At 40.9% G+C, this 144,179-nt stretch overlaps 1 protein-coding gene across 1 annotated transcript; it reads right to left on the bottom strand.

The window, feature by feature from the left end:
• Nucleotides 1-32,598: 32,598 nt before the first annotated feature.
• Nucleotides 32,599-105,959, bottom strand: mafa (v-maf avian musculoaponeurotic fibrosarcoma oncogene homolog a (paralog a)). Its single transcript, XM_026378797.1, has 3 exons — nucleotides 104,473-105,959; nucleotides 96,906-96,971; nucleotides 32,599-40,984 (listed from the first exon to the last, which is right to left on the bottom strand). The coding sequence occupies exons 1-2, from the start codon at nucleotides 105,438-105,440 to the stop codon at nucleotides 96,944-96,946; spliced, it is 996 nt and encodes a 331-aa protein (XP_026234582.1). The 5' UTR covers nucleotides 105,441-105,959; the 3' UTR covers nucleotides 32,599-40,984; nucleotides 96,906-96,943.
• Between the last annotated feature and the right edge of the window lie 38,220 nt (nucleotides 105,960-144,179).

Genomic DNA, 144,179 nt, shown 5'->3' with positions numbered 1-144,179 from the left:
AACTTCTTTATGTGCAGTTGGTGTTGCCTCTGATGTGATTTGTCCTTTCTCTCCTCCTCACTTTGGACAATAAAAAGCTTTTCTTTAGGGGATGACTTGAGTGGCTCTGTTGAGAGAAAATGAGAGGAAAGATTGCGGTTGGAAGACTTAAAGGGTTGGTTGCCCACTGATGCTCTTTGACGAGTCTGACTTCACTTGGCAGGTGGAGTTAACGTAATTGTTTTGACCAGCCACTAGCAATTTTCCTTACTGATTGAATTGGTAAAGTTCTGACTGTGAGACTCTGAATCTAAACACATTTTTGCTCTTTTGCAAAGGTTAAGAAATAAAGAATTAAAAAAAAAAGTTTCCCTACCAGGTCACTTGACATCCACTAGTAGTCAGTCATTTTTTTGTCATATTTTCAGTAAGTCTTTATCTACAAGTGTCCCTGTTGCTGCATCTCTAGCAAACATATCTGATGAAGAAAAAATAAGGTCTCATCTCTCATGCTCTACATTTACATGCGTCCTCTTACACATACCTCCACTCCAGCAATACCACAAGATAGAGATAAGAGTGCGTTCTTTTAACCACCCCCTTCGGTTAGGTCACCATTTCCCTATTACTTACTCAGTATCATATCACTGTGGTTGGGAAACAGAAAAAGCCTCGTAAACAGTCTTGAATAAACCACATATAACTGACTGTCCCTCTTCAGTTGTAGAATATTGTTTCTTACTCAACCCTTGAGGCTTTCTTAGATTGGCTAAGCATCTGCCTGTGGTGCTATTTTGTATCTGGTGCAGGCTGTTCTTCCTCTCCTGTCAAACATACAGCAGAACACATAGGCCTGCTGTCAGTGAGTATTTTCCAGCAGCCAAAAGGTTTTAAGCAAGAGAGACAGAAGCCTCCCAGCATTCAGGCTGTTTGCTCCACACCTCTCAGAGCTCCAATGTGGTACGTGGGAGAGAAGCTGTCTGACAAGACCACCTCTCCTGCCAGACTCAGAGAGAAGGTGGGGGAGGATGAAAGGAGAGGGGAGAGCGAGGGAAAGAGAGTGGAGCCTAGAGACTGTTTCCCTAATCTTTATGTATTAACAAAAACAACATATTCACTCAAGCTTGCCAAAGCTTTCACAATCTCCTGAAGGAGGAGAGTCTTGGACAGGATTTGTTTATCTGTCCGATTTTGTGTGTGCACACGTGCAATAGGGAAAGAGTGTGTAGCATGACTCTTTATTGGTTTGAGCGTGTCTAAGTTTACGTCTATCAAAATGCATGTGTTGCGTCCAGACAGTTGAGTTTTACACTGTAATTGGTTCATGTTTTTGAACTCTGTGCTCTCTGAATGGCATCTAGGTAACAACAGTGTATGAATTTTTCATCGTGGGGAAAAGCCGCAGCTCCTCGCTCCTCTCTGGGCAGATCCGTGTTTGTCTAAACTAAACTTAGGGTGACATGGCATCTGCATCTTGGTGTCAACAGGACTGTGAAAGTGTGGGAATTCATTACCACCCCACTCCCTCTGACTCTGAGTCTGACTCTGTCGGCTTGGGATACTTAATGCAGCTCCTGCTTGTATGTACTGTAGGTAGCATGCTGCATCTTTACACCACATTTCTGACATTCTTTATGTAATTGGCAAGATAGTTTTAGCAGTTATTCAGCAACTCTCATAAAAAATATGAAACAATTGTCTTAAATGAAAATATGTATTTGATTTATATGGCCAATTTGCCACATCTCCATGTCTTCGCCTTGATTCTTATCTACCCTTCTCTCACTTTTCTCTCCTTAACCTTTTACTTGTCTATCTTGCTCTATCTGTCATGATTCTCTGGGGCTCCTCATGTTATCCAGTCAGTTGATAGTGTATGCCTCCATGCATCACAGCTCCTGAGCTGTGATTGAAACATCAGACAAGGAGGACGGGACCCTAGAGATGCTCCCGGCCTGACACCATCTCTCAGTGCCAAGTTTTATCATACTCTGTGCCTGGATCCCACACACATCAGGTATGCTCCACAGCACCAATGTATATTAATCAATGACAATATGATTACCTCTGAATGGGCCATATACATTATTTAAATCAGTGTCCCCTGGCTTACAGTGCGTCTGCCTTTCAAATTAAACTCAGAGTCAATAATTAATGTTGAGATTAACTGAGAGCACCTTCAGAGGGCAGGTGTTGAGAGCACATACATGTTGTGTGTGTGTCTGTGTGTGAGAGAGAGAGAGAAAGTCTGTGTGTATGTGCACACACCCATGTGTATATACTATTGACATGGAAGCAGTCATGTGGAGGAGTGATCATGATCTTGGCTCCGTTCCCTGGGGGATCATCTCTAACAGCCCCAGGCAGAGACTGTAAACTTCCCCACTTCTGTTTGGAGAGACAATCCTCCCTCCTCCAGACATATGGATGACACTAACAGAAGCTGAGGAGATGGTGAGGTTTTGTTTTTCTCACGGTGACGTGGGCTGGAGAGTTATCTCCATCTCTCCGAGGCAGGAGGTCATATTGTCTGTGCGAAAGCCTGGGCTTTCTCACACGTGGATGGACTCTCTGCACGGTTCAAGGCCTCTGAAATCTGTCTGGGTGATGAGCTGCCAGCACAGAGGGGAACAACAGCAGATAGAGCTTTTAAAGCAGTTCAGCTCAACTGGAGGGCTTCTGTCTGCCTGCCAACAGCCTGATTACTCAATCCGGCTTTTCTGTTGCTCACAATCTGCCCGGAGCTCCCAGGACTAGGCCTCACAGCTACCTGTCAATACCTGATACTGGCATAAATACTGCTGCTCCCCAAAGATCGTTCATGGAACGTTGCAGGAAGTGTAATCTCTAAACAACACCAAACCCAGCAGCTGAACAGAAAAAGCTGTAAGGTCATGTAAACTTTCAGTGCTGGCATTCGCAGCTTAATGTTTTAATGTCAGGCTGCAGTTTGGTAGCTCGAGAGAGAGAGAGAAAAAAACTTTCACACCAAGACACAAATTAATAGCTAAATGAGCCACATGTGTGTGCAAGAATCAAACTTACAACCAAATGTCCATTAAGTAAATTTCAGTAACACTTTGTGCTACTGAAGAGAATTTTTCCGGAAGGCTGGGGGCGGTGAACTGTGTGTGGCTTCAGGGATTACTGTAAATGCAAACCTCAAACTCCCATCAGTACAAATTACATCATATAAACCCTCAATGATAAAAGAGGCAGATAATTTAGAGTGCTTATAAAATCAAAGTCACAAATAAAGTTTATTTAAAAACATTACACCGATTGTGACTGCAGTGAAGTATTATCATTAACTTATAACAAACTTGGAGTGACTACAGTGATACAGGAGTGGATCCTCACCCTGAAATGTGGGTCTGCAAATAATGAAAATGATAGAAAAGGGACAAAAAGGATTTGACTTGGCTGCTTTAAATAATGCCACATAAATGAATTACAATGACAGGTATCCCCTTTAGCAAAAGTCTAAACTGCAATAAAAGGTTGATTATATTAGTCAGTGGAAGTCCGTTATATAGGAGACGTTCAAACATGAATCACACGCTGCACATCTTTTAACAAAAACATCCATAATGATTCACAATGACTGTGATCAAGGCAGTATTTTAAGTACAGTAAATTGATTTTGGCTAGACTGGGTTTAACAAACAAATGCTCTCCACATGTAAATTACGTAATTTTCTACAAAACAGTTTTATTATCGAAAGCCAAACCCAAGTTCAGGGTTTTGGTAATTTAGATTCTTAGAAAAATGTTATTCTTTCCACAATGTGGAAAGCAAAATACATTTTAAAAACAACCGCTGTTACCCCCACCTTCTACCCCTACACACAAACACGTCCCACACACATACCAAACCCTAACATACCACACACACACACACACACACACACACACACACACACACACACACACACACACACACACACACACACACACACACACACACACACACACACACACACACAGACTCTTACTTGTGATCATCTCTCTGATGACTTCTGCTTTCAGAGTATGATGGATCATCCAGAGTTCCAGGGCATCTATTTTCCTGCCCAGAAAAAGAGAGACCGACTTTGAGCTAGGACAGTACGGCTCAGATGCACGATTTTATTGAGACAAATTCTGTTGTATTTCGCGCCAAATAATCAGAATGACATCTTGTATGTTGTATTTGGATACGTGCATCCAACTAATTTCTTTAAAACAAAAACTAAAATAACTTGGGACGAGATGTAGACAAAGTTCTGTGTAATTGTTGTGGTGAAGCATTACATAAAAGGAGGAAGATTTCACTTCAAAAAATGTCAAACAGTCATTATGCATCATTATGTATCATTACACACTGAACATAATGACTCACAATGAAAGTGATTTTAGTATTTCCACACATACATCAAATCATTTGTAGTGTGTATATCTTTCCCTAAAACAGTATAGTTTGGATTTTAAACAAATCTAAAAAGTAGGTCAACCCACGGCACGTAAAACATTTTGCAACTCTCTTTTAATGTGGTCCAGTGAAAAGGGTGAAGCGTCACCCAGCCCACGATTCTAAAAACGTGATAAAGGCAAAGTGATAACAACACATCACGACGAGAAGAGGAAGAAAAATCTTCCTTTCTTCAACAAAATGGTGACGTAAAGACTGGTAGAGGGGAAGCACCAGGCTATTCTTGACATATTGGAGGGCAACTGCTTCCTATAATAATAAAACTAGAAATTTAAAATGTTCAGAAAAAAAAAAAATTACCATACTACCACATTTTTCTATTCTAGTCATATCCCACACACAAACAATTTCAGAGTCTCCATGCATGCAGTTTGCAGGGTGAGTCAAAACTGCTTTTTGACGACACTTGTCAGTGTATAAGAGAGCGTAAATGGTTTATTTATTATTTATCAATTTCAGATGGGGCATTTCATGTTTATGATAGTTTATCATCCAACTTTCGTTTTCATTTAGAAGTAAGTATAAAAATGTGTTTTTAATGGAGTGAAAATCTAACAAAAGTCAACGCTGCATTTTCTAATATAATTTATAGTTTCTCTAACTAATTTTTCCTTTGGGCTTATTCAATATAAATCATTTTAAGATATTTTAAGACTCATGTGATTGTCAGTATTTCAACACAATACTCTGTGACCTCTATAATCGATCAGTAGAAATATTTCCTCAGCTTCATGTCTTTGCAGCGAGTGTTGACAAGGCCTGGCGGAAGTCTGTAGTGGTTTGTGTAGAGCCACTGTACTCAACATGCACAATTTTCCAGGTTCTTCCTCGCCCTGTTAACCTATTTTTTTGATCGCAAAGCAATGCTTGTGGTAGCACAACAGACAAACAGCACATCTATTTTTGACTAATAGGACAACAATTGTCCCATTTATTTGTGGTGGCAGAATTTTCTGTCAAGGCCAGCGTTTCTCAACTAAGGTAACTAAGACAATATGAGGCCCATATAATTGCATAACACAACGCTGAGACAGTTGAAAGTGTTGCCTCGTTGTTCTTTTTAGTGTTTATCTTTTTAAAGATTTTGTGGAATTAAGAGGTTTTATCTTTTTACCTTGTTAATCTTTGATGATACAAACAACTCTACGCTCAGTTATGAAGTCATCTCTCGGCCAAAGGCAGCATGTGTAGTTATTTTATTAGTGTGTATTAACATTGGGACTGGGAAGATACCTCAGCACTTCAGACCCTTTCCCTGTAATTACCTGCCTCTCACATTGTTCTAGAAGATTTGAGGTGAGCTTCCTCGTGCTCCTGCTGCACACTTTGGGACATTATCATAAATACGGCACATTAACACTTGTTCCTCGCTTGTCAGGATATAAATTAAGTCTGCAGGTGTCCCACCGAGGTTTACCCCTGATACTAATTAAGGCATGATAATTAGGTTTGTTAAATTCGGTCCTTTCAGCCCTGATACCCCCCTTGGAATACAACAATCACAGATTGCAGACAAGAGGAAGGCTCAGAGGATCTTCGCACCAGAATAGACCAATGGGTGCCTGATAAAGTCATTCCCCAGTGCTGGAGGGAATACGCTGGCTTATAATTATGATTTTGCGTGTGACGATTTTCATTCATCTGACTTGAATGTGGTCCTGTTTTGTGAAGGGAAGAGACAACATTTTGATGAGCTTCTTCCTCTTCATCTAGCGACTGAGATAGAACTATTCATTTACACCAGAGAAATTCCCACAGCCTCCCCCCCCCTTCTTCTCCTCTCTCCTGTCTACATGACCTTGGCGGCTGGCATGCTTTATCAAGCGAGAGACAAGAACAAAGAACTAGAAGAATAACAGAAGGTTACAGCAGCTCTTTAAAGCATTTCAGAGGCTTAAGCATAAGTTCTGTCTCTTATAAGAGACCGTCTCTTATAAACAACGTCTGTGTAGCCAGTGATGCTTAGCTCATTAGGTGAAGCCAAGATGTATGTGGATGTCTGTGCACCTTTACGAAGAGGTCAATAAAGGACAAAGTTCTGAATATCTTTAATCAGTAGTTTGCGTTCACAAAGATTGTCTATGTGCTGTAATGTTTCTCTTAAGATCTATTGGTTGGTGGTGTCATTTGTGTAATATGAGAAAAGTGTTACTTATATTTACTGTATTGCATTTCAAAAAAGATGAATGCAAAAAGCAGTGTTTTGGAATGGAGTGAATGCTGTTTTTTCATTCCTGAAATTAACACGCTGTGACACCCACCACTGATTAATGATCTAAAGGTTGTTGTGGTGTGTCGTTGCAAATCTCATCTGAGGCTGCACATATAGAGTGAGTGTCCCTCAGCCCCCTCACTCAATAGCCTTGCCAGACTCAAACCAAACGAGGGAAAGATGAACTCAGGAGATAGAATGAGAAAGGTAAAAGGGAGACGGGGAGGAAGAGGAGATGATGAAGGGAACATGGGGACATCCCTGCTGCTAAAGAGTCAGCTGGCTCAGTTGTAGAGCTGTTCATCATTCTTTCCCTAGTGACTGCGACCTGTGGACCCTTTGGAGGAAGGATGGAGAAATTAGAGTAGAGAGTGGGAGTTACAAACAGAGACGGAGATGGAATGAGATAGAAAGAGAGGATCGGGGAACAGGAATGATCCCTCCCTCCTGTGCAGTCCAGATGTCAGACTGTGTGCAGGCCTCTGCAGTACAGGCCTTTGGGACAGACCCAGCCTGGTGAAGCCTACTGACAGCACAAGGAGAACAGCTGTGCACAGGTCCTCAGCTCTGCCGCTCACAGCTCAGATGTGGGACAAACAGATACCGCTCTTTGTTTACACATGGTCGTTATGACTGTATTGTGCTTGTTTACTTGCTTTTTGTGTACGTGTTGTTTTTGATGGTCCCCCATGACAATCATTGTTCTGCATGGTCATCATTTTTTTAAGTTTTTGCATCTGGCAGCTGATGGCCCTCCTGAGGTCTTATGGGTGCACGCCACAATGAGCATTTTTAAGAGACAGTCGCATTTTCGGCCTCTTAGTGAGCAAGACTGCACCTGATGTCTAGATCTATAATTCTTCCCCCTGAAATAGACTGTTATTGATTGCAGGTCTCCCAGTATTCTCTTTTTGTGTTTGGTTAACTGACTTCAGTTGCATTTGGTGTTAGAGCCATGCATGCAAACTATGGTTACAAAGGTAATTATGCTTTGTCAACCTTAATTTGCGATTGTTAATCTGTCTTCATTATAAATACCCTATCGAGTGTATTTTGAGATATGTCTTTGAGTGACTATTGCAGTCTCCATAGCTAGCTTTTCAGTCATTGATAGACTCTTGTTGACAGCAACCCAAAGAGCTATCCATTATGAATGAAGCAGCCAGAAAGAAGACTGAATTGAGTGAAACTGAAGAAGGCCAGGCAGAGTGCCTCACATCACTGAACACTTGACTGAGACCAGAGACAGGATTGCTTTAGTAATGTTCTACAAAGAACAATGAATGTCTACACTTTCCCCTTATGTAGGGGATGGCCATGGGGTCAGCCGGTACTGTTTCCCATTGCAGTGCAGCCTCTTGGGATGCCTTTTGATGCTTTAAATGCCAAAGGTGTTTTTGTCTTTCTGTGTTTTACTGGATGGTTTACAGTAGAGTGAGTAGGGTAAAGGAAATTGGCAGCAGGGGTAAGATGACCTGCAACAAACAGAACGTTACATCAGGAACATGACAGGCCTTATCTTTTATTACAGTTTTTTGTGTGTACAACGTTTATTCGATGGATTGCTGTTTTTTAATTGTTTTGTCTGATTTGTCTTGTGCATCTATATCTCTGCACGATGTGTGCAAATGTGCACAGTTTATTAGTGGTTGTGTGTGTACTGTATGTCTACATGTATATTGGACCACATTTTATCCAGCGCTTGTACAAACAGTATGCAGCCACATAGTGGCTGGAGGAGAGAGTGTATTGTTGAAGCTAAATAGCCTCACTAACCATATTATCAGTGTGTCTGCAGGACCTCAGTAGTTCCTGGCTTTCTCCTCTTCAAATGCGATAACCTGTCCCACCCCACTGCGTGATAACTCCAAGGTCTAAGGGGTCTGCCAGCACTGCATCCTTGCAGGAGGAGGGGGAGCTGGGCCACAGGCATCCTGAAGACTGTCTTTTATGGAGGGAAACAAACAAAGGGGTCTGCAGCCAGGAAGCCTTAATCACTGCCACTACCATTAGAGTAATGAGGCCTGATGGACGCACAGTCTAGTGAGAGACGAGGGAATGGGGGAGCTTTCCTCACAGATGAGGGCTGATAACCCCTCTCTTATTCTTCTGCTACTGCCACTGTACTCTCAGGGGCATATTATTGAAACAACAGTTCCTTTCTGTGTATTTCTTTCTGTCTGTCTTTCAAGGATTTCTTTTTCTTCCTGAGATTAGCACAGTATTGTTCGAAGGAGTGCTATGTTGTTTTAAAAGAAACCCTGGTGAGACATGTCAGTGTACAGTTTGATGGATATGCAGATGAAGGAAACGGTTGTACCTGTAACTTTAGAATCAACATCAGATGATCTTGTTTCTTAAATGTGATAATGTCACAATCCTCAAAACCTCAATATCCTTTAAGAAAATTGCCTTAAATCGAATGCCATCTCATAAGAGTACCAATATGTTAAACATGCTATTGATTTTAACAGTACGCTTCAGAAATTATGCTTGGCTGTGGTTATTTGTGACCATAGTGCTTTGTGAGCTGTGTTGTGGCCATCACTATCCAGGGATTGCCTGTTGTGTACTTTCCTGTTTATGGATCTCATAGCTCTTTACAACACACTTCAAAAATTAATCACCCCAGAGTCCAATACAAGTCACTAGCATGCATCTGTTGAACCGCTCTGGCCAAGCTCACTCAGGCTGGAAGCAGCCGCTAGTGAACATGCTGCTGAGACACTGCAGACCTTTTCATATTGTAAGGGGAAAAAAATGTAGTCACAGCTTTTGTTAAATGAAATAGATTGCAATTACAGTAAATCACTATAAGAATTAATAGTGTGCGTATGTGTGCCTGCCTTGTGTAATGTCACAAAGCAGAGTTAACACTGATGGCTTGTCACAACACAGTTTACTAATGCCGTGTGCTGCTAGACCTCCTGTCTGCCAGTGTTGGCTAATATTTCCAGCAGTTTTCGTTTTTAAAGCTCTCAGGTGGGCCTTTAAACGGTTGCTCAGATGACGGTGAAGGCCTCCCTCTGATTTTCCATCTCTCTCTCCTCCTGTCCACTGTCCTTTTCAGTGCCTGATTTATGGCCCACATAAGTGTGCAAGAGACAGAGAGATTTCAGAGGAAGTCATATATAGAACAAAACCAAGGAAGAGAGCAGGAAAGAGGAAGCGGACTGAAGAGGTGACAAAGACATGCAGAGTGAAAGCGAGTGAAGGAGATGAAGAAGGGAGAGAAAACTTTTGACTGATTATTCCAGTCGACTTTCTCTACTGTATTTGCTGCTTGTCTAGCTGCTTTTTTTCTTTCCTTCCTGCCAGCTGACCTTTGAACTTCTGTTCGAGGGTATGGCTCCCTGTGGTTTGTTCTCCTAATTGGAGTCAGGATACAGATGCTCTGGCAGCTTTAGACTGGCATATTAAACACACTGTCTTTTTGAGATTGAACCAACACAGAGCTGGGGGATGAACTGAATAAAGTCAGTGTAGGAGGGAAAGTAAAAGATGTGAAGAGTGATGCCTAGGATACGTTTCTTTACATTAGCAGGGATTTCCCCTGCATACAGCACAGGGAAATGCTACTTTTTTTTAATGCACTTGACTTTCCAAGAAATCACACTAAGGATCCCTTATCATAAAAAGCAGAATAGCCTGTGGCACAAAGAAATCATTTTTGTGGATTCAAGAGGAAACCAGTTTTTGATCGTGTGTCTCCAGGCTGGAAACGTGTTTGACCATCACCTCAAATGTTTCTAATGAAGTCATAATTAGCCAAAATATAATCTTTCCCACTCAGGCTGTAACAGAATAGTCAATGTATGTATCACTATAGAGACCTGTATATGAATATTTTACAGATTTCTTAATGTAATGACTTTTATATAGTAAATTACAACAGTGATATACTTCATATTTCATAATATTAGAAATTATTACTTGTTTTAACATAAGATTTCAGTCAATTAGTTTAAACCTACTCTACTATACTACTTAACCACTAGTCAATTGTCAGAACAGTGTTATGTGTCTAAACAATGTGTAATCTAACGTTTTCTTAGTAGTAACATTTTTCTACTCTAATTTATTTGTGCTTTGAAAGCACCAACTGTGCAAATCAAGTGAGAGAGATACCTCTGGCACACTAATGCCTTGCTTCTATGTGGGAGGTGGTAGGTCACAGTGACCTTTTGATGACCTTTTTAAAATAAATGGCTCTATTCTACACGAGAGGAAACTTCTTTCTTTTTTTTTTATGTCTGATTCATCTGTATGTATGAATCCTGTAGTTCAGTATAACCTGGTTCAGAGATCTGCTCTTGTTTTCATTTCATGTAAAGATTCTCTCTTAACCGTAACTGCAGGAACTTTCATGTCTTTATTGTACAGTAACTGAATGCATGTGTTCGTGATTTGTTTTTTGTTTTTTATGCATTGTGTGAATAGTATTTTGATTTATTGTTTTATTCTCCAATCAACCACATTGTCCTTTCAAATGTAAGTGTGAGTTTAGGGAGCAGGGATATTGTACCAGGGCTTATTCTAAGATGAAGCAAAATTCATCATCAAAAGCACCTATGTAATATTCTTTACAGTATCAAACATCAGGTGATGTATTTCATTTATACTGGTTATATTATAGGGGTGTAAAGAAAAAAAAGAATCTCAGCAAGTTGTGCACTGAGGTATTGTTTCTTTGTTGTTTGTCTGGATGTGTGTGTGTGTGTGTATGTGTTTGCAGCGTACAGACGGCCCATACATCACATCCTCTTTACAGTGTTTCCTTGTGAGTCATTTGCATGTCATTACAGCTTTGTTTTATACGTGAGTGGCTATTAAGGAAGCTGCTCCATAAACTGCCTGTTAAAATGGAGGAAGGCAGCAATACGGATCTTAAAATCGCACGAACATTCTCGATTCTCTCACCTTGCGTGAGGAAAAGTGTGTGCGTGCGTGTGTATGTGTGTGCTTGTGTAAGTATGAGAGAGCGCGAATCCAGATGTCTTTCCTTTGGGACTCTCACATCTGTTGAGTTTTTTTTTTAATGACAGCAAAATTCATGCAATCCCATTTCTCTTCCCACTTTCTCTACCCTCCCTCCTGCTGCAGTCCCTCTGTTCTTCCTCTTTTCACACATCTGGACTAAGTTGCATGAGCTCTGGTGTGGTCCCCATCTGTGAAGGACGACACAACTGTTGGCAGGATTCTTAAGAGCTGGGCTCAGGATTGGACAGGGCATCCAGGGAGTCTGTGCATTCATACAGTTTCTCCTTGACAATTTATTTGTGTCTACATTAGTCTGACGGCTTGTTCTTCCTTTATTCAGGGCTGCTGCAATGTTTGTAAAAATGTTTTTTTAAAAAAAAGAGTTTTTCCTGCACTGTATGTGTAGAATCTTATATTTATGTTAAACCTTAATTACACAGTCACTTACAATGTTATCGTGCAAGGACTGGATTTTGCTTTTGCTAATGAAACACCACTGACTGGAGTGTGAGACCTGATACCAGTCGTTAAGGGTTAGGTGGTTTGGGGAGTAGTAGGCAAACCTCAGCTTAGGATTGGAAACATGTAGCTCACATCTGGATCTGCTTACAGTGTCAAGGAGGGCACTTTCGTGACAGCCAGGCACGTGGCAACAAAGTAAAACCTTCACAGAGAAAAGAACCATGTAACTCATTCGTGAAAAAAATGTCAGCATTGTAAGCAATTTTGACGGGCGTAGCACTGTATTTATAGCAGACAGACGGGGAGATGTTGTGCAAAGTTTAACAACTTTTGGCATGAAGAGGGGCACTCTCCACTGCCAGCAGAGAGATGTGAGGTGTCATTGTGTCGTTTTTTAATTTCCATAATAGATTCAAATTCCGTCACACTTAGACCCAGCACATTAATTAAAATATACTTAATCTAGAAGTCCATATAAACCTTTGGATGTATATATTGAAGTTAATTGAAATACTGATGGTGTTTAAGGAAAACATATTGTCACTCTATGAATAATTATGTGCAATTGGTTGCCTGCTGCCCAGTACATCAAATGGGTAACTACACTGTACAATTTTACTGTATAACTAACAACAGCTTCCCATGTTTGTAGTAATAATAATAGAAATGTATGTTTATACATACATTACTAGGTGAATTATGGTCACTTAAAGGTTATGAAGTGTTGTTTTTGCCATAATTGACCAGGAGACCTTCCTCTTCTGTCTAATCCCCCGTCTTGTCAAACAGTAGGGCAGCCCCGCTCAGAACAACTGGTTCTCATTTGTAGCACAAAGAGCAGTCTGTTTGCATGGGGTGTATGTGTGAGATTGCATTCCTCTCCATCGTTACATGCATGTGGTGTATTAAAAGAGGGATTTTAACAGATTAGCAGTTCTACACTCGGTGTCAGTTGTGTAAAACATGTCTGTCAGACTGATACACTGCTGAATGCACCGTGTGCTATTCGCATGTCTAGTTTGTGGTTTGTCCTTTCATGACTGTTCTTCACTAGCACTTTCTCTTTCTCCTTCTAACTCCTCTCCTCCGTCTCTCAGTCCACTCTCTCTTAGCACTGTTTCTCACAGCTATTTCTCTCCCTCCTCCTCTGCCCCCTCGCTCTCATGGACATGACAGTATGGGGGGATAAGGGAAGAGTAATTATGGTTCAGTGAGGCTGCCAGGTGTGATAAATGACTAATAAGGGGAGCGAAGCCTTGGGTCCTCTAAGGAGGACTATTACAGTCTTATCAGCACAGGGCTGCAGCTCACAGCCTGGCCTGGGACAGAGGCCCTTGTAGCTGTGCTCTCTCCTCTCCTAACCCCTTCACCTCAGTCATCCTCCACAGCCAACATCAGTCCAGCCCACCCCTGAGAACAGCTCCTGCTTTAACACTTTACCTGCTGGTTTTAAAAACGCTTTTTCACAGTGCACCTCCATTCTTTATCAATGAGTTTTCCAATAGCAATGAAATGCAAGCCCAACAATTGGTTTCTAAATTCTGTTTCTAAAATGCAGTGCTGAGAATTAAGCTGTGTATTTGTGGTTGTAAGTCTCCAATATACCACAAAACTGCACATACTACTTTTGATGAATAGAGAGGCCACTCTCTGTGCCATAAGCACCTCCAATGAAGCATCACTAACATTTTTATTGCTCTTTCAAAAGCTTAGTTTCCTCGCAGATATATAAAGTGTAATCTACAGTACCAATGACTGTTGCGTTTAAGTGACCTATTTTTTTTCCGCTGGGTGGTTATCGTGCATCTCTGCAATTACTCCATGGACTAACATTCATTTTCCCTCACTTTGGTAAATTAAATTATATCTCTGTGTATAACTGTTGAGAGATTTGCAGCTTATAGCCCTTTAAGTAGATTTATAGGACTGTGTTGAATAACAATCTAGTAGACAATGCAGCCAACTCAGGTTATGGAAATTGTCCCTACAGTGACCTATTCCATGCAGCCAAAGCATGAAATACTTTTACATTCGGCCTATTCGCAAAAGCTGATACATTTAAATCACATTACCTGTTTATGCCAGTCAAAATTTAATCTCATCTTATGGTAAATAGCAGGAAGAATTTTGTTTTCTCTTGTACTCTGATACAACTAAGCTATACAAGTGCCCTATGCAAAATGTTCATGAAGGGACTGCTGCTCAGAGCACACAATGTCTACATTCATAGGCAGGTGAATGATACATATTCAATTTAAATCTGGTTTAAATTGCTTTGCAGACAGTTTTATCTGATGGTAGTATGGCTTTCTCTGTGCATTACAACAGGAAGATAGTGTTAAAACATGATAAGAACTAAAAAAAAAAAAAAAAAAAAAACCTTCAATGTGAGCAATTCTGCTGTATCCTTGTCTGTCTCCTCTCTCCGTCACAATATAGAAATTTATATTATAACACCAATGTGCTTTTGCCAGTAGATAACAGCAGGAGCATTTCCTAATGATGACTACACCTAAATTTCATGCCTATGTACAGCTTCATACAACCTTAATCTCTTTGCAAACTGGTTTTTCATATTTGTTTTGTCATTCTAGTAGTTTCATCATATGGTTTTTAAAAAATTAAGTTGTTTTGAGCAAATTTGACGCAATAATGAACAATGCATAGACTAAATCAGTTCCAGCAAAAAGTGGCCTTCCACTGATTTTCCACTGGTCCATGCTAAGATGGCAGCAAACTAAGCAAAGACATTCAGGGAGGGGTGAATAATTACCCCTCCTCTGGGTCTGTCCTTGGGTTGACTCCCAGTAGGATGTTCCCAGAATATCTCCGCAGGGAGGTTTTCTGAAGTCATGCTGATCATATGTCTTAATCACCTCAACTGTGTCCTTTTTTTGAGTGAAGGTGCAATAGTTCCTTTGAGTTCCTCCTGCTGAGCTTGTGTAGTAGCTCAGATGTAGGAACAACATATTGACCACTCATGCCTCATACCTTCTCTTTAGGAGTGACGAGGATGAACAGGTAGGGGAAGGAGTCCGTCAGCGGGACAGCCCATGTCAGATGTTTTGGAGATAAAGTCAGAGGCCAGATTGAGGTGGTTTGGACATGTTCAGAGGAGAGATTGTGAACATATTGGTAAATGGATGCTGAGGTTGGAGATGCCAGGCAGAAGTTCTAGAGGAATACCAAAGAGGAGATTTATGATTTAGGGTAGTGAAGAAGTTAGTTAGTGTGAGATACGAGGATACAGAGGACACTGGTAAATGGAGGCAGATGAGTCACTGTGGTGACCCTCGAAAGCGAACAGCCAAAAGAATAAAAAACACAGAAGACAGACATCACACAGGTAGACTGGGTGGGCAAACTCTTATGATTCACCAGCAGCCTCTGAACCTTGCAGCAGCTTGAGTCTCATTTCCATCACTCTGGCTCAACCTTTCCAGAGTGGATCAGCAGTGTCCCATTAAAACATACTTTCATTCTCTTTTTAAAAAAGGAACTACCATCCCCGTTTTCCAGCCGACTCTTTGGACTGATGTTTTTAGAGTCCCTGGCCTTCATTAGTGCAAAGGATAGACAAATGGCGTCTTATTCCTTTCTGCAGCACACCGTCCTGCTGTGCTAACTTTGAGTGCCTACCTCCCGAGCCAGTGCCTTTCACTTTGGACAAACAACTCAAGAGGAACAGCCCAGTGTGGACTATGTCATTATTTACTTCTGTGGTGTAGAAGATGAGTCACACATGACAGTGGTTACAGTTGTACAGAAAAGCAAGGGAAATTTGGCTGGTTTCACCCGAGTCTCAAACAAGTGGATGGCAGATTGATGGCTGCATCATCATCCAGTTAAAGACATTTTGTGAAAAATGATCCATAGGAGAACAAACCACACAAACAAATGACACATATTTACCAAAAGGAGTGCGTGCGATAACCTGCATGTGCATAAATGGCAACATTTTTTGGAAAGACTAAAAGTTATGGTTATGTCTATTTAGCCTTGACTGTTTTTCTATATTCAAGTGTCATCGCATGCCAGTGTGTTCTGCTTTAACCATAGGTTGAACAGCATAAAGCTGCTCCTCTCTGGACTGATGTTTTCAGAAGGAATGAACGACAAATGAGTTAAACATGCACCCGATCCTTTAACCCCCCCATCTAAAACTCACAGCTAATTCATAGCCCCATTGATTACCCAGGGGAATTCTTTTATCTCCCCCATTTCATTCCTGAAGCGCTCAGCGGACATTTTAATGGCTGCACTTTCATCAACTGTCAGATATTTAAATGGAGAAGTGCGTGCGTGTGGTGAGGAGTGAGGCAGCACGGGGGCCCTCTCAGATTCTGCATGTCAATCTTTAATGCCTAGAGATATGGACGAGCTCTGACCTCTCACTCTGTCATTCTGCCGCTCCCTTGCATAAATTGACCTGATAATCATTTCCTGCGCCTATCTGCTGTAACGAGCGTTCCAGAGCACTTGGCAGTCACATGACCTAAAGAGAGCTATTAGGGTTGGGAGACTGACCCCTCTATGGAGCCTCCCTCTGACATATGGACTATCATGGCAAGTGGATTTCAGTGCGCCTGTTATGGCCATGAACATCACAGAATGACATGTAATAGAAGCGGGAACCACCGATATAATGGAACTGCGAGTGTGAATCATTTCCATTACTGCTATCTGTTTGTAGTTGAAGCTAAAGTGATGGGTGACTAAAAAACGGAGCGAGAGGGAGAATGGATGGAGAGTGCGGAGTTCGTGAACATGTTCACATCATTGGTACTGCTTTGCTGGGGTATTCTGTAATATCTTGGCTTGACTGCCACATGTCTGTTAAAAGATTGTGCCCTGATGGTGCTGCCTTTGAGCACTGCTGCTTACCTGGTTTAGCGCCAGTTTAATGAGGCCCCAGTTTCCTGTGTATCTCCTTCCGAGGCCACACTGCTGCAGCTGTGCGCATACGGCTACACACCTGCTCCACCACAGTGGTTGTTCACAGATGACCACACACTTCCAACAGGAGCTAAGGCTAGTAGAGCCAGTATCAGCACTTACATTTTTTTAACACCAACTAATTAGTCTTTCTCTTCTTTTTTGTGCTAAATATACCCACTACATCTCACACCATCTCAGCCACATAGGGATTTTCAAATGGTCCTTTTGACATTTTGTGTTACAGCCTTTAATTTCATCTGATTTCTTAGTTCTTATGTCATGTAAGCACATCGTACTAACTATAAGACCACAACTTCAAACCATCCATCTCAATAGTAAGAAAGAAGTGACCTAGTTGGTTTTCTCCAATTCTCTAAATGCATACACCCAATAAACTCCAGATGCACGTTTTGCTTAATTTGTTTACTTAATCCTTTCAAGAGTAATAGCCACACACCAGTGGTCCTCAAATGAACATTTAATCCTCTTGGAGGCACCTCTAATCTTTCCATATTAAAAGCTAAATAGTCAAATGTGAATATCGATCTAATTACACTTGGATTGCTCTGGAGAGCTCTGAAAATTAAATGTGCTCCACGTGTAACTCACAGCCAATGTTGATATGTCAGAGGTATAGTAATACTGAATCACACCATGGTTAGCATTACACAAAGCTTTCATAAAGTGTGTGCAGGCATCGGCGCTATTGATAGACAAATTCATTGAATGAATGTTTACATCCTCCATGTGTACTGTGAATTAAAAATCTAAAACATGCATAATGAATCATAAATTGTAAAAAATAAACAAATAAATGAAACATTTAAAAATATAAAGACTGAGATCTCATATCCATACTAATGTGAGTTACTTGCGTAAGTCACCGACCTAGTCAAGTGTCTAAACAAAGAAAGACATTAAAATATACACTGCAGTATGTAGTGTTAATATTGTCTCTGAACTGTTGAGAAGGTACAATTTACACATTTTAATTAAAAATGTATATAACATGCCTCAGTGTAGAGTTTAGCAATTACAGCTGTTTAATTCAGTGTGTCAGCTTGTATGTTTTCACCGTTTTCACAAAGCTTTTATAAAGTTTGTCCCTTAAAATGTGCTCTATCAGTTATCATAACAGTGGCATTAGTTAGCAGTGTTTTTTTTTTCTCCAGCTGTTTCTTTCTCACTTTAGTTATTTGTAGAAACTTTTTAGTCAGTACGATCACTGCTCTATTTTATCTTGTTGAATCAGTCACTTGGCATCATTGAAACCAGACTCTGTGGTTGTGTTGAATATTACTGGGTTAAAGTGCTGTGTTTCTGAAGTACTACCCATCTGAGGTGTTTTGCATGCATTGGTTACTATTTTTCTGGTGTGCCAACAAAACAACCCATTGCAACTTATGTCATGTCAATGTATTTAAAACAATAAAAGAGAATTTAAAGACTAAAACCACCAGTAAGCCACACACAGTTTTATTTTCTTTGTACATAAGAGGTGAAAATTTAGTTTTTAGATTTATTACAGTGACCTCAAGATGCAGAACAGGATTTCTGTCTTTATGTGTTTATGTGTATGTTAATCAGATTTTTTGTTTCTACTTTTAAGATGCAGTAATGAGATTGTTGTGACGTTTACGTAAAAATAACTGAACAGTTATTCAGACATGAGGCTGACATGTAAAATTTTTGAGTGGGGCCTCATTTTTCTACCTTCATGTGAAATTTATTCATATGTTTACATGTAAACCTTGATTTAAAAGTCCAAGGACACAAATAACATACAGTAGGGGATTTATTTTCCCTGTGAAACATTTTGCGCTGTGTTAAAGGACATGTTTTGTGCCTTTGTAGGCGGTGCACTGGAGTGGAAATGTAATTGGTTTTGTTTATTTTGTTTGTAAATGCAGTTTTGTGCTTATGTAAGTGAATAATTTTTAGACAAATATGTACCCCAACTTGGCTGGCTCACAGGAATACCACAGCTGTGGTGCTGAAAAATAGATGGTTGATAGAATCGCTGAGCAAGAACAATGCGTAGAGGCAAAGCTTAGAATCTTTTTAAACAACAGTGTTTGTTCTTGGCAAGAAGGCCAATACACATATTTAGATGAAGTAAATTATTGGAGGCTTTTGGGAAAAAAAAATTGTTTCAGTATTTTCTATCATGTAAAAAAATTATCTGTGATTATCTGAGTGATGCAGTTGCATGCAACCAAGTCTGGCTGTAAGTTTATGTAATTAGACATTGAAGGATGAGAAGCCATTCTGCTGACTTTAAAACTCTCTGACACTTTCCTACAGTGGCGAGTGGTCAACTCAAAAGGCACCTTTCCGACCTGAGAACTCTAATTCAGGTCTACAATCCTTCTCAATCGCTGCACTCTACCAACAAACAGCCTCTGGTGGTCCCTACACCACACAGGAGAAGATCATTAGCAAAGCTTTTCTGCTCATTCCACCCATGATGGTGACTCAGCAGCCTCGCTACCAATATTAAAAACTATTCATGAAATAACTCATCCCCCTATCTGTCTATTATGTCGCATAAAACAAGCATTTATTCTCATGGCACTTTGCTTCAAATGTTTTCTCCACTACTTGGAGTTGTTGCTTCCTTTCTACCTTACTTCTACATTGCTGCGCATAAAATCCTAAATGTAACTGTAAAGCAAAGACATCCAAACTGCAAGCTGCAAAATGGATTTTTGTGAGCAGTGGGAAATTGTCTGTAACATGCAAAACCAGTGGCATGGTCCTTTTAGAGAAACCTAAATTCTGATGAGGTCTGATGGGAGTTCTGAGAAGTCTGCAGCATTAAACTGTTGATTCCTTCAGCTTATGAGAGCTCTGGCCTGTCAGTGTTATCTCTCTCTCCCTAGTGGGAGGAGACAAGCTCCGCGGGAAGGGCTATCACCATAGGCTGGTGGGGAATCAGATTCTCCTATCGCATCCTCTGACCTCACTGTTATGATAGAATGTGAAAGTTAACCTGGATCAGTGCCTGGGGACAGTGTCTGCCTTTGTCGAGGGAATATGATGTTTCACTGCTTTCTAAGAGTTCTCTCTCCTCACATTGTCAAGCTTGCATTTGTGTGGATGTGTAGACACACACACAAGCATTTGAAAACAACAGTATATCCCTCATAGTGATTCTGCTTCTGCAAAGTAATATGTTATGTTGGGACTCTAAGAGTGAGTTGTCTTTGACGAAAATGGAGAGTAAAGTGTGAAGCAGCTTCTTTTACTTACCACTGGGTTTTGCAATTATTTATTAGCTGTACTCTTCACTGAGTACTACTATTTATCTTGGTCAAATGCCAACTGAATTCAAGCGGCTAAAGCAGTGAGGGTTATCACCAAAGCGTCAAACATAATCTAGGAAAACAAGACTGTTACAGATTATCACCATAAACTTTTACACCATACAGCTGTAACTTTCGGTACATGTGTGGGAGGATTCGCTGCTTGTAATCCGCCGGGAGGATCTGTACATGCACTGTTCTGTATAGAGGTTAATGAAATTACACAGGGGTTTGGTACCACAGCTGTAGGTGCGCCTTCTTGCACACAAGAACACAAAACAGAGACACTGCTGCAAAACGGAGAAAGCAGAGTTCCCTTGTTGCAAATGGACTCTGTACACTTAAATTTCCAGATTGTAGTGTCTGCACAATCTAATAAATGTGATGGTTTATACTCATAGCACACCAAACCAGAGTGATCATCACCATTAACTGTGATCAGCTTAAAAAAACAAAGAAAAGTAGCCTCTTTTGCAGCTATGAGCCATATGTTTCATGACATTTTTCTCATATTGTGGTTTACTGCATGAGGTCAGAGGTCATAGTGATAACTACATCTTCAGTCCAGTGGGCAAGAGCTGAGATTTAGAAGGAGCCAAGATACTAAGATGACAGCAGGACAAAGATATTTAGTTTCAGTGTCTTCAGTCAGCTCTCTATTCTTAAAGCTGTTTACAACTATGTCTGATCCCAGGGAACAGATGGTAGCCCCCCCTCTGTTTTCTCGTTTTGCTCATGCATGTTCAAATGATCATGTGCTCTGTGTTTAAAGCGAGATGTATTTGTAGTCTGCATCTTGTTTGTTGTTTTTATTATAGATTGTTTTTGCATTTTGTGTTTATGTAACAACGTAGATTTAATGTCTTAATGAACAAACTTGTGAACAGTGTTAACCCAGAACTTACGCCATAGTTTAACAGAATAAGAGAAGAGCACCGGGCTTCCTGACATGAACTGAACTGGGAGGTGGTGGAAAAAGGGTCGATAATATACAGACAAGAATCTGACAGTGTATGATGCTGTACTTGATGATGACTTAAAGCTGAGCATAGATTGTCATAGCATTGCAATAAAAAGGACAAGTGACTGCAAAACGAAAAAAAGAACGCTGTGCATTGAAGGAGTGGGTGGCGAAAGTAAAAACAAATGAGATAGAGTTGCATAGAGAGATCAAGTTAGAGACAGGGAGGGCTGGAGGGATACAGGCAGTGTTCTAATGACTTCACACCCCATTAGCCACTTAGTCTGATGCGTCACACCTCATTATGCTGCTGGAGCAGCAGTGCATGAACGCGTGAAACCATCCACTCAGCCAGACCTGTCCACCCACTCCAAACGCTCACTCACTTACAGCAATTAGTGTGTGTGTGTGTGTGTGTGTGTGTGTGTTTGTGTTTCTGTGTTGCTTGCATGCGTGCATGTGTGGGTAAAGATAAAATCCAACTGGTGTGCCAGTTTCTGAAAGCAAATGGTTAAAATTGATTGTTCATTGTGCAATGAAGACCTTCTCAACGGAGATGTAGCAGCTCCCACTATGTGGCATTTCAACACGAGTTCACCATGGCTACCCCGCAGCTCAAGCTGGAAATGTTGTGAACAGGCCAGAGCAGCGCTTTCTTTGTCAGCCTAAATAAGGGAGGAGGACTGAGTAACGTGCTCTAGAGGTCTCTCCTTAATCACTCTCTCAAACACGCGAGTGCACAAGCACACACTCTCACACTCTGCAATGATGATCATGCACGCACGCACACTTATAAGAATAAGGAGATGAGAGAAAAGAGAGGTCCACCCTTATGCCATTCCCTGCACGGGCAGCCCCAGTTGGCAGAGTGTGAAGTGTTCCTCTCCAGGACAAGGCCTGCTAACTCAAATCCCTGGCTAGCAGCCACACTCCTCTCCATTACAAACACTGGGCCCATTTATCCCACAGTTCCCCATCTCCAGTCACACTGCCACCCCAGGGGGAATGCCACATAATGGCTCTGTAGCCACTGTAACTGACATCTCTATTCAGCTAATGTTTATTGTTTTGCTCTGCTTGGTTTGTTGATATTCAACATAAAATGAACAGCACACAAGAAAATGAGTAAATAATTGTAGCATTGTGCCAAGCTTTGTATAATTCATGGATCCCAGACAAATATTTCATATTTAATCAGAGTAGTCTCCTGTTTCCAGCCAATTTAGACTGTGTTAATACCCAGCAGATGAAGGAGCTGCTGTTATCTGACGTTTCACTCTGACGTTGACTGTAAATTATATATCATATCTTCTTTTTGTTGTCCAGCCACGGACATTCTCTCCATTCAAAATCTCAACTGCGTACACAAGGTTTACTCTTTGGATTTGATTCATGTGCCAATTTGATCATATTTAAGCATTGTTTGCCTGAACTCAGCAGCTTTTGCTTGCTTAGCCCGTGCTGTGAGCAGGATCCTCCTGTCAGGCTCCCCCCAAGGTGACTTTCAGTTTTTTGCAGAAGAGGTTTTGTGAGTTAATTTGTTCTAATTCAAGGTAAAGATAGGTGTCCTTTACAATTATTGTTTCATAATAATCACACACTCAGTCCAACTGTCTTGTTAGCTGCGATTGAATGTTATTACAGCGCATGTTGGTCAATATCAAAGGAAGAAAAAGAGGTCATAATTCATCTCCTTTTCCCTACTGTTTGGTGTTTAATATAAATTTTTATTTAGTGCCAGATGGCGTTTAGCAAAGCAGGGAAAAGGAGGCAAATCATGACATGTTTGGTTTTTAATAGGTAAAAAAATAAAAAAAAATAATAAATGACTAGTTAAACAGTGAAAGCATTAAAACGTTAAAAGTGAAAGCAACACTACGAAAGGCAAATCACTGTAACAGCTGCGTTTTCCATTCTTTGTCAATGGAAACAAAGGCAGTTGCTCAGTTCACTCCACTATGTGATACAGAGACAGAAGGACTCCATAAGAGTGACAGAGGAAAGTTGAGAAAAGTGGAACTTTAAGCAAATACACTTTGGAGTTCAGCAGCAGCTAGATGAGAGCCAGTTGGGATCATTTTGATTCCAGAAAAAACTGAAGCAGAGAGTAAGTTCACCAACTCACATGAATGAAACAGAGCAGGTTCCTGATTACTTACACTTAACGTGTGTCCAGTGGTGGGAGAAACGAAGTCCAGTCACAGCACAGCATGTAAATAAATGTGGTCAAGCACACCCTCAGAATTACAGCTTCAGCAGTGCACAGAAAGCTTGATAGTGTGAACATAGTGTTTGCTTCTGCAGTAAGTGTATCATAGGTGGTGGAGGACCAAATGATTTGTTAAACCAAATTTCACATCCTGAGTTCTTAAAGTAAATAGTAGAATAAGGTGAGCTCAGTCAACACTCGGGGCACCCCTTTAATGATTTTATTTGAGTCTTGCAGTGCCACCGTTTCTGCCACATGGGTTTGTTTTTGCTCTCGCTAGCTGGGGCTCTCCCCTGACCTTCAGCAGTACACCAAGAGATAATGTAATCATGGTCAGGGAGTCGCAGCTGTCAGACACATCTCCTCCCTGTGATGAACGCATGCTGTGTGAGCATGTCAAACATCACACACCTAAACACCTGTCTGTTTCTGTCTCCAGCCCCACGTCACCCCCATCACACAGGACGAGCAAGAGAAAGGACAAAAATGGGGGAGGGGTTGTTCAAAAATGCACCGAAACAAGAAAAATGACAATAACTGTATCGTTAAAGTGCTGAAATTGAAGTGTAAAGAGTCTTTATCAGCGTGTGATTCATATGGCAGGGTGCTTAATTTGTCAGTTGTCAAACCCGACTGACTGGCAGCTGTGACAGTGGGCACAGCTTGCAGTGTGTTAGCCCCTGCAGTGTCCTGTTCCTGGGTCACTGAGGCCTTGCTGCGATGCTGTGTGCTGCAGACGGAGAGAGGCCTGCAGTGTCACAGTGTTGTCTGACCTTGCTTTTGCATCATCGCCTCTCTGCCTCTTGGCCTCTCGGATTAAACAACAGTAAGTCGTGTCAGCTGGAGGAACTGGCATGCCAAACATGTCTCGTATTTCACGCTGGGATAACAGTTTAGAGGCTTTGGATTGATTGCAGAGCATGCACGTGGGTGCGTGTCTGTTGTTGTGCATGCGCGCGTGAGTGTGTTGAATTATGAGTGTAAAAGGATAACAGGGTGAATAAGTCATATCACACTTAGTAGAAATCCTAAACAGGAGCAGGCTGTGACTTCTCAGCCTCTGAACTTAACCCTCGCTGCTGGAGGGAATCAGCATCAACAAACGTAATGAACATGCCCTTGCCCCATCCAGATGTGCACAGAATAAATATAACACTTTATTTATAAGGCACATGCACATGGGGGAGGGGTGATAATGTACTGTGGTCAAATATTCTCATTATCCCTCTCTCATTCACTCTTTCTATCTCATTCACTCTCACTTAATTATTCCCTCCACTGCCTCTGTTCACCGACCCCAAGACTGCATTGTCTCGCTCTCCGCCTTCCCTCCTCTCTCATTCACGCTTTCTTACTTCCTCCCTCTTCTCTTTTGGGCAGAAGCATGGGTGAGATCATAATTATGTTTTGACACATGGCGTTAGCCCCTAGAGCGCTTGGATTTTAACTCAAAGTGGGAGTTGTCAGTGCGACAGCCCTTACTGCTCTTAATTGGAGGGGAGGACCAGGAGGCCCGCCCACAGACCAGGGTGGCAGTTTTAATGAGGCTATGTTTGTACAGGAAGTCAGAGTTGTGACAGGAGGAAACTGTCATTGGCCCGTTAAAGAGAGTGGCTGACATCTCAAAGCTTACTGTGTTCGTCAGTGAGAGGGGGAAACCTCTGCACTCCTCTCTCTACAGGTGGAAGCAGGCAATTAAAACAGAAATGAATAACTAAAAAAACATCCATGGAAGCAACACCAATTTGACTACATAGCCAATAAACACAAATCAGAAGAGGAAAAGCTGCTGATAGCATAATAATTGCTAAATGAAGTACTTATTAACCCTTTGGCTTCTCTTCAGTGAGACTCAGTTGAAACGAAGCAGTAATTACCCCAACTAAATGGCGATTAACACAAATCAGCAGGAGTATGTTTATGTTCTTGTCTTGCCCTTGTGTGCGCACATTTGTATGCAGCGCCTATCCGTGCATGTATATGCATTCTGTATGGTAATATGTCTATATATGTGCAGTTCAGTAACTTAGTGCTAATGTTTTTCAGCCTTTACTTCACTGAGAAAAGGGAGAGAAGGTGTTGAAAGCCAAGCTGCAGACTTCTCTCGCCAAAACACTGGCCTCAGTGTTCTCCAGGTGCACCCTGTTGAGAAAAGGTGCTGTTGCCAGAGTTATGTGGCTGTTGGTTTTCTGCCCTAACAAACAGGCAGTGCATAACCTTTGATCTGCGCCACCGTCAAAGTGAGAATCCCCCGAGTTCCCACTTCTACGAAAAGTCCATTTACAAAATGTTCTCCATTCTTTCTCTGAATAATAATCCAAGCCAAAAAAACCGGCCCGACATTCCATCTCAGACAGACATTTATTTGGAAAGGGGGCTGTGCTTATTTTCCTAAGTAGCTTTTGAACAGGTTTAAGTTTCACCGTTGCTTTTAAGCACACACACGATACGTGTCGGAGTCCAACCAAAATCATCACAGAGATCATAACCATTTCCCCTCGGTCGGTCCTGCCACAGACCTTCATGTTCTAGACATACAAGAGTGTTTTGAAGATGGGACTAACTTTGGTAGGATCTACGGAGGAAAAAAGGGATTTCACTGAAATGAAAGAGCAAAAAGACATGGTACAAGCTTCAAAATATAGGTGCTTGAATTTAAAAACACTGTTTGCAAATGTGTTTGTAATAAATAAACAGAACTGATGATTTGTTTTGATACGTCACACTCTTTAGTTTCCGTCACCTGGACCTCATATTATGAACTTAATAGATCCTCTTTGTCCACCATGACAATATGTGGCTTCACACAATTAGAGAGGACTCCTTCCTGCTATACCATAGATAAGCATCACCTGCCGGCTGTATAGATTGGAACAGGCTCTCCAAGGTTGTCTGGAGGTCTTTTTGTGTTCCGCTCCGCGTTCACACAAACATGAGAGCTTTGCTTCTCTGAGGAGATGGAAAGCAACGTGGGAGCATCTTCCATGACCTTGTTCGGCCTTGGTCATGAGCAGTCACATCTGACTGAGGGAAAGCATTTAAAGGTCACTGTGTTTTTCTCTAAGAGACTTTGCTGGATAGTAAGTTGACACGGTCCACGGCAAATGAGCTTATCAACAGATGTGGACACCAAGATGAGAAGGGGCAAACCCTGTTTTAATTCATTATGAACCTAATGCTACAGGGATCATGATCCTTTCCCATGTTGCACAGCAAGGCCTCCTGTGAGTGTTTTCTTGAGATCTGAGCTGAAAAAAATGGAGCAAGCTGACTTTTAATAGCAACCCCATTAGGATGCAGGACTATAAGACGTAACAAGTATTGGGTGACTGCTACCGTAAGGCATTCACACTCAAGTGATATCATTTAGGTTCAGCTTGTGGCCATTGTTCTTCCATCAGTCTAGTCTGTGAGAACTGAGAAATGTGGAGATGTGACTTTTTAGGTGAAACTGCAACAGGAGAAAAGGCGTCTGTGACTTGAGCTCGACTGCGTGTGTGTAAAATAAGTGCGTTTGTGTGTGTATGTGAAGCTGAGAGCTGAACTCATCCCACCTACGAGGTATCTGTCGGTGTGCTGTGATCAGGTCTGACTGTGATCTTACCACAAGTTGGGCCTGCAGTGCTCACATTCACCCCCGGAACGTTGTCATGAGTTTCGATGGAGAGCGCTATTACCTAACAGAGAGAAAGTACTAATGCTCTTTGTAAGAGCTGCTAGATCGTGAGAACTGAGGCGCTAATGGCACTTCCTCCGTGTGTCAACGGAGGAAACGAATGTACTAGAAAAATGAACATGCACATTCACCAATTCAATGGAAAGTTTTGAACACAGAATTCATTTTGCAACCAGTAAAAATGAAGATTACCTGCTTTTTCGTGCTGTTCGACACGAATAGGAAGGTCTTATAAAGGTCATAACTCAGCAGTGTCGTTTAGATGTCGTTTTTTTTTTTTTTTAAACCAACAGTCAAGTTTGAATCACTGCAGATTAATTAGTGTGAAGGTTTCCAGTAAATCCTTCTGTTGCTCTGTTGTAGAATCGTGTTGTACAGTATAGACTTTGTGAGTCTCTACAGTGATCACCCCTGGTTAAACCAAGAATCCTTAATGCTCTAAGGTCCACTTAGCCCAGCTTCTCTAGCATTAATAATGCAGAACATTTTCCTAATGAAGGAACATATTTTTTCTTTTCCATTTTTCTTTCAACATGTTGGATAACTGTGTTAATCAAGGCTTTACTTTCAGATTTCCTCTCTAATGGCATAACGGGTGGAAGGAAAAGGTCATGGTGGTAATAGACTGATCTGTAGTCCTCAGGGAGATTCTCTCTCTCTTTTCTTTTCTCTCCCAACCTCTCTCGCTCGGTCCCAGACAGATAGTCTCAGTCCTACACGTCCTCATCTGCCTCCCACTGCGCTCAGCCCAGCTCGCCAGGATTTCAATCACAGGGCCAAATGAAATTATTAAGAGGTGTTAAACGTATTAATCATTAAATTAGCTAAATGATCCTCCAAGTACAGGCCAGATGAATGACATGCCATTCTCTAATGCAATTTGCCTCTCCAGTAGGTGAAGGTCAGAGGAAGGCCCTCAGCATGGCAGCTGATGGCTTCTTTTTTCTTCCTTTTTTTAAAATTCTCATTTCATGTCTGCGTCCATCATAAAGCTTTCTCCGACCTATGATGGAAGACTGACTGTACGTCCCGGACATCGAATGCTATGATAACACGAAACAAAACATGGGTCTGCACACACGGTGGCAGAAGAAAAATGAATTTTACGTATATCCCTGACACTTCCTGCCATCATTTCCCTTTTGATAATTGACACGTACCAAACAACTCTCAAGTTTCGGTTTCCTTCTTATCTTTATTTGATTGGTGGGAAAGTAGGCGAGCATATGTGCAACACGACTCCTACATAACACTAACTGTATTTTCTCTGTGTTGAATATGCAGTGATAATTTCTTGATACTTTTCATGTAAACAACTCATAAAAACTAGAATACAGATATTACTGAGTTGATGTCAGCTACAGTATATCCCACTCATTAGTAGGTTTAAGTGGTTTTGATATAAATAGACAGAAAGATTCACCTCCTTATGTAGATGATCATGACATGCGTTTTTTGCTACTCTTATCTTGACAACATCTGTACATCAGCCCTTAGAATACTTGGTAACATTTCACTTAGTCATTTGTACCCTTTTTAATATGAGCTGTTTCTCCTTTTAGCAACAGCCCGCCTTCCCTTTCTGATTTATCTGCAGTGTAACACAGCAGAGTCAATCAAAATACGACAGGCAATCAGTGACGTTAAAACTGAATTTACAGAAGGCTAACAAAGCGTACCTCTGGTCCACCAATTACAGATGCTGTTAAGGTCAGTGTTGTGGATGAGCACACTGAGTGGATGGCAGTTCGAGGAGCGACACAAGGTCAAATCAGCATAACATCATAGACTTTGCCTTGACAAGCTACATACAAATAATTGAGAATATTAATCGAAGTATCACTGGAAGAAATCCCCAAGTCCTTTATCAACAGCAGAAAGGTGGAGTCGGTTTGTCTGTTTTTCTCACTGTTGCTGATTTTGAACACGGTACTGTGGAGATCAGCTCAGATCATCGATGACTTTCTTAAAGTTAGAGGTTACGTGGATGTTACCGGTAAATTACATGTGTGTCATACATGCCAGTGGTGCAGATTACAGTCCTATGGGATTTAAATATCACTTTAAATAATCTGCTCACCTGAATTCAATGACACATATTCCGTAAATATGTGCAGTCACGTGTTCATATAGGTGTTTGTAATGCATATGTATCTGTGTATTCAAGTGTGCATGCCTTTGATTAGCGAAGTTCATTTCTACTTCAAATTGCCCTTATCTCGTCTTTATATTGCCACAGAATTTGCATTTATCAGCCAGGAGGACAGAGAGTGGCTAAAACTGAGATCAGTAGCTATTTCTTTGCATTCACTCAAAAATGAGAGCTACTTCACAAGGGAAATTGCAAAACTTTTATATAAGAAATGAGTATCTAGAAATCAATTCAATCTGATATTATTACTAGTATCATTATACAATTAGACTGTGATCAATATGACATTGATTCCAATGCAAACAAGGGATTAGAGCTTTCTGTGTTCCCTTTACAGTTGAGCAGAAATGATCTGGCTGACCAGCTGGCCTTTACAACCTTGAACGTGTTTAGATCAATATCTGATTGAACAGAACACAGAGGTTATGGGAAAAAATATAGAGGCTGAAGTTATCAAAAAACAAATAGCTTTTAACATCTTATCAATGCATATGAAGAATTTGGCATCTTGGTGTGATTTTGTAAGAGAGAGGTTCTGATGCAGACCATTGCTGTGATCTGCACTCAATTTCAGCTTTAAACTATAGCTTGTTTATGACACTTCAGACATGCAGGAATGCTTTTGATAACTTGACAAAAGATTAGCAATGATAAGTTCATCTAGATTCATATATAAATATTATTGTATACTGAATAATGTGTATCTATGTCTCCGCCTGCGACATACTTTTTTGTGTGAGCGTGTTTCTGTTTGAGTGTTAAGACCGTTGTCAGGCCGTGGTTGTCAGTGTGAAAGTTGACAACAAACATGCAAGCACGTTGCCAGATATTACACAATAGGCATACAAAAAACCCTCCTTGCCTCTATCACAATTGCCTGCTTCTCTCTGTTCTGCTTTTGTCTTGCACAGCCTCATTTGTGATGGTATTTATCTCCGTAAAGGATACAAAAACCCTGCTCTTGTCTGAGAGAAGAGTCATTTACAATCATTTACATTAACAAAAACTGTATTTTACCATTACAATAAGCTCAGACAATAGCATATATCCACCTTATTCATTTTGTGCAACAAATGAACAGAGGTACACACGCTTCCATTGTTCTGTGTAAAATGTGCCATAGACGTAATCATCTCCCCCTGCACTTCGTGTATTAGATAATGAGAAGATGCTGATAAGTTCCTGAATACACTCTGCTCCCCGTTGGCTAATCCACATCATTCAGTATTGTGAGGATCACAGTGATGGTTTATTACTGCTCATTCAGAGCCCAACAATGATTTAAACATTCACAATGTGGGAACAAACACACTGCCTCAGATCACTCATCCATTTAAGACGATGCCAGTTGTGCTTACTAGCAGATGTGTGCTGCTTGGAGCATGCGGATCATTGTTAGTGTTGAATTTCTACAGCAGAGACCGGCCTTCGAAATGCACCAATAAAATGTTTTGTAAAAATTAATAAATCGAAAGATGCCTGCAACACTGTTGTGATGCACTGCGTGGATTCATTACACACTTGAATCCAATCAGATTTACAGTGAATCACAGAAAATGAATTGACAGTGGAACTTGGACATGATGTGACCGCAGTAAATGTTCCCATTTCCCCAGGATCTTATAAAGGGAGAACATCTTGTGTTTAGCTCATCTATCCCTCTTCTGTCAGGCACCTGGGGTATTGAATTTCACTGACACTCGGGCCCTTAATGAGAAGCAGAACGACACCTTCATATTATAGCTTGTGCCCTACCTCTCTCCATTTCTATGACTTGCTTTAATAAATTACTGTCCAATAAGAACTTTTATGATCTTGGCATATGTTGCCTTTTATAGGTGAAAATAATTGCATTCCCAGATCACCCTGCCCATTCTGAACATGAGAATGAGACTAGTGGAGCCTACAAAATGAGATAGTTTCACAGTGTCTGCACAAGTCCTTCTCATTTGGGTCGTTACGCCTCCCCCTCCTTCTTTCTCGGTTTCCTGGCATACCTTCACAAGCACCATCCCCCCCCTTCACCACTCTCAACTCCACTCAAGCCTAGAGAGGCCTGCGCTTGCATGCCAACAGGCACTCTTAAACCCACAACACCATCCCCCAGTCGACTTCACAACACATACACACAGTCTTGTTTTTGAGTTCCCACTGAAGTGTGACAGAAGCCACTTGACAGGTGACACACACACTTGATGTTATCGGGTCAGGGCCAGAGATTCAGCCTCTTGAGTGATGAGGAACTGTCACTCGCATTGTTTATCTACGCTACAGGAGGGAAGGGAAGGGAATGACAGAGAGAAAGCAAGTGCCTCTTTCTTTCTTTGCCATATATCACTCAAGGGGAAAAGCGGGAGTGGAGAAAAAGAACCTCTACATGTGGAATTTCTGGCTACAACCAGTGACAACTGTGGGACACTAAAATCTGAATCTTCTCATGGTAGACATGATAATATGACCCATTGAATAGGTTTCTGCTATATCCCAGAGTCCACAAGGGCTCCTGGACCGAAATAGTTGAATTGAAGTGCCCTTCAATCATTTTGAGAAATAAGAGTGGCCGTGTCACAAATTGATGCTGCTTTGTTATCGGTGTTGTCAATTGATTACACCTAGGGCGATAATGAAATAACCAATTGAATGTGTCCTCTTGTAGACAATTTGTTGGAACCTACAAAACACAAACAGCCATGTGTTGCCTAGCTCTGTGTGAGTGGCTTTTAATTGATTGAGGATTGAGTGTGATAACCTTCACAGAACTAGTAGCCACTCTTTTAGTTTCGGGCAAGGTGTAGTCTCACAAATAAAACATAAAAGGCTCCGACAAATATCACAAAAATCAGGTGTGTGATATCATATTGGGTAAATGAGCAGCAAGCGTGAGACATCCTAACCAACGGCACTCTGTTTGGCCAAGGTGAAGTGAAACAGCTCCATCATACACAGCTGGGAACTGCAAAGGTCAAAGGTCACTCTGTCTGAGACTGAGGTTTCTTTGTATTTCATCATGGATGTAATGAGTGAAAAGACCCAGCACTTAAGTAGAAGAGAGAAAAAAAAGTTTACCAGGACACAAAATCCCCTAAAGGCTCTTTATAACTAAACTCTCTTCACTTTTATTTTGTCTTCATTAAATTCATCCTTCAAGACTGTTCGCTGTCATCATAGGAAACATGCACATAAAATAGAACAACACACATGTTTTCTTGTTATAATAATTATTTATTAAATTTAAAATATCTTTAGCACAGGTTAAAAATTAGACACTTCAATCTACCATGAGCGCCTCGGGATTTAACATGGTTCTAACATGGTTGAAAATAAACACTCTTAGAATCCATGAAAATTTCCTCCTTATTTCCCTCATTGCTGTCTTCATAAAATGTCACGTTAGAGTTGCTAGGGCAGAGGCAAATTTGGCATATAGATATTCATCGTCTTCTCTGGAAATAGTATTATAAATGAGGAAAAAAAATCTCTCCCTCGCAAATAATGGTTTGGTCAATTTGGAATGAGTCAAAATTGCTTGTTGTACCAGCTTCATTTTGCTTAATGCTTTTGCATTCATTTATCAGAAACAAGTGTATGCCATTTAAAATAACAGCACACTTTAAAGCTGGTGATATGTCTTTTTGGTAAGAAATCAAATGGCAGCCCAGTTTCTACTGCTTTTAAGCTAAACCGTTTTGCCATGGCGTTTTATTGGCTGTGTTAGACACTAAGGATATGAAGTTAATTATTAAATATGCATGTGAACGTGCAGTGGCAATGGAAAACTATGGAGAGTATGGTCAGACTACCATCCTCCTCTTCTTATTCCCCAACACAACTACTCCACAAACCAGTGATTTATGGTCCTTTTTGCCTCAGCCCTACCTTATGAAACATAAAAAAAGATAACATGTAACATGAGCAGAGCACTGTAGTAAATGGCAGGCCAATGCATTAGTAATCAGTAAGAAAACATTAACAGCAAAGACATATATTTTCCAGTTTTGGAGTTGTTTACAAACCATATCCGTGTTCACAATTTATTATGTTTTTCCATGTTAGCTTTTTTTCTGTTATTACATGCCATATGAGAAGTCTGGATTACAAAAGTACCTGAACAAATTGCTTGTATATGAGCATGCATAGCTGTTTGGTATTTACATCCTATTTACAGACTTGAACTAAGTAGAGAAGGATCTACAATACGTTTTTCTTTTGTGTTTCATTTACATTTCTAGGATGGAGAACAAAAAGCCTCCTCATACCGATTTGAAGAGTACACGGGACATGCACATAAAATAGAATGTATGCATGAGTGAACAGCGTTTGTTGTTTTATTCCCTATCGTTGAAAAAGGAATAGCTCAGTTCTGTAACAGGCTATGTGTCTGACCAGTACTACTGCATTGCATAACACAGATCTATTTTTTTCCCCCTTTTGTCTGTATTGCGCACCGGTCTCTGAGCACAGGGGGCTTGGAAAGGTTAATTTACAGTGTTAACTGTGCCGTGAAGGGAAAAGCAAATAGGAAAGAGCATGCACAGCACCAGAGAAGGACATTAAGCTGCGGCTACATCTTTCTCTTTCTTGCTCCCTCTATCTGTCCAGTGACAACAGTAGGGCCCCCTGATGTGTACAAAGACACACGGCTATCATCATCCATCACTGCAGACATACTGAAAGGATCTTTCACCAGCGATCAGGCTGTAAGCAGGGGCACCCTACTGGCACCTTTTTTCTTTTAGCCTCTTTTTCTGTACGTAACCACAGGAAAAAAAAAGTCCCCTATCAATGAGGAAATGAAAAAGACATCCATTAGACAGTTTAGTTAATAGAATCAGTGTAACACAAAGGAGAAGGCATTGGAGGAAGTTCAGTACACAGTAGCACGAATAGATTAAAAAAGGACAAAATATTATGTCACAAAACTTTCAGCACGTTTTGTGCCTGTTGTGTCGTGGTAGTGTCAGTTTTTATAGAAAGAGTGGAAGACATGGATATACTGTATTTAGACTGCAGACAGTGTTTGTGATCCAGGGGATAGTAACCTGCTCATGGGGTGTTGCATTCATTAAAGATATTGCTCATTTAGTGAGAATAACATCAGTATTACATCCTCAATTCTCCCCACTACTAAAGGTCCTTTGTCCACCTCCAGCTCATTTACACTCAACCTCTAATATAGGCAATCAGCAGCACTATACCCTCACTGGGGGTCCATAAACACTTGATTTCACAGAACTGCCTTTGATAAAGGAGGGAGGTGACTGCCAGAGCATGTTAATGTGCTTTCCCATAAAGCTTATCTCTGACTAGGGTCATGGAGGCCAAGTGGCAAGGGGCTGATCGCCATAGCAATAAGACCCCAGTAGCCGTTACTGCAGCTTACGACCCCTCTGACAATAACAGAGCCAACAAAGGCCTACCTTTGGATAATCAAACCCCTCATCCAGGCCCATGTGGGAAATAATGTGGACATTTACTACAGTACAATTGAAATGAGGGCTGAGCACAAATTAACCTCTGGTAACAGAGAAGGGGCTCATTGTGATAGGAATCATAAATTTTTAATTGTCCACCAGCAGCAGTATTTTAAAAGCATGTAAATACAAAAGTATGAGCTGACCCACACTGCCGGCTCACAGCCACAGTTTAAACAAAGTTAAAACAAACCAATTCTAGGAAAACAAACACCAACAAAACAAAACATGTAACAAATGTGTTGTTTTCTTCTGTCCATTGAGCTGCATTATCATGTTTCTTCAGTTTTTTTTGTCAGGTATATGTGATGATACTGAGTAATCTAGTGGACTGAGGATGCAAGCTTTGAAGAACACTTTGATGGCATATGGTTATCGCCTGCTGCCTCCCACACTCCTCTGTGGGGGGCCCAGAAAGGATGTATGCGTAACTTTTCTGGACTCTACAAACTTTTCACTTCTCTAAAACTAAAGGATTACACCCAGTTCACAGCAGGGAAAACAGCATGTATCCCAGCATCTCCCCTTGAGCCTCTTTAATCTCCATTTTACACCCCAAAGACAAATCCTAATGTCCCTGTAAGCAGAACCAGGCTCAGAAGGCAGAGTAAGGGTAAATCACATCAGTGTTATTACCTGTCTGACTGTCCTGTTCACCTGAACCTGTGGGTACAACTCTTAGCAAGATCACAATACCAAAAAGTCCATTAGCTTCATCCCTTGTATTTCAAAGAAGGCAAATTGAAATCTAGTTAAGCTGTTTTCTTGCAGTTACTTTTCTCTCTCGTTTCTGGCTCAGGTGCAGGAGACTAAATCAAGCTGTCACAAACCAGACTGCACAGCTAAACGGTGCAGGCTGAAATGCCACCTGTCCGCCGTTTCTGGCGATTTATTATTTCCCTCATTTATTTATTAGTATAGTGGCAACTTGGGTATTTGTTGTTTGGGCTGTGTCACGTAGCTAAACGTTGCTAAAAGGACGAGATTTCTCCATTACCCTAATCAGATGATACAGATTTGGTTTGCAGCGTTTTTCAGTGGCATTACACTAGGGTCAGCCTAGAGCACTTATTTCAAGGCATTTTCCTTAATCCGATTCTTTTCAACCCCCCTCCCCAAATCGTCTTGGGAGCACATCTCAGTGAGGGTCTAGATGGCTAACTGCTTGACCAGAGCTCAAGCTTCTAACAAGCCAGAGTGAGGTGGGAGTGAAGGCTTTAAAGGCTCTATTGTTTATCCCTGTCATTAGCTCTGTGACATAGAGAAGTCTGCTCTGTCTGGTTATCAGAACAATCCTCATTCAGGGTATCTGTACTTCGAAAACACACTGCTTTACATGCTTCACTTCAAGCATTTTAAGATTCAAGTACACTTTTACATCGCAGACAGTTGGGTGTTTCGGTTAGTCGAGTCAGGATGTGCACACAATATGATGAGCTCATACATGTGAATCATTTTTCCAGTTTTAAGCTGGCCTGGAGGTCAGGATTAGAGCTGAGCAGAGAAGTTGACTGGGGCTGTTTCACTGTAATTCTTTGACCTTCGAACCCACTCCCACTACCCCAACTATGTCTGGCTTGAGGTCACAGTTAATCATGACACCCCACTAGACACACACAGAAATACTGTGTGAGTGTGTGTATGAGGGAGAGAGAGATAAGGCAGTGGGGTGGTGGTTGCACAGAAGTCATTGCAAAATGGATTCCTTTTGGTTCCTTAATTTCCTTTTTCACATTATTTAGTTTAATTTTATTTATTAATTTTTACTTGTATCAGTGACCTTCACATTATATTAACAGAGAAACACACGGGTCCACGGATCATGTTACAGACCTTTCAGTTTGAAGACTGAAAATAATCAAGGCCTCTGGAAGTTCCTACCACTTCACAGCTCTTTCATGTAATAATAACGGAGTCTATTTTAACCTTTTGACTCACCAAAATCGTTACATAGTTCTAGTACTAACTTTAGCAAGTTGAGTCAAAACAAATCCACAGTTACAGTCATCCTCATACCTTTTTACTTATTGTTGTCTTACAGGTTGTTTTTCCTCCCCTGTGTTCTGTCTGCGTGTTTACTCTTTTACTTTGGCCCAATGTGTATCTGCTTCAGTGGTCCACAGATGCAGAACATACATAAGCTAGGCAGTGATGACACTAATGGAGTGTTTAGTCAGGAGGAGATGGACTTATTAACCAGTTCAGGGAATGGACTAGATGGTAATCAAATAAAGCAGAGATAAGTTAATAAGCTCTATGTGCAATGGAGTAAGCTACACACAGGATGTGTCCTGACAGTGCCAATACTTGTATACTGCTACTTATTGACACATGAACATGATACTTTCAACACCGTTATGTCACGTGCAGATTAATCTTGTTTTATTTAAGCCATTGTTACTAGAAATATAAATGTGACTATCTCTAACTTCAGGGGTGTCGTTCTTATATGTCAGATGTTGGGGAAGAACCTCAGTGGCCTAATCTCACTCAGACTCCTCTTTGCTTAATCCAAAAACAAGATTGTTAACCTGCTTTATCCTGCTACCGCACTGGCCACAAAACATTTCAAAGATTATATCTATCCAGAACAAAGTGAATGAGGTTGGAAGTGAATAAACATAGGAATCGACACCAGTGAGGTAAAGAGAGGGAGGAAACAAGTGTCTAAGGAAAAGGTGGGTGAACAAGGGAAGGAGCAAGAAGAGATAGAGAAAGGCTGATTAAGTGGGGCCCGAACAAGGGAGGGCGAGGAGAAAAAGGCAGCGGACGGGGCCCAACAGGGGGTAAATCTGAATGAGTGAAGCTCTATATCCTTCGTATCCCTGACCCCCTCCTCTCTCCCACATATCCATCATGTTAATATACCTACAGCGTGGCCCTCTGGGTAATATATCTCTGACCTGTGATTACACTAACAGCTTATTGTTTGCACACTGAACAATCCCATTATGTTGACGATGTGTTTACATACAGCCTTGCCGTTTTGATTAGCATGGTGTGCGTGCATGTGTGAGTGTAGGAGAGAAAAAGAGCAAGGATGTGCATCTAGGGGGTTTTGTATACACACATGTATGTATCTGTGTGTTTATGCCTGTTTACATACATGTCCTGATTCTGGTCAGGGTCATTGCCAGATGAACGTGCGCTTGCTACCTAACTCTCAGGGAACAAGACAGTATTTACATTCAGAAGCATATAAAACAAATCAACCTGTCACATATTCCCTGCAGCTGCACTTCTAAAAAAAGAAAAAGTGGAAAGCCTCGAGGCTCAGAGAAGCTCAGCACTTGCTCAATGTCTTGTTTCTTACCACGTACAACGTCTCATGTTTGAGTGACATATTCATCCTTCCTGTATTTTAAATCTTCTTTAACTAATCACTGCTAAGTTATAAGTCCTAATTTTGAGTTTGTTTACATGCTGACAGTAAATATGCTCAAGTGATTCAGTGTGCTCTGACAGTATTTGATTTAAGAAGATTCTTCATCTAAATTGGTTGAACGTAGGGGGCATACAGAATAGGTAGCCAGTTTTATTCTGGTAGAATCAGCAGTGGCAATTAGATTTAGATTATTTTAAGTTAAAAGGGAGACGTATTTGTACTGTATAGTACAGTTACTTTCCTCTGCCATCATCAGGAGAAGTTATGAGTGTGGCTGTGTCCAGAAAGAGTACAGCTGTACTGGGCAAGCGTTAAAGAATCATTGGGTAACAGGTATTTAACCACAAGGTTGAACATCTGGTTGAGCTGAGAGCCGTGCTCATTAACACAAAGTTAACCTCAGACAGGACGTGAGGTCATGACAGCCCAGAGAGCTGCATGATGACTAACAGTTTGAGGTGAAGGGGTTATTGAACTCTCTAAGGTGGCTACGGTGGATGAAAAGAATATTCTGTGAACACGAAGCAATGCTTGACCACAAGCTCACATTTTAGTCAAAATCAGCCTTTTTTATTTTTATTTTTTATCTCCCATTCTTCCTCCCGAGCCCCGCTTCCTTTCTCTGCTCTCCTCAGCTCTGCTCCTGGACTTCCATCAGCACATAGGCTCATTGAGATGTGCAAATCCTTTTGACATAGGATGAATAGACAGTTGCTGGCAGAATGCCCCATGCCACTTTGTGTGTTGCCACTTAATTGGAGCGCCCCAGTTTGCCTTCCCTTTTCCCTTCTCCTATCTACGCTCGCTGTGGCCAGGTTTTGACATCAAAGGCGAGGTTATATGTCCCTTCAAATAGTTTCAGACCCATCAGCACTGCTGTTTGGCTGAAGCAGACCTTTTGCAATGGGATCAAGAGCAGTAAAACTATTTTTGTGACGTTAGCACACATTTTCTTAAATTAATTGAAGAAGATGTGATGCTGACAAAGAGCTTGCATTGGTTTAGCTGGTCAATCCAGTGACTAGGTCTACCTGCACAAACTCTTCTATGTATAATCCCGCAGAGGTCACATTCCATCTACAAGTCAACATGCAAAGTACAGCATCTGAGACTATACATACACTGTACATATATACAGCAACATATTGGAGTGGCACTGTGTATGAATGTGCATCTGAATGCATGCGCTCATGTGCGTGAGTATGTTTGTGTCAAAGTGAACAAATGTTTGTTTTTTCTTCCCCATTGCCTTGTGCGTCCGTCGATGGCATTCGCTAAGCGACACTCTCCTCATGAAGCTCCAGAGACCACAGTAGAGAAGTTGACTGTAGGAACAGTAGAGGGGTCATGGAAAAGTCATTGTTTCCTCCTTGCACAATACTCACTGAGAGGTAGAGGAAGCATGATGGTGGAGGTGATGTGTTCAATAAGCTAACATTTTCCCTGTTGTCCATGCAATGGTTTTCTTTCTTCACCATTGAGGGGCGCAACCTTTAAGGTTGTCTGTTCATTGACTTGGCATATTATCTGTCAGTCCATTTGGTTATCTCCTTGGTCCATAGGAGATGGAGGTCAGAATCTTAATGTCTACACTGCAATCAGTGAGGTGTCTTTATTTCCCATGTATAAGCTCAGGGACGGGGCATCGATTTCAACCATACAACGAAAATGTGGCCCTCTCAGCCTGACAGCAGCTTTGCCACAGCAATTACAACCCACACACAGGGAGGGAGAGGAATATTATTGCCATGAAAAAGAATAAGAAGGCAGATATTTGGAACCAAGTATAAATAATAAAATACATAACATTTCAAATGTTGATAGTAACATTTAAAAGTACCAAGGTAGGCTTATGGTTTGGCTGAATTGCTTACTTTTCCCCTTCAGTTTGAACAATTGGAACTCATTGCTGATACCAAAGGAATTGCTGGGTTATAAGGTTTTAAGGAAGTCAAATATCACCTATACCTACTGCCCTTATGTATCTATTCAAATACATAGGAAAAATGTCCAGATATGTTGAACTATGTTTTTAACTATCAGAAAATGTATTTTAAACTTTTAAAAAGGTTTCTCTGCAATATCCACCTATTGAGATTTGTGATCTTCTAGGGGAGTGGTAAATATACACTATAGTCTGTTCCATGCTGTTGTCTTCATTCATCTCTATTTACATGTACTAGTGTGGATATCAGAGAGGAAGACTAGGCTGTTATGTAAAGAGAATAAGAAGAATAGGAGGTATAATTTTTAAAGTCCAAATAACTCCAAACAGTAGAGAAATGGTTTTGAAATCATAAGTACGTGTTCATTGAGGAGGTAAGAACCACGAGTGTCCACAGTCTTGAAGGTTTATGTGATGGTTGGTGAGAGCGACTTGGTATGCTTCCTATATCAGGAATAAGAAGAGGGTATAATGATCTATTTACAGAAGCATGCATCAGTTAACTTCCCACCAAAGAGAAAATAGTCTTTTCAGTGTATTTATCTGACGTCGTCAACCATCTCATGAATATCTCATGAGTCCGTCTGTCTGTTTTTGTTTGTTTTTTTTTTCTTTTTTTCCAGAGTTTTGTAGAAAAAAGCTGGAAGTAAAATATCAGGGTGGGAACCAGGAGTAGGAAGAGGCTTTCAAGAATTTCGCTGCGGGGATCTTGAGGGATTTCAGCAGATCCTGTCTTTTGTTCTTCAGTGATCTCAGTTTTGAATGTTGTGCTTTTTTATGTATCTTCGTGCGATTGGTCCGTTGCTCTGATGTCACCACTGCTTAGACATTGAGTTATCTGTTAAGAGAGAGAGGGGAGAGAAAAGAGGAGGGGTTGGACAAGAAAAGAGAAAAACATCAGATAAGTGTGACTCAGACCACCTGTAGCGTCGTGCATGCACACAAACGCACACGATGTGCACGTATAGACAGTGAGTGAAGTCCACATTGTGTGAGCTGTACAGGACCGTTGTCTAAACTCTGTCCCTCAGTCCAGGGTTTCTGGTGATACACAGTGAGTCAGAGCATTATGGGGGGCTGGGTGGGCTCTGCTGTCACTGGTGCCAGTGTTAAAAACAAAGGCAGAGTGACCACCCTGTGAGTGTACATGGCAAGCCCACTTGGCTGAGATTCTGAGTGACAGTGGCGTCAGCACGGGGGGTGACTCTTTAATCAGCTTCAATTAAGGTCAAAGAGAGACGAGCAAATTCACTCGTCCATGCATACATCCCTTTATATTAATCAATCTGTTATTTTACTCCATTAAAACACAAAAACATGGTTCTTTATTCTTGTTTTGTATCTTGAAAAACACAGCGTTTGGTGAGACCCCTTAGACGCTTGTGCACTGAGTGAGAATGATTCATGTAGCCAGAAGGAGGGCTTTGTGGGTGGGCCATCAAACACGGAGACTATAGTGGAATCCAGCTACTGTCTACTGGAGATCCAATTACACAACTCTACTGTAAAGTTGCCTAGCCTGTACCCGCTATGAATCACCAGAAACAAAGCAAGTATTGATACTGTACTGCACACATTACAGCTCCACTCTGTAAAATGGGAAGTTATTAGCTTAGTTGTAGACATTCAGTTTTTCAGTTGCAGTTATTTTCTTCTAAATGTGTAATTTAACACAAACGTTGATATTGTAATAATATGATTGTTGTTTTCATATTTTTAATTTTTACATTTTACACTTTAATTATTTTAATTCATATTTGTACATCTACCAGCTTTGTTGGCAGAACCTGGACAGTCATACATCAACATTTAGACATCACCTATACTGTTTATTTAACCGCTATTTGTTTTTTTAAGTAGTTTCACGCTCACTGTGGGGGAAAGTGAAATGTGTCCTAGGTGGTTGCCTAGTAATGTCTGTGAATTTATTGCCATAATATATGTATTATTATGCACCCACTATTGGTTGAGAATCACTGACAGACTGCTATTTTAGTGGCAGAAGATGCTAAAATACACAAGACATAGTCCAAGCATTCTAGTAGCCCTTATCTGGGGGACATTGCTTTTTTAAACAATGTATGGAAGGTGGTTTCCACTACAAATCACTACAAGCTAGAGTATATACTGGGTCTCTGTTTTGTCTACACGTTACACAGCAGTCAGCCATGTTCTGTGAGCTAATATCCTCACAACTAAGATCACAGCCAATGCCCTGGGGCATGCTATGTCCTCTTTCAGACAACAGGAACAGTCAAGATTTCAACCCTTAAAGACTGAATGTGGTCCCAGGGTGTGTGATAACAGAGTATGTGATGGGAATACAGGGCCATTTGGACCTCCAAAGCCAGGTGTTAGCACTTCAGCTCACTGCTTCATCAATAATTGACAGAGGCAAACCAATCAGAACAATTTGCTCCCCACAGCGAAGTGCTAGAGCAGCCTAACACCAGTGAATCATTAATGAGGCAATTAGCTGAAATGGTTAGACGGTTAGCCCTCACTGGCAGCGCTCCTGTGACGCTACTGTGACAGGTCTCTTTATACAGGAGCTGCACATGATGGAGTGGTGTCCAGGCCAACACACACTGAGGGAGAGAATCAAAGAGCAGCACTTGGAGACAGAGCTGAGCCTCCTTAAAGCTGGAGTGTAGCTTGTGTTGGGGATGCCAGCTCTCCATCTGTTGACCATGGCTCAGAGGGCCAATAATGGGAACAAACCCAACTACCCATTACCATGGGAGATTGACCTTTATTGGTTGTTGTTACCACTGCACAGACCAACAGGACTCGTCTCTGGGCGATTCAAGTGTGGGAGAGCCTTTATGGACATGGATGAAATCGACCTACGCGACATCACTCAAACATGGCAGAAGCAACAACAATAACAGCAAAGATGGAGTTTGCCTTTGAAGAGCAGAGATCCTGGATTGTTGTTTGAGAGGAAAATCAAAGCCCCAAGGGAGCTGCTCACAAAGCCTCATCGATTGGCCATATTGGAACCATTTCATAGCTTATCGATGCTCCTCTGCCTGCTCTCTCAGCCCTGGGTCCAGTACAGGCTCAATTAAACCAGCAACCTTGATCTCAGGAACAAACCATGCAAACACTACATAACTGCATGGATTATTCTAAAACACACACCCCTGCACACTCTTATCTAAAGTAAATATTTTACACATTGTCCATTTTGTTTAGGCCAGATGGGATTACAATTTGGTTGTTTACCAGCCATGTGTTACTCATTTACTGCTTTTTCTGGGAAATAGGACCCTGATTCCCTTTTAATTTTTAGCTTCCCAACCGTTTTAATGTATTCCCAGTTTCACTATGTTTTTGTGATGGAAAGAATTGGAATGAGAGTGGAAAAGCCGGAGACACGGAGAGGGGAGAGACTGAGAAAGACTGAGTCTAACCATAACACACTAAACACTTGTGGTTCAGTGCTGTAGTATAACTGTAGAGTAGGCAGTTGTGTGTGGGGTTTTTTTGGTGCCAGCCAGAAACGATAGACAGGCAGATAGTCCTTGACTGGATCTTGAATGCTAGAATACTTCCACATTTAATTTAAATTAGTGTTTATTTATAATAAAATGGTGTATCTCCAGCATCAGTGGAGATCACCAATCTTTTAGCTTCATTTTAACTTTGCTTCACTGTTGAACCATTGTTTATAAGCTACATAGTGTATGAGGCCCTTTGTATGCAGAACAGAAAAAAAATAAAACTTCTTCCACTCACCTAAAGAAAAAAAAAAGATGTAACTAAGAACCACATTCACAGTAAGAGTATGATCCTTCAGTAATGCACTGCTGTCCATGTACTTATGATGCCAACGTGAGATAAAGCCATTTGCCATTTGCAAAAGAACAAAATAGTTTCAGTTATTAACCCTGATTTCAGTTCCTGTAGATTCTAAAAAATCCCCCTAGTGCATTGGTAACTTCACCAAGTAATGATTTCATTAAGTAATTTCCTATGTTGTTAGCACGGAGTTCACTAGAGATGCAATCATCTCACAAAGTGGTGTCAATATAGGGTAACTGTGAAATTCCAGCATTTGAATATAACCAGCTGACCCTAACGTTCTCGAAACAGTTTAGGCAGCATTAAGGCCACAAGGTCACAATCTGACACAACTAATAAAATATTAAAATGTCGTAACAATCTAATAATCTTTAGAATTTCTAATCTCTTATTTATACTCAGTCAGTAACTGTCTTCACTGTGGCTCCTTCAAGGATAAAAGCATTTTAATTTTCTTAAAAATAGATCTGATCTAGCTCTGCCTTGCTTTTCAAAATGAAAAAAATAAATATATTAATTGTGAGAATGGTTTGCTATTTTCAGACAACAGCGAATGCGGCTTGACAGCACCACAGATACACCACTCCCTTCCTGTGCATGACATCCTCTAACTCCAGCAAAGCATTATTATTATTATTTTTAATTTTGAAATAACTCTTTCATTTCATGTGTCCTTAATTAGCCTTTGGAGGGCGGGGAGACTCCAAGTAATTGATTAGTAGCTGGGTCAACCTGTGTTGTTTATATTGACACTTGAAGATATTGTAGACAGCTACTCTCTATTTAATGATTGCTATTCACTTTTATAGCCCTCTTAGGATGTTATCCTCAATAAATATTTGCAAACAGGAAATTTGCAGTGTGACTTGAGAGAGTCATAACTGTGGCACCTATGTGTTTTGAGATTAACATGTAATTAAAATAGTAAATCAATATTTATTAAGCACTGGTACAAAACAAATGAGAAATGTAGTCAGGTCATATAAAAAGTCACTGGATGGAGGCTGGTTTGTTAAAGTAGCTTTCTGAAATAAAATGTATGTCTATACATACCGGCAACTTACAAAATTAGTTTAAATCTATTAGACGCACTGTGAATCTCAGGACACACACACACATGCAGCATTCACAAATGCAGGTACTGAAACCTCACCTCACTTCACCCTAGGACCCTCCAAACCATATTATTTGAATGCAGAATCCACACTTTAATTTATTCACCACAATTATCAACTTAAAAGACTTTTTTTTTTGCATAGCTGCCACCACAGAGAGAAAACACCTGCAACCCCCCCTCAACTCTCACACTACAAAGCACAAAGAGAATGAATCAGGCTCCTCTGTCCGTACTTCCCAGTATCTACTGGAGTATGAAAAAGAGAAGATGTTAAAAGCTTAATGGACTGCTCCTCTTATTGTTTAAAAATTGCTCGACATATAAATGGCTGAAGAAAACATTGGTTGGCCTCAATTATGCATTGAAAATAAAGTTATGAGCTAGTGGCTGAATTATTGATGCTGGCACCGGGAACAAGAGCATGTTGGCAACGTGTCACTGCTTTTTTGCTGATGCTTCATCTTGTATTGATAATTTTTCATCTAAAAAGCTTATGAAGTCTTGATCTGTGAAAGATGGAAAAACACACCATGAATATTGGAAATCTAATGCAATATTACTGGAAGAGGAAAACAGATAACACAACATTGAGTAACATAATGGAAACATAAAAATAATTTTAAAATATAGGTTTCAGATAGGCTTTAACCTATGTTGGTCGTGCAATGTAAGCACCTCGAAATGTTATATTTCCACCTCGTATTTCCATTCTGTGTCTCATAGAGGTGTTACATTAATGCCAGCATTTCTCAATAGTGTGTCTATATAGCGTACGTGAGTGTACAATACATAAAATAGGACATTAAAGCAGAAAGCCTTTCGGTCTTGGGACTGTCCCGTATGGCTGACACACTTCCTGAGATGCAAATGCTTGTGGTTCATCTGCCGATAGCCTCTCTATCCTATCACTGCCTCAGTCTCATTCAACTGCTACACACAAGTCTACACTCACACTACACAAAGATACACACAAGCGCCAGCGTAAGCACAGTAGCGAACAAACAAGCCTGTAATATTAATAATTTTTCAGTTTTTAAGACATTAATTAGAAGTACTCACAACTCGCTGTGATTTATTGTCTTTGCAGAATCTTTCACTGTACTTCAGAGAACACGCGCAGATAAATGTGCATTGTGTCTATGTGCACTTCATGCTCGTAGTCACTGAAAAAGGCGACAAGTCTCCCTATGTTAAAGGTGAATAACAAAGTCCATGAGGTCAAATCACCTGTGACTCACTGCAACGAGCGGTGTATTGGAGCTTGTCTTACCGACTTTCTATTAGTCATCAGTCTTTTAGGTCACCACCTCTGTTCAACTTAAAGTCGAGCGCATTTTGCCTCAAACTCTAATCGCATGTACTTGCACTGTTTGCACGCATGACCCCAAAATAATTTCTAATCGGTAGAGTAATTATTAGTTATTATCACGGCCTTCAAAGGTCCACCTGAACAACTGCTGTGTAAACTCCCTATAAGTTTTAGCAGCAGGTCAAGAAACACTTAGTTCTTATCTCTGCAGATATTTTAAGTGATATTCTGGAGAGCTGCAGTTCACTGAGGTAAATTTACTGTTAGAGAGACCATAGTTGAGACAGCGATTACCCAATCAGATCCTGTGTTTATACTTTACTGAACCCACAATGAGGGCTGCTCTACACTCATTTAGTGTTTCGCAATCTGTGGCCGTGTGGCAGTGTCTGCACAGCCAAACACACTGAAATGAATATCTTTCAGTAATTGTTGGATCCTGAATAACACTGTTTTTCTGGCTTTGTCCTTTAAGGGGTTGTGTTTTAATTTTTTTATTTTTAGTGCAGACTGAACTGCAATTCCTACAAGTTCATTTCATTCTGTACAGTTTTTTCATAAAAGCAATGTTTAATTAAAATAACACATACATTTTCAAGTTATGGGAAAAGAAGTGTTTAAGAAAAACAGCTTTCTCTTCTTCCTTTCAGTTCAATTAAAATGTATTCTGCATGATTATGGAGATGAATCAGTCAAGTTCTATCTGAAACACAACATTCAATTTCTTTGCAAATTAGAGAACATTTACATATTTCTTTGTTTCACTGTAGAGAGTCTGAGTCGGATCTGACTGTATGCTCTTTTCGTTCAAATTTAAATAATGTTTTTGTTTTAATTGCATAATAGGGAATGTTATAAGTGAAATGGAAAATATTTTATGCAGTGAGTCAAAAAATAAATGTTTGCTATTTAAAAGAAAAGTCATAGCATAAATGTGTAGAGAACTTGGCAGCTGACATTTTCAGCAGGCATCAAAAAAGCTCAATGAATCATATGTCACAGTTTAAACGCAGAAAGGTTGAGAGGACGACAACGATAGGGAGATCAAAAGAAAAATACAGAAGTGAAACTGAGCTGAAAAGCGGGTGTCTGTGATATTTCTCACGAACCATTATGACCGGCCTCAGCTCGCGGCCCAGTTTGGGCCAGTGAAAACCAAACATTGTGAATTTCTCCTGCTATGATTCACTGACTCATGGTTAATGTGGTGTCACAGCAGTATGTTGCAGTGGATGTTTGAGTCAAACAACCAATGGTGATGTCTACACATCACTTATACGTGCACATACCTCTCTAGCACTCACGGATGCCTTGAAAAGCAGCATGTGGATATATTTCTGCTCCGTGTCAGTTTCATGCCACCATGACTCAACTTCTGTCATGCTTCGGTCTTTCATCTCCATAAAGGTGACTGCTGAGATACTCTTACTTTTATTTCCGATAAATGACTGATTTTATGTTAAACTGGCAGTCAGAGGCCACTGTTAACCTTTCCACACCTCCACAACCGAGTGTTTGTCACCTCATTTGTGAGGTGTGAAATGTGCATGTGTATGAAAGAGCCGCCCACTCGCTTCCCTTCTAGGGTCCTGTAGTGTTGGGCCATGGAGGAGCCACTGAGGAGGTCAATACCCATCAGAGTACTGAAATAAATAGATTTATCACACCCTGATAATTGCCACACCACACTACTGCACCATGTTAGAACTGTTTGGGGACTCAGATATTCAGTCTGAATAACCAGCGATAGAAGCTACCATCAAACACACACTTACAATTTCTTTAAAGGAAAAAAAAAAACATTAAAGGGTCGTATAACACATAGATTTTGATTTTCTGTATTTCCAGCTTGGGTTCGACAGGCTTATGACTTTCCCTGGCTCAAAAAGAATAATACTTTGACTGTCTGCTTTGTCTCTGGGATTTAAAATCTCATTTGCGGAAAATGTTCCTTCTATCCCCCCTCTGCTGCAGATAAAGAACAGGCGTTTGAGTAATTATGGTGCATTATCGCCAAGGAACGTTTCATTGCTACATTTTAAGCTGTGTAGTGAGCGGTGACAAACGAACGACCATTTTAATTTCTATCAGGAGGAAAAACACATGGCTGGAGCCAATGAAGTCAGCTCTCTCATTCTGCCACTGACTGAGACCATCTGGACCAAATAAAGTTTTTCCCTTTGAATCAACAGCTGTTGGAAATTACACAGGAACACTCCTTCTCAATATATCAGTCTTTTTTTTTTCTTTCTTTGCACTCCTTTGAAAACCAACCACGTTTGTTTTATGGTTTGAGTTTAGTGCCAGATTTGATCAGTGTTCATAGAACACAACAAAATAAAACATTATTTTCTAAATGCACCTGTTTCCCCTCATTCTCTCTCGCTCTCCTCATGCATGTCTTTCACTGTGTATTTTTCTGCCTCCACGCCTGCCGTCTCTGCGGTGGTGATCGAAGGGGTTGACCATGTCAGTCAATCTGTCAGTGGCTGACAGTTTTACAACATATGCACTACACTGATGGGTACCATCACTCATATAACAATTGCCCACTGCACTGAAATCAAAAGACGAGTGAGTGAGAGGCTCGGGGAAGTGAAAGTAAAGGCAGCTGAGTAAAAACTGTGGTTTTGTGTTTAAGAAAGACTTACGGTGAGAGGAAAAACAGTTTTATCTCAGGTTCATCTATGAAACCGTATAGTTTTTTTTTTTTTAACATTTACATAAGGTTTTTAGCTCAGAGGTAGATTTTCCTCTCTGTGCTGCAAAGATGGAATCATCGTGGTTTTGTCTTTCCACTGGCCAGAGAAGAATTTGTTCCACTCTGCTGGCGGATACGGTTTTAACACTTAATTTTGTTCTAGATCATTATTATAAGGTGAAGTCATGAACGAGGTCATATTATCATTTTTGCGTTCTGATGTTACGTATATACTTTTGTGAAGTTGCTTGCCCATGTTGCACATAGTAAGAGGCTCGGAGCTTTAGGTGAGTGTGACTCCATGCTGGCTCATAGTGTAACACGCAGGTTTCAGTCAGACCAGTTTGCTTTGCTCTCAATTGTTTTTTATTAAAACACTGCAGTTGATGTGTTTTTCAGAAGATTTACTTTATGTACTTTTCACAAAGACAAAACCACAAAACAACAACGGATTCAGTTACAGGGCAGCCACGGATATCGAGCGATATCTGTTCATGGCACTTCAGACAACTGTTCTCACGACCTGCCCCATAGGCAGCCGGGTTTTTCGGCTAGGTTGTTGCTGAGAAACGGCACAGTTTGGCCTACAGGAAGACGAGACACAAGCCGGCCAATCAGCGGAAGGGGGCCCTTAAAGAACCAGGAGCCCTTTTCAGTCTCAGAGGAGCTGTTGCATAAAGAGGCATTATAACATACATTTGCACTCTTTAACTTAAATATCAACATTTATCAACAGAGCAGAGACCTAAAGTGTAAACCCTAAATTAAGCATAATATGCCTGCTTTATTATTAATATTTTTGAAAAGTTAAATTTCTGAAACTATAAACTACCAGTTTGTTTAAAGCACAATTATAAATTTGAAAGTTTTAATTAGAAAAGTTTTTCTATTCTATTCTACAAACGTGAGGCTTACATGTAGGTTTTGCTTTCATACTCTACATGTACCTAAGATGGAAATATAATCACAGTGTCCCCGTAAACACATTTTGATAGTGTGTTTTTTTTTTTTTTTCATTTGCCATTTTTCCACCTGCTAGTTGACAGCAGATGGTGATGGGAAATGCAAGGAAACAGACAGCTCCCCCTCTAAAATTCATCCCTATATGTCGTGTTTGCGAGCAGCTTATTATAAGCCACTGTTACATTATATCGTTAGGCAACCTCTAATGGCTCAGTAACAATCATGATGGGAGAAAAAGAGGCATAGTATCAAGCGAGCAATAAGGAAACAACCTCTGTGGGTGTTTAAGTTGGAGGGTTTGTTGGAATAAAAGGTTCCCAGTCAAACCTGACTGTTTCCTAGAAGGCTGGGTCTGCAGAAAGCCACAAATGCACATTTGAGGCTGGAATTTTACTCACATTTTAGTCAATTTGAGGATATAAATGACCTTTTTGAAATGAAGTTACGTTTCTGTCCAAATAAAGTTAGAATTGACAGTGCCTTAACAACTTTCTAACTGACTGTATTCATTTAGCAAAACTGGAAAATGGCATGTCTAATGTGTAAGTTAATTCATGCTCATTATGTGACATTTGACAATCAGTTTGCCTCACACAACAGCTATGATTCTTCTTCTCATGGGCATACAGAGTGCCTCTTATGGGGGGAAATGTGAGCAGAAGAAGAAACAAAAATACATCCAATTCTAACATGGGACAATTTGATAAATTAAAAAAATAAGCCAAGCTAGAAACTGAAACAGCAAAACTGTAGTCAGTTCAGAGACCCAGAGGAGGAAAGTCCTAAGTGTTCCCCAGAAAGCAAGAGGCTGCCCAGAGAGGAGAGGCAAACGAGCCAATCTGTTTGTCTGTTTACGGAGAATGGCAGCAGAAGCATCCTGCCACCCTGCTCTGTCATATGGGAGCCAGGCTCCCACATACTCATGCCTAATGACTCGATTTATTCACCCCGTCACTGTCTCTTCATCTTTTCCTTTCTGTTTTTTTTAAAAGCTCTGCCCATTTGGTATGTCCACTTTTCTCTCCCCGTTGCTCTGTGTAATGCTGTGCGTATACGGTTAAAGTCCTGCTCAGGTTCTGTGTCCTGTGGAGAAAATCAGCTGGATAAATGTGGCGTGCTACAGACTTAAAACAGGAATTTTTGGTGTTTCCCAGTGATGTGGTCGCAAAGGGGTTGTGACGAGTGTGTTGCAGTGTCGATGCTTGTCGCTGCCGACTTCGGGCCCAACATTGCCGAGGCATCGATCAGATTGTAGCTCTGGAAGGTCTCTCAAAAGCTTTATTCTTAAATCTATGCTGACAGGTGATGACATGATGGAGCCCGGACTGTTGAATTGTGTCCTCTCTCTCTCCTTTCACTGTCCCACTCACACTCCCTCTTCCACTGGCATCTCCTCCTCTCCCTCGTCTCTTTGTCCCGTCTCTCTTTGCCTTCTATTCGTTCCTTCCTTCCTGTCTGCCCCCCTCCCCACCCCCCCCCCCATTCCTCCTCTTCTACTCATCGCTTGGATGTGTCAAGCACAAGATGTCAGATTATTTCCCAGCAGACACTGCGGTGTGTGACAGAGGACTGGAGCTGTATATCACTGGGTGACACTTCCTCTGCCACCCCAACCCCCCACCCCCCTCCCACTCCGCAGACAACATCAAATATCGCCAGGCCTTTTTGATCACTTAAAAGGCTTGTATTAGAAGAGGAGCCGGTGCTTAAACAAAAGCAAACAAAGTGTTTCATCTGTCATGTTTGTCAGTGGGCCATATGTGCATCGTAACAGCTTTTCTATCAGAGAGGTGGTAGATCACATGATATCACATGCAGTGGGACTCCAGAACAACTCAACTCAGGCACTATGAGATGTCAAAAGAGGCAACATTTATAGTTATATGATGCAGCAAAATCTTTTAAAACAAATGGTTATGGTTTGGAAAAAAAAAAAAGTTAACTTGTGATGGTATAACATATAAAATCCCTTCGGCTTTCACTTTTTTTATGTTCACTAAAATCGGGCTTTGGTCCACACCTTGTAATTCTAATTGAATGAACTGAGGGCTTTGGCACGGGTGGGGACGGCCAAGCGCTCAGCATATTGTTTCTATGGCACCTGTCCCCCCAGATTAATAACTCCAACGTCTGCACTGGCAAAGCATGCATGGATACCCGAAATTACAATACTAATTCAACACTAGGGATTTATACCCCAGCCTCTCGCAGGATTTATGACAAAGTGAGCAAGAGATCAGGAGAGAGAGGGAGAGCAAGGGAGGAAGAGAGGCTAATAATACCAGCAAAAGTGATTAGCTCAATGGGAGAAATTGTGCGTTTGTAGTCCTGCGATTATTATTGTGTTTCTCATCACATAATGAGTTTGAACAATGCAGTTAATGGTATTATTGGCGTGCCACCAGAAATGTGGTGTATATAAGCTTGATAGCACTTTTTCATCAATAAATCACTCCAGTGCACATGGCAATATTTAAATCTATGTTATTAAAATTGTTGGAACAACACTATCAGATTTATGTTGTGTTATTTTATTATGGATTGATTATCATCATCACAGGCGTATCTGATTTGCGTGGAGGCAGCTGGAGCGTGGTTGGTTTAATCCATTTTGATTGCTCTGCAGAGGAATGCCACTGCTTTGCTTGAATGGACACCTACTTGCCGTGTCCCTGATTGGCTTAGAGAAAAAATAAAGCACAGTGTTTTTCTTTTGTTCTTTTCCTCCCTCATATTTGTTTCTACTACAAACAGAAATGTTAACCTGTTGAAAAAACATACTTGTCTACATTCTTTTTCTCTGTCATCTCAAAAGACAAGTTGTTAAAAATAAGAAAATCACAGTTATTAAAACAATAGTATTACCCTCTCTTTACTAAAGTGTAAATCATCATTGTAAGAAGTGTGACATATCAAGTCTAGGCATTAGATTGTAATCATTATTGTTTTGATGAGCATAATGTAAAAAAGTCCAAAAGACAGTAGTATTCAGTGGTAGAAAACAAATTAAAAAAAGAATTACATAAAAGGCACATTGGATTGTTCAAGTAATTTAAGTTTCATTAAAATGGAAAAGAGGCGGTGGATGAAGAAGCAGGAGTGTGATCACTAAACAGACACTTACTCTGTTCCCTGTTTACAAAATAGCTTGATGTGAATCTAATTATTAGATTATATCGGTTTGTTTATTCTAATTCTAGATGAATTTATACATTTAGGAAGTCTGAACAATGAGGGAGGAGATCAGTCTCAGCGTGGAGAGCCATTCCAATGCATCCGCTCAACGATACGGCAACAGAATTACCGGCTCTCAGAACTGTGACAGCCCTGAAATTACAATTGAGTTTCATTCTTTCCTGCTTTCACCCCAAACTCCTTTCCCTTCCTTGTTCTCCCTCCTTCTCTCTTTCTCATTCACTCTCTCTCTCTCTCTCTCTCTGTCTGACGGCTCAATAACAGGTGCCATGCTAAGAGAGCTGTTACAGCCGTCCCTGAGTGGTTGTGTCAGCAGCAATGCTAGGGTTGAGCTTTCCAACCTGCTCACCATGCAGGAAAAAAGGAAAGAGAGAAGGAGGAAAAAAATCGTTTTGGTCCCCAAATGATGCCCGCAGGGAGCCATCGTGCGCTAAATTTTGCCGGGTGGTTCTCCCCTGTTTTCTGTCTTGTGGCCCCCGGACTCCGATTTACAGACAGAGCCATATTGGGCCTTTCTGCATGGTGGGGCCCAAGCAGCTGTGTTCAGCAGAAAAACATGACAACAACAAAATAAAGAAATAAATAAACAAATCAACAAACACATAAGAAAAGCTTATTTCTTTGCAAATGCTCAAATAAGGACTTTTTGTGTGCCATCTGCAGAAAATGAACTGTGTAGCTGGACCTTGATGTAGTTAGACAGATTTGGCCTGACTGTTCAAAAAGGCCGTAGCTACAGGAAATCCACAAAAGTTGTCGGACATCCTCCCGTCCACATCAAAACAAATACTTAAAAGTTTTTATGTGCCTCCTCTGTTTTAAGAGCTAATTTACTGTATGCGACTCAGCTGATAGCGATGTTGCCTCCTTTAACACAAACAAGCTGATCTGTCGTCATGATTGCTCGTCTTCGAGTGCACTCCTTAAGATTTGAGAGGTTACTTGCAAAATCTATGCAAATGAAGCTGCTTTGTGAAAAGACGCATCACTGTGCATGAAGCCCGAAGCGGGCAATAATCACAGGCGGATTGTGTGCAAACAAGAGCTGCTAAGCACCTCAAACCTCTGCAAGCGACAGAGACACAGAGAGAGAAACACACCACAAGGTAAAAGAGAGAAGTCCAACAGTCAGGTGATTACTCCTTTTTTTTTTTTATCTCTGTACGCTGATGAGCTACAAAACACCATATTTTACTATGTTTACCTTTAAAACTTTCTGATTCTGAGGATTTATACTCTTGAAGAAATTAGCATAATTCTAGGTGCACAATTTAGAAGAAGTAGACAGTCAGAAATCCATGATCAGGCTTTTGATATTACCTGTCACAAGCACACTAGCATATGGACATCTCAGCATAATTCATAAACCTTTTTTCTTTTTTTTGGGTGGAGGAGGGGCAGAGAGATGTTAGCATATAGGTAATCTAAATATAGCTTCCATACCATCATGGGGCGTTTCATTTTACGCACACAAAAAAATGATAAATTTCAAAGGTGACCTGATGGGTTTCATTACAGCTGATTGATCGGCTTATGTGAGGGTGTCACAAAATGGCCAGTGCAGACATAGTACACCTTCAGGATCCTATATAGGCCATATAGGCTAGCTGGTGATATACAGTACATTTGATTAATATGGCGGGAGGTTTCTTAATATTTACTGGTCTGAAATGTTTTATTTTGAAGGAAGGCAGTGAAACTGTTAAAGTAGTTAAAAACTATCTTTGAGAATCGTCTTTGTCCATCACATGGTAACAGCCGTGGTTTCCAATGTGACTGAAAAAAGACTGAGTAAAAACATAATTATTCAAGTCTTGTTCTTAATAAATATCTTTAAAAACCAACATACTCTTATTTGCTAAATTAAAAAACTGAAGGTTCTTAAAATTCTCGCTGATGGATCAAAGGAACTCAGAAAAACATGAATACGTTTACAATTAAGACGACGGAAGTTCCACAGCAGCTATTTTTACTGACGTCTCTGCAATCTATGCGAGTGTTTGGGAACAACGCTGGGATCTGTGAATCTCTCCTATGAACTAGTAAATAACCCCTGCAATTCATCATAAAAACAAGAAAGAAATGTCAAGGGCACAGGAGTCCCTTTTTTGTTGAGGTCACACACAAAACACAAACAGCAACACGCATGCAAAAACACCCACACGCATTTATATGCCGCATTGTGACCACACTACACTGTATAGAAGTTGAGGCATTGACAAATCACTGAGAGCTGAAAGTGGGGCCGAGGTGGGACTAATTGAAATGAACTTTAGAAAAGGGGGGACACCTAATTAAAGATGAACTTTCTATCTTGTGTTTGTGTTGACATCATGGGGCCTAAATTTAAGCTCATCTTGTTTGGCCAAACCTGGCATTGCTGGCAAAAGGATACTGCACACGACATAAAGAAGGAATAAGGTCATTGCTTTTCCTCAGTGAAAACATATTTTTCCTTGTCTCGAGTCATTTTTGACACTTTTCCGCAGTGCGTGAGGGGCCCATTCATTATCTACTCCTGTTCCTCAGAGAGCCCATAGCGCATATGGTATACTGCGCTGTGCATGTTTACGTGTTTATCTGTGCGGGTTGGAGACCGCTATCATGAGCGTGGTGCTTATTGGCATACATACAGCAAGTCCTTGTGAACCTTTGTATGTGTGAGTGAGCGTGGGTTGAGGATAGATGGCTCTGTGCATTTGTTTGTTGCCATTTTTTGCCTGTTCTATATTCTGTATTACTTAGTCCGGGACACGGCCCAGTGCAGGAGCTGTGAAGTTTCCCAGTAACAGGCTAATTCCTCAGTGGCTGTTTAGAGAGTCTCCAGCAGTGCTAAGTGTTCTCCTCTCTGTGCCTGATCAGAAAACAGGACCACTTTAGTCAGTTTGTTTAAAGTCCCTCGAGAAGGCTCTCATATCATCCCTTTACTCACCCCTTCCTTTTCCCTGCTCTGCCTGCCTGGGGCTCGCACTTGCAGTGCTACTTTCACACTCCCTAGCTTACATTGCATGTTAAATAGATCAAACTTGACATGTGCAAAAGACTATGGTTATCATGTTTTCCACATTGGAGCATTAATCCTATTTTTAGCCACTTTCATTTTAAATAAAACTTTGTTTAAAATAACAAAGACATGAGAAGGATGAGGCTTTAATAATTTGTTTTTTTACTTGATTGTGCACTTTGGGTATTTTCTGCTTCAGTAGGAAGCATAAGCACTGATGGTGCTGCACCAACAAATGATTAATAAAAAACAACTATTAAGCACCTTGTTCAATGTGAAGATCAGCATGACGTATGACCAAATTGAAGCTAAAATGTTACACTAAGTATATTTGTTGATGTAGTAAATTGTTAAATAATTTATTATATTATAAATGCTCAACAGGTGTTTCTTTTCCATACGTTAATATTAGATAAAGTCTGATAAATGTTTGTCTCCTTTTCTTGCTTTTCCTTTAGACTGGAGCTCAAACACTGAAAACCTTAAAGTAACCATAAAGTAAGCTAAAGAATATCCGATGTATGCTCCTCCTCAGAACAATATGATGGCACCTTTCACCGTGTGTGTGTGTGTGTGTGTGTGTGTGGACACATAAAGCACCAGGATTATTAATAAAAAATTGTTCACATCAGACCACAATAAAATTTGTTAAGATGGTAAAGATACTTTTGAAGAAGTAGGTTTAATGAATTTAATTTGTTGATACTTCACTTATTAAACTAGAATCTACACAACTCTTTGTGTGAACTGCCTTCGTACATTTGTATGATTTGATCACTCTCATCATGCTCTCATTAAAGCTTCCCCTGTGCAGTTCACTTACACACAGCTCATAAAACAATTACAATTGACATATACACATAACGTACACTCACTAGTAGTAGTTATATTTATTTCATGCATCAATTATTTTGCAATGAATACTGTATCTTTTATTAAAACACCATTTGAAGTTGGCAACCTGGGTTTATCTTCTATAAGTGTTTGGTATTTGAGTGTAATCCTGCACTATAAAATAGAATATAATATTTGCATGGAAAATTCTTTGCATAAAGAATTTAACCCACAACATGAAAACAAATTCTCTCTGTGTGTTTTCTATGGCCTGGTCTTTTCTGCTATCCTTGTGTAAAGGTGAAGTTTCCTCACAAAAGCTGACAAGTGTGAAATTACAATAGGAAGTGCTTCATACCCTGCCATTTACCTTCATTCATTACCATGGTGCCTACACACACGCACTCACCAACACACACCTTAGAGTCTACATCTGATGGGCTGATATGGCCGTCATTTATTTAACTAGGATTTTAGAAAAATACCAGACACTTCATGCCTGATCGTTCTTGCCTTCAGATTCCATCAAACTCTGATGAAGCCCTGAAAGGCGTTAGCTTGCCTCCACAGTGGTATTGAATATCGAAGTACAAAGGTATTGGAAATGAGGTTGACAGTAGAGATACACTAGAGCTACATGGATTATAGTTCATCTATACATCTATACCACTAGTCTCCAGCCTGGGAACTAGATCCATATGATTTTCCAAAGAGCCCTGGACATTTTTCTACCCAGAGAAGGCAGAACAACATAAAATGTTGTTTTTAGATTAAAATTAAAATCACTTAATTGCAAATGTGACTAAATTAGGTACAGAAAGAGACTAAATATATTGTATTAAAAAAGTTTGCATGTAGCACTTGGCAGCTGCAGCATATATGTGACTATACATGAGTTTATACGCATCATTTAGCTCCCCTAATATGGAAGTGAATTTCCCAGATTCAGAGTAAATAATGTCTTTCTCCTCACTAGTTGGTGTACTGTCTGAAGGTTATCCATCTGACTCTGTGGCCAGAGGAACTGAGGAGACACTGGGCGGTCATAAGTCTTTGTCTTTGAAGACCGCACACTGTGTCCGTATCGCTGTGGCAGCGTAATTGATACAGGCTCACGCTGTTGAGCTTAACAGAGCCCCATCATGGCCTTACACTCAGATCTCTCACAGCTGTAGGGCTCAGAGTACTGAGCTCTCACAAAATCACACAAGCGTGTGCAGGCACACACACATACACACACACACACACACACACACACACACACAAAACACCCAGCTGGCTTCTGGCAAGATCATAGTTAAAGAGATCCAGAGCTGGTTAGACTAACACTAATGGAGATGAGCTGCCTGGTTAGCTCAATGGAAAATTGAGCAGAGTTGATGCTTATTTCATCACAGCAGTAGTCTATTCCCCAGGGAATCCACAGTCAACTTACAGTGATTTTAAATCTTTCTGAAACAACAAAAAAAAAATATTGCATTTGTAAAGGAGCTGGATGACCTACTACAGAGAATGCCTGATAATGAAACCGCATGTGATGGATGATTTTCTTCTAAGTAGCGTGCACAAAGAATACATTTGTTAGGGCGTGCTGTGCTCAATCAGTGTTCTTCCACTGACATGGTGCTCTTCTCACTTGGCTCCTTAGTAGCAAGTGCATTAAATCATGTCACCAGCCAGTCCGGTGAAATCTGGGTCTCACCTGAATGCATATGTCCTGCCCGGCAGCACTGTAGCGTAGTAAAAACTACAGAGGATCACTGGCAACCAGGAGGAGGTCCTCTGCTTTTATCCCTCCACCTGACATTCTGTGACATTTAAGAAGTTGTTAAAGGTGTGAGCGTGTGGAGTGGGAGAGCGTAGCTCCTCAGGCAGAGAAAGACCCTCACCAGTGTCACCAAATAAAACCTTGTTGGATGAACTGATTACTCTGTCAGAAGAATCATAGCCTTACATTACACTCTCACACCAGAAAGATGTATTTACAAATCTCGTACGGTGGCATGCACTGTAAAGACGGCTAGACGTCTGTGGCAGCAGTATTAGAATTCACCCCTGTGGCCCATGTAGATAGGATTCACTGCAATTATCAGATTGAGTGCAGTCCACGGCTGGACTGGTCTGGTTGTGTATCATTGTGGTCAGTGTCGGCTGTGACACAAACACACGGGGCCCTCAGAAGATAAGAGTCTCCTTTTTTATGAGCCTCTTCCTCTCCACCAACAAACGGCTATTAAAGTGCGGCCAGATCTGGCTCCTGCTGCTGCTCCTGCTGCTGACAGCTCATGTCCTGCTATTTGTCCATCTCTGGCATCCGTCTCCATAAAGGCCTTGCTGTAAAAAGCCCTGCTGACCTACATCGTTAGGAGCCGACCCTGCCTTTACAGCAGTAAATGTTTGTTTAGGGGCAGTCCCCTGTTCTGAAGTAGCGATTAGCCTCTAGTAGAGAGAGGAGCCCTCAGGTTCAAAGCCCTTCCTCCACTGAGAGGCTGTCAGCTCCAATACTAACAGAAAACACAGAGAAATGCAGAGACAGAGACAGGACAGTGATTACAAAACCTCAGCTCTCTGCTCTGGGCCGTGTACTGCTTCTCTGGAGGAAAAAAAAACACACTACCCTCCTCAACTCAATGAACTGACAGCTGGAAGTGTGCAGGCACTGTAGTTAGGAAGTGGAAAGAATCCCTCTACCAGAAAAGGTAGGTTTAAATTGTTTACCCAGGCAGTCTGAACACAATATTTAACAAGATCCAAACTCTTGGTACAAGCATATGATGAGTAAACTGTTTTACTAGGAGGTGGACATATTACACTTTTGCAGTTCATATGTCCTTTCCACTTTTTTACGTGTTCGTATTTAATAAATTCCATGTAAATCCAACACATTTAAGATGTGAGACATAATTACAGTTACTTAAAGAAACGTACAGCCTACCCACCTAACTGCAACCATTCTTCCATGGTGATCTTATTAAGAAATTTCAGGGACCCTGCTCTTGTAAATCAGTCATCTAAGCCTTCACATTTACAACATGTATCCAGGGACTTTATGCATTATAGAGGAGTAGTACAAAGCCCCATGCCAGTACCATATAAATCTGTCAGTGTGGAAAGAGTGAAAGTCAGCCAGGTCATGGTTAGACCTCTTCCCATCAATCTGAGACACACGCTCTCCGCACAGGGAGGTCCTGACATTCCCACAATACACACAGAGGTAAATGAGTCCCAAAGATGCCTGAGGGGACATAAGTTACAGAGAAAAGAGATGGTGACAGAGTGACAAAAACCTGCCACAGTCAGATGCCTCCAGCCACAGATATAGACCCAAAGAGGCATCTCCAGTCCCAAATCCTTTGTGGTCTCTGGCTCAGGTCTGTCCTCAGCCACATCCCTCATCACACAGAGGGGGCAGGAATGCTTTATGATGGATGCTGAAAAGTTGATGGCTGGAGGTTTGGGGGTTTAAATAGAGCGCACATCTGTAATATCCTTCTTAACTACAGCATACATTAGAAACCTCTGTCTGTCCTCCCCTTGTCTCCAGTCTGACAGCCACAGGCCTACATGCTGCACTGCGAGCAGGTACAGATCAATCGCGGTTGCTCTTCTCCACAAGACAAAGACATAAACCTGAGGAGATTATTCGTCTGCGCATAAACACGCTCCACTACCCATGACTGCTCGACTTCAGATTTTATAGCATCTTTTTACATCATAAGCAGCTGCATGCTACTGTACCCTGTGCAGCCACCGCATGTGGACAGAGTGGAAACTCCTTAAAGTAAACAGTGTGCCAGTTCAGTGATGTCTTTTGTAATAAATACATTTGGTCACCACAGTAAAGAACATTTTAAGTAAAATGTAAAAAAAATACTTTTGATGAATAATTTAAACAGAACTTTAAATTATTTACATTAGGTTATAGTGTAATGTTATGCAAAAACTAGGCTGCCTGTGTGTGTTGTACTGCATTGAAGTCATCGAACCCACTTTGATAACATGCCTGTGCAACTTGCTCTCATTGTTATTAAATGGTGTTCATTACTGTAACTGTCAGCACTTGGGAACACCACCACGTCTTAGAGAACAAGATGCACACACTGAGACATGGCACTACACTTTAACTTATGTCCAATTATTATCCAGAAGCAGTTCAAACTGGCAGCGGTCAAGGAACAGAGATGGATTCTGAGCATTGAACAAGATAGAAGACGACACTTCAAAAGGCAGTCTAACCCATTCAACCACAAGGGTGGGTGTCTGTGTTGTACATAGAGTATGTGAATGAGTATGTATACCCTTTAGTGTTTTCCTCTGACTGAGCCAGTCAAACACACACATGACATGTTTCCTAATGACTTTATATGGTTTTCTATGGCAAAAGGTCTGTGGGCCATTGTGTCACAGCATTTTACAGCCAGATTGACAGTAGGCAGTAGTGCTGACTTGTTGTTAAATCAAGGTATTTATTAATATTTAGTTCATTATGCTGGCTGTGACGATGCTCTGCCATAAGGTGAGAGTTTCAACATTATGCATGAAAGCAGTCAATCCCAACAATGTATGTATCCCTCGTCCCCCAGCATCTATAAAGCAAAGGCACAGTTGTTTCCAGGGAAGAGGAGAAAAGAGAAGGAAGACGTTTGAGGGCAACAGGAAAGCTCGAGTGAGGACTTTGAGATAACATAGGAAACTGCAGTGTCCCTGCCACGGTACATGACCCTGCTTTCATGACTCACAGGAACATCCTCCATCATCCACGTTTGCATCTTGTTGTTCTTTCTTTATTACATATTTCACATGTTAAGTGTGTAAACCTCCAGGGTGCAATTTTAGTAGCTGCAAACTATCAACAAATCTTTGTTTCTCCCCTGGCAGAGTGCTTAGTAGAAGCGATAAAAGCTTTTTGAGAGAAACAGACTGGAACAATGGTGGGGACTGTACTCTAAACAGCTTCCTGTTGCGCCGCTGTGAGAGATTGAGCGCTGCTTCAGAAAGCAGAGAGAGAGAAAGATTTTTCATATTGTGAGCACAGAGAGCTAAACAAGGGATACGCAAAATGAATAAAAGAGAAATCCCTTAAAACAAATATTTTATTGACTCTGCCAGAAAGAGCTTGTGTGCGAAATAGGAGCAGTGCAAAGATGCTTGTGTGTCTACAGAGACTTGTCTCTTGTCTTGTACAAAAACCTCTCCCAGTCCTCTCAGCCACTTAGCACCCTGCCCATGGGAGTTCAAGTAGCTGTTGTTGCAGTGTCCCATGGGTAAAAATGCTAAAAAGCCAGGTGCTTTGAAAATACATAACTGCATTTTATATATATTTGCATGTCTAAATATAAATGGTTGTATTTTTACAGTAGTGCAGCTCATTAATGAAGCACTAATTAGTGCTGAGTCATTCCATGTAGTTATAGACTTTAAGACTTGCTGGAAAAGGTGAGAAGGAACTAAAAAAGAAGAACTAAGTAGAACATATGCAAACACTGCCTGCTTGCAAAGACAAAACAAATTTCTGCTCTTTACACTTTTATTCAGGTGTTACAGTTTAAAAGCCTCAAAGGTAATTCAGGATTCAATATTAGTAGTCATAGAATATATAAGTGTGCTTTTATGCAGATTTGCATCACTGTCTCCGGTCTAAAGAACTAAACCTGTGTAACAAAAACTGAAAAGTCAAAATATTGTATACATGTTTTTCCACTTATACCTCATAAGAGACTGAGCTTTACCCACAGTTTATATCAGTGCATACAAATAGATTATTGAATGTTTACGAGCACAGTTGTGGATTTTGTCCAAAGTTTATTTGGCACAGCAAATTAATTAGGTAAATGTGTATATGTTAATGTATTCTGTAGGAGACAGGTTCGAGAATAAACATGTACAGTATGAAGAGAGAGAAAGCTGCTACTTATTTAGCATTATAGACTGATATAGCCACACAGCCCCTCACCCAATTATAGGTGGGAACAGTTATTCAATCAAGGAGTGATATATTCTCACCCCCTGTCTCATCCCAAACTGGCAATGTCCCCTTCTAGGCAACCATAGCTTTGAACCAGAATTTTTGACAAGGCCTCACCCAAGTTAAATACAAGGTGCTCCTTATTAGCACAGGGCCCAAGATAGGACTGTGAAGGCTGGATAGTGAGAACCCCCTGTGGGGATATAGGAAGGCTAGATGACACTTTGGCTTTGACTCAGACCTATTTGGATTTAGTAGCACTTTGTCACTGTCTTGACTTGCAGACATAAAAATGGAGCTGCCATGAACACTCTGCACCACACATCTGGTTAAGGAGAAAAAAAGCACACATACATATAGTTGAAAAGAAGAAAAGAAAATATCAATGTAACTTTAATCACATCCAGGCCTATAAATATAACTCTGAGCTGTAGTAATGGTAATCAGAAACAGAGTGGTCCCTTCAGGAGCCAATCTGCTCTCTGTTTTTCATTAAAATGCTGGCCACTACTTCTCACATCTCTGTGTGCATTTAAATAGTTAATGGACTGCCCATCCGCTTGGCTACTGTAAGTCGGGGGGCTGCAGCAGGCAGGGTGAAGCTCTTCAAAAGTTTCTCTTTCAGATCAGAAAGAGTGACTTTACAAACGTGCAATATTCATGATGTGTTTAGGAACTCTATACCCCTTCCTGGCTTTTGAAGTTAAAGCGCAACCAGATTTCATCCGTTCCTTGAAAACTCTCATTCCCTTTGACTGATCAGTAACTGGGCACCAACATAAATACACACAGTACATACATTTTTTTTCATTGCTTCTGTTTGTTTTTCTTCATGCGTTCTAGGAAAGGGTGAACCTTCACGTTAATGCTGATGTTTTCTTTGCTCAATTAGAAGAGCTAAGAAATGTGAAAGATCTGCTTGTCAGTATAGTCAGTGCACGTTTCACTACAACTTTCTAATATGCTGACCGAGTCCTTAACTCATGTTTCTTCATCTGAATATGTCTGGTCACACATCTACACAACCGTGTTTCGGTGGATTTTTGCTCATGGGTTCAGGTGAACTGGCAGTCACTGTAGATCAGTAAAGGACAGAAGGGTAACTCTATGCAGGTCCAGGATACCAGGTAGGAAGTCAGAGTTCTTGCACTGAACCCATACAGAGATTTTAGTACGGTCGACAGGACCTCTTTGAAGGAAACCATAAAATATTAAAGGGAAGTGGATACCTCACTTGGCTTAATGCGGACATGAGTCAGGCCACACATTGGCTCATAAGATAAATCCTCTTTTTCTCTCTTTATCTCACTCTTCCCGAGTCTCTCTCTGTTAGCATCCTCGTCAACCTCTAAACTGCAACTCCAAACATGTTTCTCCTAATGTCATGAGGGTATTTTGTTTTTTAGTTAATTTATAAATGTCCCCAGTAGTTGGAAAATATTTAGCAATTTCCATAAATGATTGTAAATCAATTAATTAATGTTATTATAAATCATGATATCCAGTGCTCTTTAATAAAACTCTCTTACATGTTTAATGTTTGCTGCAAATTAGGAATATTAGGTAGATTGCAAATTAAACTGGGAATTTAAAGAACAAATTAAGTACATTTTCAAATTAAACTTGTAATGGGTCCACTCTCATCTGTTGCTATTCAATCGCTGTCCAAACAAAATAGAGAATAAAGTTTTAAACACGACAAATAATACTGGAGAACGTGCAGGCTTCATTGACCATCATAAAATTAATTAGATGAAATGTGTTGGATGCCTCTAACAATTAAAAGCAATCTGAGCCTTTTTTTTTTCTTTTAGCTTTCTGCATGGGACGGACTATTATATAAAGATGAATCCACACTGTTCACTCAATGTCCATCATTTCACATCTCATAGTTAGAGATGTCTTCAATAACTTATTATCTTATCTTAATTTTACTGTATTCATATTTATACCGTTTCACAAATAGCTTATGGAATAAATGGGAAAGAATTTAGATAAAATAATCTGTATCTCTTGGTAACTTCAATCAAGTGATTTAACATTTCTTTCTCTCTGCCTTAATGTGAATTACTGTTAATTGTTAATTAACAATTTTGCTGATGCTAAATGATAATACTGTACAGTGATAATACATTTACTTGTTTCACAATTTGGATAATCTATATGAATGATCATTTTTATCTCTATTATGCAAATCGTACTGTAAATGCTGACTACAGTTCCTGCTTGTGAGTACAAGCAAGATTAAGATGTTTTTTTAGGCTCTAGGAAACCGATGGACATTTTTCTTTTTTATTACATTTTTAGCATCAATGATCAAAAAGTCAATAAGGAAAATAATCCTAAATTGCAAACCTAATACTGTGTGCAGCACCTACAGTTTTTTTTAATTTGGCAGATAGATTTGTCATTGTAAAAGAGTAAATGATTGTGCAGATAGTATGCCAGTTACAGAGCTGAGTAGTTTATTTTCTCAACAAAGCCAAAAGAACGACAGAAAGAGAGCGAACACTGTACAGAATATATCCATCAAACCGGTGCCACGGAGCTCTGGCTGCTTTTAACCCTACAGCTATCTCCCCCTCTGTCTCCATCCATCCATCTCCCCTCCTCCTCTCTCTTGCAGGACTGCTCAAAGTTACTGATACACAGTATGCCAAGCCAGATGGTCAGCCGCACGGTCGAAGCATGTACCACTCGGTTTCAACACGCCTCTAACAAACCCTCCTCCCAACTCCAGATGGCATGCCATGCCTGGTTCTAGTGCCACAGGGAACTGCAACGGTATCATTGTGACTCAATCCCTTGGGGCATGGTCTATGTGCACGCGTGTGCGCACGTTTGCTTCGGTATGCGTGAGTGTGTGCACTCGTCCCTTAAGTGCTCTTGTTTGGTTGTGTGTTTTAGAGAGTCCCAGCAATTGCAGGCCTGTGTCTCGTGGGTTGCTAATTTCTCCCCTTTGGCCAAATTTGGCTGCTGTGGTTCAATATGGAGTTTCTTCACTAATAATCCTCCCCACTGAGCCTCACTGTTGAAGTAAGTGATTTCAAAGGGGAAACAGGGCTTGCAAAAACTTTGCTGCTGTAGCTATCCTATATACTGTTCAGAGCTTAAAGAACATTTTCCTTTACTGTAGTTTCCCTCATTTGTACCTGCCTAACACAGAAACGACTGAAGACGTGTTTTCATTATTATGGCTGCATGTGGAACTGTTGCAAACTTAAACAACACTTACACAAAACTCACAAGTCAAGAAGCACAACTAAAAACGACTTTGTCTGCAACGACAGCTGTGCACTGTAGAGATATACATAGATATGTCACACTTACGACACAAACATGCCAGGGGCCTGAGACCTTAAGGAGTCTTTTTCTAACCACTTGCAAGAAATGGTCAGTTTCTGTATGGGGACATTTTGCTAATGCATATTTATTTGGGAAGATATGCCATTTAACCAGTGAATCAATCAGAATGATAGTGTGCATAAGAGGGAGTATGAGATCCTGTTCTGTAAAATTAATTTGTGATAAAATCTGGTGATGTCCTGCTATCATATTTATTTAAAACACCACAAACTAATTCACAGAATGTATCATTAGCGGAGTTCAGCAGATCCTGCAGCTTATATGTTTTTAGGCACAAGAGGCTTTTGTCACTGTGTGTGCAGCACACACATTATACAGAATCACATTTTTAGCATTAAGCTAAAGGAACTAGCTGAAAGAACGGCACTGTTTGTGTTTATGGTTTAAACATCAGTGACTGTTCTCCTCTACTGTATTTATCCTCCTGCTTCTCCCTGCAAATGTCAAGGGGTTTTGAAAAGCATTAAAAGGGGAAACCAGAGGAGGGACTTTGCCTATGATCTGGGGAATATTTCTGCTGATCACCCTTCTAAATTAAAAAGCAGTTATGAATAATTCTCGCTGGAGACTCTGCTTAAATTAATGCCTCAATTAGATTGGGAACATTAAAGGTAGTAATGATTCCACTCCTCTGTATTGTAATTTAAGACCTGCTTGCTCTTCCCTGGGAAAGCAGCTCTTTGCAGTGAATGTATTAGAGTAGATTAATGATCGAGGATATGGAGGTGGCTTCCAGTGAGAGCAGGGCCACTCCACATCCGCTCTTCTCGTACGCCCTTAATGGCATGAAAAGTGGAGGTTTATCAATCATGCAGTCTGTCAATCAGAGATTGAAGTATACTTTTGCCATAAGTTTTCTATATAACTCACTGATGTAACTTTACGTACGTAAACTGCCCCAGATGACAACTAGAACAGCATTTAGTAAAAATGATTTTAGTCTGCCATGCGGGCAAGGGCACAATTCAGTCAGGACCATCACCTCTTTGCGACTGTGAATCACTTCATGGCTCCACCTGAGCACTTGGGTGGGGTTGTAACGATTGCTGCATGTAAGTGATCCATCCCTAATCGACCCAGGCTGTCAGCATGGACTAGACATTCACCTCTGCCTGTTATCTCTATCTGTAAGGAAGCCCTTGTCAGTCATGCACTGACCACAGCCTAACCTAGCTGGTCAGCTCCAGTCACAACGTACGGTAGTGAAGACGAGCAGGCTATGACTTCCGGCCAGGTACTTGTGGGTTCAGGTCTGGGTCTAAAGTCAGGTTTAACTCTGGTGAAATTAACAGCAGAGGGATGTTGGCTGGCTTATATTGCATTAAAAGGTTAAATCTATGGTGACCTTATTTTTGGGGAAGCGGTGTGATAATTGGAAGTCCAGCACAACATTGGGGATTATCATGTTTATCCTCCTATAATCCCTATAAACATTAAGACGCAACGAGCTACATGCTGATTAGCTTCAGGCAGGAGCAATCAATCAGAGAGTGATAAATAGACCCCTGTCTTTCTACCCACATGAAAGAAGGGTAGGTAAACAGCTGACTTTCTGTGGCTTTGCAACATGTGAAGTGAATGAAAGCCCCTTCACTAGTTAATGTCTACTACAGAGCCGAATCACACTTGCGATAATAAATCTTTATAACTCTGCATTTTTCAGTAATATTTTGGATTAAGTTTGTCACTTTAAATTAAGTGTTTTTGCTAGTTATTCAAATAAATGCTCAATTCTTTCCATAACTCCTATTTGACAATCAAAAGTGTAAACATTTATCACATGCTCCAGGCCTGTGGGTTGGGTGGCTCTTTTGGCAGACAGGAGGCCATTTTGCCGTGCTGCATATTCACCTATTCAGACAGGGAATGGACAGAACCCCTCAAGCAGAACATATTCAAGAGGTGCGTTTTGAGGACTTCATGTTTGCAAATGACTTGCAGGTACACACATAAAACCCCCTACCTGCTCTTGATAAAGAGACTTGTTGAAACCCAGACAAGCACGGCTGCTCAGCCAGATGCAGGATGGAGTAGACAGGTTGTGTGGTGAGATGGAAGAAGGAAGGGAGGGGAGATGGGGGGGTGGTGGTGGTGGTGGAGGGGAGGGGGAGGCAGGCAGGCAGGCAGGCATACGCTCTTTCCTAGTTCATGCGACGCCATGATAAGGAGACACTAGAGCTTGTTTACATGTGGCAGTGGGAAAACAAATTGAAAATTCCTGCCGGGACACAGATGCATATCAAAACAGGATTATTTTAGAAATAATCACCCATGCCACAAACTGTCACCAGCTAATCTCCACTTTGTTAGAATTCAAATTACTTTCCCATGTTTACATTGCCATTACTGCAAGGGCAGGGACCAGGAACTCTATGGGGGCATATTTGCACAAGAGGAGCAATAAAAAAAATAAAAAAAAACAGATAAAATAAACTTTCCATAAATATTTCAGACCAGAGAGAATGCTCAGGTCCCATTTGCGCAATAGGCATATTCAATAGGAGAAGCTTTGGAATAATTGAGACTGAATAGTGCATCCTTAAAGCAGAGGCAGCAGACAGATTGGAACTGTGACAGTCTGTCCATCTGAGGATGAGATAGACCAGCAAAAGGAAGAGCCAGCTAGATGCGGTCAAAAAACTAATGGAATAGCCTCCGCTGTCCTCCACCTGGCCAGCCCAGGTCAGGCTCAGCCTGGTTGAGCCAAGCGAATTTGGACTTGGCTAAGAAGAAAAGAAGTGCATTAAGTTTGAACTCTGTCGGAGGCAGAGGCGTCTCTTGTCTCTGGATCAGGTTGCCAGTGTTTATCACTTCTAGCTGTGCTGGCACTGAGGGCAGATACACTATCCCTTATCCAGGGCTGTCAGTCAACGGGCCGAGCCGTCTCACACATAGCGAGACAGAGCATCCACCGGCTTCAGCACTGGAGGGAGCTATGGAAAAACACACAAGGCTTATTGCCCCATATCCAACCGATCAATGGGGCTTGTCCTTAAGTGAGAACGGAAGTGCAAGCGTGTGCAAAACAGTTCTCGTGTATCAGAAGCCTTGCCAAGTCATTACAATGTTAATTCTGAATATGCAAGTAGAAAATAAATATAATAAAATAAAATAAATGCAAACTAAACTGAATTGAAAAATCATAAATCCGATTTGAAGAGTTTCTGTACTTGTATAGACACAAGTAGTCCTCCCTAAAACAGTAGAGCATACAATTATTCCAGCATCACAGATACAGTTAGTCTGCATGTTTCTCTAAAACTCCTTTCTCGCGGTCAGAGTCTCTGCGCTAGTCTATTTGTTGCTTTGCCGTGCTGTCATAGAGGTTGGCCTTATGGTTCCCAGAAGGATAGGGGATGTGTCTTGTGGTGAAAACCACACTGTGTGACAGACACAGAGGAGACATGAAGAAGGCAGTTCTCATCCATGTTAACTGCAGCAGTGGTCACATCAAAGACTTATTAAATTGTTTTTCTTTTGTTTTCCAATAACTGCAGCATTTTCATACAGGAATTCCTGACAATTTTGCAAAAAAATAATATTTTTTGTGCATTGTGGATGCAAAACAGTGACCTTTTTAGGCCTTTATATCGAGATGGGTGACCAAATTGATGGAGTTAACCCAGAGTGTTCACATCACAAAATGGGCCTGTTCCTGTAAAGCATGCAGTCATAAGCAGACACTGTGGTGGTGACTCGAATCTACGGCTCTGCTGTGACTTTGCTCTTATGTTTGCAGCCCTTGCCTGAGGCGGCAAACGGCTTTGCTCACTAAAGGAAGGAGGAGGGGGAATGTGGTGTGGGATGGGAGGGGAGAGCAGACAGAGGTAGGTTAGATTAGGTTTGACAGGGTAATGCTTTGAAAAGGGGCCTGTTAGATGATTTATTCTCAAACACGTCTCCATAATGGGCTGGTGCGTGTTTCTATTAAGGCTGATGGAGACGGTGCAGTTCTCACTTTCCTAGACATCCAGTGGTCTGCTGTGCTGTCTGTCCCTCCTTCATATCTTCAGTCTCTTCATCTTTTTTTTCATATCTCCACTTCCCTCTCCTATGCACTCCCACAGAGATGCACACATGTAAGTTCTCGCCACTCCCTCCTCCTTTCTTTCTTTTAACATTATTCACTCATCAAAGATTCCCAGCAGATATTATGTCAGTTAGTTCGGCTTTGGATCTTAAACAACAGAACAGACACGCAACATCATAACTCAGGAGACGGAGCTTTGCTGGAGCTCACATCTTCTGTCCTCAGACTCAGCGTGAGACTTAGCGCCTACTAGCTGCATGTAACCACTCCTGTAACTAAGCCTAAGGAGGTCTGTCTTTTTAAATTTTTTACTTGTCGTCTCACCCGTGTGAGAGTGTAGCGGTTTAGAGTACACCAGAAATGGAGGAGGATGGGAGAGACAGTCAAATAGAAAACATCTCTGAAAGGCTGAATGAATGATGATTGTTTCACCGCAGATAGACTTCAGAAGCAACTGAAACCTTAAGCTGCTTGTTTAATCTAAATGGGAAGAGGACAATACAATACATACTGCACAACATAAATTATATATAGCCTCGAGAAACCAAAGTCAATTTGTCTTCTTATTACAATACTCTTTATGTTCTGTTTTTCTTTTTACTTTAAAATCTCCTTTTGTTTTTCTCTCCTCTATTCTCAGCTTCCCTCTTGATGATTGCGTTATCACAGAGTTTCCTCTGCTCTAAAAAGTACACACTTGAGGTTCTGCAAGCCTCTTCCATTTAAAGTAGTATCTGTCTGCATAGTGTTTTATTTTTCTTTCTTTCTTCTCTTTTCTTCTTTTTCTTTTTACCTGCTTTCGTAATCATCTCCGAGGCCACGAGTTCAGAGCATGACTTCCTGTGACTGGGGCGAACCAAGCTGATAACAGTGGTTTCGGTTAAGCAGGGTCAAAGTTGACATAGAAACATTAGAGCAGCCAGTAAGAGGGACCTGGCACTGGTTGGACAAACCAAACAGGAAACAGCGCTTTACTCTGTGAGGCTGACACAGATAGGGGTCTAGAGAGAACTGTGATGGGGCTATAGTAAGATGTGGATGCCTTCTCTAAGCCATGGCAGGAAGGAGCAGAAATAGATACCATTCTTTACGCATTGCTGGGAAGGTGCAGTTTATATCGGACAATCACATTACAGAGGAAAACAAACACGAACGTAAGACAAGAAATAGTTTGACCCATAGTGAGTAAATACTCCTAACTGTTCTTTGAATAAAATCTTAAAATACATTTCCATTTGTTAAAAGTGATCACAGATTCCCTTTACTCTGCACCTGTGACAGAGCTGGTCCAGCAGCAGACTGCAGTCAATATTGACCATTTGCAGTAATCTAAGGATTAAATACACAGGTCAGAGCATTTTTATTTTAGGCTTTTTTTATTCAGAGTAGTTTCACTGAGAGGCTACCTTTCATTTGCAGGAACTAACTATTACTATGCTATTAAATGCAGAGGTTATAATTTATTTTTGCTAATATTGATAGTGATTCATTTATTAATTTTCTCCTTGGTGAGTTTGTTTTATTTTGCATCCAACAATCGTCACTGTATCGATTGTTTTCTTCTTACATCTATACCCCTTTCTTATCTTAAGCTCATACACACCTATAGATACTTCACTATATACTGCACTCAATGCCTGGGTAAACTGGGTGTTTGATTTTCATTTCTGCACAGAGCAGTAGGAGTGGTTAGTTCTCTTATGTGCATCCTGAGTATAGATGGTGCCGAAATTGTTTGTGTGGTTTGCAGATGTGTCATAAGCTCCATTCTGATTCTTGTGTTCCTATATTTATGGGCTATACCAACAGTATCTCCAATGCAATTCAATGCACCCTTTTCACAAATGATTTCTCATATCTCATCTCAATTTTTAGAGATGTCAAACAATATAACCACAAATAAAACATCCTCCCACAATGCACAAATGTGCACGACTACGCAGGCAGCACACCTTCGTAACTGGATGCATTAGTGTTTTGTTTCTAACAGCAGAAAGCCTGGGTCATCGCAATAAATCCAGTTAATTTATTGTCAAGACAGTTTGCTGAAAACCAGCATTCATTATGTAAGCTCGCTCAGCGGAACATGTCAGCGGGCATTTTAGATGTTCGGAGCCTGTTACTGTTTTTGTTTGCACAGCAGCAGTAGTAGCTGCAGCCTTGCGTTCCGGTTACTTTTGAGGTGGTGAGAAATGATACAGTATCTGTGGCAACAGAAACTTCACTACCTACCTCTCTCTCCCTTTACTCGGCCCCCTACGGATGTAGGTTTGTGCCTGCAGATGCACACAAGAACAGATACACAATCCAACACTCACACACATCTGTGAACCTCAGCGTGACCACCTTTACCACAGGTTCTCTTTAGAACCCCTACTCCCCCATCCCCCACACTTTAACCTACAATAAAGCCCACTGTAAATTTTATGTCAAAACAAATTTGCAAAAATACAAACAAAATGTGATTGAACATTAAAAATACAATGAGTTGCTTTTGAAAACACATAAAGATGAAGCTGCATTACTGTTTTTCTTTAATTATCCTGAGCAGAGAGTGTGAGGAGCATGATAGAGTCAGAAAGTGAGGTGTATTTTATGAAAGTGGGGAGCAAGGAGTTGGCTCACATATTACTAGAAAACGAGGTTGGAGCGGTCACAACCCCCATACTGTGTTCCTGAGGGAGGCAGAGTGTGATGATGATGAAACAACGGATGATTCACACTTTACTGTCAGAGGTTGTAAAGGGAACACTCAGTCACACGCCTAGAAAAACAGCATGCGATTGCACCATCATGGCTGTCACTGACTCACATCTCCTCCAACATGTCGCTCGGCCAGTTGCATTTAGTCATGACAACAGAGATGTACAGCGTTGTTGTTTGTGCCTCAAACAAAATGCCTTTCATTCTTTCATTGTTTGTTTTGGTTTGTATTTGTAATAGCTGTCTGTACCTACACTACTCTAAGTGTGTGTGTGTATGTGTCTAAGCGCACCTGAGTGTGTCAGTTTATCTCAGTGCATTCTAGCTGCAGATGGTAAAGTCTCTGCTCTCCATCAGTGGGAGCTCAGTAGAAACAGATGCCCATGCAGGTCTGCGTGTGTGTTCCCATTGTGTCTAAACCTGTCTGTGTTCCTCGCCTTGTCTCTGTCTCCTCCTCAACCTGGTCCCATTAACTCCTTACTGTGCGAAGGTTGGGACAATGAGGATTACTCTATAAAACACTGTTAAACATCCTGCCAAGTGGGCCACCTCCAGTCACAATGAAAGCTTGAAAAACAAGGGCAAACACTCACAGTAAAAAAAATTATTGGCCATGTTAAAACCGTCCTCAGCCTAATGATATTTGTTAGAAGAAATGATCAGGGTTTACCACCAGTCCTGTCAATGACTCGTAATGAGTTGTGGAAATTACAGACTTATTTAAAAGTGAATTAAGCTCCTAACACACCCTGAAATGGCCCTAGCTTTGTAAAACTGCCTACAGTATCTAATACATAAAGCAGGTTAAATATTCTCCAGTTGCTTGGCACTAATTAATTATGGACCGTGTATGGTATAGATTTTGAATTGTTACAAATGTTCTGATGTTCTGATGTGTACGTGCATGCGTTCTTTTTGTCTTGCTCTATGAGCAGTGCGCTGAAGGCCTGAGGAAAGTGTGTGTGTCTTTCGCTCCCAGTAGTATCTGTCTAAACAGTGATACAGCTCTACCAGAGCTTCCTCTTGTCATCCAATGACCTGTCTGCTCAGACAAATACTGACCTGCCACTGACATCTTTCAGCGACATACCACAGGTACGTGAAAAGCAGGAAATAATTTTTTCCAGTGTGGTCAAGTGTGGGTGTGCATCAAATGTACTGTAAAGGATGTTCCTGTTGATATGTGCAATGCAGCTTCTCTGTGACCGTAAGAGAGAAAACACACAGTGGTATACTACAATTGTAGTATTTGTAAAGACAAGCTTAGGTGGGTCATAGAAGTAACCCACTTTCACTCTTGTTACTGTGAAGACCTTAATCAGATAAGAGTGAACTCTGACCAAGCAGACATCCTGTCACTGTCCCCCATGCTTTTCTAACCCTAACCAAGGGAGCAGCCGAGGGCCTGGAAGCCAGTGTCTTTATGGTCCCCTTGGGCTCATAAAGCTGCCAGGCCCAGGATGCAGAGCACTCTTACTCCACCAACCATGTCACTCCCGTCTCCCTTCACATCAATAGAGTCTGCTCATGTCAAGTGAGGAGCTGGATGTTTGATGGTTGTCTCTTGCATGCTGCTGCGTGTTAAGATAACAAAAGCAGGTAGTTTCTCACCCTCTCACTCTGCAGCACCCCAGTAGGAAGCCATTTCCTATCAGTCATTTCTGTGACAGAGAGGTAGGAGTGAAAAGGATGAGCAGGCAGTGTAAACAGGGTAATAAAAAGTTTTAGAAGGCACACAACAAACTGCTAATGGCTTTCAATGTTTTATATGTGTGTCCTGCAGTCTACACCTTCTACTTGCAATGACCCCATTCCCTCAAAGCCTATGAGTATTTGTGTTTTAATTTCCTCAAGGGGAAACAGGAGAAACATTGGTCTTCTTAGGGAACCATCCCAATTAGAAAGGAACTCAGAAACCCCTCACAAACTCCTCCTCAGATGAAGTGCTGAATGGTTGAAGGCCATGAGTGTAGAGTCAAACGCCCAGAACAGACTCCCATGAACCAGGTTAAGTTACAGTACAACTGGGGATGGGCCTCTATACTTTCATCATACACACGCTAAAACACATGCAGTAATGAATCGCATGCAAGCCTCATGACCGCAAACCAGATACTTGGGTTTGCTTTTAATGAGTCTACCAGGTTCACCCTTAAGCTGGAATGCTGTTGACTGACCAGCTCAGTGGAGAATCCTATTGATAGCAGCCTGGATTGGGTTGCTCTCTTATTAGCAGAATCAGAAATGATCTCACACAGGTACCGTGTGTTCGGCCTCTTGCCAGGTTGTTACATGGACAATATGCACTTAACATTTTGTGTCAAAGGTGTGCAGAAAAGTGAAAAACAGATTTTTAAGATATTTTCTGTGTGGTTTTCTAAAAACACGAATTTAAAATGTAAGAGAAGGAAATGAAGAATAAGTTGAGGGCATAAAAAGAGTGTGGTATAGAAAAAGTCTGCATTCAAAGCCTGTACTTGGCAGCTTGTGTGATCAATATAAATAGCACCAAATGGGCTGTTATAAAATTGTCAAGTGGTAAATGATATCCAGTGACAAAACTGGAGCGTTAAAGAGCACAAACTCCTATGCACAAGGACAAGCATGCAGCCTAACATACAGTATATTTCCAGTATGTGTATGTGTCCAGTATATACCCACATCCACCACTTTCACACAAACACACACGCAACCAATTTCTGATTGGCTAAGCAATCAGAAATACTATTACTGACTACTGCCTGAGAATGTGAAATAAGCTTTTCTTAAGCAAATTACTTTTTTTCATGAAAAAAAAAAAAATTGGCATGCACACACCCAAGTGAACATGTATTTTTAAGAATGCATGCATGCACTCACACACCACTGCTTAAAGCTGACCTAAGGCAATACTTTTCCTTCAATAATGCAACAAACATCTTTATTGCTTTGTTTGGTGGATGGCATGATTTATGAGAAAAACTTCCCATCAGCAGTATTTCAGTTTCCTTATACCAGGGGACAGTGAAAGGGCTGACTGTAGGGAGAAGACAAGGAGACACGGCAGCCGGGTCCCTGAGACACAAGTCCTATGCACACTGCCTCTTGTGGTAATGAGTAGCACATTCAGTTGAAAATCTTATTAAACATACTGATATTTTACTCTTGTTTATTTTACAATCTATAATTTAAAGTTTGTGTCTTGTTGTTTGACCCTTTTCTTTACCTCCCTGTTCAAACCCATTCATTTATCCTCTGTACGTTGAGAGAAAGAGATCAAATGATTATAGGGACTTATTGTATTATAACTCAGCCAAAGATTAAAGAGAGAAATAGGGGTGGAAGGATGAGGGAAGGTAAAGTGCTGCGCTGGCATTTTTATACACACAAAGACTTTTTAATGCATATGCACCCCCCCCCCCCCCCCAATTCGTCTTCGCAAATGTGTGCACCTTGAGCGAATAAATTCCGAGATATCTTTCCAACTAACTTTTGAGGTAAAACAAAAAAGGGAAAGAAAAGCAGAAGTTGGATTCCGGCTGACAACAGAGGAGCGTGTGCGTAACCAGTGGATGCACTCGGTGCGCCAGAGCGCTCCCGGTGACGGTCGCTAACAGTAGCCGTGGATCGGCGGATATCACACAGACTGACTAATGAGCATTAGCATTAAAGCTAAGAGACGCACAGGTAAAAACACAGAGGAAGGAACCTCCTGAGGATATGTCTAACTTTTTAAATCCCCCTCTTTTTCTCTCCTTTATTCTCCCCCCACGGACCATTAGCCAGTAGATCCCACCCACCTCCCCACTCCGCCTCCCTCACTGTTTTTTCTTTTCCAGCACGGTGCAATTAGCGCTCTCATTGAATATTGAAGGTATGAAGAAGAATGGGGCTTTTTAGCTGTTTCTCTTCCGCTAAGACCATAGCTCCACTGAGGGATGGCTGAAGGCTTCGACTAAATCAGGATGCTGAGCTACAGCAACAGCACTTAGAGCCAAACAATCACTGATCATTTATTTAGTCAGCCTTATTTATTCATCCCCATTTGCTGTTGCTCAGAGCTGTGATTATTTCACTTAGGATTATTCTCATGTGAGTCTCTCTTCCCGAAGCAGACAACTGGTTTGAGCTCCTCAAATGAATGAGAATCCATACGCTTAGTTTTGCCAATTTGGATGATTTTATCACAACTGATTGTTCCAGGTAGAAAACTCAGACGTGCATCGCATCAGTTGAGGGAATCGTTTTATTACGTCCATAAGCTTTTTATCTGTTTGCGTTTGCAGTGACTGATTGTGATTATATTCTCTTAAGCTTGTAGCTGTTGTGATATACGGTGCGTGCAGGATGTATCAGATCTGCTTTGTGCAATTAAGAACAGAGAATAGCCCCACAGTACCTGCTTGTTTGCCTGAGGGCTATATGGCAGGATATGTGGCAGAGGGTCCAGTGCAGACTCGCTAGTAGATGTTTTCAGGACCCAATACACCAACCTTCCAGCACAAAACACTAGCATTGTCTCTAAGTGCCCTGTGGTCACATAATCAGACATGATCCTGATTAACATAAGCCTGTTCCAACCATGTAGAAAACAACCACGTACACAGAAGCACTGCATGAGTACACGTATGAAACACACGCACATACTTTCTCATAGACCTCATACATTCACACACACACACACACGCATTCACAACACCAGACATCGATTCTCGCACATGCTAGATTACGTCTCATTCTCCCACAGTCTTTCCCGTACCCGGCTCACATTGCACTCTATAAATACATTTACAGTCTTAAGAGGACTCAGTATCAGGTCTGGTATGCTGCTGAACTCCACCACTTGTTGGTTGTTAGGCAGATCTCCCAGGGCAAGGCTCTGTACGGTAAGGATGGGTAAAGTGAAGGCATCTAAATCCTTACTGGATATGTTACTGTCAGATTTCAAGAGGGGATGTCACTAAGCAGTTATGCTAGCTCAGGATTTTTATGGCATCCATGAGCAAATTATTAGCACTTAATGTATGAGCACCGGATACATTTTAAAACAAATTATTTAACCGAATGAAGGTGTTGCTGCATGTTAAGTTAATATGTCTTTAAGGTTTGAGAAAACACAGAGATAACAGGGTGTTGAGATCATGCTCTGGTGTTGCAGCAGTACTGGAACACACACATACACACACACACACGTACACTGATAAAGAAAGGAAAGTATTGGCGTGTTTTGTCTCCTACCACTTCCTTTCATATAGCTGTGCTCTGTGGTAAAAGTCATAATGCATAACATAAATGCACCACACATAGACAGTGATGCAAATACAGGAATCAAATACACACAGTCATTTCCAGGAAGTCACGTCTCACTGCTCTGCAACTGGCCACAGGCACAGGCAGAGACACTTATCACTCATTTCTTGAGATTTGATGTGTCTCCTTAAACTGAGCAGCACTTGCTGCAGACAGCTTAATTCGACCACATCAGTTACAAAGATATAAATCGCAGAAGGAGGGAAAGAAATTAAAAAGGAGACTGGTTGTAGCCAGAGGAGAGACTTGCTATAGGCAAGGGCCAAACCACAGTATAAGACAGGCTCCAGCTGCATCAATGTTTAATGCAGTGGGGCAGAGCCTGGGCTGCCAAACTCCTAGAGGAGGTCAGCTCTGGAGTCGACAGGCTGCAGGGAGACTATAGGGGCTTTAAAGGAGTGTGACAGGAGACAAGGGTCTGTCACACAGGACGTCTAGGGGGAGACGCTCCGTCTCAGAGGTCACAGTGTTTCGCAAAGCTTCGTGTCGGGAAGGCAGCCCTGTGTCCCACACCTCTGTTCATAAATTTCCAATCTCAATAAGCAAGTGTGTTTTAGTTGTAGATGGTGTAATGTCACAAAAAACATATTAAAAATGATCTGCAAACTGTTCGACAACATGTTTAGTTAGCTTACAGTATCTGTTCAGTTTGTGGCTATTTTACACAACTCAAAGCATTTGGCTTAATGTGTTAAAAGTACTTTTTTCTGAAGACTTGAGTCAGGTGTTCAGGTTTTGTATGGATTTAACTACACTGAGCATGTTAGTAGTAAGTTGCTGGTTACAGAAGCAGTTTTAGTCTTTGTGCTAACCATATTTGGCTGAGTAATATGAATCGTAACTCATGATTTTACACAAGTCTGCTTTAAAAAAAATCACAATAAATATTTTAGTTTTTTATAATTAACTAAATGTGAAACATCGATGTCTAAGTCCCGTGTTTGATATTGTCCACTCTGATCTTCAGTCAGATCAGTGAACATCCAAAACAGTTTTATATATTTTAACCCTCTGGTATAAACACAAGAATATAAAGGATATTACTTTGAGGATGAGTTAGCCAGAGACAAATTTTCAGCCTATTTGTGAGAGGACGTCCTGCAACAATAAACACACAGCAGCGGTTTGCGGTCGTCCAGAAAGCTTCTCTGTGATCAGAGCAGGAAAAGACCTGCTTTCTTCAGGTCCACTCCAACTCAGTGGGATACAGTTCATGGTCATCTTCTCTCGCAGTAGGAACAGCCACACACACTCACACACAGAGGAAGCATTTTAGAGCACAGACACATACAATCTGTGATTACCTGGACTACAGTCTATATCTTCCCTGTCATTGGGGCCATCAGCAAAAGGAGGGTTGGTGTGCTGGGGAGGGTGGTGGGGGCTGCACAGTGACCTTCATATACTGTGCCCAAGGAAAGGGCTGAGGCTATGGTTTGAGGACAGAAGAAGACAATACAGATAAGATCACAGAGACACTGAAACACTTCCTTTCTTTTTTAAATACTTATTTTAAAAGCGTGGTTTTTGATTTTTCCTATATTTATAACGCATATTTTTGCCGCACAACAAACAGGAACGACAGGCTCAAATTCTCTGTCAACACACAAATATCCAGCAATGTACACATTAGCTCAGGCACGTGTCCTGAAGGGATGTCAGACCTGCGGCATCTGTGGTTGGCAGGCAGGGAAGGATGGAGAAAGGAAAAAGGAGAGGGAATGAGGGAAGATCGAGGTAAAATGCTGACTCTGGCACCGTCTCTGTGTGCCGCTAACACAGGAACCAATTAGCTAGGAGCCAGCTTCCGTTGCCTGCGCTGTTATAGGACCTCCTTTTTGAGTCCCCAGGGCTGACTGCAGCTTCAGGGCCATGGTGGCACATATACTGTATACAGTAGACAAACTATAGGAGAGGCACAGATTCTCAGCAGACATGTTACAGACAGAAATGTGGTGTGGCCTTCAAGACAGTAAGGGACAAGATGCTGCAAGTCACAAGGGCAAAGGGCAGTGCATAAAGTACCAAAGCTGGAGTTGTAACACAAATGAAATTAATCAAGGCAGCATGCTCCAGTTAAATTCCCCAACACACTGTGACTGACCCATGTCACCCCATCTTCATATCAATTGTTTTAACACATCTAAAAACACCTCACAGCCTCATATACCACACTGTCTGCAACTCACTTCCTTTCACATAACAAACATATTTCACAGTTTCCGTATTGTCTTTAAACTGAACCACCAACACTTGTTGTCGAATCACACCTCATGTTGGTGCAGAAGCAAATGCAAACACATACTGTGGTAACACGCTCACTCCCATAAAAATAAAAATATAAAAATATCCCTTTGATATCACACATGAAGTATGTGCACACACAGATCCCAATATTGTTAGATCCTGATATGTCTAAAAACAGCCAGCTACACACACACACACCTCCCTAACCTACACACACCACCTCACTGTCCTGCTCAAAGAGGGCACCGGGTGACGCAGTCTTTTTATGACAATTATTGATTCTCTGGAGCGCAGTAAAAACTATCCCCAGACAGACAACAAAAATAACTGTAACCATATAACAGCTTCCTGCCAGGGGAACAGATCCCACAGTGCGGCCACGTGACTGGACTATTCCTGGAGCATACTGTAGACCCCTAGCAGGTCCAAGGCACTGACCAGGCATCCATTCCCATATAGGACGAGAAGAGGAGAGAGGAAGGTTATGGAAAAGTGTATGTTCAGACTTTGTCAGTTCTTCTGGCTGAAAAATGAGCATTTCATGTATTTCTGTTCACTGGAAGGCTTTTAATTTGATTGTTTATGTGCTTTTCCTCTCCCTCACCATATGGTGCTGCTCACTTTTAATTATGATAATATCAAAGTCTTTGTCTTGCATAGTCCATTTATGTAATAACGTTTTTTTTCCCAGTCACAACATGCACCTCCTTCATATCCACACACACACACACACACACACACACACACACACACACACACACACACACACACACACTCCACACATAACTTCCAATCAAATCTATACTCTTTGAAAACTAAAAGAATTTTGGAGCATTACACTGAAAAAAAAACAAAGGGAGAGAAAGATGAATACGAGCTTCATTTCAAGTCTAAAATGTGCTGTTGTATTCAATGCTGTGTGGTTGAATTTGTACCACAGGGACAATGGACAAGATAAGTCAGTATATCTCCCTCAGAACAATCTGGCTGTTGGTGGAATTACTGTTATAAAGCTGTCTTTGATTCTGCCACCCTGCCATTAATAAAGGCAGCTAAAACACAGTACCTGGACGGACGGTGTGTACCTGAGATTAAGAGGTACAGAGACAGACGGAGAAGAAAAAGTAAGGTGTCGTGTTAAGTGGCATTCATTGTAGAGCAGGCAACCTTTCTTTTGTTCGACATGTTCCGTTAACTCTAGTGGAGCGATGCGTCATCGTACCCCTTCTGTAGGTAGGATGCTTTCAGGGAGTTCATAGCAGAAAAACCCAGTTGATGTGATGGAGCTGTACATGTAAATCAAACCATCCAGTGGTCCTGGTATTGTGCTTGTGTCTTTTGTCTTGTCATGTTTTCTTAAAAGAGAAATATGATTTCATGTTCTGATATTACATATATACTTTTGTGACATTAAGTGCTGGTGTTTTACAGTCACATATACAGAGCTTGAGTCGAGCATGTTTGCAAGCAGGTGGGTAGTGAAACATGCAGGTTTCAATTTGGACTAATTCACTTTATTGTCAAGAGTTTTTTTCAAAACACTGCATAGACAACTTTTTTTTCACAACCTGCCCCCAGTATGCAGCAGGATTTCCAGCTAAATCGTTGCTAAAGAATGGTGCTGTTGTACATGTAACGTTTTCACAATGTTTTAATTTGAAAATCAAAATCTTCTATGAGTTAGAATAAATATAACTTTAAATTATGTATAAGATGACCACATTAAAGTCTTACAACTGACTCAGTTCACGCTGTCAATCAGTTGCAGCTGCACAATAAATAAACTACAACAATATTAAAAATCAGACCAATACTGTTGTTTTGTTATTTTCATATTTTCTATGTCAGTATTTTTCAAATTAGTTGAGGTTTTATGGTGAATGGCATGTGATTTAAGTGAGCAGTAGAGATGAAGAGGGTGAGATGGCAACAGAAGACAGATCTAAGGAAAAAATATGGAAATAAACCACTAAAAGTCTAAATATGTTTGTTTGACTAGAGCATGTGACAAAGGGGAAGAGACGAGAACAAGTTATACTGTATTTCAAAAGCAAGAAGGGAAAAAAAACGAAGCTGAAGGGGTCTGGATATGATCTGGTCTTGAAACAGGGCAGTAAGCTGGCTGTCACACAAACACTGTTCAGTCTTGTCAATCTTTAACACTCCACAGTCCACATTAGGTTCTGGCTTCCAGCCAGACCAGTGACAGAAACCTCTCATCAGTGCCATTCCTCATCTGTCCTCAGAGTCCCATTGTCTACCTTGTTTGCACCACTTCAGCTCTGATCTCATTTCAGACTAATATAAAATACAGACAGTGAAGTACTGAAATGATATTCTCTATTTACACACTGTACACACAGATGTTATTCTGAAAGATGTCATTAAGTACTACACAGCAGTAACAGAGAAATGTGACAGTTTTTTTTCCCTCCAACAACTAAATAACTGCCCATGTTATCACCTCATTAGCGGCTGCGGTGCTGCCTTTTGTAAGTGAGACATACACAGAGTAGCTCTTCGGAGCCCTCCTACCCCTCTAGAGGAGCTTTCGACCAGCAAAGGTCTGTTTGATCTCAACACTTATCTGCTTCATTTCTTTTCTCTTATGTGGTACTCACCAGACATCATTTTGATTTGTGGTCAGGCTCAAGTCAAGTGCATTAACCGCGTGACACACAGATGTGTACATTTAGCGGAATAAACACCAACAAACATGCACACCATCAAAAAGAAGCAGTTCCTTTGCAGAGCTCTGGCAGAGTGAAATGAACGCTCTTGCTTGCTTGTTGTTTCACAGCATTTCGGAAACCCTTTGTTTAGATCGTATTCATGTACTGTGGAAGAAAATACTAGTGTGTTGTCAGCTCTGCGTTCATATCACAGCATATCCTGAGCCCAACATTTTTTTTCTTGTGCCAGTGACTCATTTGTTCAGTATTGACTTGCAGACAAATCTGTAAATTGCCCCCTTTCATGCATCCAGATGTCAAATCCCATAATTATTCCAAATTAGAGTAAAGTTCTATACAAAAACAAAATGATTCACAGCTCCTTTGACTGCACTTGGATTTAAAATGAATCACTTTTAGCCAAACATAGAAAATAAGCTGTAATCTGAACATCAAAGACAAGAATTAACAGCTGCTGCTTTAACAATGCACTTTAGTGTCATACTGTACAATATTTATCCTTTCGTGTCATGCTTAAAAAGTTTGACCATGCCACTATTTATCCAGCATGGGATATAAAGCAGATTTTTTTCTATCAACAGAGTAGGAAGGACAGGTATATCTCTCATTATTTCTATTTTCAAGTTTAAAAAAGGCTGCATCACCAGTGGTAAAGCAATACCAAAGTTATTTAGGTTTTCGAAGAGGATACCCTAACCTACCAGACAGAGATGAAACACTCAAATAAATAGAATTAGACATCAGATAACCGTGGCAAAATACAAAAGAGGGTCAGCGAAATTGAAAACACATTATTTCCCTGCTGTCCTATTCCTGTACGCTAGCCCTGTGCATCTATATGTGAAATAGATTCCAAAGCCATACAGAGTCCTTCACGCTGCCTGGTGGCGACGTCTCTAAATATAAGGAAGGTAAGTATGCATGTAGATTAGGGTTGAGCACCTAAGGAGACACACCCCTAGAAGGATTTGGCCTGTTTTAGTTAAGAAAAGTATTTTCTGCTGGAGAAAGAGAAGCACTGCAGGGAAGGCTTTTCTGCAGTGTCTGCAACAACAGTGTTAATTTCTGGAGGTGTCTCTTTTCAGTGGGATTTGTTGTGAACGACTGGGAGGCAAGAAGAGGAGCTGGGAGTTTTGGGGGATGCTGGGGGCCTCTGGTAGCAGGTTATCTGTTTAAATAATACCCTGCAAAGCTGTGTGATCTGGAAGAAAAACACACATGGGGAGAAAAAAAAGTGTTTCAAAGGTTGAGTCCCGTGCACGAGCATAAAACGATGTGGAAGAGGTTTCACGAAACCAAATAAAAAGTATGCCTCTTATTTAGTTCTAGTTTTTTTCTTATTGTTTCTACCTTTTTAGAAGTGCTGTGTTCCATTTTATTCTTTTTGTGGTTTTGCTTCTGGATTTTGTTGTTGTTTACTACTGTAAATGTTTACTATCACAAACAAAACAATTATAAAAGAGAACATTTTAAAGACTGAAAACTAATAATAAAAAAAAAAAACGAGTTCAAATTTAGCTGCTTGTTTGAATCCAGTGTGTAAAACGCCATGAAATAAATGTTTGCGCTTGTGCCTACTTATTATCCACTCACTAGTCTTTATGTCTGCAAGAAACCTAGTGAGGGGAAGAAAGAGAGAGATAAACCAGAGGAAGAGGCGCAGACAGAGAGTGAGTGTCAAAGCACTGTAGATAAAGAGTGGAGATTTCAGATATAGCCGTTAGCAGTTCAGCCATGATGGTGGCTGAACACAGCTGTCAGACCCAGATGGTGAGGTGCTAATAACATTCAGAGTTTTGTAGTGCACCGTTTATTTTCTAATAATAAAACTGTTAGCGCTTGCTAATAGCGAAGCCTCTGCCTGCCAAGCACACGTTCCGGCTGACACTCACCACTCCGCTGCCATTTACATGCCATACTGTTGAGCCGAATGGGTCCATAGTAGGCCATAACACAGTAAGACAGGGAGACAGATACACACACACACACACACACACACACACACACACACACACATGGGCTCACTCTGACAGCATTGTGTGCAACCAAGCAGAACAGAATGACCGGAGGTAACGACCGAGTGAATGTGAGTGTTTGAAACACGAAGAAATAAATGTACACGTGGAGGTGATGTCAACACACACAGTCACACATTTTTGGAGAATGTGATGGGATTTTTCGAATCATGTTTCAAACGTAACTCTGCATTTTGAAGACAGCTTCTGACTCTGGGAATAGCCTGTGCATACGTTGTGAGAAGTGATACATGTTTGTGTATATAGTAAGCAAATGTATATGTTCTATACATTTATAAGAGTAGAGGCACCATAATCAGGTCTGTGATCAGAAGATCGGATGTTTAAATTATTTCCTGTGAAAACCCACAGTGATGTTGATCAGTTCCAGTGTCTCAGTATAGAATGTGTTTTTCCTAAAGAGAAGCACAATTCAGACTACCACTAAGAAAATGTGTGATAAATTAAACATTTTTAAAGAAAAATCAAACTTATGAATGTGTTGTGTCTGGACAATAGTTCTGGACACAACATCCAGACTCCCAGGGACAAAAACAAAAGGTGCTATTCTGCCAGAGTGCTGACTCATCACAGAGCATCCTACAATAGAGAGCTACCGTGGCTTGACAAAGTATGCCACTGACCCTAAAAAATTGCTGTTTCCTTTTATATACCTTCCCATTTTAGGTAAGATCTATATTGTGAAGTTTCTTTTTCTTACCAATTTTACACTCCTATATCAAAGTCTTTCATTGAAATGAAAGGGAGCTGTGTTTCTAGGGAAGAAACATAAGAGCAAACTACTCTTGTCAGTATTGTACAAGGTTGTTTCACCTCGCAACTTATTTATTAAATATTTCAACAGGAGCCAATTTCCTCTTAAATGTCATTACAGTGTTTCTGCTCACACGTACGCCTGCAAAGTGCCACAATTAATTGGACTTCATTTCCAGGAGATAATTTCCGACTGTTAGGCAGGCTGTAAAAGCACATCACCATACACATAATTACATAGTAAGGCAGGAGAAGGCTGCAGAATTTATCTTCCAACCAAATATGAGAGGCTGTGAGTGCGTCTCCGCTGCTGCCTTTGAAGAGGCATTTATGTCTGAATGCTAACGGTCTCTAAATGAGCTAGCACTGTCACTGAGACGCGGCTTCATTTAGACTTAAACTCATTGAGTGGGGGCTTCGGTATCTCTGACTTCCTCCAAATGTTTAAAGAATGAATAAATGACAAAGATGCTGAATTAAATCACTGTGGTGAACAAATGAAATGAGGAAAAAAAAGCAGCAATAAACCAAAATAGCAAAAAACAACATGAATTAACTCTAAATTAACTCTGCATATTGTGGCAGGTCTCGAGCTGTCTCACGTAGCTGAAAGAAGAAACCTGTGTCTTGGGTAATTGAGCTCCCCTCTGCCAGAGTTATCGTTTTTCTTATTATGAAGTGAAATGTAACACAGCAAAGCAGCTAGGGTCTGTGCCGTTAGCTCAGAAGTGAAATCACCTCTTCCCTGCAAGGTTTGAAATGTACACCATTAAGACAAGATAAGGGACATGTGGGGGACAGGGGGTCCGCCATGTGACACAGTAGGGGTGTTTTGTTAAAGGTCTTTCCAGTCAGAGTTTGTGTAAAACACGAACTGAAGGATGAGAGAAGGAGCGTTGACTTAAAGTGGAAATTCAATGATTGGTGAAAGTCTGTGAGGTGAATAAAGCATTGGTCGGTTGTTAACATGGAAAAATCTAGTTGGTGAGCGTGGATGTGTCTGTGTGCGCCTGTGTGCCTGAGAGTTCGTTTGTGCACATGTACGTGTGTGTGTGTGTGTGTGTGTGTGTGTGTGTGTGTGTGTGTGTGTGACAGAAGGTTCCGGGGCTGCTGTGTGCAGTACCGGCTGGCAGGGTGGCTGTCAGAATGGCCCTGTTTCCTGTGTCAGCTCTAAAATAGGTCCAAACACAGCAGAGATGCACGACACACTCTGGCTATTTACAGCACTCACACAGTGTGTGTGCAGGATGCTGCCAAGTGTATGGAACAAGACGCACTCTGTGTTTTACTGTATCTACTTACAGACTGAAATAAAGATTAATTCATTTTAAATAACATACAATATGACAGAGGAGAGAAATAGTGTGAGAAAAACTCGTATAACTAGTAAACAATCCTTTGTGTAATGTTTTACGCATCAAAATAAAATGTGTGTGTGCATGCCCTTGACCCCTCCATAGATAGAGTGTTGTGAGAGTATCGTGTATGTTAAGGGCAAAGCGTCCTGCTTATGTCTTTGCAGCCACCGCCTGTTCACTGGAACATCGCCCTCTGTGTGTCCCTGACAGCCAGCAAACCTCCCAAATGACGCAGACGTGCTGCCACCTTGCCACCTTGCTCTGGGCATGCTACATAATGTCTAGCATGAGCAGACACTGGTAAACAGATTCTCTACACCCTAGTGCACAGGAGCAGGCTTTTATGGCTATAAATGTAAGAAAACAAATTTTCATTGAGGTGGGGTTGTTCGGGTGTGTGAACCCCACAATGCACACACACACACACACACACACTGGGTGTAGCAATGCGTTTGAAGAAGCTCTCTTATTTTTTTTCTTGTACTTTTTCCATCTCTTTTGCAGACACATACAGTACATGCTGATGGTGGCAGTTAGGAGCCACGTGTGAACAACACCAACAGAAAGATGGTTAGCACCCATGGCTCAGAAACCATGCTACCTGACACATTTATTCCTAACACACACACACACACACATACACACACTGATCCATAGCTGCTACTGACCATTTCCTGACAGTTGTTTATGCTAAGTTGCGGAAAGTCTGTAATCGCTTGTCACATCACAGCAGTTACAAGAATAGTGTCAACGGTTTGACCACAACGATTCCACTATAGCCTGCTCATGAGAAACGAGATTCTTCTATCTCAAGGTGGATACGTTTGACGTAAACAAGCACTATAAGATTAGAATCCTTTGCTGTTCGTCCCCTAAAACCCACCTGGTTAAGGGGCGCGAACGTGTACAGATTAGACTGACTCAGGTTAGGTTTGACATCGGCTCAAGTCAATTGTCAGGATACACGTTTTACAGTGCTGTGTTGCTGTTCTGCTTCGAGAAGGTCCGCCCCCGCTGTTCCCAAGCAAAGCAGCCGAGACCTGATCACGTCACGTCTGCATCATACATGTTTAAATATTTGCAGCGGCTGACCTATTGTGTCCCTCTGACTATTTACCTTTAAGTAGTGCTTTGTCGTTTTATTCATGTCGCCCACCTGAGCATTTTTCTGCAGATATTTTTAGGTTTTCATTTAACCCCCAATGAATTGACAACAAGTTTCAGTCTCTGTTTAGTTTTACCTTGCTGCTCGCCTACACTTTCGCTAGCGTGTGCTCAATCTCATCTACGGCTTTTCTTCTTAGTGTATTTTAATCAAAATTTCCATTCGTGGTTTCAATTAGGAAGTGAAATGCCTAACGAGTGTTTCTAAGGTGAGGTAAGAAATGGAGAGAGAGAAGACACCTGAAAGCCAAATGGTTTTTTTTTAACCTCATCCTATGCGAGATGCATCCTTTTTCCAAAATACATACGGAAACACACAAGATACATAACAAGCTCACAGTTTAGCCAGTGTCTGCTGTCCTTTCAGAATCTTGGTACTGTCGGTCAACGTTTTTATTTGTGTATATGTGCAAGTGTGTGTGTGTATGCATTTGTAGGTGTAGGAGGAAAGATGCAAGCAATAGGAATCAAGTGGAGAGGAGGCGGCCATATGTTAGCAGCTATCTGTGTAGACTGTCAGTTTTCAGTTGTGAGGGCCTCTCATGCATTCTGCTTGAGGAGGAGGTGAAGAAGAAGGAGGAGTCTTATCTACTGACTACTAATGATGGCTAAGGCCTTTCTCAAATTATACTGAAATTACTTTAATTGCTAGTGAGAGCAGCAGAGCTTTGTGTTTTCTCCCTGTTTCTCTTTGCCTGCATCAATTTCTCTGTCTCCCACTATCCCACCCCATATGGTTTCTCTCCTTCTTACCTCCCGACTCACTTCACCTCATTGTCTATGAAGTTTACCCCAAAATATCTCCCTATACATGCGCAACTGTCGACTCCCATCTAGGGCGGGTGGGAAGAGAGTGTGAGTGTTTATTTCTGTCAGTGTTTTATGTGTGTGTACCTTGCTCTATGCTCTTGGAACATGTTAATATACAGAGGTCATATGGTCAGCGTTTAACATCCAGGGACTATATGACCAAGCTTTGAACCAGAAAAGTGAAGCAAGACATCTTGTCTTGCTCAGTTTATGTGGGTGGGTGCGTGCTTGCATGCATGTCTTGTGTGCACTTGTGCTCCATGAACCAGAGAGTGTGGGTCAGATGCCTCCAGTGTTGGGCTTAAAGCTGCTTTGAATGAGGCTAGGCTGTGTTCATCGTGTGTATAATCTTCCTGCTATGGTGAGTGTAAGGGAGGAGGCGAAAAAAAAAAATCCATAGTCTTTTCATCCTCCTGTGACCACTGTGCCTGTGAGACAGCAGCCGTGGGAATGGAGATGGATACAGGCAGCCCTGCCTCTGACCTCCCTGTACTCTAACACAAGGGTGGAGATAAACAGGGCCACAAAGATCGCTAACATCTTTCTTTCTCAGACACACACAGATGCATGCACACACTCACACACACACACACACACAACGACTCAGACATCTCATTAAAGCAATAGTAGGTGAATGTTGCAACAGCAGTGTGCCACTGGGAGAAAGGTCTATTAGGGATACTACCAAGAGACAGCAATGAAACGAAAGTCAGTGTGCTGGTCCTGTGTGCATCTAATTCTAGTATGGTACACTATATGAGTGTGACATATGTCTAATTTTGTCCTGAGGCACCTGGCCAAGGTGCCAGTATTAATACTTATTGACAGAATCGTTATGATAATGTAGTGGCTGGAGAATTAATAAAATAATCCTACAATAAATATCTGGTAACCAAAGTATGAGACTTGTTCACGTGTGATTCTGTCTGTCGAAAAGTGAGACAGACAACAAAAACAGACGGCCTGAGAGTGTGTATACAGCAGGCAGTTCATCCTAAATTACTCTTGCCTCTTCTGTTTCCTGGGGATTTTGGAGTGATACTCCCCTCTTGCTCCCTCACTCCCTCAGCTGTCACAACCCGTCACCACAACTATTCCACTTCAGCCGCAGGGACGGAGGGAGAGCTTTGTCCCTCTCCATCACACTCTTTCACATCCCTCTCACTAATAGCAATTGTGGCATACTGGGTTGTATATTGAGAATGCATTTGCTTGTATCCTTGTGTTTTTTTTTTTAACCATGACCTATTGGTTTAAGGACACAACTGGGAACTAATGATGTTTTAGTTTCTGCTAACAAGAGTCTAATACTGCAGAATGTCGAATTGGAAAAAACACAGCCATTCCTTTGGTCATGGCTTGTATCCATAGAGATGCATGTGTCTTATTATGGTTTGTCAGGGGTCATTATTGTAATCTAAGCAGACAGAAGTTTATACTGAGAGAAGTGCGCCATATAGTATTCTCTTTCTGTTTGTGTATTTTTTCTTTTTTAGTATCTATATGCACCCACTTCCGATAATGTCATCCTATCTGTGCTCCTTGCTGCTCGCAACCAGAGACTATCAGCTGTGAACTCATCGCTCTCCTTTAATGGCCAGGTTGCAGTGGGGGGAAAAAAGAGATTTGCGAAGCAGTGAACATGTTGTGTATGTCCAATAAAGAGGCTGCACAAGTGTGTGCGTGGGAGAAAAAACAGTTTCCTTAGCTCTGAAAAAGAGGGAACCAACCATGGCTGTGGGTCTTTACGTGTCTGTTTTTGTCTCTGCCACAACATTCTTACCCGGGGGTTTCACACCCTTCCAAGCCAGAAAAAAGACGACAGCGAAGTGACCAACGGAGTTCACAGCTTGGTCTGGCATAGTGTGTCTGTGTTACACTTCAGAGAGTAACCTCGTGACACAGAGCCATTAACCAAACATGCCTCTCCAGTAAAGGAGTGACATGCAGAAGTGTGCCGCTTCTCAGCTCCAGTCACTACACTGTGTCTACAGAAAGGCCTTCTCTGTCAGGCCATGTATTCTCCAAGGGTGACACTACCCAAACTCTGTAATTATAAAATGCAAAGAGCATTCCTCAGCCTGGTTAACCAGAACTATGAGAGAGAGGGACAAATATTTACTCCCCCACCCCCTCCCTGTGTTCCTCCTCCTTTAATGCGCCCCCACCCCAATAATTTAACAGTAAGAGCAACTCAGCCTTGTAAACACAATAGTTATGTCTGTGCTCACAGCGCCATGAAGCAGACATACAGGCTCCACTATCCCTGCAGCTATTACTAATACAGACTCCTCTACTCTTCTCTTTTCTCGTCTTCTCATCCTCGTTCACTTCAGACAGCAAAAGTTCAGGCGTCTTGGCATTCAACTTTCAGATTATGCTTTTTTATTTATAGGGAGGAATGACAGAACCTCAAGTGCACATTTCCTTCTGCGTATGCATTAATATGAGTGATGGACACTCCATCGACTCCACTCGACTGTTTTTTTAACAAAAGTAAAAGTAAAAAAAAAAAAAACTATATACTACTACAAAACTATAGCTTTTATCTTTCTTCAGTAGTAGATTATTGTAGTATGAGTATTTTCAGTCTATAGAGGATACAAGAGACCCCCAGGGAGTTCAATGCCAAAGTTGATAAACGACAGCACTTGGTAAAAAAAAAAAAAACATAAGTTCCTGAAAAAAGTGCAGTGCTGAAGCTGGGTTCAAAGATTAAATAATAAATACTACCTAGAATTTACACACACACACTTCTCTATGAAGTTATTCTTTCTTTGGTAGACAGAGATTTTAAAACGTAATCAAAACATTTAATTTCTAACTACACTCTGGGATGAACAAACTGTTTTCTTTATTACACATTCAAATCACTCATATGAAATTTTTCCCACCGTTAACAGCAGTGAACAGATTCAGTAGAACTGAAATCAGTATATAAGACAGTATGGAGTAAATTAATGAAGTGTTTCCCATAATTAAATCTGTATGTTTATTAATATGATATCAAATATTGTTATAATTGTCCGAGCCAGGGGAAACCTAAGCCTTGAAGCATGTCTATGAGACTCAGACATGTATTAATAGGATACTACCAGACTGTTTATCTTAACACTTTGTAAAGAGTGTGATGAAATATCAGGCGTGTTATGGTGACCCTGCTGTCGATGGATTAAACATCCTAACTCATTTGAATTCAATATGTAAATTAATGAGTAACGAACAGAGAGAATCGCATCATCTAGGAGGTTGATCATCTGTTTGACAAGCACAGACACAGCGACCCCAGCCACACTCTGTGGACAGTATCGTTTAACGTGCAGCTGTAACTCTGTTAGGCTGCTTCTCCTCATTGCCTCTGTTTGCCTGCATCTTCTCTATCTGTTTTCCCATTGTCACGCTGTATACATTTCTTAAATGGCACGCTAGTGTGAATGATGAAAGATGAGAGAGGACACTGCAGGTCTCCTCAGAGCTATTTCCTTTGTACTATTCTACCTCCCTCTGGTCCTGTTTGTCTGAGTGAAGCAAGATGCTGAAAATACTCCAGAAACACTTGATATGATGCAGCGCTACTGGACGACTTTTGTTCTCGCATTAATACAAAATACTGAAACGTGTTGTGATTCGAGAGTGGAGCTGAACTCTATCAGTATAAATGCAGGCCTGGCTTCCACAGAGGACCTGTGCCCTGGGTGAATGGCTGTGAGAGCTGCTGCATGGCAGGATGAAGTGTGTTCATTTCCTTATTTATTGACTCACTTGCTTTTCTCTGAGTGTTTGAAATTAATAACAGCCAGCAGAAATCAGACAGAGGGATGAAAATCAGCACTTTCCCTGCAGTGAAGCCATTCATCAAGCTAACGAGGGGGAGAATAGGAGCGGAGGAGGAGAGGAGGGGAAAGTGACGTTTGGAGAGGGAGCAGAGAGCGGGAGGGAAGCAGGTGCACAGCGAGGGGGAGGGAGGGAGGGAGGGAAAGTGACGCTGGGAACAGAGGCGAAGTGAAGGAAGCTAAGTTTGTTCGGTAGGAGGAGAAGGAGAGTCGTTTGGAGGATAGCAGGGCAGACAGGAGGAGGAGCTGGGTGTCACTCTAAAAAAGAAGGGCAGAGATACAAAGAAAGACAAGTTTGACATTGGAGTATAAATAGAGAGGGAGGAGAAAAACACTTTCCTCTGGACTGAGGGGTTGGCTTAGAGTTTAGGGCGGCATAGAAACCAATACTGATGTATTTATATGTTTAAACATAAATACACAGACATTTAAGTCAGCTTGCTAATGAGGACTGTATGTCCTCACTCACAGGCTGAGGTTTGCACAGCTTCAGGCCTCTGCAAACAATCTGCACCATCTCTAATAGTGAAATCGCTCCAGAGTGATGAGGATCGAGGCAGGTGAAAGGCCAAGTTCACATTTACTGTCTCCACCAGTAGGGCTTTACTCCCCTTGCTTTTGCTGATGGGTGATGATGCGCCTGCCCTCTCCTAAAAGCCCTCGTCCTTGCGATGCTGCTACGCCTCCCCAATGGTCCACCAGAGACCCAACAGTATCTCACACCCAGAGCAGGGCTGACTAAGCACTTACTGCTGAGCCTCTCTTGTCAGAGAGAGAGAGGAGCACCATGCTGAGTACTCTGCCACAAGAAAATAATTAGCAAAGTGGAGCTCTGCCCAAACACACTGGGCTAAATCTAGTAGCACTTCGCAAACAAATGCAGCCATAAATCAATCTTTTCTTTCGGTCTTTCTGTCTGTCTGTCTGTCTGCCTCGCTTCAGAAGTATTATTCTCACAATCAGGAGTACACATTTAAGTTTAATGCTAATGCAGGATAAATGTAGGATACCATCAATAAATGTGGTTACCAGTGAGTGTATATTTATGTTACAAAAAGTGGCCTGCGAAAGCTATAAGTTGCTTTACACTCTTCCGTGCGCTTGGTGCCTTGTAGTGACGCGCAGTGTGCTCATCTCACTGTACACAGATGTCCGTATTTTTAACTTTAATGTTAGATCACCGTGTCTTTGGTCACCAAGGCTAAATATAGTCAGCTCCTCCTGAGCAGTCTCCAGTTTCTGACTCCTTTTCGAGAGGCAGGTGGAGCATAGAGGAGGAGTGAGGAAACAGGGATAAGACCCAGTCTGGAATAAATCACCCCTTGACTTTTGACCCATATGTAGCAGGAGGTTGTTTTTGTACTTGTGCAGTGGACCCACCGCTCTCTGGCCTCTGCACCTCTAGTCTATCTCATTCATTTTCTCCTCCAGATGACAGGTCAATCTGGATCGGTTTCATCTGCCCTCAGTGACTGAACCCAACATCCTGGCACCCAGAAATAGAGCTTGGTGTGACAGAAGAACCTCTGACCAACGGTAACCGTTAGCCCGCGACTCTGAGAAGCAGTAAGCGAGATGGCCTGGGTGAACAAATATTTTGAAAGCATTCACAAGGACTAATTTCGTGCGCAGAAAAACTACATTAGTGTAAGGAAGTAAAAGACACGTGAAGATGGGAACTGGATTGCTGTGACTAGTTGTGGTGTGTGGGTGGCACCATTTTAGCAGGTTTCACCCAAAACACCCTGCCATACACCGGCCACATGGTTGGTGGCCGTGTACACATGCACACACACACACAGACGCCTGCCTACCCAATCTATATTTGCTTTCACAGCCTTACATTGCATATATACACACCTGGTGTTTTATCTTTGTCAGCATATTCTGGGTCCTTCAACTTCTTGCTGGGCTCCGAACCCTAGTGTCTCTTTGCATGGCGAACCCTTGAGGTGTGCCTGCCTTCGTAACACATACACCAGTCGCATGTGAGACACATTGGCGGTCTCACCCAATGACAACCTGTCTGCACCTGTCTGTTGCTTTGCCAACTCCGCATCTTACAGAATAAATACATATGTGACTAGAAACATTTGTTTTCACTTTCATTGGTGTGTTGGAGGCACAGCGGCACAGTGTCCTGCTGGTGTCTAGGCAGTCCAGGCCGGAGTCAGGACACTCTTTCCCCAGGCAAGGACACAGAGACCTGGCTCTCCGTCTCCATCACTCAGCCTGTCCTCCTGGAGCTACGTGGCCAGACTGCACATCACCATCCCCCTCCTCATATGCATGGATTTGCATAAAACAAAGACATGGCCCTGCCTGCAACGTCTGCCATGGTTGAAACCGCTAAGAACAGGATCGACCAGACCACACGGCACGCAGCCCCTCTAAGCTTGGCTGGCAGGTTGTCAGAAACATCAGTATAGCGCAGCGACATGGTGAGGCAACTGAGATTTATGTGACTGACTAAGATAGACACACTCATGGTTTTCCACTTTCATTCGTTTAACATCCGTTCCCCTGGCATTGTTTATATTCTGCGCCCCTAAGCAGTGAGCAGAGGGCACCTAATTCACAGCGATGACGTGGGAGGAGAATCAGAGCACTTAAAACACTTCATCTAAAGATGATTTGTCCTTGTCTTTCCTGATGGCTTTTGTCCTGCTTCCCCTCCTGAAGTTAAGTGAAGCTGGAGAAAGGCCAGCTACTGATCCCACGCCACACTTAGACACAATCAAGTAAATAACACTGGACAAATACATGTACACACAAGCATAGAGAGACACACACACGTACATCCTCCACCAAGGTGGGAAGTCATGAAAACAAGCACAAACCTTCCTGCATCCTTATGCATCATTACCAAGCACATCATGGTGGTTTTCTATGGAACAATCAGTAAAACCAATGCGGGAACATGTGGGTCTGTAGTATACATTTGCCCGGTTTCCTGTCTGTCTCTGTGAATTGATTTTGATACTGTCTGCTTTCTTTCCAGTGCCGGTTTCACACTAAATCTGAACCTGTAATTTGCATTTGAATGAGTGTCTATAATCTTTTCATTGTGCTGTCGATCTACTCAAAACTTTACATCTCTTGTATAGGTGTTTTTTTTTCCTCTGTTTATTTGAATAAGGTGTGGAAATGCATACAGTAATAAGGTATGGCATTTGGGAGATAGAGAGAGATTTGATGGAATAGATATTGTCAACAAAGAAGGTGTGTGCTCTTTACCATATGAATAGGAATTGTTAAACTACGGTACATTGTTTATCTTAAGCCGTAGAATCATGTGCAATATTAAACACTCAGTACTACATGTGGCCAATGTATCTTCTCTCTGTGAGTCTACAGAGGTCTAATGAATAAATAATTATGTAGTGGTATAATAGGAAAATATAAACACAATCTGTAATAGTAACACTAAAATTATGCTTGCTATTATATGTGCAACTGTGCTCATTTATTAAATGACTAATAGTTTGTGACCTTATTTAATATATCTGACTTCACTCACTGTCATTTAAGTTGAAATTGCAGTGTAAAAGAAAAACAGAGAAGCGCAAACATTTGCTTTACCTCAGGGAGCCAAGGGCACGAAGGACTGGAGCTTGAAATCACAGATGGAGGAATTTTCTTGATGACCTAAAGGAGCAGATAAAAATTGGACAAAACACGTCAAAATGGATAAATGAATATCAAGGCAAATACACATGATGCCTTCTCTCCATCTTTCCACTTCTTTCCACTGTGCGTCACTCTCTGCCGCCCTGTCAGATACACACACACACAAACAATCACAAAGAAACAAGTAGATCCATTCTGAGTGAGATTCTTTCTCACCTTGTCTGTTTGGTGAAACACAGTACATGTATCATAGTAAGCATTTGATGCAGAGGGAAATGTAAAAATTTGCATGCAAATGGATTCTACAGGCAGAACTCATACATCAAAACACCATAACCACAAGAGACAAAACTAAAATATCTAAGCATACAGTGTGCTGAACAGAAAAGGCAAAATACTTTTATACCAGGGCCTTTATTCCTGCTCATTCCATTAAATTACATAACTAATAGTTTTAAAAGGGAGAGAATTAATCGTGCAGACAAACACTGGAGGATGTTAATATCTGCCTATCGTACCTACTCACCACCTCAAAACACACACATGTATCTCTGGGCTGGTCCAAATTGATATTCATATCCGCTATAAACGTTGCTTCACAAGTGAAAACATTAACTTAGTTCTTAGCTTACTGTGCACAGATGCCAAGCGGGGTTCCTTTAAAACACGGTGGAAAATGACAGTTGTGGAAACACTTTGCTTATACACTGCAGTGAAGGAAATTTTAAATCATTGGATTTTCAAATAAATGCCACATAACTCAGTTCCACGAGGGATATAGAACTGCAGGAAAGCAGCAGTGATGCAGCATGATGATATTAGTACTGCAGCAGAAAAAAGTCATTGCATGTAAATCACAATGTGTAAAGTTTGAACAGGATTATAGATATTTTAGCTTTGAGGAGAGTTTAAAAAAGTTAACTGGGCTGAAATCATGAGCGCTTATGCCACTAACAAATACTAGAGAGCAGACATATTGATGCATATCGCCTGTGAGAAATGTATGGAAACATCTGGAATAATTGACATGGTGTCATTTACGTCTCCTCTGTCATTCTTGTCAAATAGTTTATTTCACTATACTGTAGAGTTGAGCACAATGTACTAAGAAAGAAGGTACTAAGAAAGAAAGAAAGAAAAACTTATCTGTGTGAAAAACAACAGTGCTGCATTTTATTAATCTTCTCATTTGATCTGTCTCACATGTGCATGTGCAGCTCTAGAACTTTAAGTCACTGTGGTGGAAAATGAACCTACAGCAGCAGCAAAACCTAAGTGTGAAACTGTGATTTTGGTCACACCCTGCATGTTTTTTTGATTATTTATTTAATTTGTAGAAATTTAAAAACCATATGCATTCTTCAAATGCTTTATTCCGTCTTGCATTGTTTACTACACTGTTGTTTGTGCCGTGGGACTGTTGAGAGACGATGTATTTATTTAAATCACAGGCTCTCGGTTTGGGTTCATTTACAGACATATACAGTAAAATTATATGAATTATCGCAACTCCTGAGCACCTTATAACCAACATAACCTGCAGCCAGTCTTTCAAGGACAACTCTCTTTTGAGACCACTTGTATCCACTTAAAGTCTGTTTGAACCAGTCGTACCTTGATAAAAAAAAGTATCTTAATTGATCGCTAATGTCTGTTTAATTCTGAACGAGTGGCTGTCTCTCCAGTGTACCTTCCATATGCTCTGTTTTTTATCTCTGTATTGCTATCAGTACAGACAGACTATTCACAGATGTGGCTGCCACCTGGTTGTGCTGAGACACCTGACTCCTGTTAATGGTAACTCTCTGCACATTCAGTATAACCTCTGCCACATCACTTACTTTATAACCCCAACAACAACAAAAAAACAAACAATGAGGCAAATGTCATGCGAAAAGTATAAGTGCACACTGCCCTGATATATTAAACAAAGTGGGAAAATGTTTTTAAGATTTTAACTTTACTTACTTACTAAGTGCAAATTGTAAAATCTCATTTTAGCACTCGGTCTGAGTCAGATGATGTTCAACAGGAAGAACAAAGAATTTTGCTGAAGCACTAGTGGTTGTTTTGTTGTGTCTGTGCAAAACCCACAATACAATACTTGCATGATGTGGCTATTCAAATAAAATTAGCTGCTCTTTGTGATCATCATGGTTGCCACGAACATTACCAGATAATCCCCATTATACCGCTGTGATTAGTTAAACCAGTGAAAGACTTGATCACTGTTGTCTTGACAGTGGGTTTTTCTCTTCAGCTGCATGGGATGGAAAGAGAAAAGTCTTTGGCAGCATGAAACTAAACCTGCCGAGCTTTGACCAAGTGCCACGTCTGCCCAGTTTGACACATTTTAACATAACTGTTGTGCTGCATACAGCCTGCGAATATATAAACACGTTTTGTGTATTTAAACCCTCTGTTTGTGAGTCATGTACTTGGAAACGAGTCACATTTTAAGTAAGTTTTATACTTGGAAAAAACAACTGTAGTAAAAGTAGTTTTTGCCTTAAAGTAATTACATTTCGTTTGAGTATGTCCTGAGCGTGCAACTAAATAGGACAGTGGTGAAATACAGGAAATTGGCCAAAAAAAAATTTCTACGAGTAGTTGTGAATTTACTGTGTACTGTACCCTGTCGGATGTACATGTGCAGCTTATTCAGTGCGTTCGAGGCAGTGGAAATGAGCATGAGCTCCCCAGGGCAGGGATTACTCTAATGACTTTGAGAGCAGCCTTATGCGCTGTAACTTTTGACCTCTGCTCGCCAAAAGACGACAAGAGAGAGACACGCGCGCACACATACATGCACATACTCACAAATTTACACTTACAAGCACACATTGTATCTACACAGGCACTGATCGACCTCTCACACAGGCCGGCGTGAGTTAAGAGATGCAGAATCACACACAAACAGCAACACTGCAGATCCTTTCCAGCCCGTCTCTAAGAACCATCCAAAGCCTGTAACACTTTAGACCCCGAACCAGCCTTTATTTTTAGGTCTGTCAACTGGTGTACTGCTACTTGAGTGAACATCGTGCTGCCTCTTATGCTGTCAGGCCGTAGAGCTCCAACGTTCCATACGAGTGCATCATTGGAAGATCGATAGATTTATCACATACAGAAGTACTGTGCGCTGGTGCCACACATATAAGAGGAAACATCTTTTGCAAATTAGGTCTGTCTTCATACAGATACCATTTAGCTTGGAGACTGAAGCATTTGAACCATATAAATGCCAGAATACAGAGAAGCACAAGGATTATCATTCTGTGAAACAATAGGCTGAACCAAATCTATGCAGGGCCATTTATTGTTTGTCTGTGTGTTTGTGCTGGTGCGTGAGGCTGGTGTGTATTCAGTTGTAGTGCATGGACATTAGAGGTCTAACTGATCTCTCCCAGTAAGGAAACAATCAAAATAAACAAGCCATAGAGTCTAACGGGGCAGCCTTAAACAGAAACCGAATTTTCATTTTTTACATACCACTCAAAACACATCAAAAAACCCACCACACAAATGGCCTTTAGAGAAGCAGCTTCTAACTCCTAAATAAAGAGGAAATCATTTCCTCTTCAAGACGACAAGTACAGAAAGATGTTCTTTTAAGGCAGAACAGGCAAACAGTTACTCTCCCCGAAGTCACTTAATATAATGTTGTGGTTAACAGGAAATATCAACATACAGGAGCGCCACTGCTTAGATCAAATAGATGTAATTAGATAAATTGAGGAAGAAGGAGAGCGGCTTGGCTGTAAATTGCATGATGTGTGCATGCTAAGACCCAACAGTGGCACAGCTGCATGGAGCTGCACTCACGATTTATCATCTCTACATCGCAGGAGCCAGTGGCCCACATGACTATTAATCATCAGCAAAATCATTTAATTCAGCCCAAGCTCGACTATTGTCTCAGTCTCTCCCCTCACTCTGGGTAAATCAGCCACTGCAGCAGCAGCAGCACACACCTCTAGGAAAATCACTCAAACTACAGTGGGATGCAAGTGGTGGGTTAAAAGTGGCTTTTTTTGACAGGATGTGTAGCACATCATCACTGGCAGATGGTGCAGGAGGTGGCCTTTTTGTCAATTTAACAAGTATAAAACCTAGAACTGTACAGCTGACTATTCATAGCACAGAACCGTTTATCATTCGGTGCTTTGTTAACAAACTGAGAGTGTGGTTAATTTTTATGAAAGGTGGCCTTTGTGCATGTCCTTTGCCCACAGCCAAGCATGCACATACAGACTGTGGCTAACTTGCAAAGCTGACAAATGTAGCCTGAATTTGTCCTCAGAAACCTTAGTGTTTCTTCAAAGTGTATTTTGGCACATTGGTCTTCCTGTTTCAACAAACAAATTGTTCTGGAACAGTGAAACAAGATGCCCGCAAGGCTATTCCTTGTCCCAGAACTTAGAAAAGAACTTTTGCTCTAGTGTTTCAGAAAAGTGGCTTTTCTCAGTTAGTGAGCCGGAGCAGTGAAAAAGATATGTTGAAGAAAGTTCCAATTAAGATGCTTAAACAAATGCTAAAAATGCAAGATTGAGTGCAGCACTGCTGAGCTCACTGCAGCGGCTGACTTATATTGGCACCTTCTCCAGCGCCCCCTCACATGCCTGACATGACTGTGCCCTCACTGCACCCCCCTCCTCCCCCCTTCAGAGAGCATGTCTGCACCAGGCCAACATCCAGACCCACTGACAAACAGGATAAAGTGGGGTGAAATTAGAAAAGCCAAACGATGACATGCTAATGGCAGTGAGCACACAGTGTCCAAAAAAACAAAGACAGTGGGCACACTGCACGTACAGTAAACACATCACTGAGCAAGCAGCATGAAGACGAGCAGATGGATGTAGGTTGCAAAGCATAACGTGCACAGCCACAAGAAATTCATCCTCTGTAAGGATGTCATCCATACGAAGTGATTCATGCAAACACACACACACACACACACACACACACACACACACACACACACACACACTCTCTCACACACGTGTAAAAACATTATGTCATAATTATAATATATAAAACCATATTTGACTCTCACAATAACCAGTGAGGATGTAATTCATGGAGCTAAGAGTTCATTTTCATTCTACATGATTATTTGATTGTTAAGGTGATTTCGAATGGAAATGAAATAATGGATCCAAAGTGGAAACTAATACGATTTCAGTCTATTTGTACGTTTTAGGATCGTTATAGTGAAAAAAGATTTTTTCATTGACATTTAATTTGGGGATCTGGAAGAAAAAAATGAAACCTGTGTCAGAAAAGATAGTGTGTCAGAACAAAAGCACGTTCAAATGTAGGCCACTGCATGTCTAAATCTGTGTGGTTTCGTCAACTAATCTGTAACAACGGACTTGTATCTTTCCATATTTGCATGCAGCACTCACGCGTCGAAATTGATAAAGCGTCTCAGGCTGAAGCCAAATTTTCCTTTATTGTTTTGGGCGAATCTGTGACTTTAACAAGTTGTTAAAATAATGCTTTTTGATTCTTTCACAGTGGCCCCGTCATTAAATCGGTGTTAGAAGAAAAGAGATCACTACAGTAAATAGAAGCACTAAAAGTTAGTGCAGTAATGCTTCTGACATTTTGATTCTAGTTTCGTTATGTTTCAATAACAAAAGCAAAAAATCTCAAGACAAGTGAAAAGAAAAGTGAGAAACGTATTGAAGACAATTACATACATTTATTGCATCATTTAATTGTATGAAATGAAAAAAACGAGCACATATGAACATCACATATGGTTAGTGAGTGAAATAATTTTGCACAGCAAAATATATATATTTATATATACACTATATATAAGATGAAAGATTAATTAACATATTTTCAAGATTTATTGGCGAATGCTACTCCTTCGTTTTGTACATGCAGGGTGTCAATCCCTGATGATCTAACAATGTCCAGACATTATTGATTATAATAATTGTTATTGCTTTGCAAATATTGAGTTCGTTTCAAACAAAACAACAAAACAGTCTCTCCTGAAGTGATGGTGAAGTATCAAAATGTTACGATTAAGGCGCAACACAGTGCCAAACTTATGGTGTTGAAATGTGAAGAAGACCCACTTTTCCTTTGCTCCTATGTGATTACAGGCGACAATTTATTCTAGTGCATTTCAGTCCAAAATACATCAGTTCGTTGAAGAAACACTTTTCCAAAACCACTGCAGTTTACTTTGACTTCTCCAGCAATGCTTAATACTGAAGTACAATGAGGAAACGTTTGGCAGAGACCAACAGAGCTCTAACACTTCAGTTTGAGACTCATGCTGCAAAAGCGCTGTTTATGCACAATAGTGCTCGATGTAAATTGGATCCGAGCCAATTTCTCTACAACCAATGTTAACATACTTTCGTGCAGCAATCTTCTTATTAATTACGCCTTGCATCTTAGATTATAAAACTTTATACTTAAATTACGCTTTAAAAAATATTTAAATGTTGACAAATGCACAATGGAATATCATTAAATAACAATATAGGCTTTAAGCAACAGACTAAACTTCCAGGAAAGTGAATGGTGATTTCCTTTTCTTTTCCCCCTCGCACCAGGATCCCCGCCGAGCAACTTCCATCAATGCATAACGCATTCACTGCAGCCTAATGACAGCCGATGGTGGTGCACTTCAACACAGCTGAATTGCACATGTATAGATATCAAGGGGGTGGGAAGTCCTGTCACTTTTTTGTTGCTGTCCCAAAAAAGTGAGGAGGCCATAAATGAAGTATGAATGCCATGCTGGAGTCATCCGACAAAAAGGACATCTTCAAGCACAGAAAAAAAAAAACCATACATGTCCAGCATGCAGGGCAGTTCAATAACACATCTCTTTGAAAACAATGAATAGTTTTAATGAGTATAGTCTTTTGTTGCTCAACACAATAACAAGCAAACGCATGAGATGAGGTGGCGTCAAACGGCAGGCTCTCAATCCTCCAAGTTTGGCAGACCAAAAAAAGAAAGGTAAAAAAAAAAAAAACAGAGAAGGCCAAAAACATATTGTCGATGGAATCTGTACACTGAACTGAAAGGAACATGATGAAAAGGGCCAAGTTGATGAACTTCACAGGAGTATACTTAGTGTTTGCATGCACACTTCGCATACTGCGGCATAAAGTTGGATCAACTTTCAAAAATCATATTTTACACTGCAAATCTAATGAACAACGATGAAAAAATCTTGACAGACAGGCTATGCATAATACACTAGTATGATAGCAAAAAGAAGATGAAAGTTTTCAGAATACGCCTTTCCAAAATTAAAAAAAAACACGGATGACAAAACCTGCAGACTTGAGCAAACTCTGGTTTTCAAAAACGTATAAAATAAGAAAAAGAAAAATCAAAAAGTTGACAAATTAGTTCTTGGTCTAGGAGACTTTGCGCCAATTGAAAAAAAAAAAAAAGTTTCATAATGAAAACTTTTTTAAAGCGGGGGTGAGTAACTCATCTGAAATTCTTTTTTCACGATAATTTCGAGACTCACATGAAAAACTCCGGGGATGAAGGGTTGTTGTCACTGCTGGATCCATTTTCTCTGAAGCCGTTGCTGATGAGCTTCTCATACTTTTCTTTGTACGCGTCCCTCTCCCGGACCAGCCTGGAGATCTCCTGCTTTAGGTGCTCGACCTGCTGCAGGAGTTGCGCCTTCTCTCCCTCCAGGACGTGCCGCTGCTGGACCCGCTTGAACCGGCAGGACTGAGCGTAGCCTCTGTTCTTTAGGGTCCTCCTCTTCTGTTTCAATCGGATCACTTCTTCCTTGCTGACCCCCCGTAGCTGCCGGTTGAGCTCCCGTACTGACATGGTCACCAGCTGCTCGTCCGAAAACCGCTCCTCCAAGCGCATGTGTGGGTGACTGGACCCAGAAGTGCCGTTGGACTGGACGCCGGGTGCCTGGTGATGGCTGCTGCTGTGGTGGTGATGGTGGTGGTGGTGGTGTTGCGTTCCGTTCTGAGCGGCTGCCGCAGCGATAACTGCCGACACCACCGCCGCGGCGGACCCCATCTCTTCCCCGGCCATGGCGCCTCCTGCTCCGGCTGCGCCAGCAAACTGCTGGCCCCTGGCGTAGCCATCGAAGGACTGGAGCTGGTGACTGCTGTTGATCAGCGCCTCGACTGCGTCTTCGGGGCTGAAGCCCAGCGCCTCTGGATTCAACTGCTGTTGATAACCGGACATCCAGTAGAAATCCTCTATGTGTGTCTTCTGCTCGCTCCCCGAGCCCGGACTGGGCGCCGAGAAGCTTGGGGAAGGGGGCACCGAGCTGCAAGGCGTGCTCATCGGGGTGGAAGACAAGGATCCCCCGGCGATAAGGCGACTGCACTGGCTGATGTTGCGATCGGGCTCCACCGGCTCCTTTTTCACTTCAAACTTCATCAGATCGAAGTCATTAACATATTCCATGGCCAGGGGACTGGTGGGCAGGTCGGAGTTGCTCATTGCCAGCTCTGATGCCATCCTCTTGCTGCTGACAGTCCTCCAAACGGGCTGAAGAGCAGCTGTCAAACTGGGCTGGTTGGGAAGAACGTGAGCCAGTTTGATGTTTTACGCGTTTGTCTTGAAACTGAAAAAGGAGGTTTTCAGCGTCCTTTTGGCTGCCGCGGACTTGCAGGCTTGTGAGAGTAGTTTTTTCTTTGCAGAGTCTATTGCACTGACACACCAGTGCCGCGCACACGAGCAGCGGAGTCCTTTCTCAGCATGTGAAATTCGGCGGTTTTGTATTTCAAACATTTAACACTTCACGGGTTCCTCATGAACACATTGCGCAAGCGGAGAGGGAGAAAAAGCCGAAAGTGAGGGAGTCGGTGCAGCCTCGTACGTTTCAAACCGCTGAGTGGTGGGACGATTTTTTAGAGGGATCACACAGCAGAAGAGTTTAAGAGCATTGTAGCTGCCCTGACGTCAGGCTGGAAATGGGAAATTGACTCGGACGAAGAGCCAATAGGGTCGCACACTCCGAGAGCTAATTAACATATTAGTAGCCTGCAGAAACAAAACTTTTGTCAACTGTCGAGTCCCATCAGCTGACTGTCAGCCGGGACGCAGACTCTTAACTCTTTGGACACTAGGTCCGAGATTTGAATTTCCGTTTTTTATGTGGAAACGCAAATTAAACCAGTTTCTACAGTTTTTATATGGATTTCAGTGGAACGAAGTGAAGCAGGCATAGTGGAAATATCTTTACATAGAAACCATAATGAAATATGAGATAAATAGATGGATAGATGGATAGATAGATAGATAGATAGATAGATGGATAGATAGATGGATAGATAGATAGATAGATGGATAGATAGATAGATAGATAGATGGATAGATAGATAGATAGATCTGATGAGCAGAATGATCTGAAAGTGGATTTATTTTACATTCAATGAAGATATTTAACTATTTTCACATGCAGGCTACCTCATTTTATATGTTATAATTTCACATTTATAGCATAATGATAAATATCATTTAACATATCAATGGCAGTATTAAGTATTTATATTATTTTATAGCATATAAGTGTCAAACAGAGCTTAGCTATATATAGACATAGATATATAAATATAGATATAGATCTATTTCTTTCTTGCTATATGATGTTGAGTCGTAACTTCAGAGACATTTGGCAAAATTATGAAGAATAGGTTGAATGAATTTATCATGCCTTTGCGCACCATTATAAAACTCAACACTGCCACCTTTTGGACATTTCAGAGCATGGGATTCCCCTCTGAGGCCGCTGTGATAATCCACTCAAAGAATAAAATCAAACGTTATAAACTGTTAATACTCTCTAAAATGCACATGTGTTGTCAGTGGCTTTATGTGCTTCATGTTATTAAGGAAAATATACCAAAATATAAAAAGTACTGGTGAATTTCATAAGAGTTGTGGGTACTAATTCAAACTTACACTGTAGGAAAGAGGTCACATCAGTAGAAATGACTTCCAGTGAACCCAGTGTTCCTTCCAAAGTGATATCATGTCCCACAGTCATAAAAACCACTTTATCTAAGCATTGACCTAAGTGTTGGTGAGTGTTGGAGCCATATAACTTCTCATACATTGTACTTTATCTCAGTTCAGAGGTCTCCCTCTTTTAATTGACTCATGTACAGCAGAAACATAAGGCAGTCTCAGGTATTCCTGCTTATATAACTGTGTGTTCTGTCTAGTTAAGTGGCCATTATGGGTTTACCCGTGTGGTTGAAGCTGGTTTCTGTCAATAATGTAAACTACATGTGTTCAAGTGAATATTTTATTTTGTCAGGGGGATACAGCTAAATGCTGTGAACGTGTGTTTCATACATTTACCGAACAGATGTCTTAGTTCACTGCGGCGGTGAAGTGATACAGACACACACCGCTTCAGCAAACGGTGATGGAGTTACTGAGTAATGCTAATTTATTCGGCTTGATTCCCGTGATTAAACCTGAATTCATCAACATGGATGACATTAGGTTGGGATTCATACTCTCAAGTTGGAGTTCCCCATCATATCTGCATTAACGACTAAATGCAGTTAACCGATGACACGTTAGTTTGCTCATTCAATAATAATAATGCAATCTGCTTGGGAAAAGAGTGATGTAAGCTCCACTGAGCCCTGGTCTTGGTGGCCAATCACAGTGTTGATTTCTTCTGTGGCCTCTTTTGACATGGTGCTGACAAATAACCATTTCTTTCCTGTGACAAAAGCCTATAATCATAGTGTGTCTGTCTCCCTCTCTCCAAGTGTATGATCTCATCTTTGCGACTATGTGTATTTTTAGATCCCTGGGTGCATACTGTTTAATGACAGACTAAATCAGATACGTCTGTGCTACCAAAAGCTGTAGAAGATGATTCCGACAATCAGCCAGATATTTCTGTAACCATAAGGAGTTCAACACTTCCTATGGTTTTCCAAAACTAGTTCAGATTGTGTTTTCCTGTGTTCTCAGTTTTACATTTCGTGGAAATAATCTTTTTGTCTGTCTCTCCTCTGTGTCTGTGTGAAGTCACAGCTACTACAGTAGTAGTACTACTGTTTTCCTTTCTGCTTCTGTTTCTTGAGTGGAGAAAAATTGAACTAACCCAAGACACATGTAACGCAGGTAGTTCCTGAATGCTCTAGAAAACAGGTAAATGGATGCATCTGCTTTCAAGTTAATAAAACACAGTGTGTGTGGCTTAAACCAACTTAGATAGAACCCTATTGTTTCTATTTCCATTCTGTTGCCTTGTCATCTGTTTGGGCTTACCTGTTCATGGGAAGGCACAGCAGTGGCCCGTTCCCTGGGGTACGACCACAGCAGAGCGAGACTAATACACAAATGAAGGGGGAGCTCATTAGTCATGACAGAAGAAAGTGGCGGACCTAATTTAGCTGCTTTTGTGCCTTTTGAAGTTATTGATGATGCAGAGCAGAGGGAGATCTACACGTAGAGAGATCGGGAAGGCGTGAAGACAACTTATCAAACCAGTAAAGAAGAAGTTCATGTGTTGAGGAGCAGGAGCGATGCAGGTTGTCTAACAAAGATGTGAAACCATACAAAACCATTGAAGGGCTCACTCCAGTTCTTTCTGTGTACAGAATTTGTAAGTCAAATAACATTGAACCTATGACAATGGACATATTTAGTGTATATAATATTGCTGTGTCAATTATGAGCGCTGACAAATTATCATCTGGCATTTGGAGATCTGAAACAGTGACATCCTTACCTTGCTTAAATAGGCCATTAACCCCTTGGAGGATCCAGAATGCACTGTGTGCACTTCTTGCTGTTTGACTCCGTGTCTTTTGGAGTTCTTTTAATATTATGTATGGTCATTGTGCAGTGTTGCTCCCAGATTTAAACTCTTGTCGGCTTATTGATATAAATTATAGGATGTAGTTAGATAAATCTTTGTTTCAGTGGTTAAGACGAGTTCTAACGTCAGTCTTTACTCATAAACTCTGATAAGTTTGTGAGAGTTTAGGGCTGTTTTACTGCAAAACTGAAAATGTTTGATGGCTTTCCGATTGACTTTTTTATGCATACTTTCCATAAGCCTGTAACTCTGCAGACTTATGGAAGTGTGTCCTCACATGATCCTGTGCTCAAACACTTAGTGATACCACAGGGGGAGGTTCAGTGCTTAGAGCTTAGGAGAGACACTGGAGCTGGAATAATGCTTTTAATCTGCAGTGATTTACAAATACACTTTGAAAATAGTTTGAAATGAACTGGATCTGGAGTTACAGTATACAGTGTCAACTTTACAAAACAGTTCCTCCCACTGACTGCTTGTCTATAATGAGACTTAATAGTTTGCAATAATCTACACAGATAAAACAACTTTGTAAACTAATCCAATCATTAAACCTAAAGCAATACTCAGCAATAACAGAAAGAGTGTCATTTAGATTGGCCCTGGTATCAGTCTGAACACCTCTGATTCTGGGGAGCGATAGAGGTGACTGAGTAGAAAGTGCAGAGTTCAGTGAGTTGTTTGTTGTATGACTGTCACACTGTGTGTGTGAGTGTGGGGGTTGAGGAGGTTGAGGGTGTTGCTCAGTTCTAGACAGGGTTCGATAAGGCCACCTAGTCAGCCCCAATGCATTCTGACACTTTTGTAAGCTGCCCTTAACCTGAGCTTATTATTGTATCCATGTCAGCATCAACACACAGGCAGCATAGGTGAAAGAATGGAGTCGAACACATTTTCAAATGACAAAAACACTTTGTGTTTGAGCACTGCTTTACACATTAAAAATGAAGAATGCAAAACAAACCCATGCTTTACATCTCTGCTATCATGAAGAGCTGGTATTGCTCCGGGGCGATGCGATTTCATCAACAGTTTAGTGAGAACAGCAAAAGCTGGAATATCAATTTTCACCCCACTCACAGAATGTGGGCACAGCCATGTCATAATTACCTTAATCCATTAGTCAGGAGGAGGGTGAGGCTGAGAAGGGTGTGACAGAGGACAGAACAGACAAAACAAAGTCAGGAGAAGTGCCGCTCTGTAGTCTGAGGTGGATTTTGGATAGCCTCTCTGACATTAGCAAAAAGTATTTGGTAGCCTACAGCTACTGGGTTTTCTGTGACTGGAGAGCTCTGGCGTATGACCCCAAATATTTTGTGGCTTGATGGCGAGAGATCACAAGTGAAGCAGTGCACACTTCATTTCGTAGACTGTCTCAAACCTGGGGTGAGGAAGAGCTGAGGTAAAATCTGTCATATTTATTACGCCTCCAAGTGAATATTTGTCAAGTGAAATAACAAATTAATACTGTGTGGCTCATAAATGTAGGCTGCCCTGTTCACCACATGTAGAGTAATCGAAGAAGACTGGTCAATAGTGTGCAAGGGTTGGCAGAGTGGCTTGCATATTAGCCATAATTACATTCACATGAACATAATGTATTGGTTTACTGTCATGTGTAAGGTTAATGTGTAGAGCAATTTAATGATATATTAACTGTCGGATTGCTTTGCAGGGTTATCTCTTTTGGATGTCCTCAATTCTTCAACGTGACTCAGATTTCCATCTTCGTGTGAATGGGTGGGTGGTGTTTGAGTTTGCTTCTTCACCTGTGTGCCTGTCTGGATTTCTATAGTCACATAGTTTTCTACCACAGATAGAAAACATTACATAAAAACAAATGTAGGTATATCTGAAAAGTAAAGTCATCATGGAGCCATGTATTGTGACAGGAAACATGAAAAGTACATTTTCTTGTGACATTATTTGGATCTCCAATTTTAGAAGAAGCTGGTGTTTCATTTACAGAATCAGTGGATATTAGTGCAGACACTACTGACACTGATATGGCCCAAACACTGACAACATATATTGCTTCTCCTCTACCTGTACATTGGCATATTGGCCTTTAGTTTGCTGTTATTTTTTTTACTCATGCTTATCTTAACATTTTCCCCATTCACTCATCATCTCTTACATTGTCACTGGGCTGAACTTAATGAAGCCAGCACAGTGTTTATCAGATTTGCCAATACAGACCATTGATTTAGTGGAGATATAAAGGAACAATGGTCACCTGCCCAAACACCCAACCTCAGTTTGATAAAAGATACCGAATTTCTAGTGTGGTTGCCAAACATTATCTGTCAAAGGGCATTTAATCACAATCATTTATACATTTTAGAATGTAAAGTTAGACAATATCACATTTAGAAAAGTAATAATGATTTTGTTTTCAGTCCTTCAACATTGTCTTAAACATGTATCAATGTGTATGAGTGGATGTTCAAGATGCCGTTTGCCCAGCTTCTCTGTTCTGCTGATCATAGGTATCGCCAATCACTGTGAACATGCACAGTGGTTGAACTGCACATTGACACACGTAAACACACACACAAACAATTAAATACATACAAACAAGCAGATATAATGACATAAACCCATTCCCAGATGCATGCATGCTTACACAAATGCACATGCAGGGACACACACGCGCATGCTCATAGCCTAATGAGAGATTTTCTGACCTTTCTTCATGTACCCCTGGAGAATATTGATGAATCCCCTTTTAAAAATAACTCTAGCCTTGTAGGGTCATTAAATGATTTACAGTTATTTCACCAACACATAATTATTACATTTATTATGTTGGACTGTGCGGGGTTGAGCCATTGTGGAAGAGGGTGGACCTTTTAACACAATATTGAGGCGATTAAAAGTTTATTTTCCATGAATACACTTTACTTATGTTCCACTGAGAAATTAACATCACAAGAAAACATTTTACAGCTTTTAAAGTGGTGCATTAGCCACTATAAAAGTAAACGTAGCATTTATGGTACATTGTCTAATTAGTGAACAGAAAAACTATTGGAGGTGTGGAGAACCCACAGTTTCAGTACAGCCTCGGATTAATCAAATTTAACTTTCCCATAATTTCGCTGCAACTACAGTTCAGTATTTCAACCATTTATAATTGTAGGATTTGTAGTGACATTTAAGTCTTTTATTGTCTCACAATCTAAACTATTATGAGAAAAACCTTTGTCGCAATGAAACGTGAGTGGATGAGTTTTATCCCCTATCAGATTATTCCTATTACGCATGTCAAATCTGACCTAATCTAACACCATGATCTAAGTAATCACAGGTAATGTCACATTTGCTCTGATGGCAAAAAGACTAATCACTGCATTAAAATTGTAAGGTTATGGCATTATCTTAATCAGAGCCAACTCTGACCTGCATCACTCGCTTCAGTGTGCTACCAATATCATTACCAGTATTATTAGGGCCTTTGTGTGTTTGAATTCTGCAGTCTGGGTTTTCTCCATATAATGATATCTTCTCAATTGTTTCACAGCTAAGCTGGTTAGAATGTCATCTAACTGTGATTGTAAGCCTGGCCCTTCAAACACTCCCAGTGGGTGCGTTGCTTAATGTTCATTTGAGCCCTGCTTTGAGCACCCAACATTAAAAACCCGGCTGAAGCCCAAATGAAGATGATTTAAATGAACTCATTTGAGGAACATTTAATTACCATTGGAGCGTAATTGAATGTTTCTCTCAAGTGCTGAGCGATTCCTAATGAAATGAGAGAGACTGAGGAGATGCTGAGCACAGAGGCTGATAGTCAGGCCAATTTCAACCCACAGGACAGATAAAAAAGATCAGCGAGGCATTTACTGGATAAATAAATCCATCACTGCTAAATTATCCTTAAAATTAGGAAAAAGACTAAGCTTAGTGACAGGTTGAGTAATTTACAAATTTACAGTGTGTTTTTGTTCATTTTAATGTTTATTTCCTAACATTATTGGTGAATATAGACAATAGTGATTCACAATACAGTGTGAAGCTAGTGAATTTAAAAATTTATCTATTTATATTTTTTATGAGTATAGAAATCGTCGGGTCGCATACATGTTCAGTATAACAGAGGAAGACGTGAGTAAGGCGTGAGACAATATTTACAGGACAGGTGTGCTATTTGGCCACTAAAAGCCCCTTCCTTTGGACACATGCTGTTAAAGCTGGAGATACTATTGGCCCTGCCATTATAGGCTGCATATTTCATGGCCTTTGGAAATTCCCACATCACAGCATTGTCACACCTGCACCCTGCACTACAGGGAATCTCTCTCCCTCCGCTTTCTAAGTGCGTAGCTATTTGTGCATGTGTTTTAGAGGAAGAGAGAGACAGTGAGTTCCTCCACATGTGTATGCATGAAAATATGCGTCCATCTTTACGAGTGGCAGAGACAGCAGCTGCTCTCCCCGTGGCCCTCTCAGTGTCGGGAAGCCCAAAGGCCTCAAGGCAGTAGATGCCAAACAAATCTAACTCTTAGCTGCATGTAAGCTTAAGGCAAAATGTCAAAAAGAACATACTGAGTTTTTTATGTGCTGTTGCCTCCTCACTCTCGTTCTGTCTCAACCTTTGTCTCCGTTGAACTTTTCTGAGAAAGCCTTACTAGTTGTCATTTGTCTGTCTATTTTGTATTTGTAACAGGGCTTCAACATAAAGCAAACGGAAGCTGGTTGGTTAAATGCTGGTGACGCTATTATAAGGTTAAATCTAGAGTATACAAGCCCTCAGTCTGTATGGTGAGAGCATTTCCTGACGAACAATGAGTCTCCATGCGTGTCTGACAGAGACAGAGACAAAGAGGGAGATGGGGGGGAGAGAGAGAGAGTGAGTGGGACAGAACCAGAACAAGCAAGATCGCCATTGCATAAGATGTGCATTTGCATCTGCGCTTTTTAGGAACCAACCTGATACAGTTAAAAATCTTCAGTGTGCTACCAATATCATTACCAGTGTTATTAGGGCCTTTGTGTGTTTGAATTCTGCAGTCTGGGTTTTCTCCACATAATGATATCTTCTCAATTCATTCACAGCTAAGCTGGTTAGAATGTCATCTAACTGTGATTGTAAGCCTGGCCCTTCAAACACTCCCAGTGGGTGTTTAATGTTTATTTGAGCCCTGCTTTGAGCACCCAACGTTAAAAACCCAGCTGAAACCCAAATGAAGATGATTCCAATGAACTCTTTCGAGGAACATTTAATTACCATTGGAGTGTAATTGAATGCTTCTTAGGAACTAACCTGATACAGTTCAAATTTCTTCAACTGCTATTGAAACACATGGTGATAATTCACTCTCAGTGGGGTGATAGCTATCCCAGAACATCTTCATATGGTTTGCATCCTGGCATTATAGCTGTACATGCAAACACTGTGCATGTAAACATAATAAATCAGAGGGATGTCAGAAAGTTTAAAAAAGAAGCCTGTCATTATTTAATTGTGATGGTAATGTTTGCGGATGCAATCACAACCTCTTTTCACCAGCTAGATAACACTAAACTGGAAATGACCTGACTACTGTCTGTCTGATTGCACATTTGCCAACCTCAAGAAAAAAAAAAAGTCACATACACATGTGAATAAAGCAATACTGAACAACGTGTGTGTTTGTGGTAAAATGTTTTTATAAATCTATTGTACAACTATTTTTGTCAGCCCATGCTAATTAGGAAACAGTTTTCTGCCTGTGTTTGGAATAACTAAGAATTAGGACATTTAGTGTGAATTAAATTGATCGCTTTAATAAAAGATTAATATGTGCTAGAAGTCTACACCAGCAGGATGGGAGGTAAAGCACATGGAACGTACTGTATTTGTCTTGTGCATTATCGTTTTCATCTAATAATAATAATAATAAAAAGATGAAATCTGTGAGGCTAAAACTCCTCATTTGACCACAGACCTTTGGACATTCCCCATGTGAAGTGAACCCTGTGGTGGTGAAACTTTAATAGACACGCACACTTACTCCACCAACAACTGACAAATGTTTTCTTCCCTGTAGTCTAGTGTCTCTACAGCAGAGCAGGGAGCAGGATGTACCCGAGTCTTTGGTTAGCGTTAGCTTAAGTTGCATATTGTAGTTTTAACCTTCAAATAAAGCCTCAATCTTTTACCCTTAACCAACGTGTTTTTCTTGCCTAACCCCACACAGGACTCTGGAGTTAAACTCTGGTCTGTGGAGTGCGAGTCCTGCACATTACAAACCCGCCACCCTTCCTAACCATCTCTTTGCGACTTAATGTCTATTAATAAATAAATAAATCCTTTAATTCATTCATAAAATATGTTTCAGCAGAACGGCAGTGTGCTAGTTTCCCTTCTAAAGCCTAATCATTTACAGTTTAGTTTGCAGTTTTAGTTTAATAGGAACATCATTTGTAGGAGATATTTCTTAGTGGCAATAACATACATGCATCCATACCCTGATTTCACACCCATCCATATGTCTAAATGGACACAAGCACACTGTGTAAGAATTAGCTTAATTCTCAAGCTAGACATCACATGATGGTTTTACATTCAAACCAGTCAGACCAGTAAGTGAAATGAGTCTCTGTGCTGGATGCACTTCCCATGAAGACACAGGGACTAAATTAGCTAATAAAAGCTCATAATCTAAATTGTGGTTTGTGACTCCAGGGTTCTGGCGTTGGAGTGCTCGTGGACAATGACACCCAGTAGTCGAAGCACATCCTCTAACCAGCCTGACATTCCAAACGGCAATTACAGAACCGGGCCCACCAATCCAGACCGAAACACCTACTTACCAACACAATGAGCATCACTGTTTGCGCACAAGGGGCACCCTCTCTGGACCCTCTTCATTCTTCTGTCCCCTCTCCCCCTCTGCTCCTGGTCCAATCTTGTTATTCATTTTAACTCATTCATTAGAAGAATTCTCAGTCATTTCATATTAATGTAATGGTCATGACAACAGGTCAGGTCCTGGCAGGGTGTTTATTGTGAAAGACGGCTCAAATTCAGTCAATATAAGTCTCAGCTGCCTTTGTGTTTTCTGAATTACTCTATCATGAATTGCCTGCAACTCCATCCATTTTTGAATGATTGATTCTTTTTGCTTTTGGTTTTGTAAGTCCCAGCATACATCAGTGAAGACACACCTGTCTAGTCATAATATTTGCCAGAGGTTCTATTTGTAATTGTGAGCTTTATATGCAGCAATATATCTAAGTATCTGTGTGAGGGAGGATGTAAAGTGATGTGAAGTAATGTGAAGGAGAAATAGCAGATTGCCAAAACAAAACATATTTGCTGGCTTACATATAGTTGGACACGAATTTTGCAACAATTGCCAGACAGATTCTGTTCATTTTCTCAGTTTCTTTAAGACACATAAAAATAAAAAAGTCTCAGCACTCTCCAAATGTTGAATTTCATACACGTGGCCATTATTCACACTGTGTAATTATGTGTTAATGACCTGTGCTGCAATTTTGTGAGCAAAATCTGGTTTGTAATTCAGGGTGAGATTAAATATCCCAGATGCAATGGAAATAGCATTAGTCCCACTGAAGTCTGAAAGCAGTGTTGACCAGGTATAGTGCAGTTAGCAACCATATCTTATAGCTATTAATCATAGAGTAATATAATGTAATAGTATAGTTATATTTTACCTTTATATTTTATCCCCAGAGAATTACCAGCAGCTCCTACGTTTGAGTTTATGTTGAAATAATGAGTCATTACTTCACTATTAAGTAGGACATGGGTAAACTTCTCTAATCAATGCAGGTCAATGAGTGAAATGATTTGGCAAAAGCTCAGCCACAAACAAAGTAAAAAATGCAATGAAGCAAACATGCATCTCACTCTTCGAGTTGCATTGCATCACAGATTGATGGAAGAAGTCGTCGTCTTTGTTGGTAGCTGCTTTTTAACCCATCTGCAGCAAAGCTAGCTCACTGCTGGGCTGTGCACGAACCAAGTCTTGTGCAACGTTCCCTCAAAAGAACATTTGTTCACCATCTGTGACTGCTGCTCCCACTCCATACAGAGTTGAAGCAAAGACGCAATAGTGCTCACTTTCTTACAATGTAGAATATGTCGCTGCTGGATTGTTTAACCTTCTACCACCTACAAAAAATATGAAATGAAAACAATAAATCAACTCTGTCCATAACAGTGAATCGTTAAACTTTTCTGGGATCATGAAAACATAATCACTGCATAAATTAATCCCCCCTCTTTTTTCTTTTTTTTTTATAACCGAGACCTCTGGCCAGTAGAGTGTGTTTTGATGACAGCTATGTGTTTCCTGTTGCGCCCCATTCAGGCTGCAGCTGGCTGTTAAAGGCATTAGTCCAGGCTGGAAATATTGCAAGTGTGCCAGGTAGACTCATATGTGCACATGCAAACTCAAGAGACAAACCAGAGCCTAACTTAGCTCAAGGACAATGGATCCATTAGAGACGTTTATATAATAATGAAATAAGTGTTTCAGTTTTTAATATTTGGTTTGAAAGAATCTTCAATCTTTCAACAAATGTCACCAATACTACTACAGGGTAATGATTTGTTGGTATTTTACTATTGTTTATGGTTAGAATCTCAGCCAAAAGACCTGATTGTGACTAAGACTTGTATCACATTGCAGCAGCATCAACACAGAGAGCTAATACAGTCACGTCTCTCTTCTGTTAGTGTTCATTTTTTCAGCACACTCACATTCACACATGTCCAATCAACACTGTGTCATTGTCCGGTGCTGTGGGATCTCTCAGCTCGTTTTTCTTCTTCCCTTTTTGTTTGGTTTAGAGGGGGCCAGAGGTTCGGCTTTGTCCATGTAGGTGGAGTTTTGAGACATTTAAACTGCCTAGTGACAGCTTGCTGTACACCAATTGGACACTGTGGTCTAAGCATATTACTTTTCAAGGACCTGTTGGTGGTACAGTCTATCCTAAGAAGAGTAATCCTGTGTATGTGTCAGAATATAAGAATCTTGACGCCTTCTCCTGTTTAGCTTTTTTGAAATTACAAAACAAGTCTGATAATAGACAGGCAGGTGATAGCAGAATTAGCTAAACAAACAGCCAAAGTTCAGTCATACTGCAATTTATTGACTCTTTGATTGTCTCACTTTGCAGGGAATTTTTTTTTTTTCATGTTCAAGTTTTGAAAACCGTTGTGTGAATGTGTGTGTATGAATTTCTGCCCACCCTTCAGACCCCATAACCAACCTTCTTTGCTCCGGTAGACATGTTGACATGTCTAAGTCTCAGTGTCGGTCAAAGGAATCTTTTCCCCTTCTCATTACTCATAATTACTTTTAATTTCCCATAATTCCTCTTTATTACTAAGCCTGTGGATGATGAGTTCAATTACCCGTGGCTGAAGCTAAATCACCCCGTGTCAATCAGAATTTGCCACAAGAGGAGTTTTGGACGCCGAAGCAAAGACTGCACTGCCAGTTTCATTGTTGGGGATAGAAGTCTTCACAGGTTCAACATTTCAGAGTAGTCTGAAATGGAGGATGTAAAAATGTGTATGAATTGTATTTCCAAATAGAAAAAAAGACAAAAATAAAGAACACCAGCGTCAGCATGACTCTCCAGCATTTCATTATTCATACTCTATGTCTGTGATGTGATACCATTTGCACTGGTTACTCTGGGCTAGGGTTAAGAAACTGTATGTTCACTTTATGCTGAAAAAAAAAAACATTATAATAAACCTGGCTCGGTAAATGATCTAAATGAAAATTGTATGACCTCAAACATGCTCAGTACTGACTGATGTGTACTGTAGACTCCTATATATTATATTGTGGAGCCATGTGGACTTTTGCTCAAGGGCAGGGTTACAGTCAAAGACTAGAAAAGGAAGTCCAAACTGGTTTAATGAGAGGTCAAAAGTCAAACCCCAGGCCTGGGTCAAGGCCCCTGCCTGGGGACTACATGTTAAACACACTCCCCAGGGAAACAGAGGGACAGCACAGTATCTGTCAAGATCGCTGGCCTAATTAGAACAAGCACAGACACAGAGTCTTCACAGAACAAAAGGAGTAAAAGGGAATCTGCTCATTTGTTATTGTTTTGAAATAAACTTATTTCCAAGAATTATTCTTTCCTGTGCAGTTAGTGCAGTAGTCGTCACCACCAACAAGGATTTACAGTCTGGAGTGCAATTTGGAGAGGCTCCTTGAGGAAACAGCCTCCTCAGGGGAAAGACAATTAGTCCTTCAACAAACAGCACGGGTCAGTCGCTTTAATTAAACACCATCCCCCATCATTGCTTCTTCCCTCTTCCCTCCCATTCCTTCTGCTCCCTTTCATCTCCACTTTTCTCCAGTGTTTTTATGCGAAAGAGTCTGGATTTTAATCCTAGGCCAGATGACACCCCAATAATTTGTTGTGTGGCTTGATGAGCTCCTAACCAGTGGATTAGATGGATATTGGTCGGTGGGGTAGTTTGTGGAGTTAGCACTAACAGGATTTACCATCTACTGAGTATATCAAAAGCAGAGTCCTGCACTAAACACTAAGCACTTCACCAAATTAAAAAGTGACCCACAGGTGGGCTCTCCGCAATGTCTGCGCAGATGGACCATGACACTAATAGCTTTCTAACTCTGTTACGAGTACCATCAAATTACACTCATCAATTAGAGTGAAGAGGGGTGTATGGAAGGTCTGAGTGCTTATCCCACTGATCGCTGCTGTGTTCTTTACTCATGTCATGATTGTACAGTGGGTGTTGAGTGAGATACAGGCAGAAAAACTCTGGATCAGTTTTTTCTTTAAGGTGCATTTTAGTGTTGTTCACAATTCATTTTTTTTACAGAAGCCACTCAGGAAGAGCCCTGCTAAGTCAGTTAAATAGTGCATAGAAGTCATGGTTTCATGGTTTGTTCAGAAAGAGGTCAATCTGCAAACACACGGCAAATAAAAAAGCCTAGAAAGTAGGTGAAGTACAGTAGCAGAGAAAACAAAACTGAAACACCACAGGAAACTACTCAACAACTCTTTGTGTGGGAATGTGCTCAAATGTATGTGTATCTGATTGCTTAGTGTGCATATCTAAGTTTGTGTGTGTGTGTGTGTGTGTGTGTGTGTGTGTGTGTGTGTGTGTGTGTGTGTGTGTGTGTGTGTGTGTGTGTGTGTGTGTGTGTGTGTGTGTGTGTGTTCAGTGTGATGTGGTAAAGCAGTGAGAGGAAGGCAGGATGTGATGCTATGTGTTCATATACAACATCCTGTGTGATGTCGGGGAATCCCATTGATGTCTTTCACCTATATGAAGTGTTAAAACATGGCAATATTTCCTGTGCTATTATGTAGAAAATAACCATTTGGGGCAGGGGTCCCAGAAAAAAAAAGTTTTCGATCTCTGTGTTAGTACAATATTTATTTTTCTTAAATGCCCATGAGCACTACTGTACCAGATCGAGAGCTTCGGGTCATTATAAAGAAGAAAAATAAAAAGATGCATTTCAACTTAAACACTTACAACATCTAGTGTTTCCTTAATGTTTCTCACCAACTAATTATTGTAATCATTTTTGTCTGGTTCCTTACGTGACCTCATCTTCTTTGACTTTGCTGACTTGGCATAAAGACTTTAAGGGAAGTTTTTGTGTAGCTCACTGAACCTATAACCTCAGTTTAGTGAGTGACATGAGCTGGGTCGACGGATGCGGGTGTGACATCTTTACTGGCAACTCGAGGCGTACCTTTCCTGGAAGAGTAAGAAAATAATGGGGGAAGAGAACAAAGAAAGAACTGACACCCTCAGACAGCCAGATCAGACAACACACCTGTAGCAGGAGATGAGCGAGTCAAGTAGCATGGTCAAGGTAGTAATTCCTAGGAGACTCCCCTGTGGGCACAAATTGACTCCACCAGTCTTCAGTGAGGAGATGGTCATAGGAGATACAAATGCAGGCAGATGTCACAGGGTGTGATAGATTTCATACGAGGCATAAAAAAATGTAATTTCTTTATCTTGATATTCTGAAATTGACTGTGTTATAGTAAAGGGAAACCTCTCAGTTTCCTTAGTTTCACACCAGCAAGGTGTATGCACAACAGCTGTTTCTCTCTGTTGCTTTCAAGTGATTTTCATTTACTTGACTGCTTCAGGGCACCGCACCTCCAGTGTGGCATACCACATGTCTGGCAAAGCAGACCTTAAATAAACAAAAGGCCCCTGTTGTACACCATGCAACACATCATTCACATTTGGAAAGTGGAGGAGAGAGAGAGTGGAGGGGGAAAAGAAATCCGTCTGACGTCTAAATTAGCAGATTACTGGAACTCACCTTTCAGCTGTTTATCATAAAACATGCAACCAGTATTTACCTTTCTTTTTACCAATGCTGCAGATGAGTTATGCAAGTTATAATGAAGCAGCCATTTAGTGTAACTTAACTCTGAACTGTATTATAACCTTTAGATGAGACATGACTTTACATGTCTCTCTATGAAAATAGTGTGGGATCAACAGCAAATCACAAAAAATACTATAGTGTTACAGAATGTTATCTATTTTTCAGTAACAAGACATTACAATTAGAAAATCAGGAATTGCACAAAAGTTACTAATCCCGGTAGAAGACAGAGACCCAATAGAAGACTAATCCAAATAGTCGAGAGACCTTTAGCTTTGTGCATGGGTGGGAGCTACTGTGAGGTGGCTAACCTCTATACAGCTTTACAGTAACATTGCAATAACTACAGTTGTTTTACTGGGTCTTCTTGGCTGAATAAATTGCCACTGGTTTTCAAAGTTGGAGGGTGGGTCGAGCCTGGAGCTTCAATGTGAGGCTGGTGATACTGGTGAACTTTGTGCAGTTACTTCACTAAAGATCTCCACACTGAAGCTTGACTGTTTGTTAAATCATGTTAACATTTTTTCCCTATTTCTACATGTGTTAAACACAGATTTAATGTGAGAGTGTAGCAACTTTGGAGATAATTAGGCTGAGTAATATAAATTAATGCAACCAGTAATGTTTCTAATGCTCTAATTTCTTCTGATAATGACACTGATGTCTTTTACGTTTGATGCTGAAACAAACAGTAAACCTAGTTCTGCACCCGTGTAGTTTGTTGACGTGCATTTATAAGATAATTCTTTTAAGAAACGTATATGTATTTAGCCTCTTCAGTTTCTTTTATAATACAGAAAATGCCACAGCGTCTTATTTTCTCATTTCTTGTCATTTGGAGCAGCTTCTCCAGTTTCTAGTTTCACATGACTTGACAGTTTGCACTATGAAAGGTTGAGTGTTCTTGCATCAGATTTGATATAAATTGATGAGTCACATGAAAGCTGTTATCTTAGCATCTTGAAATATGAGCACAGGCAAGCCAGAAAGACGATTTGTGGGAGTGTTTGCACATACAGTACTGCAACAGAGTGTGTGTGTGTGAAAGTGTGTGTGGTGTGTGTCACAATGCTCTTACACAGATGTTTGCAGTCTGCACCTCTACGTGCAGAGGCATGTCCTGGTCCGGGATTGCTGCCAAGATAGGAAGTCTCTGTATTAACCCATTGTGTTCTGGGGGCTTAATAACCAGTAACGCTTAAATGAGAAACGGTTGGGAGAATTATATTTCTAGTGGCAATGGGGAGGGTTAATTTTACAGTAACTACTGCATTCACAAGCTGATGTTACTTTACTTTCTGCAGCTGGTGGCTAAACTCAGACAATAAGGGCTTTGCGCCAATTGTATATAAAAAAAAATGACTGTGTAGTAGTAGGAAGAAGAAAATAGTAGTAGAAAATTATCTTGTATGTGTTTTCACTGACAAACAGTTACCACCTCGAGATCACTCTCAAGTAAAATGCTGTGCCAGACTGAGATGTTAACATTAAGCTACATTAAAATAATATATTGTATTAAGATAATAAAATGTCATTATTACAATTAAGTAAGTAACTGAACTCAGGTCAGGTTTGCTGTGGGAGCTGGGTTATCCTGCAACTTCTGTTCCACCAATGGTTTTTAGGTCCCAATGATGTCTCACTTTAAGGTGTAGATGGTTTAACCATTACATGTCAAGCAAACCATCCATTCTTCTGACAGCAGCTCTTTTCAGATTTGAAGTGAAATCAAATAAATTTAGGAACAGCGTAAAAATCTGAGTTTAGTACTAACAGTTTGGTTATCTCTGATCGTATTATTAACATATTTAGCTGGTTGTCTCAATGATGCATCTGGAATTGAACCACCAACTACACCAAGGTTGCCCCCAAAGATGTAGTTAGACCCCAGCTAGATTTGAACTTGCATGCCCTGCTTTACAAGACCAATGAGCTAACCCCTGAGCTTCCTCAAATCATGACAGAATTTTCCCTTTAGCATTTTTTTTCAAAAGGAGAGAGTGCCAATTAACACTACATAATTACTGAGTCTGAACTGAAATAAAACCAAAGAAATCCAAAGAAGAGGAAAAAACTGTGCTGTGTGGTTGTTTATGCAGCTGTAAATCATTTGGGAGATGGATAAGTGATTTAATTTGCACCTTCATTGCAAGAATAACATGCCCAGAGAAACAACAACATTAGCTGTGCATGTGAATTGGACATTAGACAAGAAAAAGTTCTGATTTACAAGAATATGCGTTAAATTTGCAACCAGCCATGCTACACCACTGGGACGAATGAATCTCACACCTACACCTGCTGGCTGGCAGAAACAGGAAGACAGAAAAGGAGGGAGGACAGAAATATTGCATAGAGAAGGTAACTTTGAGCAGCTATTTGATTTTCAGACAGTCGGTATGAAATTCATGACTTAGCAGAACATGTTTTCCCTTTTAAAATTGCACTGCTCTTCCAAGCACACAACCAAAAACTAAATTAACTTAACAGTAGATTCACAAATGTAGCAGTTAAGCTGTTACGTGTGCTTGTTTCCAAATCTCTACACAAACAATACGTTTCCCAAACAGATTCACGAGGATAAAATATAATTCATAGTTCAACTCGGTAAACACTTTGTCTGCCTTGAAGAAAACCTGCTCTTCTGAACTCTCCTCTGTGCAAAGTGTGTCTAATTGGAGAAGACGTGATGTTTGTCCTCACGATTTGGGCCACGGCCAAATACTGAGCATTAGAAGGCAGGGACCCTTCAGGCCATGGAGGCTCTAAGATTACCTCCCTCTGCTAGCTTACATCTTCACTAACTTTGCAGCCCTTCCCCTACTTCCCCTCTTTTTTCTCTCTCTCTACATGAGGCCAATTTGTTGTGGCAGGCGTGCATCTCAAGGTCCAGATCGTGTTACACAAATTTAGGTTTTGCTGAAGGATTTTGGGCCTGGTCCAAACCAGATAGACGAGGCAGTGTGTATCTCTAAGGAGTGCCAGGCAGAGAAGACATGATATGGGCTGTTATGTTTGATGAGATTTAATAGGGTGGCCTTGTGTGATGTACAAACAGCATAATCTGTAGGCTATAATGTTACAAATCACTTAGTAAGTACCATCTGAAGAGCATTATTCCACTTCACGGATCAAATAACTCAAAAACGCTCTGATAACTGTGCACAAAATGACACACTACACAAAACACGAAAACCATCAATCTAAATTAATACTCAGTCACGTTGTCATTTCAACGGCTGTTGATTGCAGCTCTTTTCATGACAGCCCCATGGTGCTCCTTTGCAACACACTTAGATTCATCCCACCAATACCACAGAACTAGGATTAGCTAAGAGAATACTCATCTTTTCCTGGATGAAAGCCTGCTGCAGCCTCTGACACGGGAAGCGGTGGCCATGGGTTTTGTGCTCAAGAGGAAGAGAAGCTGCTGCGGTTTACACAGCACTGTTTTTATCTCCCCTATTGTTGTTTTAGGGGTTGGGGTTGATGAGGTTGAGCGGGGCTGAAGTGTTGAACAGGGATGTCTGGCGGTGATAACCATCCATAGGCAGCATATTGCATGTTTGATCATGGCGCTGAGGCCATTACATAGGAGTTACTGTAACTTATCTGTTGTGATTCCATAGTGTGTTGCATTTTTATAACACTAGGTGAAAAAAATTAAAGGATCTGTAAAGGTTTCAAGAATTAATTTACATCAGCCATGGGCGCCTACAAAGGTATTATATATACTAGGGTAAAACTCGCTTTCAAGGCATAAAATAATAAACTATGGTCAATATCTGAGATTCGTCAGCTTGTATAACTAAAGACTATTATTTTTAAATAAACAAAAACTAAAACCAGATTACTTATCTCACTTATTTTCGTGACGTTTCTTGTTTGATCAGTGTCATGGTGTATACAGTACATAAACTTCCAGATATATTGATGCAGTTAATAATGAGGAAGCAAATCTTGAGCCTTTTTTGCTCCAGTGCTTCATAAGGGGCCCTGCATGTTGTACATAGGCCTCTGTATCATCATCCAGCAGCTGCTATGGTCTCCATTCCTCTCCTACAGAACAGTGGGTAGCAAGGCTGAGAACAGAGGGCAGAGAGAGCCCTTTAGAAAGTAAACAGACACAGAATTGAAGAAACAAGGAAGATGGAGGCATCTGAAACATGTGGGCATTAAGGGAATGTCAGATTGGCTGGACAAAGGCTAACTGTGATGGCTGGAAACTATGGAATTGTCCCTTCTTGTTTGGAAAAGATTACATGATTACGACCCAAGTCATTTTCCCACAGACCTTAGGTAAAACATTGTGAGCCCATTTCACTGACAGGACTTTCAGTGTATGGGCAGAGAGTGGGAAGACATGTTGGTAAACTAGGTGACCATTGTGAGTGAACTTGCTGTCTGGATAATAATCAGTTCAGTCACAGAAACACTTTTTCTTTCACTCTTTGGGCTTCTTCATATCAAATTATTTTATGTAATTAAAGCCTTTGGCCTGACATTGCCATTCATGCAGCATCGTGTAAACTCTATTTGGAACAGCTGAAGACGGCACCGGGATGCAGAGCAAAAGAAGCATGAAAGTCTGCTGAAAATGTGACATATTACTGTCATTAATAGCATTATCATGCTGGACTATAGTTATAATGCTGTTACACTGGCTGACAAGCATAGGATTTAAAGAGAGCTGTATTTCTCTGCCAGACTCTTAAACATCTCATTTTCCATTAACATGAGACCCAGAGCAGCGTGTGTCACAGAAGGACATAAATCTCCTGTTTCCCTTCCCCCTCCCTGGCCCCGCACAGTGTGGAGTGTGGAGGACGAGCATGCAATCCAGCCGAAGCAGCTCTGTGCTTAACCCTGCAGTGTGCTGCCGAGCAAGAAAGTAAATCATTAAAACTTAAAGAGCTTGTCAGTTCACACACTCTTTAGCAAAAGTATTCCTCTTGTCCTCTCAGTTACAAAATACTTTGCATTTAGCCACAGTTCCAATCACACAATCAAAATCACATATTAAGGAGAAGACCCCAGATAACAAAGATATACCCCAGTGCCCCATCCACAGCCATAGCAAAGCAGTCATTAGGTGTCCATCCCCTTGTAAAAGGGCTTCACAGAAGCAGTGATGGATGATTCCTCTCAGTCGTCTCTCCTGTGGCAGAAGGGAGCGTGCTGCTCCACCAAAGACCCCGCTGCCTGCTGTCTAATCTGCTCCAGAGATGACATGCAATCAGGTGGGAAAGAGCCCATTTAAAGCACTATCCTGTGCTTTTAAAGGAGTATGAGAGACTGGCAAATGGTCATCCAGGGCTGTTTTAATGGTGTCTGGCTCTGTGCTCTCGTGGGGACACCCAGCACACTACAGAGAAAGAGGAGATTCCAGGGGGTCTATTTAAGCCCCGGTCAAAGACAGACTTCCATGTTTTCAGTTTTAAACAGATCTAAAGAGATGTTCTGTGGAAGATTGTGGAGATCAGAACGCGATATCTTGTACCACAGTGTAGCCTCTCTCCCTCATATACACATACACAAAGATTCAGTTCAGTTTTCATTATCATTAGCTGTCAAAGCTTTCTGAAGGTAAACCTTTCAGGTTTCAGACACATGCTTTTCAGTGGGCTCTGGCCAGAAAACATAATTTCAAGCCAGCATTTAGACAGCACCTGTTCGCACAGTGAAATCTGTTCCCTCCGTTACTGGTGTGACAACATATTTGGTCATAGCTTGTTACCTTAGTTTGATTTCTCGATGTTACTGGTTGTAAATATACTGCAGTTCAGCAGCTTATAAAGTTTAGGACTTCAACACTTGCAAGAGAAAAGCAGTACGCTGTGACTGGTAGAGAAGTTTTGACCCAATCTCAAAATGTGCTTTTTCCCTAATAGTTAGTTTAGTTTATGTTTCCAAGCTTCTTGTTTGAGGCTTGTGTCAAGCTTTATGTGTTCCCTGCCTTACTGACACACTGACCTATGAATGCAGACACACACACACATTATTTGGTCATTAAGCGTATTCTCATTAGTCGTGAATGGGTCTTGATTAGGGGCAGGTTCACACAATCTATCTGATGGCTATCCACAGGGACTGGGGGAGGATAGAGGAAGGCAGAAGAGCACCAGCCAGTCAATTATATAGCCTTTAGAGTTGCATGGTTCTGCTGAGGGGATCACATTTGGACACTTCTGCCTCCCATTGCAGATTTCTTCCCTCCCACAGGCACACATATCCTTCACTCTCAGAGCATAAGCACCTACTGTACATTTGAACAATCCTCTGTGGCACATTCTGTACTGTGCCAGAAAACACCCAGTGTACAAGGTCATGGAAGTCAAGAGTTATTAGCTGACTTTGACGCGTGTATGTTGTGGTAGTATGTGCTTTCACGGGTACAGAAATATAACGTAATATTACATCGACATGGAGCATCAAAGATCGGGTTCCTGTTTGGTTTTAGGTTTCCTCTAATGTTCACCAACAGGGATGAACTGAAAAAAGTATCATGTTAAAATGTGTGAAACGTGTATGACTTTTTCTGGGGACAGCACAGACAGTGAAACAGCTCACACACTTTTGTTTTTACAATGATGTAGTTTATAAGTTTAGATTCTTCTGTGGCCCTAAAGCTGGACTATTTTCATTTATCAACTTCATGACTTCATTATAAGAAAAATAAAAGTGGGAAAACACTTTTTATAACATATAAAATCCACACTATAAAATGTACTGTAAATAAAAGCTGGTGTCCAAACTTAAATAAGGTGTTAGAGGGAAATAAAATAGCAATGTAGTAGCAGTGTAGTCAAAAGCAGAAGGAAAAGTGAAATGAAAAAGTGCATCTGACTCCAGCTTATCCTGAGGTGACACCAGACTCAAACGGCATTCTCATATGTCTGGACTGGACGTGAGGCTTGGGCCCCAGCCAGTACCCATCACCAGACACTGCTGCCGGGCATGGAACTAGAGGCTCCACTCTGAACTCAGACCCTCACAGACAGCTAAAAGTAGTTTTGGTGTGTGCCAGCTTAGTCTGGCCAGTGGAAGGAGTAGCATGGAATGAATGATGGAAAAACAGAGGAGTTAATGGGGGCACAGGTAGGTTTAAGGGAGTAGAAAAATATCAAACTAGGTTATAGTAGTAGTGGTAGTTGCATTCAGGCTGCTGTGGGTATTTAACTCGCCCCGGTATGCCAACAAGTGATTAGCCTTCTACCATAAAAAAATATCTGGGTTGGAATAAACAGAACATGAGACATGAGAATCTCTGGCTTGTCAAAATAAAATAAAATGACAAAGTTGGTGAGAGAACTGAAAAATTGACACAGACATAGTGAAGAAAAAGAGTCTGAGAGCGACAGGGCGCTGGCTAGGCCATGTCCCAGTGAGAAATATCCAAACCACTGCGTCTCCAGAGGAAAATGTTTTCACCATCCTCTAAGTGCCCATTAACTGTCTATTCCCATTCCAGCCATGCTCGGCACCGTACTCCAGCACAGTGGGAGCTGTGGTCAGAGCTGCCCACGGTATTCCAGGGAGGATAGGCCGAGCTGAGAACTGAGGGAGACTGAACAGTGTGGATAGCTGTGCAGGCTTTCTGGGGCTTGAAGACATGTAGGTCATTCCTTATGCACATTATGCACAGGGAGAAACTGGGAGATCCAGCACTTGCATGTATCTAATAAACAGATGGCGTACCCGAGCTAATATTCCCCTGTGCTCTTTAAATTAGGATGTTAATGCACTCATCATCTATTCATTGTGTCTTACCATTCACTCTTTCTCCTCTGAAAATAGAGTAACGTCAATTGGAGAGTGTTGTTGTGGGTGGCAAGGCAAATTGCCAAAACTATTTACAAGTGTTATTAGTTTATTTACTTTCTGCCATTTCCATCATAGATTTGAGCATCTGAGGGTGAGAGAGAGAGCACCCCAATTAGAGTCTGATAACTAATCGATAGGTGCATATTCTGCGAGCAGGAAGTAAACGATTAGGCCCCTGGGAAAAGCACTTCAAATTACACTGTTGTCGACTGAGAGGGGAGAGAGAAAGACCGAGGAAGAGAGCACGAGCGTAGGAAGGGAACAGAGATGCAAACAAAGAAGTAAAGAGCGCTGAAGCTTGCCAGTCTTCCTGCTATTATTCGGTTTTGTTTTAAGAAATCAAAGTCAAGGCCTGGTGTATGTTCCCAGATTTAAAATGCAACAACTCTGACCTTCATAATTCTAACTTTTCTCCATCAAAAAATAAAGAAGACAGAGAAAAATACTGGAAAAGTAGAGGAAGTGAGTAACGTCTTGTCACTAGTTTGCGGAAGGGGATGATCTGTACCTCCCAGGCTGAATTATGTGGAGCGCAGAGTGAATAACTGGTAGGAGGAGGCTGTTCCTACAACAGCCAGTGAAGCCAGAAGCAGACCACGAACAAGGACACCACAAGTGGAAACAGGAAGAACCACTGCAAACCCTTCAACCCCATGGCTTTATTTATGTATTTACTGTACCACACTGAAACCACAAATATGTAGGAAAATATGAAAACTGATGCCAGTATAGGTCTATTTTTAAGTGCTACACTTTACCATTAGCGTTTTCTTAAATTTGTTCATATCTTTATATTTTCTTATACATATTTAGCATATACAAAGAAAATCCTATTTGTTATTGAACATATGCCTACAGAAACAAAAGCTCTAGGGTAGCACATCTCCAAGCCAATCAGTAGTTTAAAGAATAATTCCAAGCTGTTTATTATCAAAGTGTGGTGCTGTGGAGTATGGTCTGGACCATCATCTATGTTTAGATAGATTGGTCCTGTCCTCTTTAGCGCTCACTCAAACTTTGAAGATGGAGCCATTGTCAAACTGAGTGGACCAAATGGTGTCTTTTTAAGAACAATGTGGATATTAGCATATGAAAAGACATTTGGTTGGACAATCACCACATCAACTTGAATCTATCAACTGCTGATGACGGTGTTTTCTGGTAAGTTGCTGAAGCCCTTAATATGGTGTTTGGGAAAAGATAATATATAAAGAGAAAAGTAATGTGACAGCATGTGGTCATGTTAAAATGTGATCTGTTAGACAACAGACAGTAAATAACATGTTGGTAAAATTATATTTAATATATATCAGTAACTTTAATTGTAGAAGAGGAACTTGAAGTTTAACTCTAGGTGGAAGAAGATAAAAGAAATGAATTGATTACAGATTTCATCCTTTGATGAAACCTAATCCACATCTTAGTGTAAAGATGTTAAGAAGTTTGGGGTTCTTTGCATTGTTCTTTTTTGTGCATTAATCTCTTTGTTGCAAAATATGTGTGCGATGTGTATCTCTGTATGCAAACTCTGCATGTGTGGGTATCCATGCTCATGTCGTCTATTCGTGTGCGAGCCTTTAAACCACTGGTTCAGTCTCATGGTGGGTTTGTGTGAACGCCTCAGTGAAAAGGAGCATTGTGCTGAGGTAGTGTTCCCCTGGTGGGTACAGCTTGTAAGCCACTCTCCTCCACATGGGGCCTGCAGCCGTGCCTCCAAACTGTGGTCTGGATGGCACCAGAGACTACTCTATGTGAGAAAGTACCAGTAATAACTATGCATGTTGCCCAGAGAGAAGATGAGGGACACACAAAATATGTAATAAAAATATGATACAAAGGAGAAAGACGTAAAAAGGGGAGCCGTGAAAAAACAGGATATCATTAAACAGGATGAGTCTGCGTTTAACCAGAGAAAATGCCTTTTTTTTTTTTTTAAATGCTTATGCAGGGCTTTTTATCCTGCGTTCTCAATAATTGCTTATATTAGCCATTGCTGTTAAATAATTAGGCTAGAGCAAAGGTCAGGTCATGTAAGGTCAGGTTTGTTTCCTCTACACTCTACACGGTTTCCTCTCTTCACAATGTCACAGAGGCATAGAGGACATCTGTATGTAAGGTACTATAATGTAAATGCCTTTTCTATGTAGCTGAACAACTATATATGGACACACTTTTGCCCACTCATACATCATCTTGTCATATCAGCAATCTAAATTTTATCCTCACTCTAATCGCATGTTCCCCATAGATAGCAAGAGGGCAGTTCAGGATGAGTTGAGGGAGGTAAAGCACTGTTAAGGCTCTCTGCTGAGGTCAGATATAGTACCCATGAATAAGCGTGTATTTGTTAGTAGCTGTGTAACAGTTTATTTCACGAGGTAACACTGCACCGCAGTCTTAGCCACCTCTGTGGTTTGTATGATGATAAATTCAGTGCAGGTGTCACCCTGGTTACAGGAGTTGAGGATTGATGGTCTGCAGGGGCTGGCGATCCATCACCATCGCATCGGGATTTCAGGAATCTGTTCCTGATCACACCCCGCAGCAGGGGCCATGTGGTAACGACCCCTCTCAGTGCGATACCACAGGAAATCGATACCAGGCACTCAAGGTCAATGTACTGTTGGAAAACTACTTAAGCCTTGACGGATGGAAGGCCCGCCTGCAGATGAGACAAGCCACTGACAGCTCTTCCTCCTTCCATACTCAAAAATGCACATGCAGATATAAACAAATGTCTGTTCTTTAAGGGTTGAGGTTTCTATGTCTCTGTTTCTCTGTAATCTGAATTAATCTTTTTGTAATTAGACACAACGAATAATGGTGCCCAAGCAGTGGGGGATATGTGAAGGGTATGTAAGTAGGTATATAAGGAAGTAGGATATTTGGAAGATTGTCAAAATTAAAATGTAAAACGTTGTTTGCTTGTGTTGAAAACTGAGAACTTTACACCTCAGAGCAACACAATTACCAGTGATCAGAACATTTTTCATACATGTGTGTTGCAGCTATCTTGTATAGATACCATATTTAACAGACTAAAATTTAGGTGAATTACTGGGTTTGTCTCCGTTTTGGCAGTTAACGTGTAGCCACAAACCCAGAAGTGGTGTAGCTGCCCTGGCTTTTTCCAACCTGCTCTTTAGGTTGCCCTCTTTTGCGTCACATTTGCATTAGATTTCCAGCCACTGGCGTAACACAACTCCGTCACTGGGCTGTTTTGTCCCAGCAAGATCAACGAGAAGCCCATGCTCTCCTCAGTACAGCTACGTATATTATATCCATCTGACTTTCCAGCACCTTTTTAAACCACACGTTATAATATGTGGGCAATACACTATTTATTTATTTTAAATAAACAATAAATATACATTAACACAAAAATCTTTTCCCTGAAAACAGTTCAAGAGTGAGAAGCCTCAGGAGACTTATAAATTCACTCAATGTCACTTAAAGTGCATCTCTTTTGAAAAAATATGTTTTAAAAAGTGAATGCAGTTTTTTTTATGCCTTACAAGATATAAAAGCAGAAGTTAATTTAAAATCTAGTTTCTGCATTATTTTTCTCCATAATGACAGTGGTTGTTAATCTGCAATGTGTATTTTGAAAAATGTTAATAAGCAACAATAAAAAAAAGATGAATATTATCTTAAACAATTAGTTATAAACAGTCTGCTCTGTTCATTCACTTAACAGACATTGCACAAGGCCACAAGGTAATTTCATTGAGGTTAGGTTTAACTTGGTTGTGACAATATCAAGGTTCTGCATCCTGTGTAGCAGTAACAAGAGACGTTCCTTAGAAGACCTCAAGAAAAAGTCCGTGTTCATTGAGAAGCTGAGAGCTGGCCTGTGTTCCTTACACAGGAAAGCCACAAAGAGGCATTTCGAGTAAGAGATAAAGGGTGTTTCATTGCAGTACTTAGCTGTCTTCCTGATATAGTCAAAGTTTTGTGTGAGAACACAGACGCACTACTGCCAGTCACACGTACAATTGCATCTGAAGCATTTTATTATGATGAAGTTTGTGGCTAATAGGAACATTATAGCAGCAAACCACTGTTCATGTTTCTGACAGGAACTCTGAAAAGATACTGGTTCTGTTGGGGAAAGTACTGCACTAGCATGGAAATACAAGTTTGTAAGCAGTAAATACATCATGTCAGTGTGTGGGAAATGGTAACTGATTTGGTGCATCAGAGTATTTCTCCTATTCTGGGATTTCTCAACATTATTTTGTGAGTTTCTTTTTTCTACCAGTGGCACAATATACTTGGTATATTGCATTTATGGCCTGACTGTAGTGGTAATCCTTCATTTTAGATTTATGTTACATCTTCTGGTATTTTCACAATACTGCATGCATGATGATGTAAAAGGACAGTCTCACACATACACATACACACAGGAAATGAATGTAGACAGTTGAAATTCCCAATAAGCCACACAACACACACAGAGAAATGCCTTCATCTACATAATGGATTATATGGGGCACCATAGAGGTGGTCTATTTTTCTTACTCCAGCTCATCTGTGTGCCTTATGCTTTTTATACCTACAAATAATTAGTGTATCTAGACAGAGCAACAAATTTGTGTTAGTTGCTCTCTTCCTGCTAACCTATTTAAAGTCTGAAGTCATTCACACCCAGTGTAGCCAACTGTGCAATTAACAAACAATCTGGGTTCAGCGCCTTCCAAAGCCATATTTTCCCTTCTTTTCCATACTGCCTTCAGAAGGCTGCTAATATATTTAGGATGTTTAGCGTTCTGCTTTTTGGAATCATGATTTGTGTGCACCTTGCAAACACAATATCAACTAACAGCAGTATTGACAGTCTAGAAGAGACGTGACAAAATCAAGCAACAGGCCTGCAGCACTCGGAGCAGCAGGTGCCCATAGGTGAGCTTACACACAGGATGCATTTCTCTATGTTAATCAGACTTGTGTAGTTTCAGCTGATAAAGGTGCTGCCTTCCTTTAATAAACTGTTGAAGATAACATCACTCAGTAAGCCTATCTTAACACATCTATGTGTGGTATTAGTCAATAAAAGAAAAAGGAAAATACCCCTTGAATTTTCCATTTTAGTTGTCTAGCGGGTCTACTGTGGTCGGCTCATAATATTTTACTGTCTATCACTAAGTTGTTCGGAGAATGTGTCTGGCATTTTTATGTGAATTGGTAACTATCGCCACAACTGAAGGCTGACATGCAGCTGTTGGTGTACATTGTGTAAAAACGATCAGAGGCTCAGGTTGCTATGTTTTATGATCCTTAGAGAGTACAGACAAACCTTACATTAGTACTAGTCTGGGCCTAGGAGTCAGCCGCCCGTTTGAACATGAAAAATTAGCCAGGCCCTCAGACACTGGTCATTATGTGGTTGCCACTCTGCTTTTCCACCACTGCTAGGCCAAATGGGACATGGTGCTGGGCCAAAGAGCCAACCTCCAAGGCTGGCTATTCATGGTAGAGCCTCCCTCCCTTAGGAACTGTAACGGCACACAGGGAGCCATGCAATTAATGGAAGGAAGTATAGAGGTGAGGGCCTTACTGAGGAATATTGAAAGGAGGAAGGTAACAGAGAAATAGGGCAGAGAAAGACAAGTGATGTGTGCAGGAACCTGAAACAGAAAGAAGGAGGATGGAACACGTTGCTCTCTGAAAGTCAGATCAGTGTCTGGATCCACTGGCATGAGACAAGGAAGCCATAAAAGTACAAACCAAAATTACCTTTAAGTAGTTACATTTAATGAATAAGTAGAATATTTAATTACAATATGACTTAATTTTTCCATCCATATTATAGCCCTAAATAATAATAAAAATCCTACTACGTACATCTTCATTTACAACATAATATTGATGACATGAACTGTAGAAATAAATGCTTTTATGTAAATTGTGGACTGGCAGGAAAATAAGGACATGAAAGCACACAGTTTGGAGTAAATTGAAATGTGCTTCTCCAACACCAACATTTTCTCATTGGATGTCTTCAAGCCAAGGTAGTAAGTCATCTTTTCATTCATTTATGCATCAGGGTTAGCACATGACGGTATAACGTTATCAAATTCACTACTCAGTTTTAGGGTTTAGACTAGGTTTAGATTCAAGGTGTGCATTTGATTGTGATGTTTGGGGGTTAGTGAATGCATTATATCAGTGAGCTTCCTCAAAACTATAGGAAGATGCAACCTACAAGCATCAGCTTGTGTGTCTGCACCACATAAATAAGTTGATGCTTTGGCCCCTAGACGCACAAACATATGTGCACATGGACACCCACAACCACGCACATAGCACAGACCTTCTTTTAACCTACTTTATAATATTTTTCCTTCACTCTGATAGAATCAGTACTTACACTGAGGTTATCTAGGGGGAGCTGACCTGCTTTTAAAAGAAGAAATAAAGAAACACACTTTTTTTTCTACTGCTATTTAGAATTTAATGTCAGTGTAGCTGAAGAGACTTGTATGAGGCCATTGTTTCTAAGCTTCAATAACAGAGAGCTCTGTCATAGTTGTTTTGTGTAAAGCTCATCTTTCACCTCAACCTCATATGGCGTCTGATGATAACATTCAGACTACCCAGAGCCTCAAGGGCTTCAGTGGGTGTTTCAGAGGAAGGAGACACTGAAAGACAAGAGAGGCAGTGGAAGGAAGAAATATTAAGAGAACACATAATGGGAAAAACAATAAGGAGAGTTGGATGAGGAGGAATGGAGACTGAGGGGCGTTGTTTGTGGCCAACTCTTGTTACTGTAACCACAATGCTAAAATTCTTCATCATTGTGGCTTCCACGTCATGACAGTGGTCAGAGGACATGGAAATGATGTCGGGAGAGACCTTCTACTCCACTGTGTCTACGCCAACCTCAGCCTACACAGTGCGAGCAACAATACAAGACACATCCAGGCAACCACACACACAGGCATAGATTGACAGTTGGAATCAGGAAGTGTTTGTGTGAAGTGTGTGAAATACACAGAAACAGCAAAGGGCCTCAGATAGTGTCACAACAACGACCAGCATGTCCAATATAACAATAATATTACATCAGTTCTGCATAAAAGTTGTATTTAATTTGAATAAGTTATAGGCAGCTTAACGACATGTGTTAGGAGACTGTGCCAGGCCACTGTGACGTAAGTCTCCTTTCCTTTAGCCAATATAATAATATAATATAGTGTCCAGAGGAGAAAAGGAATAAGCAGCTGGTTTAAATCAAATAAAATAAGATAAACAGAGGAAACTTAAATATGAAAAATATTCCAAAAAGATCCTTCCTGGGTGGAGTCCAGATGGGTGATGGTATTGTATTTAAGTGAGTGAGAGGTTATTTATGCTGGTTTGCGACAAATTGATAACTTCGGATCCCAAGATGTACGGCTTCTCATTCCCGTTCCATTCACGCAAAGGGAAAACCCCTATGGCACCATAGTAAGCATGATTAATTTTGGTGTCATTTTCTCATTAAGGCAATTCTACTAATTCGTTTAATGAGGAAATTAGTATAACATATGTACATGTACCTATTATGTGTCTGGACAGATGCACATTAACTGTAGAGGACATACTGTACACGCGTGCCTCAGTTATAAAACTGCAGATCGAATAAGTAATTAGTTTATCTGTAGCTGAAGTAACAGGAGCTTCTGGTGGGACTATACTATACTTCTATGCACTATTATATACAAATATACACGACAAACTGCAAAGACACTCCAGCTGACAACAAGAGAAAATGCATTATTTTTACTTTATTTTTTAACCATAGATTTACAGAAATCCACTCAGTATCTGTGTGATATTTGATAATGAAGATTTTAACAGTAGGATCCCCTTACAGTTCTCTGGTCTACAGCAGTGCAGAAAATGTGGCTTAAGACCATAAGACCTGGCAGTAGACCACAGCACAGGAGCTCCTTCCTTATAGCTGTCCGACCCCACAGTTTCACACACCAGGGTGAATTTTATATAATTAAATAAAGGCGTTTAAAGCCATCTTTTACAATGCCACGTGACCTCACTTCTTGAAGGATCTCCTTTGTTTCTGCGCCTAATCGCAGCCTCTTAAACTTTTAATGGCAGCCAGTTAAATATCGATAACTAATATCAGCTGGAGGCTGGGCTGGGTTTTTGGCAGGTAGCAGGAGGCCCCCTTCTGGGCTGTATCCGCCCTAGCTGGCATGTGTTTGGGAGCTTGAGGGCATACAGATGTGTACAGGACCTTAGTATTCTGGCACGCAGAGAAGACAGTGAGTGAGTCTTGCACTGTGTAAAAGTACTGTATTATATTTCTTTTTTACTGTATTATATTAGAGTTCTTTTTAAAATTGGGACGTCACAGGTTTTTGACTGATAGGTGAAAGTCAAGAAGTCAAGTTGATAGGTCAGCAGTCTGCTTTTTGCCCTGCAGGTTTATTTACCTGAAAAAGACACCATGCTGATTCCGACAGCCCTGAGGCAGTATCTACCTCTATATGGTACACACTGCACTGGCATGACAGGCAAACACAGCATTTTTACTGACTTTTAGCCTAAAGGCACACAAACACAGGTCACTCAGTTGGAATTATCCTCACCGAGTGTCAAAACTGCAGTGAGCTGCAGAATGCAGCCATGATTAAATTAATAGAAACATTAGCATGGCTGCAAATATGTAAAAACTGTCTAGTCAATATTTGTGTCTCTATGTCTGCACAGTAAACACAAGACCTACACACAAGTTAACTATCAGAAGCAGTTTGACAACAAGAAAGGATGGGAAAGAGGATGGTTGTGACATCGACATGTGTTAAACCATTTCAATGAAGAGACCCATATGGCGAAAAGAAAAGATAAAAAGACTATGTTTACTGTCTTTGTAGATTCCAGGGAGATCTCTCATTTATCTCTCTCCTTAAACACAGTGGTTCACCCTGCTGCTAAAAGCCCACCTCAGCAGTTTCTCCCTCTCCATACCCTTTAATATTGATGATTCTCACAGGATAAAATAAGTTAAGTGGAGATATGGTAATCCCTCCTCTGCTTGCTGAACTCGTTTGTTTACTCTGGGGGTGACTCTGGTGATGTAGCTACGCCTTTCTAGTCGCATATAATTTCACGTTTAGCAAACGCTCCCCTCTTTAATGTGCCCACTATCAAGGTCATGAATAGCTAAATTTTTTCAGCCTCTGGAATTAATTATTCACAGATGAAAAGAAAACGAGGGTTCTCTCTGAAACACGTTGGCAGCGCTTACCTTGTTGTCCAGAAAACGTATATCTGACCACTTTTTAACAGCTCATGTTTGGGTTACATGCATTTACTTTATGTTGGAGATTCTATTTTTTCCTTCTCTCTGTAGTGAAAGTTTAAAAATATGTTTGTCTAGTATGCACATGACAAGGTGAAATCCTGCAAAAGCAAACCAACTTAAAGAAATGTATCTGTTTCAGAAGGTTTTGGTTATGGTTGTGTGGATGTAAAGATCTGGAAAAAGCTTACATGGTACAGAAGTTTGAAATCCAATACTATTCCCCACCCCGCTGCTCAGAGGACTGCACATTTTGTGTTCAGTTGCTGTCAGACTAAAGAACAAACTCATTCAGCCTGTTCGTGTAAGAGAAGTCTTCAGCTGAGCATGAAATAAGTATAGACCAGATTTATTTCTTGGTAATAAGAGCAATTATTGTGGATGAAATAGCTGGATTCCTACTCAAGGTTATAGCAGTGATAGGCCAGGACACCCCATGGATCCACTCTGCCCAAACATGGGAAATGGACTCTGAATTTCCTTAGATTAGCTTTATTGTATAGTCTGTTTGATAAGGGATTAAACTCAGTAAATCCGTTACTTCATATGGGACTCCATGTTTGAGTTATCCTCTGCATTTTAGAGCTATTATTCTCCACATTCTCACTTTTCTCTTATTTTAAACTTTTAGCAGCAAGGAATTGGTAAAAATATATTTTTGTATTACTGTAAACTGCAAGACATTGTTACACGTGCCATAATTAACAGAGGTGATTAATAAATTACTGTATCTATCTGTTTTTTAAATGCATTAGTTCCTGCAAGAGAATAAAAAAATATTGAGCTTATGGTTCGTAGGTTGTTAACAGAATGACCAGTGAAGTTAATGGTATTAAGGTATTTAGGATTAAGGTTTAAAACTCAAATCTTGCACAGTTACACCATAAATTGCACCATGTTATGACATTTAGAAAGATTTTCCCTCTTATCATAAACTTAGCAGAGGTAAAGAAGAGATCAATAAGATGTTAAATAACACAGGGAATATTAATTAATGTACATTCATTTGTTAACTTATATTTAATTTTCCCCTAGTGTTAATATTCTGTATGATCAGCTGTGTGGGTGAATGTAAGAGGTCTGTTGGGGGAGAAATACTCTGAGACTGGTAATGTTATTGTATGTTATATAAGTCGGTAAATACATCTCACAAATATTTATGTATGAATTGTATGACCCAGCTAGAGGTCATGCAGTTGGTGCTACCAGTACCAAGAACATGAGGCAAATGTTATTGACATATTTTCTATTTACACAAGCCCGCACACAGTAAGCGAAGGCAGTAAGGGCTCTCATAGATAAACTCATCCTCACAGCAAGGCCTCTGCTAAGACAGACACCCCGGTAGGAACAATTCATTTCAACTTGAGCCAATGTTCGCAATTAAGCTTCATCTTCACTGCTCTGTTGTCACATTCTCATGCGCTGGCTTCACATTGAATGAATCACCTGTACAGTTTAATTATTGCGTCTCTCTCCCGAAGCCCACCCACCAACCATCAGCCTAGCTCTCGCAGGCCTCATTATCAAACTAGGGCAATTTCCCTCCAGCATCCCAGTCTCTAATGCATGGTTGCTTTAAGCAAGACTGATGACGGCCAGTAAAAGAGTGAGAGTGAAGCTGTATATATGATCAGGGATAAATGTATGTTTTGAAATCCAAACAGGGTTTTCTAGGGATATTGAGTTATGGTCTCGATGCTAAACCAGCTCAGGTAGAGGTGAGATATTATGATTTATCAAAATCAGACTTATATGAGAGTGGGTACAGAAAGTTATAGCATAGCGTCTTACACAGATTGCTCACATGAGATGTTGCTGTTCTAACTATAACCAGTGAGGAGACGTGACTTAACTTTCTCACAAGTGAAATAAGACGCCCATTTCTTTTCTCCTCCTACAAGCTGTTCTGTGGACTCAGTTTTAATTGAACTAAGATATTAAATTTAACACATCTTACCAAATGTTATAGCATCTAGTCAATCATTTAAACTGTGCATGGAGAAACTGTTTGGTATCTTTTTGCTCAGTTCACACACACAGAAGTGTTCAAGTGTTGATGTTCTGATCACCGTTAAAGCGAAGAGATTAAAAGTAATCACAATTAAGAGTTGGTGAGGCCTCGTGGCAAGTGGTATTTAAGTATTATTAATCAGCTATTAACAGTGAAAATATCATGCTATCATTGTAGCTGACTAGAGCTCGCTGATTATGCTTTTGGAAATTGTTCAGCTTGATGACGGTGGCAGCTGTTTTTTTAGGACAGGTGTATCTCACTTCTTTAGATTAACCATATGTCTTTCACAAAATGCACAACAGTGAGCATCGCCTGAAGCTGTAGTGTCAATATGTGTATTCTGCAGACAGCTGTGTGTTGTGGCGGTGCATTCTTTAACTACCCACGGTGTAAGTGACAAACCCATAGATTTCTAAAAGGAACCTGCTGCTTATGTGAGAGATGACAGATACATGTTGTTTGAGAGAGTATGTGGAAGGGATTGCTAATAAGCTTTTCCAGATCAATAAATGACTGCATGCTGCAAATTAAACTGTAAATCTCGTCAGCGATGGTGAATAATTTTTATGTCATGCACAAGGTCTAACAAATTGCCTCTGGAGATATAGTAAAACTCATAACTTCACACTTATTAAAATTGGGCCAAAGCTAAGGAAAATACAATGGCTTAATTCTTAATTTTAATGTGACAAGCTATAGTTAAAATTTATGTTAAGTATCCTTCCAGGACCCGACTAATAAATGAGTCATCACTTTATGTCTTGGGGCAAACTAAAGCATGATAACAAGGCATGGCGTCTAATAGCTGAAGCATGCAAACCAAATCCTATGGCAAGCAGGAAAGCACGATGCACAAACAGAGTCTGATTAAGTGAGCGTTACCTTCTGTGATATGAGTAGCACTGAGAAAATAGCAAGAGTCCTATATCAACTTACATTCAAAGTTGTGTATCAAACTATCAGAACATGTTTTAACAAGGAGAGAACATTAAAGTCACTCTGGAGAGCGTGCAGAGGAGGCTGAAGACAGCACTGACATTGTGGTTTTACTTGTTATGTAATGACTTAATTGTGGCCTTGCGACTAAAAAAGGAAACAGAGTTTGTTATTTTCCGCTATACTTGCCTGTATATTATATTATATACGGACATCTTGCATTTTCTCACTGTGTCACATTAAAATGTTTGTTGAGATGTCCTTGGAGCATTCGTCACTCTTCCTAGAAATACAAATTATTTTCCTTTCAAGGATTTGGTGGAACTGAATCCTTTATTCAGGGAAATTTGGAACGGTAGACGTAATATTAAAAGAAGATCATTTTCTCCAACCAGTTCCAACCATTGGTACTCATAGCTGTCCTACCAGGGAGTATCCCTCCAAGCTGTGGTCATGAGACCTCAGAGAACATCTCTACCCTGTGGCTTTGTACTGATCAACAGACCGCAGATGTGAAAACGGCTGGGCAGCCACTGGTCAGAGCTGCGCCTTTTGGCAAAGCTCGAACATGCTCAGTCTGGAGAATAGAGAGGTTAGTACAATTATACAAAGCTTACCATAGCAGTACATATGTCATGTGTTGTCCCACTTTCTTTTGTGGTGCTTGTGATGAAACCTCTTTTGCCTTTCCGCTATGCGGTGTAAGTCCTTGGTCCAGAGGCCAAATCTCTAGTGGGTAGCCATAAGTCACGTCTGGGTTTAGCACATTGCTGAGGCTGGCTGAGGTTCGCTAAGGAACCACAGCCTAATTCACCCAGCACTGTGAGGAGACGGTCCGTCTACAGCCCAGAGCCATGACCAACCAGTGGCTTTACTGTAGGGCTACACGCCAGAGATATTATCCCCTTTCCCTTATTTCTCTATCACTGCTCTCCCCTCCTTCGACTCGTGTATATCCAGGGTTTTTGTCTTTTTTTTGTGTCATGTTTGTTGAGTTTTGGTCCTTACTCTCACATGTATTCTGTTAAATTTCCTCAGGTTAATTTGCTGTTTAATGTTCTCTTTTTAAATGGTCTCCAGTGTCATTTATTAGCCAGCAGATCTCTTTGCTATTCCAAGTAGACTTGCTAAGTTGTACTTTATCTACCGCTATAATAAACACATGTGGTGGGGTTTCACTGCCAAATGACAAGCAAGATAAATTTGTGTGTGAACATTTCGCTCAAGTGCTTTACAATACTTAAAAAGATAATCCATTTTCAAGGAGAGAGAAGTGGGTGGGAGTGTTCGGGGTTTAAACAACACAATAATCTCCTCATATCTCCTCCTCGACACGGCACACTCTCTCCCCACCACTTACTGGAGACGTGTGGATGTGATAACAGAGAGTAAACATACTCGAGGTGCATGCTTCAACACACACTCGCATACACACACACACTCGCTCCTTTCAAATCATTCCCTGGTGCCACCGCAGCTACTTTACAAATAATGGCCCCCATGTGTGTTCAGGGCTCCAAGGCTGTGTGAGGCTGGGGGACTGGGCTTTGTGCCCAGTCTGAAACCCTGTCAAGATGTAAATTTCTCCTCGTAATTTAAGGGCCAGATGTGCAGGAGACTGAGGACAGAGTCAGATAAACAGCTTGTTACATATATCTTTTCCATGTACACTATGGCACATGGATATCTGCTCAGGACAGAAATTTCTTTTCTGTCTCAATCTGATGTTCATATGCAAGTTTATATTACTATATACATTAGAATACATGTTATCTGGTATTCAGATTGCTTCACGCCAGTAGTACTGTCTTTAAAATACATCATCTGCCAATTTTAACTAGTGTAGTATTGTTTGTATTTCAATGCACATATGGATTTTTAAGTGGCTGCAAATATACAGCATACAGGATAAGATAATCCACTGCCTCAAACATCTATTAGACTCTAAAGCATGCCCTCCTCATTTCAACAGAAAGGCGCAGGCTTTTACTAACACTAATACGCCACCTTCTGTCATAAATATTAGTAAGAGGCACCATTACTGTAAATGTGACAGTACATCCCCTTGCCACTAATGGTCCAAGTTTTCCAGGCTCGAAAAAATTCACAGCAATGCCCATAGAGACATTGTCAGTGTAAACAGTGGGTTCTACCAGGGAAAACGATGTTAAATCTTGAAAATCCACCCTAATTGGAAATATAATGGAGGATGAAGGGACACTGTTGGACTAGGTGGGAGGCCTGATGAATGTGTGTAGACTGGATATGTGGAGGAATCTCTCATGTGTTTTGGCAGGGAGGGGCAGCATACTGCTCGGTCCATGTGTGCGAAAAGTCACACTTTGTAAGTAGAAGTGATCGGGTGAAGGCACAGCGCTGTAGGTCACAGCGGAGTGTGAATCTGAGCATGTAAGCACAGAGAAATATACTGCATCCATCCAGCTGACAGGTGCTAATGTGCATTCCAATATGAAATCATTTATCTTCATCACACTCAAATACACTCAGAAGACAATCACTTGTACTGTATATGTATTCAGGATGACATCCACATGTCTATATTGTGCTGTGTATTCCTAATCATGTCTTTGTCTGTGTGTATTGAAGCGTGACCTACAAAACAATATACCAAGCCCAACACGCACATTCCAGTACACCCTCCATTTCCTTCCTTTCATTTAATCTCATCCTGCGGTGCTGCCACTTTTAGTGTGTGTATGTAGCGTAACTCTACATACACACAACATTAATGCTGCTTAATTAAGAGTACAAACGTGACTAATTGGGGCTGCATGTCAGAGGTATATGTGTAATTTGCACATCAGTAATAATAAGTTTGGCGAGATCCCTTGTGTCAAAACATATTTAATTGCAGCAGGGATTTATTGCATTGGTTGTTAATGCCTGTGTAATTACAGATGTAGAGAGACACATGAAAACACGCACA

This window comes from Anabas testudineus, chromosome 3 (genome assembly GCF_900324465.2).
Source record: "Anabas testudineus chromosome 3, fAnaTes1.2, whole genome shotgun sequence".
NCBI lineage: Eukaryota > Metazoa > Chordata > Actinopteri > Anabantiformes > Anabantidae > Anabas > Anabas testudineus.
Note: the sequence above shows the minus strand (reverse complement) of the source record. Positions and strands in the feature narration are given on the sequence as shown.

What these genes read in the sequence shown, in the direction of transcription:
- mafa (XM_026378797.1), bottom strand. Translation starts at nt 105,440, where the DNA reads ATGGCATCAGAGCTGGCAATGAGCAACTCCGACCTGCCCACCAGTCCC. An exon ending in TCATCCCCGGAGTTTTTCAT is followed by an intron (nt 96,972 to 104,472) that starts GTGAGTCTCGAA and finishes CTGCTCCTTTAG; the next exon opens with GTCATCAAGAAAATTCCTCC.